The following is a 117,998-nucleotide window of genomic DNA, read 5'->3' on the forward strand; positions in this document are numbered from 1 at the left end:
CTACACAAGATAAGAAAGTGAAAAGCACTACATATACTCAAACCCTTACACAGCCCCCCATAAAAAATTGAGTTTCTCAAACAGAGCATCCAGCTGTTGCAAAACAGCAACTCCCAGCATGCACGGACAGCCCTCTCCTCTTGCCACCTGAGGATACCCTAAGTGTGCCACCTCTGCTGCCTACCCTCTCTCAGGATTGTCTTTCTAAACCTCAGAGGGTCATGTCTGCTTCCAAGCTGAATGTGGGGGCCCCCCGTTTCACATCTCAGAGGGGCCCTGTACCCTCCTCTGCAGCACCTGCTACACCACCACCTGCAGGTAGCTCTACATCCTGGGGCGCTCTTTCTCTTTCTCTCCCTCGTCCCAGTCTCTCCCTCTGCACCCCCTGACTGGAGTCAGGTCCTCTCTCAAATCCCTACTAAGGACTTTAGCTCACTAATTTCGGAGGTTAAGGACATCTGCAGGGCGGAAATTTCTTCCCTCCATCAGGACCTGCAACATGTCTCTGACAGGGTGTAGAGCATGGAGGAGATTCATGACTCGACTAGGGGTATATCGCCTAGTTACAGCCTCTCAGTTGGACTTTCTCTGTGATTTACACAGCCATGTTGAGGACCTCGACAATAGGGGGCGACATAATAACCTCCGCATCAGGGGCCTCACAGAGGCCACTCAGGATGAGGACCTCACAGAGGCCACTCTGGATGAGGACCTCCTTGCTACCCGAGAAGCTATCTTCATTATTATCCTGGGTGAATCCTCCTCCCACAAGATAAAGTTGGATAAGGCTCACCGGGCCCTCTGGGCTAAGTCTTCCTCTGGCCCACCCAGGGATGTCATCTGCTGTGTCAATGATTTTCAGCTTAAGGAAGCGATTATGGTGAAGGCTTGCTCCATGCATAATTTTGACTTTGATGGCGCCCCAATTCAGCTATATCAAGATCTTTCCTGGATCACCCTTCAGAAGAGACGGATGCTTCAACCCCTTCTGGCCATTCTACGAAGTCATCAAATTTCCTACCGTAGGAACTTCCCACTTGCCCTGCATGTCCGCAAAGATGGACACTCCGCAGTACTGCGTTCCTACTCGGATCTCCCAAACTTCTGCTCTACCCTGGACATTCCTACTCCTCAACTGCTGGACTGGGACCTCTCGCCTCCCCCCTCCTTCCTCCGATGTGGCAACCTGTCCGCCATCGCCGGTCTGGTGGGGGTAGAAAATCTGCTCCTCCGGACTGGCAGGGTCCTCCATCTAGTAACATAGTAACATTGTAACATAGTTCATAAGGTTGAAAAAACACCAGAGCGCCCCAAGTTTAACCAATAACCCTAATAAGTCCCTACTGAGTTGATACAGTGGAAGGAAAGAAACCTTCTTTCCTCTAGACGTAGAGGATGCCCCCTTATTATAGATACAGTCCTGGGTATGAATAGATCTTGAGAGAGATCTTTGTACAGTCCCCTGATATATTTATACATAGTTATCAGGTCTCCCCTTAACCTTGTTTTTCTAAATTAAATAACCCTAATTCTGATAATCTTTCTGGGTACTGTAGTCCTTCCATTCCCCGTATTACTCTGGTTGCCCGTCTTTGAACCCTCTCCAGCTCCACTACATGTTTCTTGTACACTGGTGCCCAGTACTGTACACAGTATTCTATGTGTGGTCTGACTAGTGATTTGTACAACGGTAGAATTATTTCCTTGCCGTGGGCATCTATGCCCCTATTGATGCACCCCATGATTTTATTTGCCTTGGCAGCAGCTGCCCGACACTGGTAACTACAGCTATATTTAATATTAACTAAGACTCACAAGTCCTTTTCCACATCCGTCGTCCCAAGTTTTCTCCCATTTAATACATAGTCCCAGCCCGGATTTTTCTTCCCCATGTGCATTACCTTACATTTATCAGTGTTGAACCTCATCTGCCACTTCCCAGCCCAAACTTCCAACCTATCCAGATCCATTTGTAACAGTGCACTGTCCTCTATAGTGTTTTCCGCTTTACAGAGTTAAGTATCATCTGCAAAGATTGCAAATTTACTATTCAACTCCTCTACAAGGTCATTAATAAATATATTAAATAGAACAGGACCCAAGACTGACCCCTGTGGTACCCCACTAGTAACAGTCACCCAATCAGAATAAGTACTATTAATAACCACTGTCTGTTTCCTATCACTGAGCCAGTTACTTACCCACGTGCACACATTCTCCCCCAGCCCTATCCGTCTCATTTTATGCACCAATCTTTTACGTGACAACGCATCGAATGCTTTGGAAAAATGCAGGTGTAGTAACTTTTTTTTTATTGTTAACATTTTACAGAATTTATAATATTTATAGATTCCTTTCCTCAGTGACCTCATCCTCATTTTTCTCCCTTGTGTGGGTTTATTTTTTTATATAATGTCTCTTATTTTTATTTTTTTGCATCTATTTTGTATTATAATAATGAGTAAGATTTTGAATTTAATGACTATATTTGTCCCATAGTATGTTGTTATTTGTAGGTCATATATTATACTATGTTAATTTTACATATATACTCTTCCTTTTCTTTTTACTTAGAAAGTAAGATCTTTGTATGTACAGGCTGGTATTAGTGAGTATATTGAAAGAAAAGGCTGGGTGTGATTGGGTGTAGATGAGGGCATGGTTACGAGTGTTACAGGGGGTGTGGTAGGGGCATGATTAGGGCTATGGGCTCTAACCTCGGGTCGTTTGGAGATCTATCAATACCGCTGCACATAGGCATCGCTGCTGTCACTGACATAAAAAAATAACAATTTAAAATATCCGCCAAACAGGAGATAAAGTCCCATGTAAAGCTCCTCACTGTTATTAGCATTATGCTACAGTCCATTTATACTACTATGAGAACAATAGAAAGTCGATCCGAGAAGCTAACCTTTGCTAACAAAGCACAGGGGTGTAAGACATGATGTGCAAGATCATAGTACAGAGTACAAAACAACATGAAATTGAGAACCCCTCCCATGTTTTGTATTTTTATTTCTGCATATCATCCCTAGCAAAGATTACACTCGAGGGATGAATTTCACCCGGTAAAATTTTGGCATATTTGCAACCCCAGCCATTAGGGGTTGGATGTCTTCATCTGTTAATTGTTTTTCAGGTGATAGCCTGAAGTTCTGTAAGATCATTGTCAAGAAAATGAACAGCTCCATCTTGGCCAGACCTTCTCCAACGCACATCCTCTTCCCTAGCGACAGAAAGAAAGAAAAAAAAATGTTTTTCTGAATTATACATAGTTTATTGCATTCTACCATAAATGACATACACTGCCTCAATTTGCATACATTTTCATAACATTGCCCAGCAGGCCTCGTATGGGTTTCCGCTACAATAATTTGAGTTCTCACTGTGATGTGTGAACCTGTTAGTATGTGCTCATGCTCTCTAGTTTGGCAAGGGTTACTGATCCTAGATAGTGAGCTCAGTGAGAAGATTATTTAATCTCAGCTCAGTCTGTATTCAGGGCTGCTGAGTTTTAGTCTCACCTTGTGTGTGTGTGTGTACTTTGTGCTTGCTATGGTATCCTGTTCTGTTATGTTTTTAGCCTTGTTAAATATTCTGATACTTTGTGAACCTGGTCTGGTTTAGGCTGTCTCGTTAGTATCTTGTTATGTATTCTCTGTTGGTGTATGTTCATACCTGCTTTTATTAATCTGTTTGGTATCTGTACCGATGTTTAGATGTGTTTTGGATTTTAATTTTCCTTCAAGGCTAGTTCCTGTTCACACAGTGGTATGTCTCCTCTTGCTTGGAGTCTATTTGGATTTGGTATTAATGTCCCTCCATGATTGGAGTTTGGGTGTCTAGTGTGTTTCTTGTTCTTGGTCTGTGTTCAGACCATTGGGTCTTTGAGTGTTTTGTATCTGTTCCTATTCTAGTATTTGCATATTCTTGAGTTCTATAGTGTTCGCATTCAGGTCTTCAGTCTTACCTTGTTCATCCCCTGCATCTCTGGATGTATCTGGCTGTATATAATTCATAATTTACCATTCTTGTTCATGTTTTTTTTATATGTGCCATTTATCTAATTTTGTTTCTTAGGCTCTTGGCTGTAGCTATATTCCTGATTCTACTGTATGTTTACCTAATGTTTGTTTTGTGCTACTTTGTATTCCAGTTGTATTTTGTATTCTGGTTATTTGACTGTGTGTCCCTGACTTGTACATAATCCATTCATTATGTTGACCATGACGCTCCCTGCACTTTTCGGAAGAACTGTCACCCAGTTGTTATCCGTATCCACTATTAGAGCAGTTGAGCAATTAGGCAGGGAGAAAGGTTTAGTGTTAGCTTAGGGCTCACTCTTCCCTGCCCTACGTGATGGTTCGTGAGGGTGATTGACAATTATTTTGTGTTTCTTCTATTTGCGAATATTCACACCAACTGTTTTAAACTTCTTGTCAATCTGCTTGGGAATGTCTACAATGTTGTCCCTGACATCCTTGAACGGCTCTTTGGTCTTGGTCATGGTGGAGAGTTTGGAATCAGCTGGATTCATTGCTTTTGTGGTCAGGTGTCTTGTATACAAGTAACAAGCTGAGAATAAAAGCACTACTTTTAAGAGAGTGCGTCTAATCTAAGCTTGTTAACCTATAAAAGACACATGGGAGCCAGATAGCTTGCTAATTTATAGAGGACCATTCTGTTCAAACAAATCCACCATTAAAGGGGTTCTCCGGTGCTTAGACATCTTATCCCCTATCCAAAGAATAGGGGATAAGATGCCTGATCACGGGAGTCCCGCCACTGGGGACCCCCGTGATCTTGCACTCGGCACCCGGTTTGTAATCAGTCCCTGGAGCGTGTTAGCTCCGGGTCTGATTACGGGCGACCACAGGGCGGGCGGCGTGTGACGTCACTGCCTGCGCCACCGTGTGATGTCATGCTCCGCCCCTCAATGCAAGTCTATGGGAGGGGGCGTGACAGCTTTGGATAGGGGATAAGATGTGTAAGCGCAGGAGTACCCCTTTAAAGGTAAATTGACTGATGTATCAACCCCACTAAGCTGACTATACAAAGGGTAATTGTGGGGGATCCTGAACAAAATGATGTATTCTTTACAGAAAACCTTTCAGCTGTTCCCTATTGACTATCTGCACTTCTGACGCTTTCCCTGTCCCTGCCCTACTTATTTAAGGGGTACTCCACTGCTCAGCGTTTGGAACAACTCCGAATGCTGGAGCCAGTGCCGGGAGCTAGTGATGTCATAGCTCTGTCCCCTAGTGATGTCACACCCCGCCCCCTCAATGCAAGTCTATAGGGGGGCGTACACGCTCAGGGGACTGATTACAAACGGGGTGCCGTGTGCAAGATCACGGGGGTCCCCAGCGGCGGGATTCCCGCGATCAGGCATCTTATCCTTTGGATAGGGGATAAGATGTCTAAGCCCCGGAGAACCCGTTTAAATTATAGACCAATCATTTCTTTGTCAGTAAGCAAACCTACAAAATCAGCAGGGGGTCAAATATTTTTTTCTCTGTGACATGCCTCAAAGAAAGGGGTCACGTTTTTCTAACCTTTCTAACCCTTTAACAATACTTTTAGGTGAAACGTTTTATTATTATATAATTATTATTAGTATCATTGTCCAAAGATGATGTGGTTAGCAGTAACTTTATCATAAACCATCCCATCATGTATTAGTTTTGCTAAGAAGAAGCCATTTTATCTTTCATACCTGCAGAGAATGGCATGTAGCAGTCATTCTTCTTAAAGCATCCCTTGTCATCTAAGAAATTGTTAGGATCAAACTTAGTGGGGCAGTCAAGCTTTGTGGGGTCTTGATGAACAGTGCACAACAATGGATAGACATCGGTACCCTAGACACATGGAGATAAAAAAAAAAATTACTTTAATGGTGGCAATAGATCTCCTAGGACACAGATTCAGTAGATGTATAGTTGATGAACCCACTACAACACCTGTATAAGGACATATGTTGAAAAATGAATAGATGTCCAGCGCAGATTCCAAGCAATACGAAATAATTTATTCAGCAGTAACACGACATGATGACAGGTAGGTGACGCGTTTCAGCCACAATCTGCGGCCTTAGTCATACAACAATACATTACAAATGAATCTCTTTTATAAGGGAGAGAGGCAGGGTTCTATCCAGCAGGAAGGGTGTGCCCGGTGAGTAAAATCACCCTCAGGGTTAACCCGTTGCTGGAAGTTAACTCGCTCATCCCCCGTACAATTGTGATATAAAAACGCATGGTTTGTGTGAACACATGCTAAAAATTACAAATATTACAAACAAACCCATATTAAATGGGATTCACAATTATAAAAGGTTCTTATGTACGGATTGGATAATGGTGTCTGTAAATTTGTCATAAACCAATATTTGATGGTCACTATATAACTTATAAAAATAGCAATTTCATATGAAAGTATTTATCAAATGTATATAATGCAATAATTTGCTAAATTTTATACGACAAACACCATGTCTTAGAGAAATGGGAAGACCAATGTGAGAATACGAAATATTGAAATAGACTCATATGTGTTAGTGTTGCGAATTTATCTGGATTTTCTTCATATGAACAAGATCACATGTAGATGACAATAATTTAATCCTAAATAATTAGATAATATTCATTATATTGCACAGAGGGCATAAAGCGATATAAATTCAATTTGATTATCTGTGTGTTTTAAACATTAAATATTTTAACTACTGAATTTGTAATATATATAAAGAGTCATAATTTCAATAATGCAATATCACATCTTGTCTTTGATTCAGGCCTTGGGGGTACCTAGTTTGTAATTTTATAATCCAATAAACTTCCCTATCCAGTAGTTTTTGTTTAATATTTCCACCCCTAATTGTGTGGGCAACTTTTTCTATTCCCTGAAGGCTAAGACCGGAAAAATCCCCCTCATGGTTTTCTGCACAATGTCTGCTGACCATGGATAAATGTCTAGTTTGGAAATGGGGAATGTCAGACAGGTGTTTTCTGATCCTCGCCTTCAGGGGATTCGTGGTACACCCAACATATTGGACTTGGCATAGTTCACATGTCATTAGATACACCACGTTATTAGTGTTACAATTTATGTATCCAGACATGTTAAATGTTTCTTTTGTTGTGGTGGAGAAAAAAGTTTTACTGTTTTTCATAATTGTACAACAAATACATTTCAGGTGTCCACATTTATAATTTCCTTTCACTTTTAACCAGGTAGAATTTTTCTTATCTGTAGAACTATAAAGACTGGGAGAAATATACTGCCCAATGGTTTTTGCTTTTTTCGAAATATATTTATATCCATTTTCAAATATTTTTGTATAATGACTATCATTCGCTACCATTGGCAGATATTTTTCCACTATCTGACAGATTTGTCTAAAATTTTGGCTGTAATTAGTAGAAAAAATAAGTGGTTTTTTATGATTCTGTGATATATGTCGCTTAAGTTTTTTGTTATCTCCATATATTAGCTCGCTTCTATTTCTTTTACTGGCAATATTTTTTGCTCTTTCTAATGACCATTTTTGATATCCTCTCTGGCTTAATCTTTGCGATATATCATCCACTTCACGATCAAAGATCTCTGGAGTGGAACAATTACGTCTGGCCCTTATCATCTCCCCCACTGGGAGATTTTTAATTACGTGGGGGGGATGACAAGACCCTGCCTGTAATATAGAGTTTGCTGAAAGTTCCTTACGGTATGTGGAGGTCTCAATTTTGGCATTTATTACATCACCTCTTAATGTTAAATCCAAAAAATTAATTTCATTTTCGTGACTATGTAATGTAAATTTAAGATTGCAAGGATTATGATTTAGATATTCACCAAAGTGCTGTGTAGTCGGCATAGACGACCTCCCGATAAACAGGAGGTCGTCTATATACCGACCATACCACAAAATATGTTGACTACAACTATTGTTGTGGGAAAACAAAAACTCCTTTTTCCACCAACTCATAAAGATATTTGCTAATGAGGGCGAGAATTTTGCTCCCATGCTCGCTCCGGTGATCTGCAGAAAAAATATTCCATCAAACATAAAGAAGTTGTGTTTTAGTAAATAATCAACCACCAAAATGATAAAATCCTGCAGATCCTCGGAGTATGGAGCATATGTGGACAAAAACCATTCCAAGGCAATACATGCCTCCTTGTGTGGAATGACCGAATATAGGGCCGAGACATCAGCTGTTATCCATCTCATCCCGGGTTCCCACTTGATGTTGTCCATAGCAACCAGAACATCTCTGGTATCTTGGAGGAAACCCGGGATGAGAGGGACCAACGGCAGAAGTCTAGAATCTACCCATTCACACAATCTCTCATTGAGTGAACCAATTCCGGCAACTATAGGTCGCATTTGTGGAGGAAATGTATTCTTGTGTATTTTCGGCAGTGAATGGAAAATTGACATAATAGGGTTAGACACCTTAATATAATCACCTTCTTTTGTAGTTAGATGACCCTCACTAATGCCTCGATCCACTATATTAAAGAGGAGGTTTTTGAACTGTGGTGTTGGATTGGTCCTCAATATTCGATATGTATTGGTATCGGATAGTATCTCCATATTTAATTGCATATACAGTTTACTATCCAACACCACGATTCCACCTCCCTTATCCGCTTCGCGAATAACAATTTCCTTTGCTGACATGAGTTCTCTGAGTGCTTTTCTCTCATGTGTATTGAGATTGTGTTTAATTGGGGGGATATTTTGTAGAGGTCTTTTTCCACCAAGGCTTGAAATTGATCAAGGACCGGGGTGCGGGACATAATGGGGTAGAAGCTGGGGTTAGGGGTACAAAATACAGGTGTAATATCTTTCCTATGCGATGATAATTGTTGTATCACTCTTAAACGGGTACCCTGCCCCTAGGCATCTTATTCTTTATCCATTGAATAGGATAGAATTGGATAGAAAGTCTGATCGCGGGGGTCTGGCTGCTGGGATCCATCATGATCTCCATGCAGGCACCCCAGAGTTCTGAACATTATGTTCAGAACACTGGTTTCAGGCAGCCATGGTTGTGATGTCACGCAACACCCTTTCTGTTCATGTCTATAGGAGGGGACTTGACGGCCATCAGGCTCCCTCAAATAGAAAAATGCAAAAGATTGCAGACCTCAAGGTATATACTTATGGTAGCAGGGTTGACTAAAATATGAGTAAGATAGATAAGAAATATGAGTATTATAGATAAAAATACACACTCTATGTATACAGATATATAAAATGAGAATTATAATCGGTGTATGGTCAGTTTGTGTAGAATAGTGTGTGATAAAGATAAGATAAGACAATATTTATTAACTATATAATAAGTCCAAGCAGGGCCCTTGCTATGGGCTAGTGGTACAATTAATGTTAGCAAATATAATTGGAGAAAGAAAAATAAAATAAAACATTAAAATTCCTATTAATAGTGAAAATGTGAACCGTCCATATAATGGGACCTTATGGATAAATGTCTTGTAGTGAGGCTGGATGTGTGTTAACCAGCGTAGTGAATTCACTATAAATGATAAGTCCTTAAGATGTATCAAGTCTTTGTAACGAGTTTTTCACACGATTTGCAACAGTGATGTACAAGGAAGTTTTGTGCTTCTGCAGCACTCACCGCTCCGTCTAGATGGATTCCCCGGGTGGCAGCCCCTGGTCTGCTGGGCTCCGTGTAACAGACTGGCTCTGCTCGGCGGCTGGCTCAAAGTGTCTGTATGATGAATCCTCAGGGTTGTTGGGGACACAGTGGAGGTCCTGCTGTACGGAGGCAGCTGAGTGAGTGTGCAGGCAAAGGTTAGAGACGGGCGGCGTTTTCGTGGCAGAGAGCGCACGTCCCAGTGGTCTCTAGTTTGGGGGGTTCCAGCTATTGCAAATGTGGATGACTGATAGGTGGCTGGAAATGGATCCTGTAGATGATCGGTGCAGTTGGGTAGGTTGCTAGACGCGTTTCGGGGAGACCCCTTTCTCAATAGCTGATGTACCCCACGTTGTGCTAGTGTTTAAATAGTCTGTATAATCAGATTATTGGCGGGTGTTCGCTTTAAACTGCGGACTGGATTGTTGACACCGATGCCCGTGTCATGCGCGGCTGATCCCGGCTGCTGATCGCAGCCAGAGACCCGCCGGCAATGGCCGACGCCTGCGATCTCGGCATCTGCGGCAGTGCGCGATTTCAATGAATGATCGTATCGCCCGCAGGACTATTCAAGTGTAAAAAAAAAATGTAAAAAAATGTAAAAGTAAAAGTAAAAAAAAGTGAAAAATCCCCTCCCCCAATAAAAAAGTAAAACGTCCGTTTTTTCCTATTTTACCCCCAAAAAGCGTAAAAAATTAATTTAATAGACATATTTGGTATCGCCGCGTGCGTAAATGTCCGAACTATTAAAATAAAATGTTAATGATCCCGTACGGTGAACGGCGTGAACGTAAAAAAAAAAAATCCAAAATTGCTACTTTTTTCATACATTTTATTAAAAAAAACATTATAAAAAATGTATTCAAAGTTTTTTATATGCAAATTATAAAAAAAAAATATTTCAAAAAAAGTACAGATCATGGCGCAAAAAATGAGCCCTCATACCGCCACTTATACGGAAAAATAAAAAAGTTAGATGTCATCAAAATAAAGGGAATATAAACGTACTAATTTGGTTAAAAAGTTTGTGATTTTTTTTAAGCACAACAATAATATAAGAGTATGTTATGATGGGTATCATTTTAATCGTATTGACCCTCAGAATAAAGAACACACGTTATTTTTACCATAAATTGTACGGCGTGAAAACGAAACCTTCCAAAATTAGCAAAATTGTGTTTTTCTTTTAAATTTCCCCACAAAAATAGTGTTTTTTGGTTGCGCCATACATTTTATGATATAATGAGTGATGTCATTACAAAGGACAACTGGTCGTGCAAAAAACAAGCCCTCATACTAGTCTGTGGATGAAAATATAAAAGAGTTATGATTTTTAGAAGGCGAGGAGGAAAAAATTAAAACGTAAAAATTCAATTGTGTGAGTTCTTAAGGCCAAAATGGGCTTAAAGCCCAACTCCAAAAAGCATCTGCAGTAATAGACTGGGGAACCATCAGAGCAACTTATTATGAGAATCTACTGTACTTCTACCTCTACATCTCCCTTTTTAAATGTACTTTTGAATTATCTTTGATAAAAAAAAGTATTAGGGGAAACTAATACCGTATTTTTCGCCCTATAGGACGCACCGGTGTATAAGACGCACCCAATTTATAGGTGCAAAATCTAAAAAAAATAAAGATTTTGAACCCAATAGTGGTCTTCAACCTGCGGACCTCCAGATGTTGCAAAACTACAACTCCCAGCATGCCCGGACAGCCGTTGGCTGGGAGTTGTAGTTTACATGAACTGGTAAGCGTTAGTGATGCAGGCAACCAGCCGGAGCTCTCCCACACTATCAGCTTTTTCAGCTGCATTTCATCTTCATCTTACCTTGGGAATAGTGTATCCCTTGAAATGAACATCTTTTGTTGTTGTATGGGGAACATTTAGTGGAAGAACATCACTATATCTCTGGATCTCATGTAGTACAGCATTCATATACGGCATATTACTACGGTCATCAGTATTTGGGAATCGGTTTTCCCCAATCACACGGTCTATCTCTTCATGCAGTTTAGCTGGAAGAAATGTAATAAGAAAAAAGATGAAGTTACAAGTATAGGAGAACTAGATTTATAGAGAGAGTCCTAATAGATGGTGGAAATAGTTTACATCCATCAATTAAAGCTCCTTAGCTCAAATGTTTAATCTGTCATAATGTTTTTACTTCCCTTGTTTTCGTTACAGTACCAGAGTATTCATTTTGGGCAGAGAAGTATTTTTGGCCCTCTCAGGCTCAAGGGCCCTATTCCTCTACACTCCCTATAGTTACATGTCTTGTTATCAGAATACTTCATAAATATGCAGATAATGTAAGATTGTAAAAGATTTAATATAAGGCATATGGTGTTGCAATAATGTGGTCTCTTCCAATCATTTGTTTTCTTGCCATGTGCACTGTTTATATAACCAAATAAAAGATCACTCCAATGGTGAGGTCCCACATGCAGGGACCTCATACGACCGACATACGATTGCCTCTGGTTACCCAGCGAGTTCAGTACGTGAGCCCTATTCCAATTGATAGAGCTCATGCACATAACTTGACTGCAAGGCTTGAGTAGCGTCTCCATGTTAAACTTTGGAGAGCATGTGGGACGGTATAATTGGAGCTACATTCTGGCCCTGATTTCTCAATCACCCTGAAACCCTATCTTAATACTCACCTTGTATTTCAGGGTATCTCATAAGTATCAGGAGCCCATGTCTTAAGGTAGAGCTGACTGTTTCTGTTCCAGCAAAAAACAAGTTGAGTACGGTCATTTTCATGTTCTCCCTGTCAAAGTTAGGATTGTCCTTTTCCTGAAAACACAATGTATAGCAGTATATTTTAAAATAATACTCTATTTTGGAGCAACATTGTTTAAACTGGTACTCCGCCACCAGGCATCTTATCCCCTATCCGCGCAGCACCGGGTGTTCTGAACCATTGCTGGGTTCAGGCAGCAGTGGTAGTGCCATTACGCCAAGCCCCCTCCATTCATGTATATGGAAGGGGGCATGACAGCCGCCACACCTCCTACCATAGACATGAATGGAGGGGGCGTGGTGTGACATCACAACCACTGCCGCCAGAACCCACTGATGTCACGACCACCGCCCTTGGATAGGGGAGAAGATGCCTAGCGGCGGAGTACCCCTTTCAAGATGGACCTGCCCAAACTAGTTACTAAACTTAGGTAAATTAGTCTGATCAGCCAAACCTTACAAAATAGTACTAAATGCAATATATTTGGCTTTAAAGCATAGCAATAGAACTTAATGGAGATGTACGGTAAGTTTGGTTCATTAGAACAGTAGGATGTGTGGATGTTATGATCATTATATGGACTATGGTGATCTGTGTTTGGTTCTCTACATTATTAGTGTCATTGTCCTATACACATGTCACAATGTGCCTGTATTACATTCATGTGTATATCGGACATGGCTTGGAAATGATGAGGCACCGCTGCACTTATAAATACAGAACACTCGTAAACAGTCCATTCTTATAACCACCTGCAACAACTGGACATAAACACAGGTTCTTTGTGTACCTGTCATTTTTAAAAACTTTTTATACAGTGGAGATTATAACATTATTTTTATTATTACTACTATTATTATTATATTTGTAATTGAAAAATGTGTATTGTAGGTAAAAGAATTCTGTCTTAAAGCGATTGAGACAAAATACAGGAAGTATGGACAAGCAGGGCTCTGTGCACTGAGGACAAGCAGGGCTCTGTACACTGAGGACAAGCAGGGTTCTGTGCACTGAGGACAAGCAGGGCTCTGTACACTGAGGACAAGCAGGGCTCTGTGCACTGAGGACAAGCAGGGTTCTGTGCACTGAGGACAAGCAGGGCTCTGTGCACTGAGGACAAGCAGGGCTCTGTACACTGAGGACAAGCAGGGCTCTGTACACTGAGGACAAGCAGGGCTCTGTACACTGTGGACAAGCAGGGCTCTGTGCACTGAGGACAAGCAGGGCTCTGTGCACTGAGGACAAGCAGGGCTCTGTGCACTGAGGACAAGCAGGGCTCTGTACACTGAGGACAAGCAGGGCTCTGTACACTGAGGACAAGCAGGGTTCTGTGCACTGAGGACAAGCAGGGCTCTGTGCACTGAGGACAAGCAGGGCTCTGTGCACTGAGGACAAGCAGGGCTCTGTGCACTGAGGACAAGCAGGGCTCTGTGCACTGAGGACAAGCAGGACTCTGTGCACTGAGGACAAGCAAGGTTCTGTGCACTGAGGAAAAGCTGGGCTCTGTACACCGACGACAAGCAGGGCTCTGTGCAGTGAAGCTCTATAACATGCCCCACTCAAGCAGCAGGATGATTGACAAACAAGGAGCCTGCACAGAGCCCTGCTTTTCCTGCATTATGTAACCCATGTATATTACAAATGTAAATAGAATGTTATTATCTACAGAATATAAAAGTTTTTGCAAATGACAGGTACACTTTTAGAAATTATGCGCTGGTTAAAATGCATTCTACCACTGGTATTCTCTTCCCAATCTGTGGCATGATGACACACATTGGTGCATACCCCACTGTACTTCTATACACAAGCTGGATTTTTTTTTAACTGATCTGGACACCAAAGGGTATGCTGGGATATCATACCAAATCCCACCCCAGACATATGTATATAGGCCTCCATTAACTCCTCCCTAAGCCTAATGCAGATACCTGCTGCTGTTTGATGAGGTAGCAATCAATGAAGTCTCTGGGTGAGTTGGGATCAAGTGTCTCCTCATTCATCTTTACTCGCTCCAAGACAAAATCGGAGAGTTTATCAAAGCTTTTGTTTATTCTCTTGTGTGGTCCGGGTACATAGCTCATGATTGTTGGCAGCATTTCCAGCAACTGAGAAATAATATTTCAAAGAAATTTTAATACAGTTACTAAGAGTATAAGGCAGCCCTAAAAAAGGTTAGAAAGATAAACTATATGGACAAATGTATTGGGACACACCTCCTAATCCTTGAATTTAGGCATTTCATTGAGTCCCCTTTCTACAGGTGTATAAAATCCAGCAACCACGTCTTTTCTACCTTATTTTTTTTAAAGGCCTCCGCTAAATGAAAGAAGAGATCTGATTGGTTGCTATGGGCAACTCAACAACTTTTCCACTGGACAGGTCTTTCCTTGCTTAACTTAAAGGGGTACTCCGGCGCTTAGACATCTTATCCCCTATCCAAAGGATAGTGGATAAGATGCCTGATCGCGGGGGTCCCACCGCTGGGGACCCCCGTGATCTTGCACGCAGCACCCAAGTTAAAATCAGTCCCCGGAGCATGTTCGTTGTTGTTGTGTGGTCTAAAGAAGGCTCTAATACTACTGTGCGAGACTGGCGTATGAATTTTCGCATATGTGAAAATTTGCATATGCAAATTTCCGTGCATGCGAATTTGCCCATATGCAAATTTTCGCATATAACGCGAATATTACGAATATGCGAATTTAGCGAAGATATGATGAATATTCGTCCATATATTCGCAAAATATTGCGAATTCGAATATGGCCTATGCCGCTCAACACTACTTGTACTATGCAAAAAAAGAGAGGCAAGCTATCTCGGCACTGAAGAGGTGTGTTCTAGGGTAAGATTTGGAACAGCTCTGTGTTCACAGTGGTCAGTATGGAGGTGCTCCCGTATTGAAACCAAAACTGAAATAGCAGGTATGTAGAAAGAACGTAGCACTCACCTGATGACCGGTGCAAACATGGAGGCTTTATTCCATTATACGATACAGGACATCAAAACATCAGGACAGAGAGGACAAAAAAGCTCAGGAAGAGCATGAGGAGCGAAGGCTCCGTTTCACGGCAAAACCGCTTGGTCCTCCTGAAGTTGCAGCATGACTGTCGTCTACACAAGCGCCCATATGTCTTACTGCAGCCCAGTGGATTGCTGACCTAGTCGATTCACAATCCCACACAATGGCCAGTGTTAGAAGAAAAAACTTCTGCCAGAGTTCACCTTAAAGGGGTACTCCCGTGGAAAACTTTATTATTATTATTTTTTTAAAACAGATTTGTAAATTACGTCTATCAAAAAATCTTAATCCTTTCAGTACTTATTAGCTGCTGAATACTACAGAGGAAATGGTTTTCTTTTTGGAACACAGAGCTCTCTGCTGACATCATGACCACAGTGCTCTCTGCTGACATCTCTGTCCATTTTAGGAACTGCCCAGAGCATCATATATTTGCTATGGGGATTTTCTTCTACTCTGGACAGTTCCTAAAATGGACAGAGATGTCAGCAGAGAGCACTGTGCTCATGATGTCAGCAGAGAGCTCTGTGTTCCAAAAAGAAAACCATTTCCTCTGTAGTATTCAGCATCCAATAAGTACTGGAAGGATTAAGATTTTTTTATAGAAGTAATTTACAAATCTGTTTAACTTTCTGGCACCAGTTGATTAAAAAAAAAAAAAAAAAGTTTTCCACGGGAGTACCCCTTTAAAGCACTTTCAAGTGTCCATTCACAGCAGTGGGATATTTCTGTTATTTAGGTTCAGTCGCATCCAGTGTAAAATTTGGAGTGAATTGTCAGGATCCGGACTGGTATGCGGGGAGGACACGGATAGTGGATCCTCTGTGTCAGTGAGGCGATGGCATAGGCCGTACCAGGGGAATGGAATCTAAGGGGTTATTGGTTTTCACCACAGCCCGCCGTAAAGCGAGATGGACTTGCTGCGGCAGGTAACCCCCAGGTCGTTCCACCCGGTAGCGACTCAACCTCTCTGGCGGCTGAGACTGGCGTGGGACACAAGGACAAGACAAAGGCAAGGTCAGACATAGCAGAAGGTCAGGGCAGGTGGCAACGGTTCGTAGTCAGGGGCAACAGCAAGGGTCTGGATTCAGAGGCAATAGGCACACAATAAACGCTTTCACTGGCACAAGGCAACAAAATCCGGCGAGGATAGGAAGGGGAAGTGGGTTTATAAGTGTTTGGGAGTGATTAGGAACAGATTGGGCTAGATACCAATTAATGGTGTACTGGCCCTTTAAATCTGAGAGACCCGGCGTGCGCGCGCCCTCGAGAGCGGGACCGCGTGCGCTGGGACTGAGCAGACGGAGGACGGGGCAGGTGAACAGAACGGGATGCGACCCGCGGGCAGGCACGACCCGTCGCGCGGATCGCATCCCCGCCGGGGGAATCAGAGCAGCGCTCTCAGTCAGCGAGTCTGACCGGGGCGCTGCGAACAGGAGTCGAACACCGCAAGCGCTCCGGGGGAGGAGAGGGACCCGCAGCGCTCGGCTTTACATGAATTATTGCAGAAAGCTATGCCAGCTACTATCTGGCATAGATTGTGGTACAAATATAGTGGCAATATAAAGAGGCAACACATTTGTTATGAAGGCTATACCTTTATACATTTGGGACTTCTTGCTCTACTATACCTACAGTTAAGACTGGCAACTAAAAGGCAGTTTTTTAATGAATCACCCCACACCCCCATGTAAATACTGCAAATTAGCATCACATGGCCAAGATTTTAGCTTTGACTTAGGACACCTGCGGGAGTTCTTGCATTTCACAAAATATGTCGTGAAGCTTAAAGGGGTACTCCACTGGAATACATTTTTTTAAATCAACTGGTGCTAGAAAGTTATACAGATTAGTACATTTCTTTAAAAAAATCTTAATTCTTCCAGTACTTATCAGCTGCTGTATATTCCACAGGAAGTTCTTTTCCTTTTTGATGCTCCAACACAAGGTAGATAAAAAGAATGGAGCATTTGCCAGATCTCTTGCTTCAATCAAATATCTTCTTTATTTCTTGTACAAAACATATGTGCAGGGGAGCGGACAGGAGCGGTGGTGTGGGGGAGGGGATGGGCTCCATTCTTTTTATCTTCCATGTGTTGGAGTATTGCAGTATCTGTTTAATGTGAGCACCGAAGTGGTCCTGAAGTGTTTTACTGCTATGGGAGCTGCAGGTTATGTCCAGACTATTAAGTGACAGCAGGCTTTCTCTTTAGTGGAGGATTTCTTTTCTTTTTGCATTTCTTTTCTATCTGACCACAGTGCTCTCTGCTGACACCTCTGTCCATTTTTTGGAACTGTCCAGAGCAGGAGAGGTTTATTATGGGGATTTGCTCCTACTCTAGACAGTTCCTAAAATGGACAGAGGTGTCAGCAGAGAGCACTGTCATCAGACAGAAAGTAAATTCAAAAAGAAAAGAACTTCCTGTGGAGCATATTGCAACTGAGTACTGGATGGATCAATATTTTTAAATAGAAGCAATTTACAAAGCTGTTTAAAGTCCAGTGGTGAAAAACTTATCCCCTATCCTAAGGATAGGGGATAAGTTTGAGATCGCGGGGGGTCCGACCGCTGGGGCCCCCTGCAATCTCTCTGTACAGGGCCCCAGCTCTCGGCCCAGATAGCGGGTGTTGACCCCCGCACGAAGCGGCGGCCAACACGCCCCCTCAATACATCTCTATGGCAGAGCCGGAAATTGCTGAAGGCAGCGCTTCGGCTCTGCCATAGAGTTGTATTGAGGGGGCGTGTCGGCCGCCGCTTCGTGCGGAGGTCGACACGCCCCCTTCCCGCAGGCTGTCGGGGCTCCGTACAGGAGATCGCAGGGGGCCCCAGCGGTCGGACCCCCCCGCGATCTGCAACTTATCCCCTATCCTTAGGATAGGGGATAAGTTGTTCACCACTGGGTCACCACTGGACTACTCCTTTAACTCTCTGGCACCAGTTGATTAAAAGAAATGTTTTCCAGTGGAGTACCCCTTTAATGTTCAGCTACCACCAGTGGTGTAATTTGAGCCTTCTGGGTCCTAATGTAAAATCTCCTCCCATCCAATTAACACATTTATTGCATTAGTGTTCTCTATTTTGGCAGAGGTCTCATTCGGCCTCTTCAGGTGTATCTACTGTAAAACCACTGCACCCACTATATATATACAAATGCTATAGAAATACCTGCTGAGATTACCAGCTGACTGGCCGCCATACTTGATGCAGGTGTGTACTGCACAATAGTGGCACTTACCTGTCCACACACACTGCTCATATCCCTAAACACTGCACCGAACATGGTCAGGAGATTCTGGAAACTGTCATTACTGTATTCAAACCGGTTTCCAAACACAACCGAGCAAATTACATTCGCGACAGCCTGAACTAGAAATCTGGTTGGGTCGATGAACTGTTCTGTAAAAACAACATAGAAAAAAATCATGAATTATTAGCTTGGTGTCTTTTTCTGTATATTTAAACAGCAGCAAAAACAAATAAGATGCAGAAGGAAGGATGAGATTGATGAAAGAAAAACAGGATGGAAGGAAGAGTGGAAGGGCGGGGGAAGTACAGTGTTCCTGAGGGGCCTGATAGTTGGGCGTGATCGGTTGTGCCCTGTTTTCATGTGTATTTATACTTTATTTACTTTTACTCTCTCGGGTGGTGTAGCTGAGGAGGATGTCACTGGGGTAAGTTGTTTGCAGAATTATAGCATAGCCACAGAAAGATCAATATGCAAGGTTATTGAGACGTCAGTTATCTTCCGAGAAGCCGTTATCTAGTTAGCTTCACATCTCTAGATATATTCTCATATGGAAAAGATCGCAGCTGGGGACCCCCGGGATCATGCACGCGGCACCCCGTTTGTAATCAGTCCCCGGAGCGTGTTCGCTCCGGGACTGATTACAGGCGGCCACCAGGCTGGCGGCGTGTGACATCACGCCTCCGCCCCCGTGTGACGTCACGCTCCGCCCCTCAATGCAAGCCTACGGGAGGGGGCGTGACAGCTTGCATTGAGGGGAGGAGTGTGACGTCACACGGGGGCGGAGGCGTGACGTAAAGTTCTCCCACTTAAAAAGATGAGAGGCTGTAATTTTCACCATAGGTATACCTCAACTATGAGAGACAGAATGAGGGGAAAAATCCATAAAATCACATTGGCTGATTTTTAAAGAATTTATTTGCAGATTATGGTGGGAAATAAGTATTTGGTCACCTACAAACAACAAGATTTCTGGCTCTCACAGACCTGTAACTTCTTCTTTAAGAGTCTCCTCTGTCCTCCACACGTTACCTGTATTAATGACTCCTGTTTGAACTTGTTATCAGTATAAAAGACACCTCTAGATAGGTGATACGATGTCTTAGGGTGGAGTACCCCTTTAATTGTGATCAGGTAATGGCTACCTACCTTTTTGTGTTTTGATCTCGTCAATGACAAAACTGGCTTCTTCTTGAATCCTCTCCTCAATACTTTTCTTTCCCATGCCAAAATTTCTTAGAGCTGTAAGAGAAAATCTGCGCTGGTCCCTCCATCTTGAGCCATTGCTAAAAACTATTCCTAGAAATAAATAAAAACACACATTTTGTAATAAACTATATAAACTTTTCCATTCATTATCTGATATCTATATTTGCTTTGTTATGTCCTAGTACAGGACATGTTCCTGCACTACACTTAGGCCCTGTCAGGTTGAGTCCCTCAGTGACCTGGCGGCTCTCCTGCAGTGTCTCCCCGACTGTTATTATAGTTTTATTTAATGTAATAGGATTATAGTCAGTATGTCAATGTATAGTCAGTATAAAGGACCTTTGGAGGACTCCAGTAAATGTCTAAAGGACCTGTGAAGTGTCACAGGTTATGTTTATGTTATCACATGTTACCCAGAGGGCACCAGTTTAACACATGACCCGCAGCTTGACCAATGGGCTTTGGCTCAGCCCCCCTCTATATAAGGGGGCGGCCATCACAATTCTCTCTCTTGTACCATCATCACTTTACTGAGAGCAGCAAACACCAGAGATCTCAGTGCTAGTGTCCAGTACCTGGAAGGCCTCAAATCTACAGTCATTCCAGTAAGTCAAGTCTATGTCTGCTGTCACTATCTACAGTCTAGTCAAGCCTCAAGTCAATTATCTAAAGTCTATTACAAGTATAATTGGTCCCAGCAAGCTGCGAGGTCCTTCTGTGTTCCTGGCCACCTCTCTGGGATCCTGGCCTAACTGTGAAGATAACAACACCTATCTGACCTCAGTAAAGCCTCCGTTAAACCATAACCTGGTTGTGGACTCTCATTTTCACTGCCTAGCTATTGGAATAGCGGAGATACCATTTGGGTGGTTTCGGTACCTAAAAACCACTCTGGCGTTACGAACATTAGGGGTTAATAACACCTTGCCCCTGGGGTTAATACCATCTTGCCACATCCACCTACACCGCTACACCCCGTGGTCCCACCATCACCGTGAGTCACCACAACTCCATGTAAAACATGTAAATGTATGGAATACTGACAAACTTACCATGTCCATTCATATATTGATCAATAGCAGGTTGCATTCCACGACCAGAAAATTCCTCTGCTCTGTCAATTAATGTTCCCTTGATGTTGTCGTAACCACAAAGGACAACTATTGGACGATGTCCAAAATACACTGTGTATATTGAGCCATATTTCTCTCTTAACTGAAAAAACAGCATATAAATTGGAAAATATTATAGCATACACAACTCATAGTCCATTTAATGAATAAACAATGTTGGGCTGGCCAGCCAGTTTATACGAGGACCCCCCAGTGGGCACAGGAAATGACACAACAAATACTGCTATGTATACAGCTTAGCAGGAAGTGTAATGTTGGTGGTCGGTAGCTGCCAGTGTGCAGCACATCCAGCTGCGTGCCACGGCCAAACTGCACACACGGCTCCTCCTCTTCGCTGCAGGTTCCAGATTTGTTCCCCTGCACAGTCACAGGTGGTGACAGCTTTAGGCACACCCCATAGGAGCTGAACGTGTGTTGTTACTTTATGGGTCCGTGCATGTCCCTGGTTTTGCTCTCCCTCCAATCTCTGCCAGGAACCACCTATATAAATGTGCTTCCCCCTTCCTGTGGTCCCTGAGCAATAGTGTAGTTTGTCTAGTCGCAAAGGTATCTGCTGCTGTTCTGATCTGCTGTGTTTCAGATCCAAGCAAGTTTCCTGGCTCTGCCTCTAGCCTGATCCCTTGGGACTAGTCTGCTTCTCCAGTGTATGACTGGGATTGTGGACTACTCCTCTGTCTGATAGCAAGCTCATTACATCTATCTGCACCTGAGATATTCAGCTTTGTGATGTAATGGCTCAGCTCTGCTTAAACATCAGCTCTGCCTCATCTGACTATGTGGTGTTTCTCCTGCAGCTTAACCCCTTAAGGACTCAGGGTTTTTCAGTTTTTGCATTTTAGTTTTTTCCTCCTTACCTTTCAAAAATCATAACCCTTTACATTTTACACCTAAAAATCCATATTATGGGTTATTTTTTGTGCCACCAATTCTACTTTGCAGTGACATTAGTCATATTACCCAAAAATCCACAGCGAAACGGAAAAAAAATCATTGTGCGACAAAATTGAAGAAAAAATGCCATTTTGTAACTTTTGGGGGCTTCCGTCTCTACGCAGTGCATTTTTCGGTTAAAATGATACCCTACTTATATAGGTTTGATTTTGTCGTACTTCTGGAAAAAATCATAACTACATGCAGGAAGATGTATATGTTTTAAAATGTCCTCTTCTGACCCCTAAAACTTTTTTACTTTTCTGCATACGGGGCGGGGTGGGGGGGGATGTGGGGGGGGGGGGTTGAGGGCTAATTTTTTTGTGCCGTGATCTGAAGTTTTTATCGGTACCATCTTTATTTTGATCGTACTATTTGATCGCTTTTTATTCATGTTTTAATGGTTTAAAAAGTGACCAAAAATGCACTATTTTGGACTTTGGAATTTTTTTACGTATACGTCATTGGCCGTAACAATATATCTTTATAGTTTGGACATTTACGCACGTGGCGATACCACATATGTTTATTTTTATTTCACAGTTTTTTTTATGGGAAAAGCGGGATGATTCGAACATTTATTAACACTTTTTTTGCAATGTTATAGCTCCCATAGGGGACTATAACATGCAATACATTGACCTTTTACACTGATCACTGGCATGTATTAACATGCTATTGATCAGTGTTATCAGTGCTTGACTGCTCCTGCCTGGATCTCAGGCACGGAGCAGCCATTCGTTTATCGGACACCGAGTAGGCAGGTATGGATCATTGCGGCGGTCCTGAACAGCCCGACTGAGCTTCTGGGATACTTCCACTTCAGACACAGCGGTCAACTTTGATCGTCACGTATACTACGGTTTTAGGTCCGGTCCAAAACTGCATACAGGTCAAAACTGAGCCGACCGCAGTCACCGTTTGACTCCGGTCGCATCATTAAAGTAAATGGAGTCGCAGGCTGATCCGGCTGGGGTACGGGAGCGCCCGGTTTGCCCCTCCCCCTGCCGGATCCGGCACCCGTATGTACAAAACGTGGTGTGAATGCAGCCTAAGACAGTTTTTGACTGTTCTGTCCCCACATGAAGGCGAATGAAGGTGTAACTGAAGGTGTGGAGGTGTGACTTTCCTACCTTCGTATCCAATCAGTGGAGCAGACCGGACCGGTAGAAGCTCAGGTTAGATGGATACACGTAGAATTGGGGATTTGAATCAATGTGGGTTTATTTGACCCAAGTACAGCGACAAGCAGTGATACAATACTGTAATGGCCTAGGTAGCAGTGGTATTGATGCTGTCTTGTTGATGTCTTTCCTGAGGCTACTGCTGGTCAAAAACGAATGCCTTCATGAGCCCAAAATGATGAATGTCCATTCACACAGCTAAGCAGACCAACACTAAAATGGCTGCAGGAAGTGACATGGACCCAGGCTGCCTAAAACCATGCCCAGCAGAGAAAAACTTTATTAACAATTAACAAGAGCCGAGGCATGCAGCATACAAATTCAGGCCAGCAGATGGCATGGCAACAAAACAAAAATACACAGAAACAACAGTGAAGGAAGAATTGATAATACAGTGGACAGCTAAATAAATATGAGGAGAACAGCACACATATAGTGGGACATTATCAAGCTTTTATACTGCTTTGGTGTGAATTTGTTGCAGATTTGTCGCTCTTGTGCTAAAAGTGTGCAACTTTTTGCTAAAGGGGTTTTGACTAATCCGACTTAGGTACACTTTGCAGTGGTCAGAGATTTATGAAGTGCGTGTGATTTGTCTCCTAAAGTTGCAGATTTGTCTCATAGCCCTCAATTACACCACAAACAATACAATACACCAGCCCAGACATGGCTAACAAAACTGGCTGTAGACCATTTTCAAAAAGTCACACAAAAGTTGCATGGGTGTAAAAAGTCGCAGAGAAGGAGTTATACATAGTGGTGTTCTGAAGTGAAATTTCACAAAAATGTGTACTGGCCCCATATTGTTACATGCCCTCCACCATTTAATGATAAATGTCCTCCATAGGGAACTAATGATGCCATCCTATTAAAATTATCCCCCATCCCCCCCCCCCCCCCCCTCTGCACTGGGCTAAGGTGTGTGGGAGTTTTGTTGAGGGCATTCCACCCGCCATGGCCACTGTGACCCATAATGTGAGGGCTACAACCCTCAGCATTCCCAATGTCCTCCCTAGTTGTTCTATCTGTGCGCTCACTGGGATGTGTTGTAAGTAAGGACTCATTTTTAAGGAGGGGACACTATTTTTTTAAGGTGGATTACTATTTCTAACCAACTGCCACTATTTTGAAGGAGAAGCTTTTTGTTCTAGAGACATGTGAAAAGTTTTGATTGGTCAGAGTCTGAGTCTTAGCATGCTTTTCGCTTTTTTAACAAAAATTTTGACATGTCGCTACACGGTCAAAAGTTTTTTCTTTTTAATTGACAGTGCTCATTTAAAGGGGTATTCCAGCTTTATACATCTTATCCATTATCCAAAGGATAGGGGATAAGATGTATGATCACAGGGGTTCCTCCGCTGGGGACCCCGCGATCTCGGTGCAGCCCTGGCATTCTGTATTGGGCTCTGCCTCCAAGATGGGATCGCAATGTCACGGCCACACCCCTCCATTCATGTATATGGAGGGTGTGGCGTGAATGGAGGGGCGTGGCGTAATGTCACTAGGGGGCATGGCCGTGATGTCACGTCCCCGTCTTGAAGGCAGCGCCCGACACAGAATGCCAGGGGCTGCACCCAGATTGCGGGGGTCCCCAGCGGTTGGACCCCTGCGATCATACATCTTCCTTTGGATAGGGGATAAGATGTATAAAGCCGGAATACCCTTTTAAGGAAAGGGCACTATTTTTTAACCTCTTCAGGACACAGGGCGTATGGATATGCCCTGCATTCCGAGTCCTTAAGGACCGAGGGCGTATCCATACGCCCGTGGGAAATCCGGTCCCCACCGCTAGCCGGTTGGGGACCGGAGCCGGATGCCTGCTGAAATCATTCAGCAGGCACCCTGGCACATCGCCCAGGGGGGTCCTGAGACCCCCCCATGTCGGCGATCGGAGAAAATCGCATGTCAATTCAGACATGCAATTTTCTCCAATTCCGGGCTGATCGGGTCTCTGGTGACCCGATCACCCGGAAAATAGGGCTGATCGGGGTTGTCAGCAACAACCCCGATCAGCCTAAAGGATAAGAGTGAGGTCGCAAAGCTGCGATCTACTCCTATCCCCTGCCATTACTCAGAACGGAGTTCTGACCAATGGCAGCGCAGGACAGGGGGTTGCCATGGCAACCCCCCGTTCTGCCCGCCCCTGGATGTCGAGGGGCTCTGGGAAGAAGATGGAGGCTGTACCTGCAGGAGAAGATGCCTGGGGACCTGGGATCTTCGCTGGAGCCTGCAGGATCCTGATCAGGTAGGGAATCGACGTTGGGGGGGGGGGGGGGGGGGGGGAGGGGGGAATTGAAAGTGAAAGTAAATCAATCTTTACTGTGGCAAACACTAGGGGGGCCAAACTGCAACTCCCAGCATGCCCAGAGAGCCAAAGGCTGTCTGGGCATGCTGGGAGTTGTAGTTTTGCAACATCTGAAGGGTCACAGTTTGGAGACCACTGTTACAGTGGTGCCCAAACAGTAGCCCTCCAGATGTTGCCAAACTACAACTCTCAGCATGCCTCGACTGCCCAGGCATGCTGGGAGTTGTAGTTCTGTAACATCTGTCCCTTCAGATTTAGCAATTTTCATGACATTTTTGAAAATTGCTGCTCTACTTTGAAGCCCTCAAATTTTTTCAAAAAGCAAAAGTATGTCCATTTTATGAGGCCAACATAAAGTGGACATATTGTGTTTGTGAAGAAAAATAAAATTTATTTGGAATATCCATTTTCCTTACAAGCAGAGAGCTTCAAAGTTAGAAAAATGCAAAATTTTCTAAATTTTCATGAAATTTGGGGATTTTTCACCAAAAAAGGATGCAATTAACGCCGAAAATTTACCACTAAAATAAAGTAGAATATGTCACGAAAAAAACAATCTCAGAATCAGAATATTCGGTAAAAGCGTTTTCGCGTTATTAATTTGTAAAGTGACGGTGGTCAGAATTGCGAAAAAGGGCTCAGTCCTTAAGGTGAAAAAGGGCTTTGTCCTTAAGGGGTTAATGATGGGTTGCTATTTCCTATAAGGGGGATTTTTCTTGAGTGGAGTATAGATTGTTATTATATTGTGTTAATAAGGATCTTTTATAAATAATACCCTTTCTTCCTCAAAGCATGCTTTCTGTTCTGACATTCTCTTCCTTCATTAATTAGCTGAGATAGTACTCTTCTGCAATCACTTAACTCTTCGTTAGTGCTAAAGGACCCACAATCTACATCACAGTTAGCCAACCTGTATAGGCCCTTCCTGGTAGAGAATAGACTACTTTGAACTGTATCCATTACCATTAGCAACACTCAAATATGTAAAATATGTCTAGAGTCTTCCCTTGCCAGTATACCGTACCTGCTAAAAAAAAAAAAGCACTTAAACTGTTGTTTTTAATGAAAATAACTTCTGACATGCTGCCCAGACATTTCAAAAGTTGTTATTGCACTTGGTCTCCTGATACCGGCTGTGATCACAAGTTATCAGCGGGGAAAGTTCACGGCAGCGCGCAGCTCACCCCCAATTAGTCAATCAGATCCAACCTTTCCCTTATAGGCGGTAATGCAGAGAAAAGTTCAGATCTGCTGGCCGACCAGAGAGTGAACAGCGATGCCACAAATTTTCATGGTTTATTACATACAATCAGAGCAGGTCTTTGGATGTAGACCCAATGGGATCATAATTGGATCTGCGTAACGTTGTTTTAAAAGACAGTAATGCTATAAATACTATGTGATGTAGATTATGGTTCCCTTGGCACTAACTGTAACGGGAAGCCTACAAAGAGTAAAGTGATTGCAGAAGGGTACTTGCTCAGCTGTGACTGATTTCTACAATCCATCCTACATACTGTAAATTGCTTCCCTGTGTTGTTAACCCCTTCCCGACCTATGACATACCTGTACGTCATGGGTGGCAAGGTGTTCCCGACCCATGACATACAGGTACGTCATGGACATTACTGCCGCTACTCGCGGCACCCCGCAGCGCCCGGAAAGATGGTGGCTATCACTGATAGCCAGCCATCTTACCGTGCGACCACGGGGGGTTTCGTCCCCCACCCCCCCCAGCGATCGCTGCTATCAGCTGGTCAAATCTGACTAGCTGATATCAGCGTTTCGCTATCAGAATACTTAGCAGCGCGGTGTGTGAGTTCCGATCACGGGGATCGGGACACACACCGCTCTGCTAAGTGTCCCTGACCCGTCCCCCGACATCACTTACCCGTCCGAGCGGTGTCCCGAGCGGTCCCGGCGGTCCCGGCGTCCTCCATGCGGTCCCGGCTGCGCTGCGTCCCGGAGGTGACTTTCCGGCAGCAGTGCGGCATCTTCATTGGCAGCAGTGAGATCGCCGTAAAGCGATCTCACTGCTGCCTCTGAGAGTTTCAAAACTGCAACTCCCAGCATGCCCAGACAGCCTTTGGCTTTCTGGGCATGCTGGGAGTTGTAGTTTTGCAACATCTGGAGGTCCACAGTTTGGAGACCACTGTATAATGGTCTCCAATCTGTGCTCTTCCAGATGTTGCAAAACTACAAATCTCAGCATGCTCAGTCTGTCCAGGCATGCTGGGAGTTGTAGTTCTCTAACATCTGGAAGAGCACAGATTGGAGACCATTATACAGTGGTCTCCAAACTGTGGACCTCCAGATGTTGCAAAACTACAACTCCCAGCATGCCCAGACTGCCCAAGCATGCTGGAAGTTGTAGTTCGGCAACATCTGATCCTTCAGATATTGCCGAACTACAACTTCCAGCAGTCTGGGCATGCTGGGAGTTGTAGTTTTGCAACAACTGGAGGCACACTAGTTGGAAAACATTGTCCGTTTCCTACCTCAGTGCCTCCAGCTGTTGCAATTGTTGCAAAACTATAACTCCCAGCATGCACTGACAGACCATGCATGCTGGGAGTTGTAGTTTTGCAACAGCTGGAGGCACACTGGTTTGGAAACACTAAGTTTGGTTGCAAAACACTTGAAAGTTTATTACTTAACTTAGTGTTTCCAAACCAGTGTTCCTCCAGCTGTTGCAAAACTACAACTCCCAGCATGCACGGACAGCCAAAGGGCATGCTCGGAGTTTGCAACAGCTGGATGTTTGCCCCCTCCCCCCAATGTGAATGTACAGGGTACACTCACATGGGCGGAGGTTTACAGTGAGTGCTGCAAGTTTGAGATGGCGCAAATTTTGCACTGCAGCTCAAACTTCCAGCGGCAAACTTGCTGTGAACCTCTGCCCATGTGACTGTACCCTAAAAACACTACACTACACTGACACTAACCTAAAATAAAAAGTACAAAACACTACATATACACATACCCCTACACAGCCCCCCTCCCCCAAAAAAATGAAAAACGTCTGGTACGCTACTGTTTCCAAAACGGAGCCTCCAGCTGTTGCAAAATAATAACTCCCAGTATTGCCGGACAGCCATTGACTGTCCAGGCATGCTGGGAGTTTTGCAACAGCTGGAGGCACCCTTTTTGGGAATCACTGGCGTAGAATACCCCTATGTCCACCCCTATGCAAATCCCTAATTTAGTCCTCAAATGCGCATGGCGCTCTCTCACTTTGGAGCCCTGTCGTATTTCAGGGCAACAGTTTTGGGACACATATGGGGTATCGCCGTACTCGGGAGAAATTGCCTTACAAATTTTGGGGGGCTTTTTCTTCTTTAACCCCTTATGAAAAGGTGAAGTTGGGGTCTACACCAGCATGTTAGTGTAAAAAAAAATAATTTTTTACACTGACATGCTGGTGTTGCCCCATACTTTTCATTTTCACAAGAGGTAAAAGGGAAAAAAGACCCTCTAAATTTGTAACACAATTTCTCCTGAGTACGGAGATACCCCATATGTGGGCGCAAAGTGCTCTGGGGGCGCACAACAAGGCCCAGAAGGGAGAGTGCACCATGTACATTTGAGGCGATTTGCACAGGGGTGGCTGATTGTTACAGCAGTTCTGACAAACGCAAAACAATAAATATCCACATGTGACCCCATTTTGGAAACTACACCCCTCACGGAATGTAATAAGGGGTGCAGTGAGCATTTACACCCCACTGGTGTATGACAGATTTTTGGAACAGTGGTCTGTGAAAATGAAAAATAAAATTTTTCATTTGCACAGTCCACTGTTTCAAATATCTGTCAAACGCCAGTGGGGTGTAAATGCTCACTGCACCCCTTATTAAATTCCATGAGGGGTATAGTTTCCAAAATGGGGTCACATGTGGGGGGGGTCCACTGTTCTGGCACCATAGGGGCTTCCTAAATGGGACATGCCCCCCAAAAACCCTTTCAGAAAAACTCACTCTCCAAAATCCCATTGTCGCTCCTTCCCTTCTGAGCCCTCTACTGCGCCCGCCGAACATTTTACATACGCATATGAGGTATTTCCTTACTCAAGAGAAATTGGGTTACCAATTTTAGGGTGATTTCTCTCCTTTTACCCCTTGTAAAAATTAAAAAATTGGGTCTACAAGAAAATGTTAGTGTAAAAAATGAAGATTTAGAATTTTCTCCTTCACTTTGCTGCTATTCCTGTGAAACACCTAAAGGGTTAAAACACTTACTGAATGTCATTTTGTATACTTTGGGGGGTGCAGTTTTTATAATGGGGTCATTTATGGGGTATTTCTAATATGAAGATCCTTCAAATCCACTTCCAACCTGAACTGGGCCCTGAAAAATTACAATTTTGAAAATCTTGAGAAAAATTGGAAAATTGCTGCAGAACTTTGAAGCCCTCTGGTGTCTTCCAAAAGTAAAAACTTGTAAATTTTTTAATGCAAACACAAAGTAGACATATTGTATATGTGAATCAATATGTAATTTATTTGGAATATCCATTTTCCTTTCAAGCAGAGACTTTCAAAGTTAGAAAAATGCTAAATTTTCAAAATTTTCATGAAATTTTTAGATTTTTTACCAAGAAAGGATACAAATATCAGTGAAATTTTACCAATAACATAAAGTAGAATATGTCACGAAAAAACAATCTCGGAACCAGAATGATAAGTAAAAGCATTCCAGAGTTATTAATGTTTAAAGTGACAGTGGTCAGATTTAAAAAAAATGCCCAGGTCATGAAGGTGAAAATGGGCTGGGTCATGAAGGGGTTAAGAGGATATACAGTATTTCACATATGTGAGTCCACTCCTGATATATACAGTTTCTTGTCACATATGTGAGTCCATCATATATATATATCTACACACACACACAGTTTCTCACATAAGTGAGTCCATCCTATATACACACACACATACACAGTTTCTCACATAAGTGAGTCCATCCTATACACACACACACACAGTTTCTCACATAAGTGAGTCCATCCTTTATACACACACACATACAGTTTCTCACATAAGGGAGTCCATCCTTTATACACACACACAGTTTCTCACATAAGTGAGTCCATCCTATATACACACACACACACACACACACAGTTTCTCACATAATTGAGTCCATCCTATATACACACACACACACAGTTTCTCACATAAGTGAGTCCATCCTATATACACACACACAGTTTCTCACATAAGTGAGTCCATCCTATATACACACACACACACACAGTTTCTCACATAAGTGAGTCCATCCTATATACACACACACAGTTTCTCACATAAGTGAGTCCATCCTATATACACACACACACACAGTTTCTCACATAAGTGAGTCCATCCTTTATACACACATACACAGTTTCTCACATAAGTGAGTCCATCCTATATACACACACACATACAGTTTCTCACATAAGTGAGTCCATCCTTTATACACACACACATACAGTTTCTCACATAAGTGAGTCCATCCTTTATACACACACACAGTTTCTCACATAAGTGAGTCCATCCTATATACACACACACACACACACAGTTTCTCACATAAGTGAGTCCATCCTATATACACACACACACACACAGTTTCTCACATAAGTGAGTCCATCCTATATACACACACACAGTTTCTCACATAAGTGAGTCCATCCTATATACACACACACAGTTTCTCACATAAGTGAGTCCATCCTATATACACACACACACAGTTTCTCACATAAGTGAGTCCATCCTTTATACACACATACACAGTTTCTCACATAAGTGAGTCCATCCTATACACACACACACACACACACAGTTTCTCACATAAGTGAGTCCATCCTATATACACACACACAGTTTCTCACATAAGTGAGTCCACCCCCCACATTTTTGTAAATTTTTTATTCTATCTTTTCAAAACTGAAGAAATGACCCTCTGCTTCAATGTAAAGTAGTGAGTGCACGGCCTGCATAACAGTGTTTAATGTTGTGTCCCCTCAAAATAACGCAACACTCATCAATGTTGTATGTCTAAACCTGGAAGCACACTGGTTGGGAAAAACTGCTCTAAACAATGCACAATTAAATGTATAATTGTGTGTGTTTTTAGCTAAATAGGTTTCTTTGTATGGCATCTATTAACACATACAGTATCCTGCTCATATTTGATGCTGCAGATTTTATGCTGTGTCCAGTCAGTTAGTTTACACTGAAATCTGCAGGATAAAGTCTGCAGGTTCCAATCTTGTGCATGAAATATGTGCAGGATACTGTACGTGTGAATACATCCATAAACTATAAAGTCGAAGATACTTCTTGGTTAGTGATTTGCACTATTCAAGTGATACTTACTAGATCTGTCTGTGTGATGCCAGTGCATTATCATTCTTAGCATGCTGAGGCGAGCTGAAAGCTAAGTTAGCCCTATGTAATGTAGTATGTACTGCAATTCAATACAATATAACAACATGCTAAAAAAACAAGGCTGCAATCCACATCACATAGACACGCAGAGCATAAACATATCATAAAACATCAATACAATATAACAACTAATTCTGTACAATATAACAACAAATGCTATAAAATATAACAGCATTCCATTAAAAAAACACTCTACAATCCACATCACAACCACTGGCTGGCCACATGTAGACTAGCATATTATAACACATCTGTATGTATATTTTACAGTAAATACACTGTGGGATTTTAGCTCGGTAGAGATGAGAAAATGATATAAAATAAAACACCAGTCAGAGACAGTGACACAGTTAAAATACAGAGCTTCTCCTGCAATTTATTGTAAAAAAAAATAATAATAATAATTTTTGCATTGGCGGAAAAATGTAAAACCCTGCTTGTTCACCACTAGCTAAGCACTTTATGTGGCCCTCATTAAACAGGTGGCCAACCATTGGCCATTCATCAAAACAAGCTAGGTGTTACCTCACACCCCTCGCACTTCTCACAAAGTCTACTTTTTGAGGTTGCAGCCTTTTAGAGTATAAATCCCATCTTAGGGACTGGTTTCTCTCAGCCTACCTAGTAGAAAAGCTTTAAAGGGGTATTCCGCCCCTAGGGGATAAGGATAGGGGATAAGATGTCAGATCGCCGGGGTCCCGCTCCTGGGGACCCCGGGGATCGCTGCTGCAGCACCCCGCTATCATTACTGCACAGACCGAGTTCGCTCTGCACGTAATGACGGGCAATACAGGGGCCGGAGCATCGTTACATCACGGCTCCGCCCCTCGTGATGTCACGGCCCGCCCTCGTCAATACAAGTCTATGGGAAGGGGGCATGGTGGTCGTCACGCCCCCTGCCATAGACTTGCATGGGACAGGCCGTGATGTCACGGGGGGGCGGAGCCATGACTTCACGCTGCTCCGGCCCCTGTATCGCCCGTCATTACGCACAGAGCGAACTCGCTCTGTGCAGTAATGATAGCGGGGTGCCGCAGTGGTGATCCCCGGGGTCCCCAGTAGCAGGACCGCGGTGATCTAACATCTTATCCCCTATCCTTTGGATAGGGGATAAGATGCCAGGGGCGGAATACCCCTTTAAGCTTGTTTAAATACCCAGTAACCAGCTGAAATCAGCACCTGTGCTGATCAGGGCTCATCTGAAAACCTGGCTTGGCCCAGTAAGCAGAATGAAACTGCCAATATTGCCTTTCATATCATAATACGGCATTCATTTTAGGACATCGTCAGTTGTCAGCCGTAACTCCGTCCCACGTCAGGCAAAACAGCGTCCCACCTCCTCCCTCAGACCAATCTCCAGTCAGTCATCAACCACAACTCCCTCCTCCGTCGTCAGTCATCCGAAACTCCCTCATCCAAAACTCCCTCATCCCTCAGACGAAAAACTTTCTGCCGTATAGCAAGGCCGAATCAGTGTGGGCTCTCTGCTATACGGGTTCTGCTGTACACGCTATTCAGTGTCAACTCTGCTATACAGTCTCTGTAGCACATGTAGTGTCTGTAGTACACGTGCAAGTTTCACAGTTTCGGCTCTGCTATGGGGCAGGAAGTTTCGTCTGAGGGATGACGGAGTTTTGGCTGATGGATGACGGTGATTGGTGTGAGGGAGGAGGCGGGACGCTGTTTTGCCTGACAGGGGAAGGAGTTGTGGCTGATAACTGACAGACATTGGTCAGAGGGAGGAGGCGGGACGCCGTTTCGCCAGACGCGGGACGGAGTTACGACTGACAACTGACGATGTCCTAAAATGGACACCATACCATAAAAATCCATGCTTAAAATAGGAAGTCCATAGCAAACTAAGTTTTGCTCTTTCCTGTATTGACCATATATCACCCAGCTTTTCCTATTATGCTCCTTCTAAAAACCTGGTTGCTACACGTGACAGGTACCTTGGACAAAATATAGCGGCCCCCGACCGCAGTTCCTCTCACTGTCTCAGAACACTCATTGATAACAAATAATGCACCGAGGAGTTTTTGGGATCTAATCAATCTTTTTGTGTGTGCATGCAACAGACAAACATCATTTTAACATTACTTTTTCAGCTACTGGAACCAGGATAAAAATAAATAATAATAATGATAATTATAATATTCCTCATTCTCATCATCACCTCTGGTGCATTAGGATATCCCAACACGATACTTTGCTCTGTTGGGTTGACACATTCAAGAGAACCGTGGCTACATCGGTATACAGAAATTCTGAAGGGAGCCAAACAAAATAAGCTGTACCCAAAGTGCTCTGGGTCTGTTCATAAAAAAGGCAAATCAAATAACTATAAACAGAGCAAGACACTATAGAAAAGCAATGAATGTGTACCCCTATATCAATGGTAATGAGCACAGGATGCAAATAGTGTGTAAATACTGTAAAAACATGTGGCACAAACGATATAAAAATACATACACATCAGTACTGCCCTGACTTCTACAGCCGGTTGCTAGTCGTAGGGGTGCGGAGCGGATCCGGATTGCAGGTACAGTCCCTAGAACCCAGTGACCCTGTGGATCCTATCTAGATACATCTCCTCACTTCTCCTCTCCCCCCCCCCCTATACTTCCCTTTTCCCTTCTCTCTCTCCATTTTCTTCCTTTTCTGTACCTCTATTTCTATGCACCCTATTGCTGACTTGCTGTACCTTTTCACGTATAGTTTATGTGGTTTTTTTTTTTTTGGAGCTCCTGCTGGACCCCCTTTTGAGACACCCAACTAACAGCTCTGTTTACTCTTCCTATTTGAATGTGGTCCTTATCCTATCCCTTTGGGGACCTGTCCCGGCTGGGACCTATGATGCTGACGAGGACCAAGGACGTACGACCACATGTTCATTTGAGACCCCATCCACCCCGGGGATGTCAATCCCCTAACACTGTTCTTTTTGTTTTACTCTGCTACAAGTTGTATTTTCCAACTTTTGTCGATTTTGCCTTTTATGCACAGTGTTTTACTTTGTATTGTTGATACCTTGTGTCAATTATCGAAATATGTTTTCAATAAACTTTAAATTGGAAAAAAAAAAACTACATACGCACAAAGTGGTTCGCATCACAAGGTAACAAATAGTTTTTATACATGAAGATCAGTGGACCACGCAGTGACCCACACCCATCGTTTGTATAGGACCAACTTTAGCCCCATAACCAACGAAAAGTCCTTGTGCTGACCTATTGCTGTGCCCTGTACTCTAGATTGAGAATGGAATTCTCCCCCTTTACGTGTGATCTGGCACTTATTCCCAATGCTCAGGGTAGTGGACACATTTTTAGGGGTTGAAATACGGCCATATTAGCAAAAACATAGCTTCTAGAGAAAGCGCTATTTTTCCCTTTCTCAAATTCTTGGTGTGACAACATCATGAATATACAAAACTATACTACAGTCACTATTAAAAAGCATTATCCGAGGTAAGAAAGAAGCATTGCACTCACCGTTACTTTTGCGTATTAATTGAGGATCACTTCATATCAAGATCAACAAAAATTAGCGTCGGATACCAAGGGAGGGATGGTGCGGGTGCAGGGGCGTTACGCCCCTGCACCCGCACCATCCCTCCCTTGGCGTCTGACAACGAATTTTGTTGATCTTTATATGATATGATTTTCAAGAAATATGCGAAGGTATCGGTGAGTGCAATGCTTCTTTCTTACCTCGGATGATCAGCAGATTTTGCCTTAAAGGGTGTCTGTTTTATTAAAGGGAATGGAGCTGAGTTGTAATACCACACCCAACCTGAGCACAGGGGTGGCGCTAGTTTTGGAATAAATCTATCTATAAGTGAGATAGCAGGGGAATTGAGAATCTCAATGTGGTTGTCAAAAAAGAGATGTATTCAAGAATTCTGAGGGGGCATATGGTATTGGTATGGTGGACTTCTGGACCAGCTTGGGTCTCTCACTAAAAGCTTATTACCTAGATGTAACTTACATTTTTTTTCCACCCAAAATTAGTATAATTTTCAGAACATTCCCTTAAAACTAACCTCCATCAAGGATTTGACCATCTCTCCTCTCTTTATTTGCAGGACATTTCCAACAATAGGCAAGGGTGTAGGTCCTGGAGGTAAGTTACGTCTTCTGTATATGGAATCCCATGTGGAGTAGATAAACCATGAAATGATCAGAGCCAGGAGCAGGGATACAAACCAGGTAAGATCCATCTTCTTCAAGTGTTAAGTATGTTATGCCTCTGCCTAAGCTTTGGAGCAGAAATAATAGTGACCTTAACATGGAGAGAACATTTTCTTCGTGAATGTTTTGGCATGGGAAGTTCTTGGCCTTTTCCCAGTACATTCAGTATTGTTTTCTTGCCAAAACAGTTTCCAAAGCAAACTGAAAATTTTACAAAGATCTAAAAAAAAAATCTAGAAGGAATGTATTTTGTACAAAGTATAACACCAACAAATCACACAACACTTAACGTGTAAGGCAAAGTTTCTACTTGTTTTTTTGTGTCTGTGTTTTTCCCAAAATAAATGCCAAAACGGCCCCCGTGCGCCTGATGTTAGCTATAAATCAATGAGAAATCGCAAAATTGTTTTTCCGCTTTGTGTTTTTCAGTTTGCCATTTTTTTTCAATCCTTTCGGTGTTTTTTCACTCTTTTTTTAACGCTTTTCAGCTCCTTGGCGGTTTTGCAAAGCCGCAGCATGTTGAGCTCATGGCGTTTTTTACCCTAAAATCATGGCATTTTTCTCCCATAGAAGTCTATGGGAGTAAAATATACACAAAGAAAAACGACATGTGGGTTTTAACTTTGGCGTTTTTGCAGGCGGTTTTTATTCTTTTTTGGACTTTATTCTCCATCAAAAAAGTGATGGAGATACCTTTTTTTTTTATAAAATTTCGTAGGATTCCATAAAAAAATAAAAAAAAAGATACAGTAGTGATGGAAAAAATTGTATCTACTGAAATTTTTCTTTTTTTATAACGAAATTTTTATAAATCTTTAAAATAGAGATCAATTTATGTGGGCGGGCAGGTCACTAAAAATTTAGCCGACAATAATAAAAATTTAGTGTGCGAGCCCCAGTCTGTCACTTACCGGGTGTTTCTCCTGCCCCGCGTCTTCCTCTCTGCTCAGACGCACACGTGTCCCCATCCCATAGGGTGCACGCATCCCATAGAGCTTTAACATTTAAAGGGCCAGTGCGCTCATTATTGTAATTCACCTGTGGCTCATTGATAACTTCCTCCACCCTCCTCACTTCCCTGCCGGATCTTTGTTTCCTTGAGCCTGAGTAAAGCATTTCTGTTATTGCCTTGCCGGGTATCTGATCCTTTGCTCCGTGACCTGACCTTGCTCCTTGCCGCCTGCCTACTGACCATTTACTACGTTCCTGACTACGCTACTGTGCCGCCTGCCCTGACCTTCTGCTATCCTGACTATGAGCTGCCTTATCCCTCCTGTGCCTCACATCTCCTCAGTCGCCTGTGTGGTCGAGCCGTGCCAGGGGTAGCGACCTGGGTGCCACCTGCCGCAGCAAGTCCATGCCGCTTTGTGGCGGGCTCTGGTACGGTCCGAGTCATCTGCCACATAGGTCCAGAGGATCCACATCCACCAGTGTTCCTCTCTTCTGAAACGTGAGTGTTATACACCTATGCATATTTCCCCCAGAGAGCTGTGATTGGTCAGATGGTTCCAGTCAATCACAGCTGGGAAATATGAATAGGTGTATTTATACATCAGTGCAGTGGACCATAGTAGAGCAGCTGGCTGCATCTATACATTATACAGGAGGATCACAGCGGGTGTCAGGAGTGACATCCGCTGTGATCTTTTGTTAACTGCAGGTACTACTGCTCCCAACACGGAGCACACTCTGCTCATTGCTGGGAGCTTTAGTACCTGAATTAATAGACAGATTGCAACAGGTTTCAGAAGTGACACTCACTGCGATCTGTCTATTAATGCAGTTACTACAGCCCCCAGCTGCAGAGCGCAGGAGAAAGTGGCTTTCTCCTGCGCTCCGCATCTCTGCACTATACTCCAGCCGCCCAGTGATATGAATAGAACATCACTCGTTCATATTTCCCTCTTAGAGCGAGGATTGGCTGCAACCATCCGGCCAATCCACACTCAGAAAATATGAATGAGTGATGGGAATTTCTATTCACATCACTGGCCGGCTGGAGTATAGTGCAGAGATGTGAGCACTGTATAAAGCCTCCCCGCATTTCTGCTATATTATGGACGATCGCATCGGGTTTCAGAAGTGACACCCGGGGAGATATGTCTATTAGTACAGGAACTACTACTCCCATCATGGAACAGTCTGTTCCATGCTGGGAGTAGTAGCACTACCTAAAAAATGTAAAAAATTGAGGGGAAAAAAATGAAACACACTTTATTAAACATTTATAAAATTTCTTTATAAAAAATATAAGTTTCGTTAAATACATTTTTTTTCCCATCACTACTGCGTCCTTTTTTCTTTGTTTGTTTTTTTGGTACCCAACAAATTTTGAAAAACGTCAAAGGGGCCAAAAATGCAATTTCTACTCAAAGGCAAAAAAAATGCCAGAAAAAACGCATGAAAATAACGCCAAACAAAGGAAAATGCTGTGGCGTTTTTTTCTGGCGTTTTTTTGGGCCACAAAAAAACAAGTAGAAACTTAGCCTATGGGTACATTCACACGGGCATATTACCTGAGGAATTTCCACAGCGTATTTGCTGCAGAAAATCCGCAGTGGATTTTGCTACCATTGACTTCAATGGGTCCGAAGGAAAATCTGCAAATTTGCCTCTATTGCAGATTTTCTGCTGACCCATTGAAGTCAATGGTAGCAAAATTCGCTGAGGATTATCCGCAGACAATAGGCTGCGGAAATTCTGCAGGTAATCCACCCGTGTGAATGTATCTTATGTAGGGACATCAGGAAGATTCTGGCGATGGGAACATGGGCTCCACCCAGGGGCATAAATAGAAACGGCTCGGGGCAGAAGTGCTTGATTGGGAACTTTTTTTTATTGTGCTCAGCTACGTTCATAAAAGCAGAGTGCTTGTTATATGGATTTTCAGAAAGTATCAAACAGTTTAATGAAATCTATACAATTCTTACTTTGCTTTCATGAGCTGAGCCCCATTTCATTCTAGATTTCAACTGATCACAAATTCTAACATGCCCCTATCACATGACAAGCTTTACCCCTTGTCAGACACTGCCCCTAGACATTTTATCCTCTATCCATAGGATAGGGGATAAGATGTCTGATCGTGGCTTCCTCTGTGCACAGTCCAAACTAGGGATCGACCGATTATCTGTTTGGCCGATATTAACGGCCGATATTCACGATTTTGGGCATTATCGGTATCGGCAATTACCTTGCCGAAAATCAGATAATGCACCGCCCCCCCACCACCACACCGCCCCGGCCAGAGACCGCCGCCGCCGCTGCCCCATTGCCTCCCCCATTCCCGGTTTTATAATTACCTGTTCCCTGGGCCCGGGGTACGCGCTACTTCTGGCTCTGCGGCATCCTCAACGCGACGTCACCATCAGTGGGCACAGTGACAGCTCGGGATGCTGCCGGAGCCAGAAGTAGCGTGGGCCCCGGGAACAGGTAATTATAAAACCGGGGATGAGGGAGGCAATGGGGCAGCGGCGGCGGTTGGACTAAGGACCGGCAGGGGAGAGAAGCGGGCGGCGGCCTCTGGCCAGAGGATAGGCAGGGGGGACAGCGGCGATGGTTGGACTCAGGAGGACCCCAGGACAGGCAGGGGGAGAGTCGGTCTCTGGCCCTGCAAAATTCTGAGAAATCAGTAGTATCTGATGCATTTCGGGTTATACACCCTTAGTCATAGTGAATAGTGCACTATAACTAAGGTTGTATAACCCGAAATGCATCAGATGCTACTGATTGTTCTGTATTTTTACTGAAACTACTGAATTAAAAAAACACCTTGCATTGCTCTTTCCATATTATGGACATTCCATTTCTGTACGGTGGTAATCCCCTTGCTAGGATTTGGAGACAGGTTTGGAGAGTCTCTCGAGGTAAATAAGACTAGATAAATTGCTCTGGCGCTTTGAGGGTTAAAGACTACCTGTCATGATCTTATAAAATGTTGTAATCCTCCCAGTTCACTGCCCCCATCATGATAAACCACCCCCTGCCTTTATTTTTATTATTTGTTAGTTTTCTATCCTGCTCTGTATTTTCTTCTCAGTCAAATTGAGACTGGAAAGGGGCATTACCCATCAGGCGTGACATCATCTGAAGCCATACAGGGGAGAACTTCCTCCCTCACTCTGCTACACACAGCCCTGAGCAGTTCAGTGTGTGAGATGAGCTATGATTGGATAAGGCTGCACACACTCCCATCGGCATTTCCTGATTTTGGACTTTTGCCAGGCCAGCAGGAGTCCAAAGTCTTTGCAAAAGATTGGGGAAAATGTGCTCTGGACAAGTAGGGAGACACCTAGTGGCAGCTTTTTTTTTTAAAAGCAAATAAAACATAGAAAACTTCATTTTTTTAAACAAAGTACATTAGAAAGATTTTTTATTTACCATAAGGAGAGCAATAGCAAAAATTTGTTTTAATGAGAGTTACCATTTAAGCTTAAAGTACTGTCACACATACTCTACTGGAAAGAGATCTTCACAGGTTGGCTTCCCTTGGTAGTAGATAATTTAGAAGACTTTTGTGCGCTACAATACCCTATAGCAGGGTGTAGGGCAGGGAGGTTTGTGTAGTGGAAGGCATGTAGCAGTGGCTTTGGCTTCCGCTGTAAGCCACTAGGAGTCCAGTAGTTGCAGAAGGGTACTTGTTTCTTTCTCCTCCCTTCTGACTCAATAAGTTCTCTTCCTCTTGGAGATGGAATATGGATTTTCTGTGTTCACACTGCTGTTTGCCTTTAGCAGGGGTTCAAGCAGTTTCAGCACTTTTGATGGCAGGAATGTAGCATGCAGCACTTTTCTTGTTGTCAAATGGTCGTAAACCTCCACAAAACCCAAATGACCCAAATGACAAGTCAATGGAGTCTGTCATAATCTGAATCCTAACAGACCCCATGACTCAAGAAGCCACGATTCAAGTGCGAACTGAGCCTTACACAGAGTTCTGTTTTCTGACCATTATAATCTTTGATAAACACAGCACGGCAAATATATTGTCATTTTAGGAAAGTTAAATTGAAAATGACAAATTGCTTACAACAGCAAAATGTAGTTGCTTTCAAGAAGTATAGAACAAGAAAGATCTCTGTGATGTTTTTTTATTTATTTCACTAATGCCCCACGAGGAATAAATGACAACTGATAATCTATAGGAACATTTGCAAATCCGGTCATGCGGGGAGCAATATCGCGTTCTGTGAACTGCGTCTCTGATGTTAATTTAAAATTCTGTAGAACGGTCGTAAGGAAAAGAAACAGTTCCATGCGAGCAAGACCTTCTCCCAGGCAAATCCGCTTCCCTGAAACATAGAGAACATTTGTGACTTTCTAGTCAGAACGTGACATCACATCTGTAAGGTCCTCTTAGTAATAGCAGGTTCTACTGTACTTACTGAACATTCCCGTTGGTTTGGGCTTCTATTTCTAAGCATGTGTTGTATCATTGAAGGCTCCTCTTGGCCCGATGAGGCACACGTCATTGGCACCATGACTCTTTTCAGCCATGGCTGCCCCAAATTGGCTTGTTGGGTGAAAAGGTGCCTTCAACAGCATAGAACACACACTTAGAAATAAGAAACTTTGAAATTGAATTCGAAAAATTGAATTCGAAAAATAAAATTTGAAAAGTTGAATTTGAAATTTTTTTATAAATTGAAAAATTCAATTTTAATAATTTGAAACAAAAAACAGACAAAAAATGTGCTTACTTGCAGTAGGAAAAGAATTGCCTATTAGTGTTGTTGTTTTTTTTTTTAATAATTGGGGGGGGGGGAGATAATCAAAAATTGTTTAATAATAATACAGTCTTTGTTGTCCATGGCAACCAATCAGGGCTCAGCTTTCATATCTAACCACCGAGCGGTTGCTATGGGCAACAAAGACAGTTTTAAGACAGTTCTTGATAATCTGCCTCGACTGGGCTTTGATTGGTTATTTTATTTATTAACCTTTTATATGGCACAATATCAAATACACAATAGGGGTAATTTATCTATGTTGGTGTAGGTCAGTGGTCTCCAAACTGCGTCTCTCCAGATATTGCAAAACTTCAACTCCCAGCATGCCCGCACACACCATGATTTTATTGTAAAATTACAGTAAAATTTATTATTAACTAAGACTCTTAACCCCTTGGGGACGGAGCCCATTATGACCCTAAGGACGGGAGCATTTTTTGCAAATCTGACCACTGTCAAATCTGACCACTTTAAGCATTAATAACTCTGGAATGCTTTTACTTATAAATTTGATTCCGAGATTGTTTTTTCGTGACATATTCTACTTTATGTTAGTGGTAAATTTTCGGCGATACTTACATCCTTTCTAGGTGAAAAATTTGAAAATTTCATGAAAAATTTGAAAATTTAGCATTTTTCTAACTTTGAAGCTCTCTACTTATAAGCAGTGGCGTTGCGACCCGGGTGCGGGGGGTGCGGCCCGCACCGGGTGACACCAACCTAATGGGGTGACACCAAGACGCTCCGCAGCACCCACACCCCCTCCCCAGCTACACTGACACCCCCCTATGTGCCCGACCGGCCTCCCATCCGTCAGCACCCCCCCCCCCCTGTGCTGTGTGTGCGGTGCGCCCGTCCGTTAGCAACCCCCCCCCCCCTTTTCAGTGCGCCCGTCCGTCATCACGCGCCCCCCCCCCCCTCTCACCTTCACCAGTACTGTGCCCGGCCTCCGCTCCCACGTCTGCGCCGGCCTGACGTCACACCGCATGGCCGCGCAGGGGGACGTCAGTTACGTCACTCGCATTGCGCCCAGTGAGAAGGATCGCTGCGCTGGATGGGTGAGTGTGTGTCTCTATCTATGTTTGTGTGTGTGACTCTGTGTGTGTGTGTGTGAGACTGTGTGTGTTTGTGTGACTCTCTGAGTGTGTGTGTGACTCTGTGTATTTGTGTGACTCTGTGTGTGACTCTGTGTGTGTGTGTGACTGTGTGTCTGTCTGCGAGTGTGTGTCTCTCTGACTGTGTGTGTTTGTGTGTGTGTCTCTCTGTGTTGTATGTGTTTTTATTTTTGTGTGTGTGTGTGTGTGTGTGGGGAGACTGACGCATTGTGGGGAACCTGCAAGGGAACCTGCGGCCTAATGTGGGGAGTCTATGCTACCTAATGTGGGGAGTCTATGCTACCTAATGTGGGGAGTCTATGCTACCTAATGTGCGGAGTATATGCTACCTAATGTGCGGAGTCTATGCTACCTAATGTGCGGAGTCTATGCTACCTAATGTGCGGAGTCTATGCTAGCTAATGTGGGGAATCTGTGCTACCGAATGTGGGGAAACTGCTACCTAATGTGGGGAATCTGTGCTACCTAATATGGGGAAATTGCTACCTAATGTGGGGTAACTGGTACCTACCTAATGTGGGGAAACTGGTACCAAATGTGGGGAATCTATGCTGCCTAATGTGGGGAAAAGATGCTACCTAATGTGGGGAAAAGATGCTACCTAATGTGGGGAAACTGCTACCTACCTAATGTGGGGGAACTGCTGCCTACCTAATGCTCCCCCCCCCTGGCAGGAGCACCCTCATCATCCGCCAGCAACTATACCCCCCCCCCCCCCCCCCCCGCAGCACCTCCATCAGCAGATCCTGATGGTGGATGATGGCGGTGCTCCTGCCAGGAGGATGATCCTGCCGATGGATGATGGGGGTGATACTGCCAGGGGGGATGGCCAGTAGCACCCTCATCATCCTTCAGCAACACCCCCCCCCCAGTAGTAGCACCCCGATCATCCACTAGCAACACCACCAATACCCCCCTCCCGTGGTAATAGCATCAGCTAACAGATGTTGAGGGGTGTTACTGCGGTTGTGGTATTATATTCAGAGGGTGCACTGTATAGCAACGTTATATTCAGAGGGCGCAGTTTGTGGTAGTGTTATATTCAGAGGGCGCAGTGGGTGGTAGTATTATATTCAGAGGGCGCAGTTTGTGGTAGTATTATTAGAGATGAGCGAACTTACAGTAAATTCGATTCGTCACGAACTTGTCGGCTCAGCAGTTGATGACTTATCCTGCGTAAATTAGTTCAGCCTCCAGGTGCTCCGGTTGGCTGGAAAAGGTGGATACATTCATAAGAAAGATTCTCCTAGGACAATATCCACCTTTTCCAGCCCACGGGAGCACCTGAAAGCTGAACTAATTTATGCAGGAAAAGCCATCAACTGCCGAGCCGAGAAGTTTGTGACGAGTTGAATTCACTGTAGTTTGCTCATCTCTAAGTATTATATTCAGAGGGCGCAGTGGGTGGTAGTAATATATTCAGAGTGCACAGTATGTGTTGGTATTATATTCAGGGGTACAGTATGTGGCAGATTTATATTCAGAGGGTACAGTATGTGATGGTATTATATTCAGAATGTACAGTGTGTGGTAGTATTATATTCAGAGGGTACAGTATGTGGCAGATTTATATTCAGAGGGTACAGTGTGTGACGGTATATTCAGAGGGTACAGTATGTGGCAGATTTATATTCAGAGGGCGCAGTGGGTGGTAGTATTATATTCAGGGGTACAGTGTGTGGCGGTATTATATTCAGGGGTACAGTATGTGGCAGATTTATATTCAGAGTGTACAGTATGTGTTGGTATATTCAGAATGTACAGTATGCGGTAGTATTATTTTCAGTGGGTACGGTGTATGGAAGGTTTATAATCAAAGAGTATAGTGTATAGTAGTATTATATTTAGAGGATACAGTGTCTGTCAGGTTTATAATAATAATTGTTTTCATATAGAGGATGAGAATGCGCTGACATAGTGAGGAGACGTCTGGGCGTCACATTCTACAGACAGAAGTTTTAGCTGGACCAGGCGGTATGTACCATCTGAATTAGATAATGGAAGACTATAGAGAAGACGTCACTGATATCATTGTGTATTCTCCTCTCTGTGTCCTATCAGAGCTGTAGTCGCTTGTCAGTTCTACAGTTATGGTCAGTGAAACTACAACTCCCAGCATAACCTCACCACTGCATAAAGGGGTACTCTACTGGAAAACATTTTTTTTAATCAACTGGTGCTACAAAGTTAAACAGATTTGTAAATTACTTCTATTTAAAAATCTTAATCCTTCCAGTACTTATTAGCTGCTGTATAAGCGATTCACAGGAAGTTATTTTCTTTTTTAATTTCTTTTCTGTCTGACCACAGTGCTCTGTGCTGACACCTCTGTCCATGTCAAGAACTGTCCATAGTAGGAGCAAATCCCCATAGCAAACCTATCCTGCTCTGGACAGTTCCTGACATGGACAGAGGTGTCAGCGAATAACACTGTGGTCAGATTGGAAAGAACTACGCAACTTCCTGTGGAGCATACACCAGCTTATAAGTACTGTAAGTATTAAGATTTTAAATAGAAGTAATTAAAAAATCTGTTTAACTTTCTGGCACCAGTTGATATAAAAGTAAATGTTTTCCAGTGGAGTACCCCTTTAAGTAATTCTGGGAGCTGTATATTTAAATGGTGAAAACTTCTTTAACACTTTCCCATTCTGTGGCAACTGGTATATCTGAGTATTATACTGGAAATTCTCACAATGCGCTACAACAGTGGTGTCTGTCACAACAGGCTAAAAACTTTCTGGGGGGAGGGGGTAGGTATGGGGGTGACACCATTTTCTACCGCACCGGGTGACACCAACCCTAGCAACGCCACTGCTTATAAGGAATATGGATATTCCAAATAAATTATGATTTATTATGATTCACATATACAATATATCTACTTTATGTTTGCATCATAAAATTGACAAGTTTTTACTTTTGGAAGACATCAGGGGGCTTCAAAGTTCAGCAGCAATTTTCCAATTTTTCGCAAAATTTTCAAAATCAGAATTTTTCAGGGACCAGTTCAGGTTTGAAGTGGATTTGAAGGGTCTTCTGGTTAGAAATACCCGATAAATGACCCCATTATAAAAACTGCACCCCTCAAAGTATTCAAAATGACATTCAGTTAGTGTGTTAACCCTTTAGGTGTTTCACAGGAATAGCAGCAAAGTGAAGGAGAAAATTCAAAATCTTCATTTTTTACACTGGCATGTTCTTGTAGACCCAGTTTTTGAATTTTTACAAGGGTTAAAAGGAAAAAAATCCTCTCAAAATTTGTAACCCAATTTCTCTCGAGTAAGAAAATACCTCATATGTGTATGTCAAGTGTTCGGCGGGCGCAGTAGAGGGCTCAGAAGCGAAGGAGCAACAATGGGATTTAGGAGAGTGAGTTTTTCTGAAATGGTTTTTGGGGGGCATGTCCCATTTAGGAAGCCCCTATGGTGCCAGGACAGCAAAAAAAAAACACATCGCACACTATTATGGAAACGACACCCCTCAAGGAACGTAACAAGGGGTACGGTGAGCCTTAACACCCCACAGGTGTTTGACAACTTTTTGTTAAAGTCGGATGTGTAAATGAAAAATAAATATTTTTCCACTAAAATGCTGGTTTTTCCCCAAATTTTACTTTTTTACAAAGGGTAATAGGAGAAAATGCCCCCCAAAATTTGTAACCCCATTTCTTCTGAGTATGGAAATACCCCATATGTGGACGTCAAGTGCTCTGCGAGCGAACTACAATGCTCAGAAGAGAAGGAGCACCATTGAGCTTTTAGAGAGATAATTTTTTGGAATGGAAGTCGGGGGCCATGTGCATTTACAAAGCCCCCGGTGGTGCCAGAACAGTGGACCCCCCCACATGTGACCCACATGTGACCATTTTGGAAACTACACCCCTCACGGAATGTAATAAGGGGTGCAGTGAGCATTTACACCCCACTGGCGTTTGACAGATCTTTGGAACAGTGGGCTGTGCAAACAAAAAAATTTAATTTTTCATTTTCACGTACCACTGTTCCAAAAATCTGTCAGACCCCTGTGGGGCGTAAATGCTCACTGTACCCCTTATTACATTCCGTGAGGGGTGTAGTTTCCAAAATGGGGTCACATGTGGGTATTTATTATTTTGCATTTATGTCAGAACCGCTGTAAAATCAGCCACCCCTGTGCAAATCACCAATTTAGGCCTCAAATGTACATGGTGCGCTCTCACTCCTGAGCCTTGTTGTGCGCCCGCAGAGCATTTTACACCCATATATGGGGTATGTCCGTACTCAGGAGAAATTGCGTTACAAATTTTGGGGGTCTTTTTTTCCTTTTACCTCTTGTGAAAATAAAAAGTAAAGGGCAACACCAGCATCTTAGTGTAAATTTTTTTTTTTTTTTACACTAACAGGCTGGTGTAGACCCCAACTTTTCCTTTTCATAAGGGGTAAAAGGAGAAAAAAAAAATTTGTAGTGCAATTTCTCCCGAGTACGGAAATACCCCATATGTGGCCCTAAACTGGAGGCACACTGGTTGGAAAACCTTCAGTTAGGTTCTGTTACCTAACTCAGTATTTTCCAACCAGTGAGCATCCAGCTGTTGCAAAACTACAACTCCCAGCATGCACGGTCTGTCAGTACATGCTGGGAGTTGTAGTTTTGCAACAGCTGGAGGCACACTGGTTGGAAAACCTTCAGTTAGGTTCTGTTACCTAACTCAGTATTTTCCAACCAGTGAGCCTCCAGCTGTTGCAAAACTACAACTCCCAGCATGCACGGTCTGTCAGTACATGCTGGGAGTTGTAGTTTTGAAACAGCTGGAGGCACACTGGTTGGAAAATACTGAGTTGGGTTCTGTTACCTAACTCAGTATTTTCCAACCAGTGTGCCTCCAGCTGTTGCAAAACTACAATTCCCAGCATGTCTGATCACAGAAGGGCATGCTGGGAGATGTAGTCATGCAACAGCTGGAGGTACGCAACTACAACTCCCAGCATGCCGAGACAGCTGTTTGCTGTGTGGGCATGCTGGAATTTGTAGTTTTGCAACATCTGGAGTGCTACAATTTAGAGACCACTGAACAGTGATCTCCAAACTGTGGACCTCCAGATGTTGCAAAACTACAACTCCCAGCATGCCCAGTGATCTCTGCACAGTGATCTCTATACTGCCCTCTAGATCTTGCAAAACTACAACTCCCAGCATGCCCACACAGCTGTTTGCTGTCTGGGCATGCTGGGAGTTGTAGTTTTGCAACATCTGGAGGGCTACAGTCTAGAGACCACTATAGTGGTCTCAGACTGTAGCCTTCTAGATGTTGCTATGCAATTACTCACCAGCTTCCGTCGCATCCGGGAGCCGTCCTCTTCTGCCGCACGCCGCTGCAGATCTCTGTCGCCGCTGCCGATCCCCGTCGCTCCGCTGCCTCCGGAGGGGTAAGTGGACTCCGGCGCCGCTCCTCTTCATTTTCCCCATTCTGCCCCGCCTATTGTGGGAGGGCAGGACGGGGAAAACGAAAGTAAACCCCTCCGCCCCAGATCTGCTATTGGTGGTCGCGTCTAGACCACCAATAGCAGAGATAGGAGGGGTGGCACCCCTGCCACCTCACTCCTATCGCTTTAGGGGGATCGCGGGTGTCTTAGACACCCGCGATCCCCCTTCTATTCCGGGTCACCGGGTCACCATAGACCCGTAATGACCCAGAATCGGCGCAAATCGCAAGTGTGAATTCACTTGCGATTTGCGCCGATCGCCGACATGGGGGGGTCTAATATCAGCAGTCACCCCGGCCCGGTCCCCGCCCGGCGTACGGCGGGGGCCGAAATTCCCACGGGCGTATGGATACGCCCTTCGTCCTTAAGTACCAGGACGCAAGGGCGTATGCATACGCCCTTCGTCCCCAACAGGTTAAAGGGGTTATCCAGGGGAAAAAACTTTTTTTTATATATCAACTGGCTCCAGAAAGTTAAACAGATATGTAAATGTCTTTTATTAAAAAATCTTAATCCTTTCAGTACTTATGAGCTGATGAAGTTGAGTTGTTTTTTTCTGTCTAAGTGCTCTCTGATGACGTGTGTCTCGGGAAGCGCCCAGTTTAGAAGCAAATCCCCATAGCAAACCTCTTCTACTCTGTGCAGTTCCTGAGACAAGCAGAGATGTCAGCAGAGAGCACTGTTGCCAGACAGAAAACAACAACTCAACTTCATCAGCTCATAAGTACTGAAAGGATTAATATTTTTGAATAGAAGTAATTTACAAATCTGGTTAACTTTCTGGAGCCAGTTGATATTAAAAAAAAAAGTTTTTTCCCGGAATACCCCTTTAAGTCCTTTTCCATGTCAGCCGTCCCAAGTGCTCTCCCAATTATTATATAATCCCAGCCCGGATTCCCCCCACCCCCATGTGCATTACCTTACATTTATCTGTGTTGACCCTCATCTTAGGGGACGCAGTTTGGAACCACTGGTATAGGCGAATATTTTTATCCACCTTTCTTTTGTACGGTGCTACTGTGTACGTGAGTCAAATTTTATTTTGCACGGTAGTTTATATATATATATTTTGCGTAGGTAACACTTCATGAAATTTCACTTCAGGACACCATTTTCCATGGGTTACTCCGTACACTAAATTATGCCACGTTTTATCCCTTGGAGAAACATATGCAACTTTTCTACACACACCAAAAAAGCCAAGCGTTGTCTAGTCTGCGACTTTTATGGAAATGTTTGCTTTAAAATATGTAACAATTGTAAAAAAAAAATAAAAAAAAGGCATATAATTAATCAGTTACCACTGCAACCTGAAACGAAAACCTGACTTCAGTAGAGCGCATTTCCCAAAGGTGAGTCCTTCGAATTTTTTTTTTAGACATTTCCCATTATTCCCGTAAAAAAAAAAAACCATGTAAACACAGTTATAAATCCCACCCCCCAATATAAAATATACACAAACAGATATATATATATATATATATATATGTATATATATACACACACAAACATAATAGACCATAGTTATTGTGTACCAAAGCATGTAATCCATTATATTGCACCACCTATAGCAGTGGTCTTCAACCTGCGGACCTCCAGATGTTGCAAAACTACAACTCCCAGCATGCCCGGACAGCCGTTGGCTGTCCGGGCATGCTGGGAGTTGTAGTTTTGCAACATCTGGAGGTCCGCAGGTTGAAGACCACTGACCTTTAGGCAGTGTTTAGAAAACAAAACACCATGTTTTCTGGCGCTGTTCTCTAGGTGGAAAGTCAGGCTAAGAATTGTAACTTTGCAATCCTGTGCAAAAGTGACTTATTACTTGCCGATGCAGAACAAATCACACTATCACCATTGGGACCTATAAGAAGTAACCTCTGAGTCAGACACTGAGAGAAAAACAAGTCATTCATCTGTCACCGACACATGGAAGCAGCACCTCTCCCCTGCAGCACTCACAAGAGTAACCCTTTCAGTGGCTTCAGATTGGGAGCTGTTAAAGGGGTATTCCATGAAAAAAACTATATATTTTTTTTCATATCAACTGGCTCCAGAAAGTTAAACAGATTTGTAAATTACTGCTATTAAAAAATCTTAAAGAGTACCTATCACCATCTAAACTTTCCCTAATCCCCCTCCCCATCTGTCCCTGACTGTGACAAAGTCTATCCCTGCATTTATTTAGCGTTAAAAAACGCTAAAAATACTATGCTCTTCAGTAGTGCAGTTGTAAGCACAGAAAAGGGTAGGTTGTCATAGCAATGGCAAGTCCAGAGAGCAGTGCATATATAATTAGCCATGTGGAAAGTGGATAGAAGGGAGAGGAACATGAAAAAGAGAAGAGGGAATGTATCCTCTCTGTTTGCTCCCTGCTTGTGTACAGCTCAGTTCTCTCTATCTCTCTCTCTCCCTCCCTCCCTCCTGCTGACAGGCTGAGAGCTGCACTGAGCAGATTTCAGATGCACTCACTGAGTCCAAAATGCTTGCTGACAGGATTGCTAGGGAGACCCCTAGTGCAGAAGTTTTTTAAGTAAAAAAAAAAACATGAAAGGAGGGAATTTTTTTTAAATAAAAGCAATTAAAAAGTTGTTCAGTAGGGCTTTATCTTTAATATATAAAAAGTTTGTTTCATGAGAGGTACACTTTAATCCTACCAGTACTTATCAGCTGCTGAAGTTAAGTTGTTCTTTTCAGTCTGACCACAGGGCTCTCTGCTGACACCTCTGTCTGTCTCAGGAACTGTCCAGAGCAGGAGAGGTTTGCTATGGGGATTTGCTTCTACTCTGTACAGTTCCTGACATGGACAGAGGTGTCTGCAGAAAGCACTGTGGTCAGACAGAAAAGAACAACTCAACTTCAGCAGCTGATAAGTACTGGTAGGATTAAGATTTTTTTTAAATACAAGTTATTTACAAATCTGTTTAACTTTCTAGAGCCAGTTGATATGAAAAATATATTTTTTTTGTTTTTCATGGAATATCCCTTTAAGAACTGTTTTGTTGTAAAATCTGAAGTAACCAGGTAAAATTGTGTTGCACAACCTTCTTGCCTCCCTATGTCTGGTATCCTGCACCCGCAACACCAAGGGCACCCCTAATTCCACCACCTGAACACAGTAAACTGAGAGGAGCCTCGAGGATCTTTCCCTGGCAGTACTACAAGTACCAGCAACGCACCCCTGGTACACTATTAATGTTTACATGTTGCCGGTCTGTTACAGAGTTTTCTATTTACCGTCCAAATAAATTATACACCGTTAGCAGCAATGAACATGTTGAACAAACAACCCCATTCACATGTATTGGAGGGATTTTCAGTTGTAGAAATTTTGCAGAAAATTGTTTCTATATTTTCTATTTCATCTCTAAATAAAAGTGTAGTGGGGGAAATTATTGTTTCTCACTGGATTGGTATATCATTCTGTAACAGCTGCTGGCTGGGTGAGGTAGGTAAGGAAGTTTATGTATATAAAACCCTATTAAAACATGTACAAAAACTCTCAGGCTGAAGGCCCCTCTCTCACCTTTTTTGCATGACTGGTTAATGGATTATTTGTAGTGGGATTAAGGGTTTACCGTATATACTCGAGTATAAGCCGACCCGAATATAAGCCGAGGCCTCTAATTTCACCCCGAAAACCCAGGAAAAGTTATTGACTCGACTATAAGCCTAGGGTGGGAAATACATCATCCCCCCATGTCATCATCCCCCCCTGTCATTAACACCCTCATCATCATCACCCTGTCATTTTCACCCCGTCATCATCACCCTGTCATCACCCCCCCCCCCATTCATCATCACCCCCTCTCAATCCCTTCATCAGTGGTCTTCAACCTGTGGACCTCCAGATGTTTCAAATCTACAATTCCCAGCATGCCCGGACAGCCGATGGCTGGGAGTTGTAGTTTTGAAACATCTGGAGGTCCGCAGGTTTAAGACCACTGCGGCCTTCATCATCATCCAGGCACCCCCTTTAGTTTTCTACTCACCTCCCCTTGGTGGGAAGGAAGGGTGAGCTGGTCCGGTCCATCTATGCTGCAGGGACCATCCGGTGGGAAGGGTTAGTCGTTCCGGGTTGTTCCGGGTTAGTCGTTCTGCGCACGGAACGTCCCTGTGCATCATCATCAAAGCAACGTCACTAGTTCGGGGTCGGGCCCAGAGTGGATAAGAGGGCCACCCGGAACGGCTAACCCTCCCCACCGGACGGTCCCTGCAGCATAGATGGCCCGGACCAGCTCACCCTTCCTTCCCACCGAGGGGAGGTGAGTAGAAACTAAAGGGGGGTCTGGATGATGACGAAGGCCGCAGTGGTCTTCAACCTGCGGACCTCCAGATGTTTCAAAGCTACATCTCGCAGCATGCCCGGACAGCCATCGGCTGTCCGGGCATGCTGCAAGTTGTAGTTTTGCAACATCTGGAGGTCCGCAGGTTGAAGACCACTGAAAGGGATTGACAGGCGGAGAGTATAAGCCGAGGGTGGCGTTTTCAGCACAAAAACTCGGCTTATATTCGAGTATATACGGTAATATTAATGTATTTTATACTCTGTTTTGTTAGGAATGATAAAATCATACCTGTGGAGAATGGCATAAATGCGTCACTTTTCTTAAAGCTTCCAGACTCGTCTAGGAAATGCCCGGGGTTGAATTGCTCTGGGGTGGTGAACTGGCTGGGGTCTCGCAGAACGGTACACAACAGAGGATAAACGTCTGTGCCCTGTATCAGAGAATAAAAAAATCCATAGGAGTTATACTGGACTTTTATAACCTGTTGTTCTAATGTTGATAACAAATAACTTTAGTGAAGAATGAGGGTATGTTCTCACACACATACTTGAAAATTCCGGCAGGCACTATCGCTCGGAAACGTGCTGTCTCTTAGACGGCAATGCATTCCCGAGCGAAATTGGCAGAAAGAATTGATTTGTCTATTGGGATTCTCGCAGCAGAAACATTTGCAGTGGTAATTCCAATGTGTGCACAGTGCAGCAGTCCCATTGTGTCTTAAAATGTTTAGTATGGAACATTCGTGGTATATGTGCTTTATTTGATGCGATTCATAGACATATGCCAGCTATTGTTTCCCTGGTTGAGACCCATAATGGACTAGATAAAAATATATTGAGAAAAAGATGGACAGCTCAGGAATATCATTCAAGGTACTTTAACTACTCAGTAGGTGTATCTGTGTATGCTCACCAAAAGACTCTGTTTATAGTCTCCATTAAAGGGGTACTCCACCCCTAGATAAGATGTCTGATCGCGGGGGTCCCGCTGCTGGGGACCTCTGCAATATAGCATGCAGCACCCACCTGTATCTGCTTCCGGCAGCGCTGGAGGTTCTGACTCCCGACCACGAGAACGGAAGATCATAACGTCACGACTCCGCCCCCGTGTGGGGCACGACTCCTGCCCCCTCAATGCAAGTCTATGGGAGGGGGCGTGGCAGCTGTCACGTCCCCTCCCATAGGCTTGCATTGAGGGGGCGGAGTGTGACATCACACGGGGCGGAGCCGTGACGTCACAATGCTCCGGCCCCGGGACCAACAGTAATCAGACCCGGAGCGAACATGTTCAGGGGACTGATTTTAACGGGGTGCGGCGTGCAAGATCACGGGGGTCCCCAGCGGCGGGACCCCCGCGATCAGGCATCTTATCCCCTATCCTTTTGGATAGGGGATAAGATGTCTAAGCGCCGGAGTACCCCTTTAATAAGGTAGACAGGTATGGGAGATTTGCCTCTCTTTATGGTGAATGGTGTGACAGGGCAGTAATCCTGGCATTTGGCTATATCAGCCATGGAGGAGTTTTAATCCAAGTTTAATCCAGTTCTCCCGTTTTAGTTCGTCATATGAAGCCACCTCTAGAATTGATTTGTGCTTATGTGAAAGTGGGTATTTAAAGTATATCAAAAGTATAGTATATCAAGCAAAATCTATCTCAGATCACTGTCCCTTGATGGTGGAGCTGACCGGATAATAGGGGAAAATGCATACATTTCAAATGAAATCCCCATTGGATAAATCTAGTTGGGGACAAAGAATGGTTTATTAAAGAACTAGAAACATTCTAGGAAATAAATATAAATTCAACCAACTATTTAAATTTGTGGGATACAATGAGGGCAGTAGTACAGGGTCTTTATAAACAGAGAATCTCGAGGGGAAAAAAAGAATTCGAAGCCACAGAAAGTAAATGACGTAACAAAGCTCTTGGGCAAGAACTTAAAGGGGTACTCCGCCCCTAGACATCTTATCCCCTATCCCCACATATAAAATCAGAATTGGGTCCTTTTGACAGAGAAGTAAGAACAGCAATATTTGTGCTGGCATTATGGCCAGGTAGACACTATGTCAACTATGTGTTTACCCAACTTGGTCCATTAAAAGAAACTAAACAGAGTATATCTGAAATTGAGAAGTGAACTGTGTGGGGGGGGGGGGGGGTGGAAGCCTTTTTTCACTGCTGGATGACCAGGACTTAGTTGGAGAGTTCACCATAGTGTATATGTAAAATTCGGTGATAGGTGTCCTTTACAAATTGTCGGGCACGCAAAAGTTCTTGGTAAAGGCAGACCATTGGTTCCAGACCTTTGTATTGCCTTTTGGCATGGAGGGTAGGGGGTACAGGTCCTTCTTTAGGCTTACTTATTTACTTGACCTTAGACATCAATGTCAGGTTTCCTTAAAGGGGTACTCTGCTACTCAGCATTTTGAACAAACGTTGGAGCTGGCGCCGGGAGCTCTAGATGTCATAGCCCCACCCCATTATGACATCATGCCCCTGCCTCCTCAATGCAAATCTATGGGAGGGGGCGTGACATCCGTCACGCCCCCTCCCATAGACTTGCATTGAGGGGGCGGGGTGTGACGTCATGAGGGGGCAGGGCTATGATGTCACAAGCTCCCGGCGCCAGTTCCAGTGTTCGGAACAGTTTGGAAGCACTTGCGTTTTGTAAGAGGTTTGCACCTTACTTGCCTTTGGAATGGTGAATCCTCTCAATGTGGTGTCTTTGATGACAGTATGGGGAAGGTTCATTGGAATAACATCACTGAACCTCTGGATCTCATGGATGACAGCGTCCATATAGGGCATCTTGCTCCGATCCTCAATATTTGGACTTCGGTTGTGGCCAATCACTGAATCAATTTCTTTATGTAACTTTTCTAGAATAAGCAGAATGAACACTTTATGTGTATCTATCTGATGTGGTACCTGGCATGTATTTACAGTTTACATATCGATATATGAATATTTTTGGTAAATTTTTTGAGTTTTTAAAGGGCGCCTCTCATCAAATAAACTTTTGATATATTTTAGATTAACCCCTTAAGGACTCAGGGTTTTTCAGTTTTTGCACTTTCGTTTTTTCCCTCCTTACCTTTTAAAAATCATAACCCTTTCAATTTTCCACCTAAAAATCCATATTATGGTTTATTTTTGGCGTCGCCAATTCTACTTTGCAGTGACATTAGTCATTTTACCCAAAAATGCACGGCGAAACGGAAAAAAAATCATTGTGCGACAAAATCGAAAAAAAAACGCCATTTTGTAAATTTTGGGGGCTTCCGTTTCTACGCAGTGCATATTTCGGTAAAAATTACACCTTATCATTATTCTGTAGGTCCATACGGTTAAAATGATACCCTACTTATATAGGTTTGATTTTGTCGCACTTCTGGAAAAAATCATAACTACATGCATGAAAATTTATACATTTAAAAATGTCATCTTCTGACCCCTATAACTTTATTTTTCCACGTACAGGGCGGTATGAGGACTCATTTTTTGCGCCGTGATCTGAAGTTTTTATCGGTATGATTTTTGTTTTGATCGGACTTTTTGATCACTTTTTATTCATTTTTAATGGTATAAAAAGTAACCAAAATACGCTTTTTTGTAATTTGGAATTTTTTCGCGCGTACGCCATTGACCGTACAGCTTAATTAATGATATATTTTTATAGTTTTAGTTTTTTTTACACTGTTTTATTTTTTTTATGGGAAAAGGGGGGTGATTCAAACTTTTATTAGGGAAGGGGTTAAATGACCTTTATTAACACTTTTTTAAAAAAAAATTTTTGCAGTGTTATAGGTCCCATAGGGACCTATAACACTGCACACACTGATCTCTTATGCTCCCATAGGGACCTATAACACTGCACACACTGATCTCCTATGCTGATCACTGGCGTGTATTAACACGCCTGTGATCAGCATTATCGGCGCTTGACTGCTCCTGCCTGGATCTCAGGCACGGAGCAGTCATTTGCTGATCGGACACCGGGGAGGCAGGTAAGGGCCCTCCCGGTGTCCGGTCAGCTGTTCGGGACGCCGCGATTTCACCGCGGCGGTCCCGAACAGCCCGACTGAGCAGCCGGGTCACTTTCAGTTTCACTTTAGAAGCGGCGGTCAGCTTTGACCGCCGCTTCTAAAGGGTTAATACCGCACATCGCCGCGATCGGCGATGTGTGGTATTAGCTGCGGGTCCCGGCCGTTGATTAGCGTCGGGACCGACTCGATATGATGCGGGATCGCGGCGCGATCCCGCTTCAAATGGCGGGAGCCGGCGCAGGACGTAAATATACGTCCTGCGTCGTTAAGGGGTTAATGAATGTTGAATAACTTTCCAATAGCATGTTATTGAAAAATATGCTTCTTTCTATTGTATTTTTCCCGATCAGTCCTGTCAGCAAGCATTTCTGACTCATGCTGGAGTCCTAAACACTCAGAGCTGCCAGCCTGCTTTGTTCACAGCCAAACAGACTGTGAACAAAGCAGGCTGGCAGCTCTGAGTGTTCTCCTTTGTGAACAAAGCAGACTGGCAGCTCGCAGTGTTTAGGACTCCAGCATGAGTCTGAAATGCTTGCTGCCAGGACTGGTAGGGAGACCCCTAGTGGTCATTTCTTCAAAGTGGAAAATTAAATAGAAAGAAGCATATTTTTTTAATAACATGCAATTGTAAAGTTATTCTGCATACATTAATCTATAATATATCAAAAGTTTTTTTGATGAGAGGTACCCTTTAAGCTCAGTCATACTAGGCCAGGGTCAAAAGAGTTTACTTGTTAATAATAAGTTAATTATTGTCCATACGAATAAGTCAGATTTACTTAAGAGGCCATTCGAGTTTACAGGGGTTAGATCGGTTGTACAATACAGGCTCATGTTTACTCCCTCTATTAACCTTGTATCTCAGGGTACTTCAAGAGGATGAGGAATCCATGTCGTAATGTGGAACTGACGGTCTCTGTTCCAGCGAAGAACAAGTTCAGGACGGTCATCAGGAGATTTCGTATGTTGTACTCGGACGTGGGGTTTTCATTATCCTGTAATGTTATATATGAAAGATCTGTCATAATTCTGGATATACTGTAAGACTTTGGAGCCTTTGTAATTTTGAAACGATTTGTTGTGGATTTGGGATTGGGAGTGTGTGAAAACAATTTTTGGAAATGCCGCCAGGTGCTGCTAGTCATAAGTAGTGTTGAGCGGCATAGGCCATATTCGAATTCGCGAATATTCGCGAATATATGGACGAATATTCGTCATATATTCGCGAATATTCGCGTTTTATTTGCGCATAAGCGAAAATTCGTGGATGCGAAAATTAACATGCAAAATTAGCATAGGCGAAAATTCGCATATGCGAAAATTAGCATATGCAAATTTCCGCATATGCGAAAATACGCACAGTAGTATTAGAGCCTTCTTTACACCACACAAGCAGGAAGCAGAGAGGGATGATCACTGTGATGTGTACTGTGAAAAAAAAAAAATACTAATATTCGTAATTACGAATATATAGTGCTATATTCGCGAATATTTGCGAATTCGCGAATATGCGATATTCGCGAATAAAATTCGCATTGCGAATATTCGCGAGCAACACTAGTCATAAGACATAACTCAACTACCCAAATATCCGACCACTACAGTGGTCCTTCAAGTTACAATATTAATTGGTTCCAGGACGACCATTGTATGTTGAAACCATTGTATGTTGAGACCAGAACTCTATGGAAACCTGGTAATTGGTTCTAAAGGCACCAAAATGTCATCCAAAAATAGGAAAAAGTGAGGATTAAAGAAAAATAAGTAGATAACTAATACAGATGAAGCAAATCCTTATATATAAAAGTAAGAAATAGCTGCTGAAAGCTGTAATCACTGTCTATGCCAGTGTTTCCCAACCAGGGTGCCTCCAGCTGTTGCAAAACTACAACTCCCAGCATACCCGGACAGCCGTTGGCTGTCCGGGCATGCTGGGAGTTGTAGTTTTGCAACAGCTGGAGGCACCCTGGTTGGGAAACAATGGTTTATTTAGAGGACAGAAGCTTCTTCAGGGTCCTACAGTATGGATCCAAATGGAGCCGCCCTTACTTGGTGTCCAAAGGAGCAGCTAACCCTGGCACAGGTAAAGAGTACAGAACTTGTATTTCCTCCCTGTACTGTAGGGGGCGCTATCAGACACCAGTCAGTGCATACACTTCAGTAATAGAGGTGATTTACCAGTAAAATGCCCATTCTGATTGGTCAGTTCCTGCAGTTGTGACATGTCTCACAGATCTGGACTGTCCATAACATTGTATGTTGAGTCTGGTTTCAAGTTACAATGGTCCAGAAATGACCATTGTATGTTGAAACTATTGTATGTTGAGGCCATTGTAAGTTGAGGGATCACTGTACTGATTGGGCCCAGTCCTGATACATTATTTATTACTTTGAGGGCTAAGGGCTCGATGGATGGCTGACTGGGTAAGATGCCACAAATAAGGGGTTTTGTTGTCTTAGTTTATTATGGTGTTTGCTTCTCAGCTCTAAATATATAATTTGGGGGCTAGTCTGAAACATATTTCCGAGCGAATCTGTTCCACCACATACTTTGTTTTGCTTTTCCTAATATAGATCGTTATAGTATGTATAGTTGTATCTAGGCTTTTCTCTAGGCTTCAGCACTGCCATATACTGTGCCCCCTAAATATAACACCACCATACACTGTGCCCCCTAAATATAACACCACCATACACTGTGCCCCCTAAATATAACACCACCATACACTGTGCCCCCTAAATATAACACCACCATACACTGTGCCCCCTAAATATAACACCACCATACACTGTGCCCCCTAAATATAACACCACCATAGACTGTGCCCCCTAAATATAACACCACCATACACTGTGCCCCCTAAATATAACACCACCATAGACTGTGCCCCCTAAATATAACACCACCATACACTGTGCCCCCTAAATATAACACCACCATACACTGTGCCCCCTAAATATAACACCACCATACACTGTGCCCCCTAAATATAACACCACCATACACTGTGCCCCCTAAATATAACACCACCATACACTGTGCCCCCTAAATATAACACCACCATACACTGTGCCCCCTAAATATAACACCACCATACACTGTGCCCCCTAAATATAACACCACCATACACTGTGCCCCCTAAATATAACACCACCATACACTGTGCCCCCTAAATATAACACCACCATAGACTGTGCCCCCTAAATATAACACCACCATACACTGTGCCCCCTAAATATAACACCACCATACACTGTGCCCCCTAAATATAACACCACCATACACTGTGCCCCCTAAATATAACACCACCATACACTGTGCCCCCTAAATATAACACCACCATACACTGTGCCCCCTAAATATAACACCACCATACACTGTGCCCCCTAAATATAACACCACCATACACTGTGCCCCCTAAATATAACACCACCATACACTGTGCCCCCTAAATATAACACCACCATACACTGTGCCCCCTAAATATAACACCACCATAGACTGTGCCCCCTAAATATAACACCACCATACACTGTGCCCCCTAAATATAACACCACCATACACTGTGCCCCCTAAATATAACACCACCATACACTGTGCCCCCTAAATATAACACCACCATACACTGTGCCCCCTAAATATAACACCACCATACACTGTGCCCCCTAAATATAACACCACCATACACTGTGCCCCTAAATATAACACCACCATACACTGTGCCCCCTAAATATAACACCACCATACACTGTGCCCCCTAAATATAACACCACCATACACTGTGCCCCCTAAATATAACACCACCATACACTGTGCCCCTAAATATAACAACACCATAGACTGTGCCCCCTAAATATAACACCACCATACACTGTGCCCCCTAAATATAACACCACCATACACTGTGCCCCCTAAATATAACACCACCATACACTGTGCCCCCTAAATATAACACCACCATACACTGTGCCCCCTAAATATAACACCACCATACACTGTGCCCCCTAAATATAACACCACCATACACTGTATCATTCTGATATAATAGCTCCAAACTCTGTGCACCTCTTAATACAACAACTTCACACAATGTGGACTCTGAATACCGTGCTGACACATTACATAGTATGTACCGTATTTTTCGCCATATAAGACGCTCCGGCATATAAGACGCACCCAATTTTGAAGGATGAAAATCTAGAAAAAAAAGATTCTGAACCAAATACAATGTAAAGTATAGGACAGTGATCTTCAACCTGCGGACCTCCAGATGTCGCAAAACTACAACTCCCAGCATGCCCGGACAGCCATTGGCTGTCCGGGCATGCCAGGAGTTGTAGTTTTGCAACATCTGGAGGTCTGCAGGTTGAAGACCACTGGTATAGGAGATAATACTCACATGTCCCTGCCGCTCCGGACCGTCACCACTCGTCACGAGGCCCTGGATGTCGCCCTCCATCGCTGTCGCCGCATCCCTAGGGTGTCCCCGTCACTCTGGAATGTCTCTGCTGCCTGGTATCCTCGCCACCGAGGAGGCAGGTAAGGTCCCTCCCGGTGTCCTGTAAGCTGTTCGGGACGCCGCAGCGGTCCTGAACAGCCCGACTGAGCAGCCGGGTTAGTGTCACTTTCGCTTCAGAAGCAGCAGTCAGTTTTGATCGCTGCATCTGAAGGGTTAATACAGGGCATCACGGCGATCGGTGACGTCCTGTATTAGCCGCAGGTCCCGGCCGTTGATGGCCGCAGGGACCGACCCAATAGGACAGGGTTTTAATGTGTATTTGCCGTATAAGACGCACCAACTTTTCCCCCCCAGTTTTGGGGAAGAAAAAGTGCGTCTTATACGGCGAAAAATACGGTAATTTGAAATACTGTAAATCATTCTACATAGCTTCCACCCCTAACATGAATCATCATAAACATCATGCTCACTTATATTAATTATAATACAAACTGGGCCCCCTGAAATACATTTTATTAGACTATGCCCCCTTAATTATAATTTTATATACTGTGCCACCTGCATATAGCTGTACAAGATACTCACTTGTCCCTGTTCCCATGCTGTCCTCATGAGAATTCCCTCTCTAGCTTCTGCTAGTTTGCCCTGACACCCTGGAAGGGATTCAGGTGATATGATATTGTAATTTCAACTCTCACACCTCACAGGAGTAACAAATAGCAGTGAAGGTAGCCAAGGGCTCTTTGGCATACGCTGGCCAAGTATTTTGAAATTGTTTGCCTGCCCTAAGGATGTGGCTACAATTGGGAAAAGGATCTGGGATCTGGCTTCTCCCCAGTTCCCTGAACTGAATGTTATTTTAGCAACTTGTTTGGGAGAACCCCCCCACCCCCATCCAATGGCCTTGATGCTTCTCTCTCTTCAATCCCAGCTGTTGTTGGTGCCTATCATGTATAGAATAGGCTAGGTTCCTAAGACTACTTCCAATCCCCTTCCCCCTTACATTGTGACATAGGTTACTTAGTAAATATAGAAGGAGATAATGTTTACCTGCTGCATTTTAGTGATAAAGCAATCTATATAATCTCTCGGAGAAGTTGGGTCTATCGTCGCCTCATTCATCTTGATCCTTTCAGCTATAAATTCGATCAGCCTTTCAATGATGGGATAGATCTTCTGGTGTGGTCCAGGCACATAGTTCATAATGCTAGGGATCAGTTCATGCAGCTAAACCGAAGATATATTCATTATTGAGAGATTTCTTCAGTAGAGGGATATCTATAGTCATTAACAAATTGTTATACAATTATTATACACACAGCGATCCAGTCAGCATCCTTGTAGAAGGATCTAGTGCAACATAGATGTTAGAGTCTTGTGGTTAAAAACCATCACTCCCAACTCCCCAGGCCATGGTCCTGACAAAGAGGGGTTCCATCTACTCAAAATGCGTTGTCCATGTACTTTGTTTCATTAGTTCAATGGTCGGAATTTGGTTACTTTTAACTACGGTACCATTGGGTAACCACAGACACTACATCTTTTTTCCTTCTACTTCAAGAAGAGCCCTCTCTACTCCTTGCTACGACCGATCCAAAAGCTGGAGGATACGGTATTGATGCTGGCAGCCCCCCATCAGAGCATACTATCTATGGTCATGCCCCTCCCATAGACATGAATGGAGGGGGCGTGGCGTGACGTCGCGTCGCCAGTCCCGGAAACCCAGAGGTTTCCGAAACTGGAGATTCAGCACCCGCATAGAATGCGGGTGCTGCAGGGAGATCGAGGGGGGTCCCAGCAGCGGGCCCCCCGCGATCAGACATCTTATCCCTTAGCATTTGGATAGGGGATAAGATGTTTTTGCCCGGAATACCCCTTTAAGGCATTCTTCAGTGTTGTGCTCATAGCACCAAGAGGTGAGCATAACACTGGGTCGAATCCCTTATATAACCCATGATAACGGCACATAGCTGTGCGATTTGGTTTCCTTTTCTCCCTTCTATATATGGATCTATACCTAGTGTAACAAAGTGCACAACAATACTGATGCACAGGATGACTGTACCTGCCCCCAGGTTGAGCTCATCACTATAAATGTCTCGTTGAACAAATTGAGGAGCTTCAGAAACTTCAAGTCTTCATATTCAAATCGGTTTCCAAATACAACAGAGCAGATAACATTGGAGACAGCCTGAGCAAGGATATTCCTAGGATCAATGGGCCTTTCTGTTGGGGAAAATTATTAGGATTATATAAAGAGTATTTCTTACTAAGGTTGAGAAACACTGCTGAAGACAGAAAAATAAAAAATAAAAGTTATAGGAGTCAGAATAGGACAAATTTAAAGAGGAAAACAATTTTTTTCATATCAACTGGCTCTAAAAAGTTAAACAGTTTTATAAATTAGAATGACAAAATGAAAAACATTTTGTTTTTCCATTTAGTTTTTCTATTATATCCTGATTTGTAAATTACTTCTATATAAAAATCTTAACCCTTTCAGTACTTATCAGCTGCTGTATGCTCCAGAGGAAGTTGTATAGTTCTTTCCAGTCTGACCACAGTGCTCTCTGCTGACACCTCTGTCCATGTCAGGAACTGTCCAGAGCAGGAGAGGTTTGCTATGGGGATTTGCTTCTACTCTGGACAGTTCCTGGCATGGACAGAGGTGTCAGCAGAGAGCACTGTGGTCAGACAGAAAAGAACAACTCAACTTCCTCTGTAGTATACAGCAGCTGATAAGTACTGGAAGAATTAAGAATTTTATATATAAGTAATTTACAAACTGTTTGACTTTCTGGAGTACCCCTTAATGCCAATTTATTTTGCACAAAAAGAAACTTTTTTTTTTAAAGTACAGGGTGGGCCATTTATATGGATACACCTTAATAAAATGGGAATGGTTGGTGATACTAACTTTGTGGCACATTAGTATATGTGAGGGGGAAACTTTTCAAGATGGGTGGTGACCATGGCGGCCATTTGAAGTCGGCCATTTTTAATCCAACTTTTGTTTTTTCAAACGGAAAAGGGTCATGTGACACATCAAACTTATTGGGAATTTCACAAGAAAAACAATGATGTGCTTGGTTTTAACGTAACTTAATTCTTTCATGAGTTATTTACAAGTTTCTGACCACTTATAAAATGTGTTCAATGTGCTGCCCATTGTGTTGGATTGTCAATGCAACCCTCTTCTCTATATACTGCTATATACTACTATATACACCACAGGAGAAATGCTAGCACAGGCTTCCAGTATCCGTATACACTGCTATATACTACTATATACACCGCAGGAGAAATGCTAGCACAGGCTTCCAGTATCCGTATACACTCCTATATACTACTATATACACCGCAGGAGAAATGCTAGCACAGGCTTCCAGTATCCGTATACACTGCTATATACTACTATATACACCGCAGGAGAAATGCTAGCACAGGCTTCCAGTATCCGTATACACTCCTATATACTACTATATACACCGCAGGAGAAATGCTAGCACAGGCTTCCAGTATCTGTATACACTGCTATATACTACTATATACACCGCAGGAGAAATGCTAGCACAGGCTTCCAGTATCCGTATACACTCCTATATACTACTATATACACCGCAGGAGAAATGCTAGCACAGGCTTCCAGTATCCGTATATACTGCTATATGCTACTATATACACACCGCAGGAGAAATGCTAGCACAGGCTTCCAGTATCCGTATACACTGCTAGATTCTACTATATACACCGCAGGAGAAATGCTAGCACAGGCTTCTAGTATCCGTATACACTGCTATATACTACTATATACACCGCAGGAGAAATGCTAGCACAGGCTTCCAGTATCTGTATACACTGCTATATACTACTATATACACTGCAGTAGAAATGCTAGCACAGGCTTCCAGTATCTGTATACACTGCTATATACTACTATATACACCGCAGGAGAAATGCTAGCACAGGCTTCCAGTATCCGTATACACTGCTATATACTACTATATACACCGCAGGAGAAATGCTAGCACAGGCTTCCAGTATCCGTATACACTGCTATATACTACTATATACACCGCAGGAGAAATGTTAGCACAGGCTTCCAGTATCCGTATACACAGCAATATACTACTATATACACCGCAGGAGAAATGATAGCACAGGCTTCCAGTATCCGTATACACTGCTATATACTACTATATACCCCGCAGGAGAAATGCTAGCACAGGCTTCCAGTATCCGTATACATTGCTACATACTACTATATACACCGCAGGAGAAATGCTAGCACAGGCTTCCAGTATCCGTATACACTGCTATATACTACTATATACACCGCAGGAGAAATGCTAGCACAGGCTTCCATTATCTGTATACACTGCTATATACTACTATATACACCACAGTAGAAATGCTAGCACAGGCTTCCAGTATCCATATACACTGCTATATACTACTATATACACCGCAGGAGAAATGCTAGCACAGGCTTCCAGTATCCATATACACTGCTATATACTACTATATACACCGCAGGAGAAATGCTAGCACGGGCTTCCAGTATCCGTATACACTGCTATATACTACTATATACACCGCAGGAGAAATGCTAGCACAGGCTTCCAGTATCCGTATACACTGCTATATACTACTATATACACCGCAGGAGAAATGCTAGCACAGGCTTCCAGTATCCGTAGTTTCAGGTGCTGCACATCTCGTATCTTCACAGCATAGACAATTGCCTTCAGATGAAGATAAAAGTCTAAGGGGGTCAGATCGGGAGACCTTGGGGGCCATTCAACTGGCCCACGATGACCAATCCACTTTCCAGGAAACTGTTCATCTAGGAATGCTCGGACCTGACACCCATAACGTGGTGGTCACCATCTTGCTGGAAAAACTCAGGGAACGTGCCAGGTCCGAGCATTCCTAGATGAACAGTTTCCTGGAAAGTGGATTGGTCCTTGCATTGACAATCCAACACAATGAGCAGCACATTGAACACATTTTATAAGTGGTCAGAAACTTGTAAATAACTCATGAAAGAATAAAGTTACATTAAAACCAAGCACATCATTGTTTTTCTTGTGAAATTCCCAATAAGTTTGATGTGTCACATGACCCTCTTCCTAACGAAAAAACAAACGTTGGATTCAAAATGGCCGACTTCAAAATGGCCGCCATGGTCACCACCTATCTTGAAAAGTTTCCCCCCTCACATATACTAATGTGCCACAAACAGGAAGTTAATATCACCAACCATTCCCATTTTATTAAGGTGTATCCAGATAAATGGCCTACCCTGTAGTAAAATAATACAAAAGCTATGTAAATATTGGTATCATTGTAATTGGTCTGACCTACAGAATACACAATACAGATACAGTAAAAAAGAAATGTGTAGAAGCAAAACCACCAAAATTTGCTAAATTGTGTTGCTTTTTTCCCAATTTATCCCCTCAAACAATATTTTATTTTAAGTTTAATTTCAAAGTATAATTATTTCCACAAAAATACAAGTCATCATATTATTCTGTAGATGGAAAAACAACCCTCTAGGCCCAAACCAACTGTGTCCTTAAAGGGGTACTCCGTTGAAAAACAATTTTTTTTTTTTAAATCAACTGGTGCAGGAACATTAAACAGACTTGTAAATGACTTCTATTAAAAAATATTAATCCTTCCAGTAGTTGTCAGCTGCTATATGCTCCACAGGAAGTTCTTTTCTTTTTACATTTCTTTTCTGTTTGACTACACTGCTCTCTGCTGACACCTCTGTCCAGAGTAGAGGCAAATCACCATAGCAAACCTCTCCTGCTCTTGACGGTTCCTGAGACAGACAGAGGTGTCAGAAAAGAGCACTGTGGTCAGACAGAAAAGAAATCCAAAAATAAAAGAACTTCCTCTGGAGCATTAAAGGGGTACTCCGGTGAATACCTTTTTTCTTTTAAATCAACCGGTGGCAGAAAGTTAAACATATTTGTAAATTACTTCTATTAAAAAATCTTAATCCTTCCTGTACTTATTAGCTGCTGAATACTACAGAGGAAATTCTTTTCTTTTTGGAATGCTCTCTGATGACATCACGAGCACAGTTCTCTCTGCTGACGTTATTATAATAATAATAATAACGCTTTATTTATTGTTGCCCTTAGTGGGATTTGAACCCAAGTCCCCAGCACTGCGAGGCAGCAGTGCTAACCACTGAGCCTCCATGCTGCCCTTAGCATACATCTGCTATGCACGGTTGCTAAAATGGACAGAGATGTCAGCAGAGAGCACTGTGCTCGTGATGTCATCAGTGTTCCAAAAAGAAAGGAATTTCCTCTGTAGCATTCAGCAGCTAATAAGTACTGGAAGGATTAAGATTTTTTAATAGAAGTAATTTACAAATATGTTTAATATCTTTCTGCCACCAGTTGATTTAAAAGAAAAAAAATTTTCACCGGAGTACCCCTTTAAGCAGCTGATAAATACTGGATGGATTAAGATTTTTAAATAAACATTTTTAAATAAAACATTCTGCCACCAGTTGATTTAAAAAAAAAAAAAATCTCACAAGGTTCTCACAAGGGGTTCAACATTTTATTTGCAACGATTTAAAAAGTCTGTTCACTGAGTTTTAAAAAAAATCCACATGGAAAAAATGATTTTAGAAATTGCAGTCAATTTACTATATATTATGGTAAATATGGCTCATTTGATATGGGCCTAAAAATAAAAGGGGCTCAAACTGGAGTCAAAAATTACTCCAAAAATACAATTCTCCCCTTTTCTCCTTGTTGTGATAGAAGAATGAATACAAAGTAAATCTTACGTTTATATTTGCTGATCGCTTCCACCAAACACTGTGATTCTTCCTGGATCCTTTCTTCTATACTTCTCTTCCCCATCCCGAAATTCCTCAGCGTAGTAAGTGAGAACCGACGGAGCTCTTTCCAACGTCCCCCATTACTGAACGCAACTCCTGTATGACAATAATTGGGAGTTGTCATCACAACAATGTATGGTGTATTGTGATATATTTCTATACTTCTGTGAACCGGCCTCTTATACTGGAACTTCCATAAAATTACCGTATAACAAAGACTTTTACAAGAACGGAACAAATTTAGCAAAGATTTACTATACATCAACTTCTATGCTGTTACTCTGTGTACGTCATATATTAGGATTATCCCCTTAAAGGGGTACTCCGGTGAAAACCTTTTTTCTTTTAAATCAACTGGTGGCAGAAAGTTAAACATATTTGTAAATTACTTCTATTAAAAAAATCTTAATCCTTCCTGTATTTATTAGCTGCTGAATACTACAGAGGAAATTCTTTTCTTTTTGGAATGCTCTCTGATGACATCACGATCACAGTTCTCTCTGCTGACTTTATTATAATAATAATAATAATAACGCTTTATTTATTGTTGTCCTTAGTGGGATTTGAACCTAAGTCCCCAGATTGCAAGGCAGCAGTGCCAACCACTGAGCCACCATGCTGCCCTTAGCATACATCTGCTATGTATGATTGCTAAAATGGACAGAGATGTCAGCAGAGAGCACTGTGCTCGTGATGTCATCAGTGTTCCAAAAAGAAAGGAATTTCCTCTGTAGCATTCAGCAGCTAATAAGTACTGGAAGGATTAAGATTTTTTTAATAGAAGTAATTTACAAATATGTTTAACTTTCTGCCACCAGTTGATTTAAAAGAAAAAAGGTTTTCACCGGAGTACCCCTTCATATCCTATAAATGTATAGCGCTTCAGCGAGGTATTTTGCAAACAGTGCCAAACATTTCTGGCACGGCTAACCTTTGGATAGGGGATGAGATGTCCGGGGCGGAGTACCCCTTTAAAGGAAAGAAACTGCAAGCCTTGTAAGCATAGTAAATGTTTATAACCATGACAGATACTTTGTGACAGGAAGAGCTGACGTCGTATTACTACAGTGATATGACATGAAATTATACAGAGAAGTCTGGCAGCGGCTTTTTTCCTCTCTCCTTTCCAAACAAATATACTTGCGGCCAAGCTAAGTGTAAATGTGTATAAGGGACTCTATGGAAACCAGCTAATTGGTTCTGAAGCCCCCAAAATGTCATCCAAAAATAGGAAAAAGTGAGGATTAAAGAAAAATAAGTAGATAACTAATATAGATAAAGCAAATCCTTACATATAAACGTAATAAAGATCTGCTGGGAGTTGTAATCACTGTCTATGTCAGTGTTTCCCAAGCAGGGAGCCTCCAGCTGTTGCAAAACTACAACTCCCAGCATGCCCGGACAGCCAAAGGCTGTCCGGGCATGCTGGGAGTTGTAGTTTTGCAACAGCTGGAGGCACCCTGCTTGGGAAACACTGGTGTATGTAGAGGACAGGAGCTTCTTCAGGGTCCTGTACAGTACACAATGTCCTAAAAAAAAGTAACATGGAGCCGCCCTCACCTGGTGTCCAAAGGAGCAGGTAATCCTGGTACAGGTAAAGAGTACAGAACATGTAATACCTCCCTGTACTGTAGGGGGCACTACCAGACACCAGTCAGTGCATACACTTCAGTAATACAGGGGTTTTACCAATGAATGCCCATTCTGATTGGTCGGATCTTCCATATATTGACACGTTTCACAGATCTGGACTGTCTTCACATTGTATGTTGAGTCTGGTTTCAACTTACTATGGTCCAGAAAAGACCATTGTATGTTGAAACGATTGTATGCTGAGGCCATTGTAAGTTGAGGGATCACTGTACAGTGCTCTGCAGAGCTGAGTATGTGTTTACATACATTGGAGAGGGGCTAGGTGAGGGGTACTGGATCTCTGCAACATCTGAGCTGTCTCTGCTGCCTGACACATGACTAGAGATGTCGCAAATTGTTCGCCGGCGAACAGTTCCCGGCGAACTTAGCATGTTCGCGTTCGCATCGCCGGGTGAACATATGTGAAGTTCGATTCGCCCCCTATACTTTAACATTGCGGTAAACTTTGGCTGTAATGTGTCTGCTGACTCTGACTCACAGGGTCAATCAGCAGCAGTCCCTCCCTTCCAGACCCTCCTATCTCTTGCACGGACGCCATTTTACCCTCATTCGGCATGCTGCAGGCTTAGGAAGTGGAGGGACAGAGAAGCTGCTCCTGCTGTATAGGGAAAGCGATAGCTAGGTTGTTGCTAGGTGGTTTATTCAGGGTCCACTTTACTCCTAAAGCACTAGTGTAATATCTGCTTTAACTCCTTAAGGACACATGACGTATCGGTACGTCATGTGTCCGCTCCCGATCTATAACGCGGGGCCACAGCTCTAACAACGGCCGGGACCCGTGGCTAATAGCGCGCGGCATTGATCGCGGTGCCTCGCGCTATTAACCCTTTAGACGTGGCGTTCAAAGTTGAACGTCGCATCTAAAGTGAAAGTGAAAGCATGTCGGTTATCTCAGGGAGCTGTTCGGGATAGCCGCGGCGAAATCGCGGCATCCCGAACAGCTTACAGGACAGCAGGAGTGTCCCTACCTGCCTCCTCGCTGTCCGATCGCCGAATTACTGCGAGGTGCCTGAGATCCAGGCATGAGCAGTCAAGCGGCAGAATCATCGATCAGTGGTTTCCTATGAGAAACCAGTGATCAATGTAAAAGATCAGTGTGTGCAGTGTTATAGGTCCCTATGGGATAACAATGATCAGTATAAGAGATCAGTGTGTGCAGTGTTATAGGTCCCTATGGGATAACAATGATCAGTATAAGAGATCAGTGTGTGCAGTGTTATAGGTCCCTATGGGAGCTATAACACTGCAAAAAAAAGTGAAAAAAAAGTGAATAAAGATCATTTAACCCCTTCCCTAATAAAAGTTTGAATCACCCACCTTTTCCCATAAAAAAAACCAGTGTAAATAAAAATAAAAATAGACATATATGGTATCGGCGCGTGCGGAAATGTCCGAATTATAAAAATATATTGTTAATTAAACCGCACGGTCAATGGCGTACGCGCAAAAAAATTCAAAAGTCCATCGATCAATAAGTCCTATCAATGCAAAAATGGTACCGCTAAAAACTTCAGATCACGGCGCAAAAAATGAGTCCTCATACGGCCCAGTACACGGAAAAATAAAAAAGTTATAGGGGTCAGAAGATGACAATTTTAAACGTATTAATTTTTCTGCATGTAGTTATGATTTTTTTCAGAAGTCCGACAAAATCAAACCTATATAAGTAGGGTATCATTTTAATCGTATGGACCTACAGAATAAAGATAAGGTGTCATTTTTACCAAAAAATGTACTGCGTAAAAACGGGAGCCCCCAAAAGTTACAAAACAGCGGGGGGTTTTTTCAATTTTGTCTCACAATGATTTTTTTTTTCTTTTCACCGTAGATTTTGGGGTAAAATAACTGACGTCATTACAAATTAGAATTGGTGGCGCAAAAAATAAGCCATCATATGGATTTTTAGGTGCAAAATTGAAAGAGTTATGATTTTTTAAAGGCAAGGAGGAAAAAACGAAAATGCAAAAACGGAAAAACCCTCGGTCCTTAAGGGGTTAAGGACAGCACCAAAAAAAGCCCTTTTTAGGGCTCAAATATCAGTCCGTGTGTCTTGCAACAGCTGGAGGCACCCTGGTTGGGAGGGAACCGCTGGTTAAAATGGGTACTCCAGTGTAAAACTTAAGTTCCTTCAAGCAACTAACTACAGTATTAAAAGGGCTATAAGTTCAGTCCATGTGTCTTGCAACTGCTGGAGGCACCCTGGTTGGGGACCTCTGCTTAAAAGGGGAACTCCGCTGGCAACCTTTTTTGCTCATTGTCACACTAGTGCAAATCACATTTGGTGTGATAGTTGTTCAAATAAAAAAAAATACCTTTTTTGGCTGTGAAATAAAACCAGTGCTGCCTAAAGGGGGGCTCTAACTATGTGCTGCCTAATAGGGGGGAATCTATGTGCTGCCTAAAGGGGGGAGATCTAAATATGTGCTGCCTAAAGGGGGGATCTAAATATGTGCTGCCTAAAGGGGGGATCTAAATATGTGCTGCCTAAAGGGGCTCTAACTATGTGCTGCCTAACATGGGGGAATCTATGTTCTGCCTAAAGGGGGGATCTACCTATGTGCTGCCTAAAGGGGGGCTCTAACTATGTGCTGCCTAAAGGGGGGATCTAAATATGTGCTGCCTTAAAGGGTGCTCTTTGTGCTGCCTAAAGGGGGGCTCTATGTGCTGCCTAAAGGGGGGCTGTAACTATGTGCTGCCTAATATGGGGGAATCTATGTGCTGCCTAAAGGGGGGCTCTATGTGCTGCCTAAAGGGGGGGATCTAACTATGTGCTGCCTAAAGGGGGCTCTATGTTCTGCCTAAAGGGAGGCTCTACCTATGTGCTACCTAAAGGGGGGCTCTAACTATGTGCTGCCTAATATGGGGGAATCTATGTGCTGCCTAAAGGGGATCTAAATATGTGCTGCCTAAAGGGGGGATCTAAATATGTGCTGCCTAAAGGGGGCTCTATGTGCTGCCTAAAGGGAGGCTCTAACTATGTGCGGCCTAATATGGGGGAATCTATGTGCTGCCTAAAGGGGGGCTCTATGTGCTGCCTAAAGGGGGGCTCTATGTGCTGCCTAAAGGGGGGCTCTAACTATGTGCTGCCTAACATGGGGGAATCTATGTTCTGCCTAAAGGGGGGATCTACCTATGTACTGCCTAAAGGGGGGCTCTAACTATGTGCTGCCTAAAGGGGGGATCTAACTATGTGCTGCCTAATATGGGGGAATCTATGCGCTGCCTAAAGGGGGGATCTAACTATGTGATGCCTAAAGGGGGGCTCTATGTGCTGCCTAAAGGGGGCTAAAACACGTTATTCTAAAGAATTTAGGAATAATAGGTGATTTATGCCCTTTATGGATTAAAACCAGACTCTGCATCAACTATGTAATTTTCCATGGGAGTTTTGCCATGGATCCCCCTCCGGCATGCCACAATCCAGGTGTTAGTCTCCTTGAAACAACTTTTAAATCACTATTGTGGCCAGAAAGAGTCCCTGTGGGTTTTAAAATTCGCCTGCCCATTGAAGTCAATGGCAGTTCGCCCGGTTCGCCGGTTCGCGAACATTTGCGGAAGTTCGCATTTGCCGTTCGCGAACCGAAAATGTTATGTTCACGACATCACTACACATGACACTGTCTTCACATGGAGAGGAGGAAACAGAAGAAGGAGTTATGGCAGCTAGCATGGCTCTCTGTCAGGCAGCATCATTTGGCCTTAGTATGAGGAGGGAATCACAGCTCTGACCCCTATGGCTACACAGAAGAACAAGGGGCCACAATCTGAGGATAGTTGCTGGCAAGATCAGGAGCAACATGAGAAACTTACATTTTATTGAAATATCTATAAGTTATAAAAATAAAAGTACTCAAGTAAAACACTTTACCCACCAAATCCTTGAAAGATTTTGTCAATTGCATTCATCTTTCCTCTGCCACTGAATTCCTCTCCTTGGTCAATGAGAGCTTCTTTCACTGCCTGATAGCCATTGAGGACAACCACTGGACGCTGGCCAAAGTAGAATGTATAAACAGGTCCATACTGAGCCCCTATCTACATAGGAAAAGTAAAGTAAGTCTAAGCAAATACTATCAGACAGATAAAAAGTATGGGCATCTTTAAAGGGGTACTCCGGCCCCAATCTTGCATTCGGCAACCCACCTCTTTGAGCTGCACCTGCAGCTCAAAGAGGTGGGTGCTGAATGCAAGACTGCGGGGGGTCCCCAGCTGCGGGACCCCTGCGGTAGGACATCTTTTTAGGGCCGATGTACCCCTTTAAGTGAAAAATCATGTATACGCCAAACAAAGAAAAACAAGGCCATAAATGTCAAAACCAGACAAGCCTGCAAAGGTCATAGACCACTGTTTACTCCCTTGTGGTCAACTATGCACCATCCAAACCTCTGAGCAGGGTCAGACCAAACCAGATGATTCTCTAAAACGGACCCCAAGGTTTTTCAAACAATAACCCCATTTGGAGGTGACTTTGGAACCATTTAGGTAGCACTAGAATTTATTTCTAAAGGGTTGATCAATAAACAATCTATTCGATCTTATTAATAATATATCTTGTGTTTACAGACAGTGATAACAAGATTAAAGATTAGAATACAACAATAAATAACGATAACAAGGATAAAGAATAGAAAACAAATAACAGTGAAGGTGTACATTACTTTATCAACCCTATAAATTGACTTAAGTCAAAAGTATTTTCTATTTTTACAATTAATATTAGCTTACTGTCAACTCTACTTCGCAGACTTCTTAAATTCAAACACTCAGTTCTTAAAGGGGTATTCCAGGAAAAAAACTTTTTTTATATATCAACTGGCTCCAGAAAGTTGTAAATTACTTCTATTAAAAAATCTTAATACTTTCAGTACTTATGAGCTTATGAAGTTAAGGTTGTTCTTTTCTGTCTAAGTGGTCTCTGATGACACCTGTCTCGGGAAATGCCCAGTTTAGAAGCAAATCCCCATAAAAAACCTCTTCTAAACTGGGCGTTTCCCGAGACACGTGTCATCAGAGAACACTTAGGCTGGGTCCACACTACGTTTTGTCCCATACGGGAGCGCATACGGCAGGAGGGAGCTAAAACCTCGCGCTCCCGTATGTGACCGTATGCGCTCCCGTATGCCATTCACTTCAATGAGCCGACCGGAGTGAAACGTTCGGTCCGGTCGGCTCATTTTTGTGCCGTATGCGCTTTTACAACCGGACCTAAAACCGTGGTCAACCACGGTTTTAGGTCCGGTTGTAAAAGCGCATACGGCGCAAAAATGAGCCGACCGGACCGAACGTTTCACTCCGGTCGGCTCATTGAAGTGAATGGCATACGGGAGCGCATACGGTCACATACGGGAGCGCGAGGTTTTAGCTCCCTCCTGCCGTATGCGCTCCCGTATGGGACAAAACGTAGTGTGGACCCAGCCTTAGACAGAAAAGAACAACCTTAACTTCAGAAGCTCATAAGTACTGAAAGGATTAAGATTTTTTAATAGAAGTAATTTACAAATCTGCAAGTAGAGAAAAGAAATAGTCGTAGACTCACCACTCTTCTGTTCAGCAAAGTTCTTTAATGCACCTATTCATAACAGTGTTGCCCAGGGAGAAGACGGAGATGGACACGCAGGGGGGTACCACAGCAAGGCGACAACGCTGTTTTGCACTACATAGTGCTTCAACTGGCCAAGTTGGACAAGGCCAGTTGAAGCACTATGTAGTGCGAAACAGCGTTGTCGCCTCGCTGTGGTACCCCCCTGCGTGTCCATCTCTGTCTTCTCCCTGGGCAACACTGTTGTGAATATGTGCATTAAAGAACTTTGCTGAACAGAAGAGTGGTGAGTCGCCGACTATTTCTTTTCTCTACTTGCATGCTTGATGGACTTTCCCTTTGTCAGTCTGAGCACCACCAGCTTCCTACGATTTAACCGCTACAGAGCTACAGTAGTCCCGAGGATCAGAAGTAAGCTGTGCTGATTGTTCTCTTGTTTCTTTGCTAATTTACAAATCTGTTTAACTTTCTGGACCCAGTTGATTATATATAAAAAAAAGTTTTTTCCTGGAATACCCCTTTAAAGGAGTCCTAATTCTACTCAGTCTCTATCTATGCAAAGTTAGGCTATACAGGCATGTGTTAAAGATATAAAGACCAACCTCCATAAGAGACTTCACCATCTCACCCCTCCTGATCTGCAGCAAATTTCCGATCACAGGAATCGGTGTTGGCCCTGGTGGCAAATTACGTTTCCTGTAAAGTTTGTCCCATGTTGAGTAGATGAGAAGGCAGGAGATGACCAGAACCAAAAGAAGGGTCCCCAATCCCGTCAAATCCATATTGCTTTGAGATCTATCTACAGTTTGTGGAGTGATATTTATAGAGGAGCACCGATTCTCATCTAAAGCTTTAGTCAATGGTAACACAATAGTCTCAATCCTCTTATATAACATTTTTGTTTGTTTGTTGTACTTTCTTTTAATATTGGGTGTCTCTCGCATTATGAAATGATCTCCACTGAACATTCATCCCATATAGAATTTCAGTAATTACTTGTACTTAGCGCTTCAAACAATATGTAAACTTAATCCTTCTTAAATCTTCCCAAATTCTTCTCAAGGCTGCAAGGACCTACTCCAAAGTTTGGATTTAAGACATAATCCAATTAAGGGTAATGATGTTACGGTTCTGTTATATAATTATTCATAAGATGCAAAACAATTTAATAACATAATAGCATACATACAGAATTATAAATGTGTAGCATCTTGTGGCAAGCCTTACTGATACCAATCTACATGGCACATGCAGTACTTTTTATTTAATATGTATGACCTTGAGACCATCAAGAGGCACTAAAAAAAATCCACTAAGAGTCCCCAATTTACAACTCCCTGTACTGGAGGTGGCTTGTAGTGAAGTTGAGTGAATGACAACTATGGGTAGAAACAAGGAAAAACTGGATTCCATAACTAACCCGTAATGGGGCTGACTCCTATAGGACCTGAGAGGCGTTTCTTTATTTTGGTCTCCACTCTGTCCAGTCTTTCTTGATTTTTGGTTCCCCAAAATCTTGGCAGTCCACCTCTCACTCTATCCTTCCATCACTTACATTTATCACTATCTGCATCTTATCTTCAAGTGAATATGGCCCCTTTTAGTTGATGGGCCCTATAGCTGCTGCTGTGCCTGTTACCATTATACATATGCCCATGAGGAGAACCTACTGTGCTTAAAAGCCGATTTCACGCTACTCTTTCACGCTGTCCTTGTAACGATCACTTGGCCAGAATGTGCATGTTGCTTTCTGGACTGGTAAGAGTTACAGTCTTGGACCAATCGACAGCTAGGAAGGGTTATTTCAGGCCTCCTGAGCCTTTCGGGTTGGCTGCAAATTACACTTTGCACATGTTCTCTGTCTGTGTACATGTTTCCTTGTTTTAGCCATGGTCTTTATAATTTTATTTGTTTAGGTGCTTTTAGCTTAGTTTATTTGTTAGTTATCTGTCTGTGCCTTGGTCATTTATTCTGTCTAGTTTGGTATGTGTACTAGTAACTTGTCGCTTGTATTTTGGCTTGTGTTCACACCTGTTTCTGTGTATCCGGAATCTTGACCTGTGTTAAGACTTGTTTGTATTATGTGTATTCTTTTTGTGGTTAGGTCTGTTCCTTAGCATTTTGCTTTGTCCCTAACCTGGAGTCTATTTGGTATTTCTATTTTGTATTCCTCTATTGTTGGAGTTTGGATTTAAAGTTAGTCTAGTGTGAATTGGTTCTAGTCCATGCTGATCTATATAGTGTCCTAACTTCAGATAACCTTCCATCCCCTGCATTTCTGGTTAATCTTGCTGCTATGTATTTCCTGTAATCCAGTTTTGTTCATATTCTCATACCTGCTATATGTATCTTTGGTGATTAGGCTGTTGTCTGCACGCTATATTTCTGCCGCTATATTCCCTGATATCTGTTTGTAACCAGTTTACATTTGTGCCATAATTTAGTATCCTGGTTCCCTGTTAGTTTGTAAACTTCTGTATCCTGACCTGTGTCCCTGACCTCAACCAGTCCCTGTTTATTGTTATGACTCTGTTGCCCCTGCACTTTAGTCAGCAGAGGGACTGGCACCCAGTTGTACAGTTGCTGCTTGGGAGCGCTATGCAAGTAGGCAGGAAAAGGGAATATAAGAGTGAAGAATTATTAATGTGCAGAAGATGGGCGGACATGGCGCAGCTAAGAAGATGAAAGCAGGGAAGCTTGGCAAACCGGTGAAGTGAAGAAAACGGTTCCATGTAGCCGAATATGACCCGAGCACCTGGTGAAAATGCTGAGTCAGCACACCCAGCGTGATTGGCTGTGCTGCGCAGACCCTCTCCCTACGATTGTTTGTGGGGGAGGGTATGCTGCAGTTCAGCTGTTTACACCGGCTCTTGTCTCCATTGTGCACAAGATTTCATTTGCATAATAGCAACGGGGGCAATATTTTTAAATATAACATAATTTTACTCAGATTTACCTGCACTATAACCCAGATTAATAGGTCTAGTGTTGGTGAACAGGCTGTCTGCTTCTCTTTAAGGTAAAAGGGTGGCCCCATATCATAACTGGAGGCCTTAAACCACCACAACCACCATCAACACTAATGAAGGCCAAGTTTGAGCTTCTTTTTCTCCTTTCATTGTTTAATCATTGATCTGCATCTAGTTTTACCCTCTAACTCCTTAATTCCATTTTCCATCTTGATCACTTACTTTTCCTCTCCTATAAATGCAGGTGCCCCCAGTGGCTGATGGGAGCCATAGAAGTGGCTGTGCCTGCTACCTTAGTACATATCTCCATGATCCTGGGGTGGAAGGAACTACTTCTATTAGCAATGCGTTCAATTATTGTTTTACAGTTCTATTTGACCTGGTTCTCAGCTATATGTAAAAAAATAAATGGAGGGCACTTTCTTAATCGGACATATGTCAAAAGGCCACAAACATTTATGTAAAGCAAAAAAGAATGTAATTGTTCCAGCTATATAATCACATTTAAAACTTTGGCTACATTGCCGGTTGGAGATTGAGTAATAAGGCAACAGGATAATCTGGGAGACATATTATGCTAATCTTGTACTTTGTTCTATGCAAAACAACACAAGAAATAAATGTGATACCGCTCATACTAAATCTATTCATTAGCATGGGAAATGGGAATTCTCCATTTAATTTGTGAAACGATATGAAACCTTGGGGTGAATTCAGACCATAGTTAAATCTGAGGTTGAAATCCAGTGCTCGATTGATGACAAGCCAAGACAACTCCACTACATGTCTGTGGGGCTTTGCCACCCCCATTTATATGTATTGTGCAGTGCTATACTTAGGGGTATATTCGTAGGAAGGGCAGAGGTACCAGTCAAATCCACTAGTGCCTATCAGGCCCAAAGGATAGGTGGGGGATTTACAATTTTGTTGTTAGAGCCAGTAGGTTAAGGAACATGGCCCTGTAGTATATGCATGGGAAGATAGGGCTGAGGATACCCTATAACACTACCTATCTAGTCAGGATCTCTATTCATACAGCAGGTAAAGGATTTAATGGAAAAACACTCATATGAGTATACAGCAAATGCTCAGTGGTAACTAAAATAGAAACTCTTCAGTTTTTAAATAGAATTAAATAGAATTAATAAACAGCATCCATTCGATTGTTGAGGTTACTGTTATGTCGGATGGGATATCTATTCTGTTATTCCAGTGTGGTTCTGTAATGGGATTCCAACACAGCAATAAGCCAGTTTATGAAATGTATTCCTTTCTAGATCTTCCATAATTAACTATGAGTGGTATGTGTGGTAATGTTAAGGAGCCACAACATTTCAGCCACACAATTGCAGACCACATAATATTACAGAGATGGTTGGCCAAGTGCTGAGGCACATAGTGCATAAAATTTGCCAACCCTCTTATTTCCAAAGACCAAATGTCATTGTAAAGCCCCTCGGGTGTGGACCCACAAGTGGCAGCCAGCCAGGCAGGCAGAATGGGGCAGACTGACACTAAAGATAGCGTCAGACACAGCACAGCTGATACAGTGTTTGTCACGATGCCGGCTGGCAGGAGGTGGATCCTCTGTGCCAGAGAGGGATTGGCGTGGACCGTGCTAGTGGACCGGTTCTAAGTCACTACTGGTTTTCACCAGAGCCCGCCGCAAAGCGGGATGGTCTTGCTGCGGCGGTAGTGACCAGGTCGTATCCACTAGCAACGGCTCAACCTCTCTGACTGCTGAAGATAGGCGCGGTACAAGGGAGTAGACAGAAGCAAGGTCGGACGTAGCAGAAGGTCGGGGCAGGCAGCAAGGATCGTAGTCAGGGGCAACGGCAGGAGGTCTGGAACACAGGCTAGGAACACACAAGGAAACGCTTTCACTGGAACAATGGCAACAAGATCCGGCGAGGGAGTGCAGGGGAAGTGAGGTATACATAGGGAGTGCACAGGTGAACACACTAATTAGAACCACTTGCGCCAATCAGCGGCGCAGTGGCCCTTTAAATCGCAGAGACCCGGCGCGCGCGCGCCCTAGGGAGCGGGGCCGCGCGCGCCGGGACAGGACCGACGGAGAGCGAGTCAGGTACGGGAGCCGGGGTGCGCATCGCGAGCGGGCGCCACCCGCATCGCGAATCGCATCCCGGCTGGAGGCGGTATCGCAGCGCACCGGGTCAGTGGATCTGACCGGAGCGCTGCAGTAGCGAGAGTGTAGCGAGCGCTCCGGGGAGGAGCGGGGACCCGGAGCGCTCGGCGTAACAGTACCCCCCCCTTGGGTCTCCCCCTCTTCTTAGAGCCTGAGAACCTGAGGAGCAGACTTTTGTCTAGGATATTGTCCTCAGGTTCCCAGGATCTCTCTTCAGGACCACAACCCTCCCAATCGACCAAAAAAAAAAGTTTTCCCTCTGACCTTCTTGGAGGCCAGTATCTCCTTTACGGAGAAGATGTCCGAGGAGCCGGAAACAGGAGTGGGAGAAACAAGTTTGGGAGAGAAACGGTTGATGATGAGTGGTTTAAGAAGAGAAACGTGAAAGGCATTAGGAATATGAAGAGAAGGAGGAAGAAGAAGTTTGTAAGAGACAGGATTAATCTGGCACAAAATTTTGAAAGGACCAAGATAGCGTGGTCCCAATTTGTAGCTAGGGACACGGAAGCGGACATATTTAGCGGAGAGCCATACCTTGTCTCCAGGAGAAAAAATGGGGGGAGCTCTTCTTTTCTTATCAGCAAACTTCTTCATGCGTGATGAAGCCTGTAAGAGAGAATTTTGGGTCTCTTTCCATATGGTGGAAAGATCACGAGATATTTCATCCACAGCGGGCAAACCAGAGGGCAAGGGAGTAGGGAGGGGGGGAAGAGGGTGACGGCCGTACACCACGAAAAATGGGGATTTGGAGGAAGATTCAGAGACTCTGAAGTTATACGAGAATTCGGCCCATGGTAGAAGATCTGCCCAGTCATCCTGGCGGGAGGAAACAAAATGCCGTAAGTAATCACCCAGGACCTGGTTAATTCTTTCTACTTGCCCATTGGATTGAGGATGATAGGCAGAAGAAAAGTTTAATTTAATCTTGAGTTGTTTACAGAGAGCCCTCCAGAATTTTGACACGAATTGGACGCCTCTGTCCGAGACGATCTGTGTGGGCAACCCGTGAAGACGAAAAATGTGTACAAAAAATTGTTTTGCCAACTGAGGCGCTGAAGGGAGACCAGGAAGAGGGATGAAATGTGCCATCTTGGAGAATCGATCAACGACCACCCAAACAACAGTGTTGCCACGGGATGGGGGTAAGTCTGTAATAAAGTCCATACCAATCAGAGACCAAGGCTGTTCGGGGACAGGCAGAGGATGGAGAAGACCAGCGGGCTTCTGGCGAGGAGTCTTATCCCGGGCAAAGACAGTGCAGGCTCGCACAAAATCCACAACATCCGTCTCCAGAGTCGGCCACCAATAGAAACGAGAGATGAGTTGCACGGATTTCTTGATGCCCGCATGACCTGCGAGATGGGAGGAGTGACCCCATTTGAGGATTCCGAGGCGTTGGCGTGGAGAGACGAAGGTCTTCCCTGGAGGAGTTTGCCTGATGGAGGCTGGAGAAGTGGAGATCAGGCAGTCAGGAGGAATGATGTGTTGCGGAGAGAGCTCTACTTCCGAGGCATCCGAGGAACGAGAGAGAGCATCGGCCCTAATGTTCTTATCGGCAGGCCGAAAGTGAATTTCAAAATTAAATCGGGCAAAGAACAGAGACCACCTGGCCTGGCGAGGATTCAGCCGTTGGGCAGACTGGAGATAGGAGAGGTTCTTGTGATCGGTGTAAATAATAACTGGAAATCTTGATCCCTCCAGCAGATGCCTCCATTCCTCAAGTGCTAATTTAATGGCTAGTAGCTCTCGATCCCCGATGGAGTAGTTCCTCTCCGCCGGAGAGAAGGTCCTAGAAAAAAAAACACAAGTAACAGCATGCCCGGAAGAATTTTTTTGTAGAAGGACCGCTCCAGCTCCTACTGAGGAGGCATCAACCTCCAATAGGAAGGGTTTAGATGGGTCAGGTCTGGAGAGCACGGGAGCCGAAGAAAAGGCAGACTTGAGCTGTTTAAAGGCGTCTTCCGCTTGAGGAGGCCATGACTTAGGATTGGCATTCTTTTTGGTTAAAGCCACGATAGGAGCCACAATGGTAGAAAAATGTGGAATAAATTGTCTGTAATAATTGGCGAACCCCAAAAAACGTTGGATAGCACGGAGTCCGGAGGGGCGTGGCCAATCTAAGACGGCAGAGAGTTTGTCTGGATCCATTTGTAGTCCCTGGCCAGAGACCAAGTATCCTAGGAAAGGAAGAGATTGACATTCAAACAGACATTTCTCCATTTTGGCATAAAGTTGATTGTCACGAAGTCTCTGAAGAACCATGCGGACATGCTGGCGTTGTTCTTCTAGGTTGGCAGAAAAAATCAGGATATCGTCCAGATACACAACAACACAGGAATATAAGAGATCATGAAAAATTTCATTAACAAAGTCTTGGAAGACAGCAGGGGCGTTGCACAGGCCAAAGGGCATGACCAGATACTCAAAGTGTCCATCTCTAGTGTTAAATGCCGTTTTCCATTCATCCCCCTCTCTGATGCGGATGAGATTATAAGCACCTCTTAAGTCCAGTTTGGTAAAGATGTGGGCACCTTGGAGGCGATCAAAGAGTTCAGAGATGAGAGGTAGGGGGTAGCGGTTCTTTACCGTGATTTTATTAAGACCGCGGTAGTCAATGCAAGGACGTCGGGAGCCATCTTTTTTGGACACAAAGAAAAATCCGGCTCCGGCAGGAGAGGAGGATTTGCGGATAAAGCCCTTTTTTAAATTTTCCTGGATGTACTCAGACATAGCAAGAGTCTCTGGGGCAGAGAGAGGATAAATTCTGCCCCGGGGTGGAGTAGTGCCCGGGAGGAGGTCAATAGGACAGTCATAAGGCCTGTGAGGAGGTAGAGTCTCAGCTTGTTTTTTGCAAAAAACATCCGCAAAGTCCATATAGGCCTTAGAGAGACCGGTTACAGGGGGAACCACAGGGTCACGGCAAGGAGAACTGGGAACCGGTTTAAGGCAGTCCTTGAAACAAGAGGAACCCCAACTCTTGATCTCCCCAGTGGACCAATCCAGGGTTGGGGAATGGTGTTGAAGCCAGGGTAGTCCGAGGAGAATTTCGGAAGTGCAATTGGGGAGGACCAAAAACTCAATTTTCTCGTGATGAGGTCCGATGCACATTAGGAGGGGCTCCGTGCGGAAACGTATGGTACAGTCCAATCTTTCATTGTTAACACAATTGATGTAGAGGGGTCTGGTGAGACTGGTCACCGGGATGTTGAACCTGTTGATGAGAGAGGCCAAAATAAAATTTCCTGCAGATCCGGAATCCAAGAAGGCCATAGTAGAGAAGGAGAAGGTAGAGGCAGATATCCGCACAGGCACAGTAAGACGTGGAGAAGCAGAGTAGACATCAAGGATTGTCTCACCTTTGTGCGGAGTCAGCGTACGTCTTTCCAGGCGGGGAGGACGGATAGGACAATCCTTCAGGAAGTGTTCGGTACCGGCACAGTACAGGCAGAGATTCTCCATGCGGCGTCGTGTCCTCTCTTGAGGGGTCAGGCGAGACCGGTCGACCTGCATAGCCTCCACGGCGGGAGGCACAGGAACGGATTGCAGGGGACCAGAGGAGAGAGGAGCCGGGGAGAAAAAACGCCTCGTGCGAACAAAGTCCATATCCTGGCGGAGCTCCTGACGCCTTTCGGAAAAACGCATGTCAATGCGAGTGGCTAGATGAATGAGTTCATGTAGGTTAGCAGGGATTTCTCGTGCGGCCAGAACATCTTTAATGTTGCTGGATAGGCCTTTTTTAAAGGTCGCGCAGAGGGCCTCATTATTCCAGGATAGTTCAGAAGCAAGAGTACGGAATTGTACGGCGTAGTCGCCAACGGAAGAATTACCCTGGACCAGGTTCAACAGGGCAGTCTCAGCAGAAGAGGCTCGGGCAGGTTCCTCAAAGACACTTCGAATTTCCGAGAAGAAGGAGTGTACAGAGGCAGTGACGGGGTCATTGCGGTCCCAGAGCGGTGTGGCCCATGACAGAGCTTTTCCAGACAGAAGGCTGACTACAAAAGCCACCTTAGACCTTTCAGTAGGAAACTGGTCCGACATCATCTCCAAGTGCAGGGAACATTGAGAAAGAAAGCCACGGCAAAATTTAGAGTCCCCATCAAATTTATCCGGCAAGGATAGTCGTAGGCCTGAAGCGGCCACTCGCTGCGGAGGAGGTGCAGGAGCTGGCGGAGGAGATGATTGCTGAAGCTGTGGTAGTAGCTGCTGTAGCATCACGGTCAGTTGAGACAGCTGGTGGCCTTGTTGCGCTATCTGTTGTGACTGCTGGGCGACCACCGTGGTGAGGTCGGCGACAACTGGCAGAGGGACTTCAGCGGGATCCATGGCCGGATCTACTGTCACGATGCCGGCTGGCAGGAGGTGGATCCTCTGTGCCAGAGAGGGATTGGCGTGGACCGTGCTAGTGGACCGGTTCTAAGTCACTACTGGTTTTCACCAGAGCCCGCCGCAAAGCGGGATGGTCTTGCTGCGGCGGTAGTGACCAGGTCGTATCCACTAGCAACGGCTCAACCTCTCTGACTGCTGAAGATAGGCGCGGTACAAGGGAGTAGACAGAAGCAAGGTCGGACGTAGCAGAAGGTCGGGGCAGGCAGCAAGGATCGTAGTCAGGGGCAACGGCAGGAGGTCTGGAACACAGGCTAGGAACACACAAGGAAACGCTTTCACTGGCACAATGGCAACAAGATCCGGCGAGGGAGTGCAGGGGAAGTGAGGTATACATAGGGAGTGCACAGGTGAACACACTAATTAGAACCACTTGCGCCAATCAGCGGCGCAGTGGCCCTTTAAATCGCAGAGACCCGGCGCGCGCGCGCCCTAGGGACCGGGGCCGCACGCGCCGGGACAGGACCGACGGAGAGCGAGTCAGGTACGGGAGCCGGGGTGCGCATCGCGAGCGGGCGCCACCCGCATCGTGAATCGCATCCCGGCTGGAGGCGGTATCGCAGCGCACCGGGTCAGTGGATCTGACCGGAGCGCTGCAGTAGCGAGAGTGTAGTGAGCGCTCCGGGGAGGAGCGGGGACCCGGAGCGCTCGGCGTAACAGTGTTTATTAGTAGAACTAGTACTGTGACAACAGCTAGCCATGATGGCTACAGGTGCAGGCTGGAACAAGATACAAGAAGACAGGAATAGTGATAGACAGTCCAAGTCAATCTCAGGTACAGCAGTCAGACAGGATCAGGAACTCAGGTACAAAATACAAGGTACATGGACCTTGGCAATACAGGAAACACAACCTTGCTGATTCATCAGGCAACAGGTGGAGCAGGTGTATAAAGGGAGTGCCAGGCAGGGATAGGAGGAGGATCCATTAGTGAGTGCACACTGTCTCTATAAGGTTCAGCCAGTGCTCCTGCGTGGACCCTAGAGGACAGAGCAGGAACTGCAGCAGGAGATACACCAGAGCAGCAAGACCATGGCAGATACATGGCACATAGGATGTCACATGATGCTGATAAGGACCAGGGCTCATGGAATGCTGGTCATTGCGAACCAGCAACATTACCTACATCTAGTATTAAAGCCGATTTTAAGGACGGACCTATTTTTTTACCTTAACCTCTTAAGGACTCAGCTTTTTTCAGTTTTTGCATTTTCGTTTTTTTCCTCCTTAACTTTTAAAAATCATAACCATTTCAATTTTTTGCCTAAAAATCCATATGATGGCTTATTTTTTGCACCACCAATTCTACTTTGCAGTGGCATTAGTCATTTTACCCAAAAATCCACAGCAAAACGGAAGAAAAAAAAAAACAATGTGCGACATTTTGTAACTTTTAGGGGCTTCCGTTTCCACACAGAGCATTTTTCGGTAAAAATTACATCTTATCTTTATTTTGTAGGTCCATACGGTTAAAATGATACCCTACTTATATAGGTTTAATTTTGTATTACCTCAAAATAAAATCATAACTACATGCAAGAAAATGTATACGTTTAAAAATGTCATCTTCTGACCTCTTACTTTTTTATTTTTCCGCATATGGGGATGTATGAGGGCTCATTTTTTGCACCGTGATCCAAAGTGTTTTTTTGGTACATTTTTGTTTTGATTGGAGATTTTGATCGCTTTTTATAATTTTTTTTTATGGTATAAAAAGTGACCCAAAATATGCTATTTTGGACTTTGGATTTTTTTTTACGTGTACGCCATTGACAGTGCAGTTTAATTAACAATATATTTTTATAGTTTGGACATTTACGCACATGGCAATAACACATGTTTATATTAATTTTTATTTACATACGGTAGTTTGTTTTTAATGGGAAAAGCGGGCGGGGGGGGTCTGACTTATATTAGGGAAGGGGTTAAATCACATTTATTAACACTTTATTTTCAATATTTTTTTGCAATGTTATATATAGCCCCCACAGGGGTCTATAACATTGTACACACTGATTCCCTACACTGATCACTGACATGCATTAACATGGCATTGATCAGTGTTATTGCCGCTCAACTGTTCTTGCCTGGATCTCAGGAACGGAGCAGTCATTTGGCGGTTGGACACGCAGGAGGCAGGTAGGAATCTTCCTTGTGTCCTGCAAGCTGTTCAGGATGCCGCGATTTCACTGCGGAGGGCTCAAACAGCCTGACTGAGCTGCTGGGATGGTTTCGGTTTCACTTCAGACGCGGTGGTCGACTATGATTGCCGCATCCGAAGGGTTAAAACCGGGCATCAACGTGATCGGTGATGTCCGATATTAGCCAAGGGTCCTGGCCGTTGATGTTTGCCGGGACCGACCAGATATGACGCGGGATTCGGCGCTCGACGTAACTATAAGTCCTGCGTTGTTACGGGGTTAATGACCAGGCTCTTTTTTATTTTTTTGACATGTGTCTCTTTAAATGGTAATAACTTTAGAAGGCTTTTTCTGAGAGGAGCGATTGTGATATTGTTTTATGTGACATATTGTACTTTATATAACTGGTGCATTTTTGCTGACACATGCAGAATTTTTTGTGAAAAACTCCAAAATATTGTGAAAAACTGGAAAATTTCTGACGTTTTTTTTTTTTTTATGGTGTACACTGTGCGGTAAAATTGATGTTATATTTATTCTGTGGGTCGGTCCAATTATGGCGATACCCATTGTATATTGCTTTCTATGTTCTTTTTCCTTTTCTGAGCAAAACTCTTTTTCTGGCATTCATTTTACAACAGCCGTAACTTTTTTATTTTTCGTCTGACGCCATTGAGTAAGGGCTTATTTTTGCTGGATGAGCTGTACTTTTTATTGGTATAATTTTTGCGATATGTGCTACCTTTTGATCTTTTTTATTCCGCTATTTGTACCAAAATTAGCAAAGTTTTTTTTTATTTTTATTTTTTTTACGGCGTTCACCGTGCAGGATAATTTACATTATAGTTTTATAGTACAAGTCATTACGGACGTGACAATACCCATTATGTATATGATTTGTGTTTTTGATCTTTTTGGTGATAGTATAGGGCTTTTATGGGGAAAGGGGCTTTTTTTAAATTATTTTTTACACTTCATATTTTTATTTAAGAACTTATACTATGCTACAATACACTTCAACTGCACGCACTACAGCCTGTGCGATCCAGCCTCTGGCTGAGTCTCACAGGCTTCCGTAGCAGGCATACAGGAAGTCATGATCTGACCTCCTGCTGCTGTAGCAACCAACGGCGACCCGTGATCGAATCGCGGCACCGCCGTTGGTGAACAGGGGGAGAGCGCTCTCCCTGTCAACTCCATAGATGCATGATCAGGATTGATCACGGCATCTATGGGGTTAATGCTGCCGGGACCAGCGCGATCGCGGCCCTGTCAGCTGGGTCGGGACTCCGGCTAAAGAGATGATAGGACGTATGCATAAGTCCCAGCGTGCGAACGTGTCGGATGCTGGGACATATGCATATGTCCTATACCAGGAAGGGGTTAAGGACCAAGAAAATTTTATTTTACCATTTTCCTTTTCAACTCTTCGCCTTCTAAAAATCATAACTCTTTCATATTTTCATCCACAGACTAGTATGACGGCTTTTTTTTTGCGCGACAAGTTGTCCTTTGTAATCCCATCACTCACTTTACCATAAAATGTATGGCGCAACCAAAAATATACTATTTGTGTGGGGAAATTAAAAAGAAAACCGCAATTTAGCAAATTTTAAAAGGTTTTGTTTTCACGCCGTACAATTTACTGTAAAAATGACATGTGTTCTTTATTTTGATTATATTGATTATAATCAATACGATTAAAATGATACCCTTGATTACATACTTTTCTATTATTGTTGCGCTTAAAAAAAGTCGCAAATTTTTTAGCCAGTACGAACTGTTTTGACGACCTATAACTTTTTTATTTTTCCGTACAAGCGGCGGTATGAGGGCAAATTTTTTGCGTCGTGATCTGTACTTTTTATTGATAAAACTTTTGTGTATATAAAACTTTTATACATTTTTTAATTAATTTTTTTTAAATAAAATGTGACAAAAAGCTGCAATTGTGAACTTTTTTTTAATGTTCACGCCGTTCACTGTACAGCATCCATAACATTATATTTTAATAGTTTGGACATTTATGCACGCGGTGATACCAAATATGTTTATAAATAGGGGACTATTTATACATAGGGGACTATTTATGGCAATCAGTTGATTGCTAATACTGTTCAGTGCTATGCATAGGGCATAGCACTGATCAGTGTTATCAGCTATCTTATGCTCTGGTCTGCTCGATCTGAGACCAGAGCAGAAGAAGAGGAAATGTTTCCTGTGATTTATCACTCCACAGAATTCTCTATCTGTCATTAGATGGACAAGTCTGGATTTGGCTAACAGTACCTGCCTGACTGTATTGTGCCGGCTGTATTGTTTGGTGGGGGGAGGATAATGCTATGGGGTTGTTTTTCAGGGTTTGACCTAGGTTCCACTGACCTAGGTTCCACGTTACATCATAGCCCCACCCCATCATTATGTTACACCCCGCCCCCTCAATGCAAATCTATGTGAGGGGGCGTGACAGCTGCCACGCCCCTTCCCATAGACTTGCATTGAGGGGTGGGGTGTGACATCATGAGGGGTGGGGCTATGACGTCACAAGCTCCTGGCGCCGGCTCTAAAATGTTCCGAACACTGAGCAGCGGAGTACCCCTTTAATGCTTCAGCATACAAAGTCATTTTGGACAATTGTACGCTTCCAAGTTTGTGGGAACAGTTTAGGTTCAGTTTTTCGGTTCCAGCATGACTGTGCTCCAGCGCAGAAAGGAAGGTCCATAAAGCTCTGGTTTGGTGTGTTTGGTGTGGAAGAACTTGACTTGCCTGCAAAGAACCCTAAACCCAAATCCCATCCAAAACCTTTGGGATAAACTAGAATGAAGATTGAGAGCCAAGCCTTCTAACCCAACATCAGTGTCTGACAAATGCTTTTCTGGATTAATGAGTAAATATACCCACAGACACCGCCAAAATCTTGAACAAAGTGTTCCAAGAAGGTTCAAAGCTGTTATAACTGCAAAAGGGGGGAACCAGCTTCATATAGTATAGATTTAGAATGGAATGTCCTAAAAGCTCCTGTAGGTGTAATGTTGTAATGTGTGGGTGTCCCAATACTTTTTCTATATAGTGTATATACTGTACTGTATATATTCTTAATAAGGAGACATCTACAGTAAATACTATGAACCATATTCCATTGTCTTTTACGATACATTTTCAAATGAGTTCTTAATGATTCATAAGGGCTCGTTCACACTATGGAATTTCCACCCAAAGATAATACAGGTGTAGATTAGCATCTATAGCAGGGCCGACTGAATCAGTCACCACTAGGACCACTCGGAAATTCACCATCTCCCTAGACGGCAAAACAATTCGTTTGGAAGAGTCTAGAATCTGAAATTTCTACGGTGGAATGTCCGCTGGAAAAATTTTGTAGTGTAAATGGTGCAGCAGAATCCCCTTGAAAACAATCCTCAAATATCCTATAATGAGAAAGAGAAGGAGCGCTCCCTGTGCAGTATCGGTGGCGGTAACAGCCACCGATAACAGTAGTGTAGACTCATAAGAAACTTGCTCACCTGTAGTAGTTGTGCAGAGAAGGCACAACACTTAGAAGAGCGGAGGTGAGGAGGAGACTGCAGCGGCTTCCCACTCTGACAAGTAGACGTGAAGTAACTGGAAATAGGAAGAAGCAGGTTGGAAATGGAAGCTGGATCGCGCTGTCACAGAGGAGGTAAGCCAAAGCTTGTAGGATAAGGTGCTTTATTCCTCAAAAAGATGCAATGTGTTTGCCATCCGTTTTTTTCATCAGGCATGATAAAACTAAACAATGAACTTAATTTATACAATCACACATGTGGACGTCACACACAGATGTGACATATTGTGATCCACAAGACATGGAGAATCCCAATAAAACCTGGAATCCCGGGATCCCGATAAAACCTTACATCATACTACTAAATAGTAATAAATACATAAGTATATAAATAATGCTAAAGATTCCAAGAACTAAATATAAATCTAACACCAAGTATGAAAACTTCAAGGGAATAAAACACAGACAGGATTAGAAAAATAATAATTTAAAATAAGTTTTTTTTCAATCAATTCATTTAGCCCAAAGGGCCATAATGAATTAATATTAAAAATCCAAAAAGATTCTCACTGTTAATAAGTTTTTGATATCTGTTGTGTGTCCCTTCTGGAATAGCTTCAATTATCAACACGGACAGACAATGGGGATCACCGGCATGAACCATAGTAATGTGTCTTGAGACACTATGTTGCATAAATTTAGTGTGGATATTAGTAGTGAATTTGGGCTAATGAAAGAAAAAATTGTACCAAAACATATTGATAATTTAACACGTAATGAGAGAATTGGTTTAAAAACTCTTAAAGATAACGATTCCCTCATCATTGGTCCTGCAGACAAAGGGGGAGGGACTGTTTTGTTGGATCGGGCTGAATATATTGCAGAGGCCCTCCACATCCTATCTGATTTAAGTTATTATGAAAAATTAGACCATGATCCCTCAAAGAGCTTTTTTGACGAATATAATGTATTAATTAATACAGCAAATGTTAATGGTATTTTTAATAAGAGAGAAATCGATTTTTTAAAAGTTCAGACATACCAACTACCGCATTTTTATTATTTGCCTAAAGTGCATAAAGACACCAAAAAACCACTGGGAAGACCAATCATCTCGGGAATAGGTGCAATCAGTTGCAACTTGTCCCATTATTTGGATCTTTTTTTTACAAAGCTATGTTCGGGATTTGCCATCCTTTTTAAAATATTCCCCTCAGCTCATTGCAGACCTTTCCCGTGTACCTTTTTCCCCAGATTATTTACTTTTATGGCTAGATGTGAGTGCATTATATTCAAATATTTTAGAAAGTAGAGGTATTGATTCTATTAAATTTTATTTGGATTTGGATAAAGAAATTACTACAATACACGCCAAATTTTTATTGGAATCTATTCTATATATATATTACAGCACAATGTTTTTTCATTTAATTATGCAGTTTATCGCCAGATCCGCGGTTGGGCGATGGGGACTCGTTTCGCCCACAGTTATGCAAATTTGTATATGAGGCGGTTCGAGTCCCTTTTCATTGCGCATCCGCAGATCTGTTTTTATCGTAGATATATAGATAATCTCATTATTGTATGGGATGGATCTGAACAAGAAGCTCGTGAATTTGTAAATGAACTTAATTTCAATGATTGGGGCTTGGTTTTTACACCAAATATATCTCAGGAGTCCATTATTTTTTTGGTGAAAATATCTTCTGCACTCGCACTCACTTCAAACAAGTAGATGTTAATAAGTTCCTATCCATTGATAGCTGTCATTTCCCCAAATGGGTTAAAAATATTCCCTATGGACAATATCAAAGGATTCCAAAAAATTGTTCACTCGATACTGATTTTACTGATCAGGCAACAATTTTAAAAAATCGCTTTTTAGAAAAGGGTTATCCTAAAAGTCTTTTAAAAACAGCCGATAATAAAACGAAGACTTTTAAACAGGGGGATCTACTAACTGAGAAAAACATAAAAATACAGGATAAAAATACTAATGAAAAAAGAAAATATAATTTTATTACCAATTTTCATAGCTCTACGACCCAAATTTCTAATATTTTGAAAAAACATTGGGGAATACTACGAAGTTACCCCATTTTAAAGGCCAAGATTCCAATTAAACCTGCGATTACATATCACAGGGCTAGGACACTGAGGAGCCATTTAGCCCCAGGCTGTCTTAAAACTGCAGCACCAGTAGCCAAACTAAACACATTGGCTACTTGCCCGGGCACTATCAGTTGCGGCCACCCCCGCTGTTTGTGCTGTGGGTGGATTACAGAGGGCAACAATTCATTCTTTAAGTCCTTCTCCACTGGAGAGACTTTTTCCATTAAAAGTCAGTTTGATTGCTCCACAATGTTCGTTGTGTATCTACTGACTTGTAGATGTGGAATACAATACATCGGCCGAACAGTACAAACACTTAGGACACGAATGAATAAACATAGGCATAATATCCACACTAAATTTATGCAACATGGTGTCTCAAGACACTGTCACGATGCCGGCTGGCAGGTAGTGGACCCTCTGTGCCAGAGAGGGATTGGCGTGGACCGTGCTAGTGGACCGATTCTAAGCCACTACTGGTTTTCACCAGAGCCCGCCGCAAAGCGGGATGGTCTTGCTGCGGCGGTAGTGACCAGGTCGTATCCACTAGCAACGGCTCACCTCTCTGGCTGCTGAAGATAGGCGCGGTACAAGGGAGTAGGCAGAAGCAAGGTCGGACGTAGCAGAAGGTCGGGGCAGGCAGCAAGGATCGTAGTCAGGGGCAACGGCAGAAGGTCTGGAAACACTGGCAAGGGACACACAAGGAACGCTTTCACTGGCACTAAGGCAACAAGATCCGGCAAGGGAGTGCAAGGGAAGTGAGGTAATATAGGGAAGTGCACAGGTGATAACCCTAATTGGAACCACTGCGCCAATCAGCGGCGCAGTGGCCCTTTAAATCGCAGAGACCCGGCGCGCGCGCGCCCTAGGGAGCGGGGCCGCGCGCGCCGGGACAGAACAGACGGGGAGCGAGTCAGGTAGGGGAGCCGGGGTGCGCATCGCGAGCGGGCGCTACCCGCATCGCGAATCGCATCCCGGCTGGCAGCAGGATCGCAGCGCCCCGGGTCAGAGGACGTGACCGGAGCGCTGCAGCGGAGGGGGAGAAGCGAGCGCTCCGGGGAGGAGCGGGAACCCGGAGCGCTCGGCGTAACAGTACCCCCCCCCTTGGGTCTCCCCCTCTTCTTGGAGCCTGAGAACCTGAGGAGCAGACTTTTGTCAAGGATGTTGTCCTCAGGTTCCCAGGATCTCTCTTCAGGACCACAACCCTCCCAGTCTACTAAAAAAAAATTTTTTCCTCTGACCTTTTTGGCAGCCAAAATCTCCTTGACCGAGAAGACGTCCGAGGAGCCGGAAACAGGAGTGGGAGGAACAGATTTGGGAGAAAAACGGTTGAGGATGAGTGGTTTGAGAAGAGAGACGTGAAAGGCATTAGGGATACGAAGAGAAGGAGGAAGAAGAAGTTTATAAGAGACAGGATTAATTTGAGACAAAATTTTGAAAGGACCAAGATAGCGTGGTCCCAACTTGTAGCTAGGGACACGGAAGCGGACATATTTAGCGGAGAGCCATACCTTGTCTCCAGGGGAAAAAACGGGGGGAGCTCTTCTTTTCTTATCCGCGAATCTCTTCATGCGTGAAGAAGCCTGTAAGAGAGAATTTTGGGTCTCTCTCCATATAATGGAAAGGTCACGAGAAATTTCATCCACAGCGGGCAGACCAGAGGGCAAGGGGGTAGGGAGGGGGGGAAGAGGGTGACGGCCGTACACCACGAAAAATGGGGATTTGGAGGAAGATTCAGAGACCCTGAAGTTATACGAGAATTCGGCCCATGGAAGGAGATCTGCCCAGTCATCCTGGCGGGAGGAAACAAAATGTCGCAAATAATCACCCAGGATCTGGTTAATTCTTTCTACTTGTCCATTGGACTGGGGATGATATGCAGAGGAAAAATTTAATTTAATCTTGAGTTGTTTACAGAGAGCTCTCCAGAATTTAGACACGAATTGGACCCCTCTATCCGAGACAATCTGCGTAGGCAACCCGTGAAGACGAAAAATGTGTACAAAAAATTGTTTAGCCAACTGAGGCGCAGAAGGAAGACCAGGAAGAGGGATGAAATGTGCCATTTTGGAGAATCGATCAACGACCACCCAAATAACGGTGTTGTCACGGGAAGGGGGTAAATCAGTAATAAAATCCATACCAATCAGAGACCAAGGCTGTTCGGGGACAGGCAGAGGATGAAGAAAACCAGCAGGCTTCTGGCGAGGAGTCTTATCCCGGGCACAGATAGTGCAGGCTCGCACAAAGTCCCCAACATCCGTCTCCAGAGTCGGCCACCAATAGAAGCGGGAGATGAGTTGCACAGATTTCTTGATGCCCGCATGACCTGCGAGATGGGAGGAGTGACCCCATTTGAGGATTCCGAGGCGTTGGCGTGGAGAAACAAAGGTCTTTCCTGGAGGAGTCTGCCTGATGGAGGCAGGAGAAGTGGAGATCAGGCAGTCAGGTGGAATGATGTGTTGCGGAGGGAGATCAACTTCTGAGGCATCCGAGGAACGAGAGAGAGCATCGGCCCTAATGTTCTTATCGGCAGGACGAAAGTGAATCTCAAAATTAAATCGGGCAAAGAACAGAGACCACCGGGCCTGGCGAGGATTCAGCCGTTGGGCCGACTGGAGGTAGGAGAGGTTCTTGTGGTCGGTGTAGATAATAACAGGAAATCTTGATCCCTCCAGCAGATGTCTCCATTCCTCAAGTGCTAATTTAATGGCTAGAAGCTCTCGATCCCCGATGGAGTAGTTCCTCTCCGCTGGAGAGAAGGTCCTAGAGAAAAAACCACAAGTGACAGCATGCCCGGAAGGATTTTTTTGTAGAAGAACAGCTCCAGCTCCTACTGAGGAGGCATCAACCTCCAATAGGAAGGGTTTGGAAGGGTCAGGTCTGGAGAGCACGGGAGCCGAAGAAAAGGCAGACTTGAGTCGTTTAAAGGAGTCCTCTGCTTGAGGAGGCCAAGACTTGGGATCAGCATTTTTCTTGGTTAAAGCCACGATAGGAGCCACAATGGTAGAAAAATGTGGAATAAATTGCCTGTAATAATTGGCGAACCCCAAAAAGCGTTGGATAGCACGGAGTCCGGAGGGGCGTGGCCAATTTAAGACGGCAGAGAGTTTGTCTGGATCCATCTGTAGTCCCTGGCCAGAGACCAAATATCCTAGAAAAGGAAGAGATTGGCATTCAAACAGACATTTCTCAATTTTGGCATAGAGTTGGTTGTCACGAAGTCTCTGAAGAACCATACGGACATGCTGGCGGTGTTCTTCTAGATTGGCAGAAAAAATTAGGATATCGTCCAGATATACCACAACACAGGAGTATAACAGATCACGAAAAATTTCATTGACAAAGTCTTGGAAGACGGCAGGGGCATTGCACAGTCCAAAGGGCATGACCAGATACTCAAAGTGTCCATCTCTGGTGTTAAATGCCGTTTTCCACTCGTCCCCCTCTCTGATGCGGATGAGGTTATAGGCGCCTCTTAAGTCCAATTTAGTGAAGATGTGGGCACCTTGGAGGCGATCAAAGAGTTCAGAGATGAGGGGTAAGGGGTAGCGGTTCTTAACCGTGATTTTATTAAGACCGCGGTAGTCAATGCAAGGACGTAGGGAGCCATCTTTTTTGGACACAAAGAAAAATCCGGCTCCGGCAGGAGAGGAGGATTTACGGATAAAGCCCTTTTTTAGATTCTCCTGGACGTATTCGGACATGGCAAGAGTCTCTGGGGCAGAGAGAGGATAAATTCTGCCCCGGGGTGGAGTAGTACCCGGGAGGAGGTCGATAGGGCAATCATAAGGCCTGTGAGGAGGTAGAGTCTCAGCTTGTTTTTTGCAGAAAACATCCGCGAAGTCCATATAGGCCTTAGGGAGACCGGTTACTGGAGGAACCACAGAGTTACGGCAAGGGTTATTGGGAACCGGTTTTAGACAGTTCTTGGAACAAGAGGACCCCCAACTCTTGATCTCCCCAGTGGACCAATCCAGGGTTGGGGAATGAAGTTGAAGCCAGGGAAGTCCAAGGAGAATCTCCGAGGTGCAATTGGGGAGGACCAAAAGTTCAATCCTCTCATGATGAGATCCGATGCTCATAAGAAGGGGCTCCGTGCGGAAACGTATGGCACAGTCCAATCTTTCATTATTTACACAATTGATGTAGAGGGGTCTGGCGAGACTGGTCACTGGGATGTTGAACCTGTTGACGAGAGAGGCCAAAATAAAATTTCCTGCAGATCCAGAGTCCAAGAAGGCCACTGTAGAGAAGGAGAAGGCAGAGGCAGACATCCGCACAGGCACAGTAAGACGTGGAGAAGCAGAGTAGACATCAAGGACTGTCTCACTTTTGTGCGGAGTCAGCGTACGTCTTTCCAGGCGGGGAGGACGGATAGGACAATCCCTCAGGAAGTGTTCGGTACTAGCACAGTACAGGCAGAGGTTCTCCATACGGCGTCGTGTCCTCTCTTGAGGTGTCAGGCGAGACCGGTCGACCTGCATAGCCTCCACGGCGGGAGGCACAGGAACAGATTGCAGGGTACCAGAGGAGAGAGGAGCCGAGGAGACGAAACGCCTCGTGCGAACAGAGTCCATATCTTGACGGAGTTCCTGACGCCTTTCAGAAAAACGCATGTCAATGCGAGTGGCTAGGTGAATAAGTTCATGTAGATTAGCAGGAATTTCTCGTGCGGCCAGAACATCTTTAATGTTGCTGGATAGGCCTTTTTTGAAGGTCGCGCAGAGGGCCTCATTATTCCAGGACAATTCTGAAGCAAGTGTACGGAATTGTACGGCATACTCGCCAACGGAAGAATTACCCTGGACCAGGTTCAACAGGGCAGTCTCAGCAGAAGAGGCTCGGGCAGGTTCCTCAAAGACACTTCGGATTTCCGAGAAGAAGGAGTGTACAGAGGCAGTGACGGGGTCATTGCGGTCCCAGAGCGGTGTGGCCCATGACAGGGCTTTTCCGGACAGAAGACTGACTACGAAAGCCACCTTAGACCTTTCTGTGGGAAACAGGTCCGACATCATCTCCAGATGCAGGGAACATTGGGAAAGGAAGCCACGGCAAAACTTAGAGTCCCCACCAAATTTATCCGGCAAGGATAAGCGTATCCCAGGAGCGGCCACTCGCTGCGGAGGAGGTGCAGGAGCTGGCGGAGGAGATGACTGCTGAAGCTGTGGTAGCAACTGTTGTAGCATAACGGTCAGTTGAGACAGCTGTTGGCCTTGTTGCGCAATCTGTTGTGACTGCTGGGCGACCACCGTGGTGAGGTCAGCGACAACTGGCAGAGGAACTTCAGCGGGATCCATGGCCGGATCTACTGTCACGATGCCGGCTGGCAGGTAGTGGACCCTCTGTGCCAGAGAGGGATTGGCGTGGACCGTGCTAGTGGACCGATTCTAAGCCACTACTGGTTTTCACCAGAGCCCGCCGCAAAGCGGGATGGTCTTGCTGCGGCGGTAGTGACCAGGTCGTATCCACTAGCAACGGCTCACCTCTCTGGCTGCTGAAGATAGGCGCGGTACAAGGGAGTAGGCAGAAGCAAGGTCGGACGTAGCAGAAGGTCGGGGCAGGCAGCAAGGATCGTAGTCAGGGGCAACGGCAGAAGGTCTGGAAACACTGGCAAGGGACACACAAGGAACGCTTTCACTGGCACTAAGGCAACAAGATCCGGCAAGGGAGTGCAAGGGAAGTGAGGTAATATAGGGAAGTGCACAGGTGATAACCCTAATTGGAACCACTGCGCCAATCAGCGGCGCAGTGGCCCTTTAAATCGCAGAGACCCGGCGCGCGCGCGCCCTAGGGAGCGGGGCCGCGCGCGCCGGGACAGAACAGACGGGGAGCGAGTCAGGTAGGGGAGCCGGGGTGCGCATCGCGAGCGGGCGCTACCCGCATCGCGAATCGCATCCCGGCTGGCAGCAGGATCGCAGCGCCCCGGGTCAGAGGACGTGACCGGAGCGCTGCAGCGGAGGGGGAGAAGCGAGCGCTCCGGGGAGGAGCGGGAACCCGGAGCGCTCGGCGTAACAGACACATTACCATGGTTCATGCCGGTGATCCCCATTGTTTGTCCATGTTGATAATTGAAGCTATTCCAGAAGGGAAACACAAAAGATATCAAAAACTTATTAACAGGGAATCTTTTTGGATTTTTAATATTAATTCATTATGGCCCTTTGGGCTAAATGAATTGATTGAAAAAAACACGTTTTAAATTATTATTTTTCTAATCCTGTCTGTGTTTTATTCCCTTGAAGTTTTCATACTTGGTGTTAGTTTTATATTTAATGCTTGGAATCTTTATCATTATCTATATACTTACCATATATACTCGAGTATAAGCCTAGTTTTTCAGCACGATTTTTCGTGCTGAAAACGCCCCCCCTAGGCTTATACTCGAGTGAACAAAAAAAAATGTTTTTGGCTTTAGCTGTGAGGGGATGGTCCCGGCCTGTCCACCTGTCAATCCCTTATCAGTGGTCTTCAACCTGTGGACCTCCAGATGTTGCAAAACTACAACTCCCAGCATGCCCGGACAGCCATCGGCTGTCCGGGCATGCTGGGAGTTGTAACTTTGAAACATCTGGAGGTCCGCAGGTTGAAGACCACTGAGAACGGATTGACAGGCGTTAATGACGGGGGTCTGGATGATGACGGGGGTCTGGATGATGACATGGGGGGATGATGTATTTCCCACCCTAGGCCTATAGTTGAGTCAATAACTTTTCCTGGGTTTTTGGGGTGAAATTAGGGGCCTCGGCTTATTTTCGGGTCGGCTTATACTCGAGTATATACGGTATGTATTTATTACTATTTAGTAGTACGATGTAAGGTTTTATTGGGATCCCAGGTTTTATTGGGATCCTCCATGTTTTGTGGATCACAATACGTCACATCCGTGTGACGTCCACATGTGTGATTGTATAAATTAAGTTCATTGTTTAGTTTTATCATGCCTGATGAAAAAAACGGATGGTTGTGAAACGCATTGCATCTTTTTGAAGAATAAAGCACCTTATCCTACAAGCTTTGGCTTACCTCCTCTGTGACAGCGCGATCCAGCTTCCATTTCCAACCTGCTTCTTCCTATTTCAAATATCCTATAACACTGAGCACATTTTATGCATTCAAACAAAAAAATCCACCATTCAAAATTCATAATAATCAATTTACCATTTGCGTGATTGTGCTCTTTTAACAACAACAACATAAAAACATAACATGTTGATTTTCATTTTTATTACTTTTATGCAGGTTAACAAAGAGTCATGGATATTCAAACAAAATGATAAAAATACATCTTGCCTGGAATTCCAGTTCTACCTATTATAAATCAGTTATATTAGGATGTATACTATACAGACGTGGATAAAAGTGTTGGTACCCTTTTGTTAAGGACAGGCTCCCTAAAATAACTAAAACTGACAAAAGTAATAATGAATAAAAATTTACTGAAAATGAACTAAGGAAAATCAGACAGTGAATTGTGGTTCAACAGAATCATTCTGAAAAACAAAATAATAAAACTGTCCTGGAAAATAATGATGGTCCCTGACCCTAATTTTTTTTCCTGAACAATTATTTATTTTATTTATTTTAAAGAACATACATAAAACAACACAACATAGCATGTCAGTAGAGATGGTACTTAAAGGGGTACTCCGGCCCTAAGACAAGATGAGATAAGATGCCTGATCGCGGGGGTCCCGCCGCTGGGGCCCCCGTGATCTTCCACGCCACACCCCGTTAGAATCAGCCCCCGAAGTGTGATTACTAGTGATTACTCCGGGTCTGATTACTAGCGATCACGGGGACCGTGATCACTAGTAATCAGACCCGGAGTAATCACTAGTAATCGCACTCCGGGGGCTGATTCTAACGGGGTGTCACGTGGAAGATCACGGGGGGGCCCCAGCAGCGGGACTCCCGCGATCAGGCATCTTATCCCCCATCCTTTCGATAGGGGATAAGATGTCTTGGCGCTGGAGTACCCCTTTAAGGTGTACCTGTCATTTGCAAAAACTATTTACATATTGTAGATAAAATGCTGTTCCTGCAGCTATTGCCTGTGTGTCTGTGAAAAGTCCAAATATTGGAAGTGAGGGCGGGACAAGCAGGCCTCTGTGCAGGCTCCTGGCTTGTCAATCATCCTGATGTGTGAGCAGGGGACATGTCCCAGAGATACATAGACAACAGCTGTAGGGACAAAAATATATTACCACTGTATATTATAAATATACATATAATTTTATTTTCTACATTATATAAAAAGTTTTAGCTAATGACAGGTACACTTTAAAGAGGTATTCCACCCCTAGACATGTTATCCTCTTTGAATAGGGGATAACATGTCTGATCTTTGGGCCGGTGCCGCAGCGTTATGGTCACAGATGCCTGGGGCTTCCATGACCGTGACGTCATGCCACACCCCCTCCAATCATCTGTATGGGAGGGGGCGTGAAGGCTAGTACACAGCTGTCACACCTCCTCCCATAGACATGAATGGAGGGGGTGTGGCGGCTGTGATCGCCAGTCATCCTGCACGGAGAAGAGTTCGCTCCATTCACCGGATGACTGGGGTGCCACATCAGAGATCATGGGGGTCCCCATCAGTAAACCTTTGGATAGGGGATAACATGTCTAGCTGCGGAGTACCCTTTTAAATCTTGTACACAGATAATGCATTCCTAGCATATAAAATCGGGTAGTTGGCTTATGAATACCAGATATTATACTTTACATTAAATACATTTATATACAGTATATTATAAGTTCCCATCACTTAGAATGAACCATTACCATAACACATATTTTTAACTAAAAATGGAAAAGAGTCCAAGTCAAAGCTTCTGATTGTATGTAGGAAGTAGAACTATATGACTCTAGAAGGAGGTATTGCCATTATGATAACATGGAGTCTTAGCCCCAATTAAAGGACGTGCAATGCTGAAAAAATAAAAGGGCTAAAAGCCAATTAGATACAATAACTATATAGTAATACAGACTGGTTTGTGTCTTTCCACACATCCTCTTTGCTTGAGTAAAAAGCAAAGATAAGGGTGTGAAGATATGAGTGGACGAAACCCAAATGTATGAAGTAGAGCAAATGAATCAGCCATTAGTATTCTGTAGGCAATTGAAGAAACAAACGCAATTCCTTTATAGTCTTGAGATTTAATTGTACCTGTACAGATTCAAGACGCCCTGTGCCAGATGCAGCAAAGCCGCCCCAGAACATAACCTTCTCCTTATTTCACTGTAGATACAGTGTTTTTTTATTTTTCATTTTTGTATCTGCGAACATAGAGCTCATGTGACTTGCCAAAAAAACTCCAGTTTTGTCTAATCTGTCTACAGGACATTCTGCCAGAAGCTTTGTCACTTGGACTGATGAGACAAAACTGGAGTTTTGTGCAAATCACATCAGATCCATGTTCGCGAACGCACGCTTCATAGATGAGGTGTACATCAGCGTGATTGCAGAGAAAAGATGGTGGCCGGAGGTCTCTTGTTTACCTCTGTGCTGGCCGTAGGCACATTTCCATTATAGGCTGCCTCAAGCAGACTGTATTAGCAGAGCGCCAATAACACTGATCAATGCTATGCTATGGCATAGCATTGAATAGTGTAAGCAATCGAAAGATTGCTTATAACAGTCCACTATGGGGACTTAGAAAGTGTGAATAAAATAATGGAAAAAAATGTTTAAAAAATAAAAAAGCCTCCCCCTTATATAAGTTCAAATCACCCATGTCTAATGCCGGACATCACTGATCGCTACATCTAAATTGAAAAAGAAGCATTCCCGGCAGGTCAGTCGGGCTGACCGGGATCACCACAGTGAAACCGCAGTGTCCTGATCAGCTGAGAGGACGGCCCTTACCCGCCTCCTTGCCATCTGATCTCTTCCACGATGCTCCAGGCAGCCTTAGCAACCTGGACCAATTGAGCGCAGATAACACTTATTTATGCTATGGCATAGCACTGAACAGTGTAAGCAACCAGAAGATTGCATGTTATAGTCCCCTATTGGGAATAAAATAGGGTGTAAAAAAAAGTTTAAAAAAAAGTTAATAAATGTAAATTAATCTCTTCCCTAATAAACGTTTGAATCCCCCCTTTTCCCATTTTAAAGAAAAAATACGTAAACAAAAATAAACATAAACATATGTGGTATCCTTGTGTGTGTAAATGTCAGAACTATAAAATTATACTGTTAATTAAACCGTAAGGTCATTGGCATATATGTAAAAAAAATTCAAAAGTCCAAAATTGAGTATTTTTGGTCATTTTGCATACCCTAACATTTTTTTTAGAAAAAGCTATCAAAGAGTCCCAGTAAAAAAAAAAATGGTACTGATAAAAACTACAGACCACGGCGCAAAAATCAGCCCTCATACAGCCCTGTCTGCGTAAAAGTAAAAAAAGTTATAGGGGTCAGAAGACAACAATTTTAAATATGCATGTAGTTATAATTTTTTTTTAAGTAGTAAAATAAAATAAAACCTACAAGAATTGGGTATCCTTGTAACCGTATGGACCTACAGAATAAATATAAGGTGTCCCATTTACTGAAAAGTGCACTGCGTAGAAACGGAAGCCGCTAAAAACTATAAAATGGCAGTTTAAAAAAAAAAATTTGTCCCACAAATACGTTTTTTTTTGTTTCGCCATAGATTTTGTAGTGAAATGACTGATGTCATTACAAAGTAAAATTGGTAGCGCATGAAACATGCCCTCATATGGGTCTGTAGGTGGAATACTGAAGTGTTATGATTTTTAGAAGGTGAGGAGAAATAAATGAAAGTGCAAAAATTGACAAATTCTGAGTCCTTAAAGGGGAACTCCGATGGAAAAAAATGCTTTCAAATCAACTGGTGCCATAGTTAAACAGATTTGTAAATTACTTAACACTTATAGTACTTATCAGCTGCTGTATACTGCAGATATACTTCAGAGAAAATTGTGAGGTTCTTTCCAGTCTTACACCAGTACTCTCTGCTGACACCTCTGTCTGTATCCCGAACTGTCCAAAGCAGGAGAGGTTTTCTATGGGGATTTGATTCTAATCTGGACAGTTCCTGACATGGACAGAGGTGTCAGCAGAGAGCACTGTTGTCAGACTGGAAAGAACTTCACACATTTCTCTGTATTATACAGCAGCTGATAACTACTAGAAGGCTTCAGATTTTGAAACAGAAGTAATTTACAAATCTGTTTAACTTTCTGGCACCAGTTGATTTGAAAACATTTGAGTTCCCCTTTAAGGGGTTAAAATTTTAAAAATGTTAAAAAAGTAGTATGATGATTCAAAAGTGATGTAAATGTAAAGAGAACATGTCCATTTTACCGTAAAGTAGATCATGTTTAAAAACAAAAGTTCCAAATTGCATTTTTTTTTGTTTTTGTTCTTTTTAACATGCAAATTGTTTTTGTTTTTTTAAATCTCCCTTCCCATATAATATTTTATGGTAAATGAAAGGGACAAAGTACAATTGGTCCCACAGAAAGCCAGCATCATATGGCTCTGTAGATGGGAAGACAAAAGTGTTATGGCTATTAGAAAAGAAGGGAAAAAAGAAAAGTGCAAAAGTAAAAATTGTCTGTGTCCTCAAGGCCCAAACAGGTTGTCTGCAAAAAAAAATTATTTTTATAATTTTACATCCCTTACATGAACTTTAACCCCAATCATTAATCACAGGTCCCTTTTTGTTGAATACTACAAAACAAAACATGCACGTGTCTTAAGCCGTAGACCTCAACATTTTGGGGGGGGAAACAAGAATTTGGCATTTGATATTGTAACCTGATCTTTTATTTTTCTAACAGAAGTGTCTGACAGTCGCCTATCTCCTTCTGCCTGTGAACATAGACACTTGGTCCTTGGATTTCTATCACACATCAACGATACAAACACCAAGAAAGACTTTCTGATAGTCATAGATATTAAGAAAGCATTATAATCTCCCCTTTTATATTGTTTAGGATTACTAAAAGCTCCTATGTTTTTCTTTTTGTCTCATAACCACCAGATGGATATGGGAGGTGAAAGCCAGATATCCTGCTAGAACAATGGGCAACTAACGGGAAACAAATGAGAGCTCATAAGGTATCGGGACATTGGCAAATCCAGTCATCTTAGGGCTGATGTCAGCTTCAGTTAACTCCATCTTGGTGGTTAGCTTGAAGTTCTGTAAGATGATTGTAAGGAAGAGAAAAAGCTCCATTTTAGCCAATCCTTCACCGGCACAGACCCTCTTTCCTGGAAATCAGTGTGAAAAAATATATATAATTAATCAAAACACCAAATAGAGCAAAGAAAATACAACTGAATCTTATACAACATAGCATATTAAAGGGGTACTCCAAAGAATAGGGGATAAGATGTCTGATGGCGGGGATCCTGCCGTTGGGGACCCCCACGATCTACCTTCTGCATCCAGCGTTCATTTAGAGCGTCGGGTGCAGTGTCGTCACGCTCCCTCCCATAGACTTGCATTGAGGGTGCGTGTCCATGACGTCATGAGCAGACTTGAGGTTATGAGCCTCTGCCCCGCATCGCCAGTCATCCGGCATGGAGCAAAGTTCGTTCCTTGCACCGGATGTCTGGGGTGCCGCGATCAGACATCTTATCCCCTATTCTTTTGGATCTACTCTCATTAAAATAAACTTTTAATATTACATTCCTTATCTTAAAAAAAATGTTCCTAATGTATTTGTGTTAAAAATTATGTTGTGAAATATGTTTCTTTTATCTTTGAAATGCCGGCCACTAGGGGTCTCCCTACTTGTCCAGACTGCATTTTCACCCCCCTCACGCACACTGAGTTTGGACTTCTGCTGGCCAGGCAGAGGTCCAACCTCAGGAAATGCAGTGTGGACATAGAGTGCGCCCAATTTTCATATCCCCCGCCCCTGCCTCCTGATACACTGGTTCCAGGGAGCGCTGCATAGAGGAACAATGGCAGAAGTAAGTGATGACGTTGCGCCTGCCGGGCCACACCTCCTTCCTTCCTCACACAAGCCATGGAGAATGAACAGGCAGGAATTAAGGTTCAAAGGGGGGGGGGGTATTAAAAAAAAACTGTATTAGGGTCTAGATGAGTCAGGGACAGATGTTGAAGGGATTTAGGGACAGATTACTTTATGATAGGTACTCTTTAAGGAGTTTTTTAGTTATCAAAAATGTATCCCCTGTCCACAGAATAGGGGATAAGTGTTTTATTGAGGACCCCCTGTGATCTCAGGAAGGGGGCCTATCTCTCCCCACTTAACTCTTTGGCTCCTTATTTCCAAACCATTCTAATCTTGGCAGTGGAGGCCCACTCAGGCTATCACCAGCCAAAGCGATGTCCCACCTCAGTTGTCACTGTCTCAGAAGGTGGGGGCCAGAGCGCTCAGATGGAAGAGACATGCCCCAACCCCACCCCCGGGATCAGACACATTTACCCTGTCCTGTGGATAGGGGATACATTTTTAACAACCCATTTAAGTCTGAAAGCATTTCACTGCAGGACCTGTATTACATTGTTTTATCTACTTTAAAGCATAACGATCATTTATAAAAGCTTTTGCATCTGAGTTAGTGTATATTTATTTTAATTTTTCCCTGTAATTCACTGCATCCAGTATACTACTATTCTTGACTTAGATCCTAGCACCACTTAGTGGAGTATTGATTGATTTGCAGGCATATATGATTGTTTAATACACACACTCCTTGTTGTGCTTGTAAAGGATGTAATCTGCAAACACACAAATGTACTCCATTACTAAGTTGTGATGTTATGTTGTTATGCACTGTTGGAAAATATGTTCATGTGCCTTTAATTGTAATGATACTATAATATATAAGACTATTGCATTGATTTTGCCATTGAACATATAAAGTCCAGGCACCCTCTGAGTAAAGCTGGTAAGTAATTAAATAAGTAATGATGTTCTTCATGCAGTAGGAGAAGGTATTATGGGGTGTCATTGCCTCCCCCCCCCCCCTTTGTATTGGGAATTAAGAGCACACAGTCTTCTCAAAAGGGCTGTGATTAAAGGGGTACTCCGGCCCTAAGACATCTTATCCCATATCCAAAGGATAGGGCATAAGATGTCTGATCGCGGGGGTCCAGCTGCTGGGGACCCCGGCAATCTGTCATTCTTCACCCACCTTTGTGAGCTCTCCGCAGCGCTGGAGGCATCGAGTGTGAAGCGTTACGACCACGGGGCCGGAGTATTGTGATGTCACGACTCCGCCCCATCTGATATCACGCCCATCCCCCTCAATGCAAGTCTATGGGAGGGGGCGTGGCCTTTGCATCTCTCTATGGTTGTCTGCTGGATTGGCAGTCCAGGTGACCATGGGTACAGTGGATGGGTCCAGTTCTCCACCTACCTTCTGTAGTTAGGCATCCAGGTACAAAGTTAGGTAGCCAGGGAGTTAGAAAAGTAGGTAGCCCCCCCCCCTACAGCAGGTGTAGGCAGCAGGGTCCCCCGACAGTAGGTGTAGGCAGCAGGGTCCCCCCACAGTAGATTTAGGCAGCAGGGTCCCCCCACAGTAGATTTATGCAACAGGGTCCCCCCACAGTAGGTGTAGGCAGCAGGGTCCCCCCGCAGTAGGTGTAGGCAGCAGGGTCCCCCTGCAGTATGTGTAGGCAGCAGGATCCCCCCACAGTAGGTGTAGACATCAGGGTCTCCCCCCCCCCCCGTAGGTGTAGGCAGCAGAGTTATAGTCCCCCCATTAGGTGTAAACAGCAGAGTTAGAGTCCCCCCCCAGTAGGTGTAGACAGCAGAATCGCTCATCTCTAAAGATGTTATATCTTGTCTCATTTGTAAGACGATGGCCGCAGTATGTGTAGAATTGGTGTCACATATTATCACTTGTTGACCTGTGCATTGTATATAGTAGGAAGCATTATACCTGTGGAGAATGGAATAAAAGCGTCTTCTTTTTTGAAGCTGCCATTCTCATCCAGGAAATGGTCCGGGTTAAACTTATTTGGAGTCGCAAAATAATCCGGATCTCGGAGAGCACAGTACAGAAGGGGATATACATCAATACCCTATATCCAAGAATACACAAGAGCATGTAATTACTGTTAAATCAGTAGTAAGTACGTCTGTAGTGATTGGACAGTGTCAGGCGTTGAATACAAAACAGCACACGACAGAGTTATCCCAAGAATAATAACAAAGCTTACATATTGTTTTATAATAAATGTATTCAGTTAAACATGTAGGAGGCTTACTTGCATTTTTATTTGTTAAGATTAATTTTACATATAGAAACTGAAAGAAAAAAAAACAGAGAAAGAGAGAAACTATTTCTACAAGTTTCTTAAAGGGGTACTCCGGTGGAATTATTTTTTTTTAATCAACTGGTGCCAGAAAGTTAAAAAGATTTGTAAATTACTTCTATTAAAAAGTCTTTACCCCTCCAGTACTTTTTAGCAGCTGTATGCTACAGAGAAAATTCTTTTATTTTTGAATTTCTTTTTTGTCTTGTCCACAGTGCTCTCTGCTGACACCTGATGCCTGTATCAGGAACTGTCCAGAACAGGAGAAAATCCCCATAGCAAACCTATGCTGCTCTGGGCAGTTCCTGACACGGACAAAGAAAATAATTTCCTCTGTAGCATACAGCTGCTAAAAAGTACTGGAAGGGTTAAGAGTTTTTAATAGAAGTAATTTACAAATCTGTTTTACTTTCTGGCACCAGTTGATTTAAAAAAAAATGTTTTCCACTGGAGTACCCCTTTAAACCATCTTGCAAAAATCTGACCTAAGATGGATCTGTTTCCTCCTGGTCCCCGCCCTCTCCATTTCGACCAAACAGACCACAACTTTATAACTTGTGTTGTAATGCAAAGTCAACCACGTGTTTCATTACAACTGGACACAAGAAACAAAATGATGTTGCACAGTATTCTTTTATGTTAAAATGAAGGTGCATGCAACTTTATAGGTTTATAGTCATATACAAAACATTTCCAGAATCCGCCCGTTTCTCACTACTGAATCTGCTAAAACTCTCATTATTGCTTTGATTCACTCCCGCCTCGACTACTGTAACTCTCTACTCATAGGCCTTCCTTTCTCCAAACTCTCTCCTCTTCAGTCCATCCTTAATGCCGCAGCCAGACTCATCTTCCTCTCCAGCCGCTACACCGACGCCTCCTCCCTGTGCCAGTCACTACACTGGTTACCAATTCAGTCCAGAACACAGTACAAAATCCTCAGTCTCACACACAAAGCTCTCCACAATGCTGCACCTCTCTACATCTCCTCTCTCATCTCTGTCTACCATCCTACACGTTCTCTCCGATCTGCTAATGATCTCACACTAACATCTTCTATAATCAAAACTTCTCACTCCCGTCTCCAAGACTTCACTCGTGCTGCACCGATTCTCTGGAATGCTATCCCTCAATCCCTCAGACTCAACAACATCCATAGTTTCAAACGTGGCCTGAAAACACATGTCTTCAGACAGGCCTATAACAGTCTCTAATTGGCCTCAACATATCCCCAACATATCCCCAACATATCCCCAACATATCCCCAACATATCCCCAACATATCCCCAACTCTCGTTTGAATAGTTATTGTGTAATATTCTGTCTGATACTTGTCTTTGTTTGTACCCCATAATTGTAAGCGCTGCGGAATCTGTAGGCGCTATATAAAGAAATAAAATAAATAGATAAATCTAGGGAAAAAATTCAGTGAAATGTTTCATATGGTCCCACTGAACCAAATACATGCACACATTTTTGGTCCATAGAGGAGATTTATCAAAACCTGTCACGAGGAAAAGTTGCCCACAGCAATTAATCAGCGCTCTTGTTTCATTTTTGAAAAGGTCTCTGCAAAATGAAAGAAGAGATCTGATTGGTTGCCATGGGCAACTGGGCAACTTTTCCTTTGGACCGGTTTGATAAATCTCCCCCACATATATTCAACTTATAGAAAAGTCCAGTTTTCATGCAAAAAAACGCTGAAAATGTCAAAATTTTTATGCCATTTTGTTTATCCTTTAAGCCATTATAAAAGATTTTTTTTAAATTGCTCTTAAAAAAGATTTTTTTCCCATGCATTTGTTTTTTGCAACAGCAAATGATATTATGCAATTTGCAAACCCGCTGTTTTTTGGGATGAAAACGGGTCAAAGTGCTAGAAAAAAATACAAACTTTGCAAAAACTTATATTTTATGAACCATATATGACCAAAAAAGAGCCTTGCACTTCATTTTAAAGTCCCCTCATGACCGTAAAATAACACCCAACTATTTTTCTATTGGGCTTTTTAATCATTGCAATTGCTGTAAAAAACTGACCAAAAATAGTGGAGTGGAGTGGAGTGTAGTTTTCTTTCTGGGTTTTAATTCCCTACAATTTTTTTCCCCACTGGATTTACTAAAGTTTCCCTACATTTTGCTTTTTTTTTACACATGCTCTGATCTGTAGGCTTTTCCTCCACATTTTCAGTGGAAACCTTAGTAAATATGTTGGGATTTTGTGAAAATGTTGGGGACACGCCCCTTTTTTATGTGAGCACGCCCCCTTTCCATGTTGGCCACGCCTGTTTTCAGGTTCTCTCAGTACAATGGAGAGTTGGTCGGGTTTTTTTAATTTCTGTCGCAATGAGACAGAATTCTGACACACAACCCGACAAAACATGTCAGGTTTCCAATAGCCTTTGTGTGAAATCTCTGGTGGCTCCATAGAGAATAAATGAAGCCTGTGCCAAACACTCGCTGTTGAAAGGAGATAAGTTTTTAGTGTTTGGAATACCCCATTAATCTTTACTTTAAAGGGGTACGCCACCCCTAGACATCTTATAAGATGTCTGATCGCAGGGGTCCGGCCTCTGGGAACCTCTCCGGCCTCTGGGAACCTCTGTGATCTCTCCTGCCGCACCCCTGTCATCTGCTGCATAGAGCGTGCTTCGCTCCGTGTTTAATGACTGGCGATGCAGGCGCCTGAGGATCGTGATGTCACACCCCGCCCCCTCAATGCAAGTCTATGGGAGGGGGCAAAGATGTGAGGGGGCTAGACGAATATGTCTTGGGGTGGAGTACCCCTTTAAGATATTTTTTGTTTTTAACTTATTTTCTAATTTAACAAAACTAATAACCCATCTAAAAAAATTACCTTTGGAATTGTATATCCATGAAAAGTGATGTCTTTTACAGTAGAATGTGGGAGATTGAGAGGTAGAACATCACTAAATCTTTGGATTTCATGAATTACGGCATCTGTATATGGCATCTTGGACCGGTCTTCAGTATTTGGACACCGGTTTTCCCCAATGACTTTATCAATTTCCTTATGAAGTTTTGCTGTAGGACCAAAAAAAAAAAAAAAAAAACGCAACATGTACCATAGAGATTTTGTATAAGGGAAATGAGAACATACGACCGGATAATATACCTTCAATCTCAGGATGTTTGAGGAGGATGAGAAGACCGTGTCTAAGAGTACTGCTGATCGTCTCTGTTCCCGCGAAAAAGATTTGAATCACTGACAGCATCAAGTTCTTAGAGTTGAATTCAGAGTTTGGGTTTTGTTTTTCCTAAATATAAAAATAAGATTGACAAAAAAACACAAAATAAGTATTTGTGATAATAAAGAACATACCAGAGAGAGAGAGAGAGAGATAGAGAGATAGAGAGAGGGAAAGAGAGAGAGTGTGATGACTCGCTCTTGCAGATAGGTGCGGTTGCAGTATTGAGGTAAGGAGACAGCGTTTTTAAATCAAAGTCCAGTGTTTTATTCACACTTGCATATAGCAAAACAGTCTTTAAACTCAGAACAAAGGAAAACGTAACAAAGTCCACCTGTATTTCCTTGGTGTTTGTTCACACCTGAGTTTGTGCCATGCGGCACTAAGCAAGTCTTTTCCAAACCTCCAGCTGGGCTGTTCAGCAGCTTCCACACTTGGAGCAAACAGGGGGCAGAACTTGATACACAGCTTTCACTTGCTCTGTGAGCTGTAAATAGCAAATCCCCCTCAGCTGGTGAAACAGCCTAGCTTTATGGCCAACAAAACCCGGTCTGGATTGTGGGGAATGACCCCCACCCTACACTTGGTTATTTCCAGTAAGAGCCGTCCCGGATTGGCCTTCCAGCCATACTACAGTCTTAGTGTCAGACTGCCTCGCGGTACAGACACTGAATAATACCGGCTCTTACTTCACCAAGGCCAGAAACCTTAGTGACACATAGCGTCCATCAACCACCATACATTTCACCTTCTCACAAGTGATATATACAGTGACCCCCCCGACCTACGATGGCCCCGACATCAGTGGCGGATCCAGGGGGGGGCAACGGGGCAATTGACGCCCCCCCCGAGATTTCTGCCCCCCAATTTCTAACATGGTGGAGTGGGAGCTGTCAGCTCCCGCTCCACCATTCGCTCATTAATTTACCTTTCTCGCCGCTGGAACGTGATCGGCGATCAACGGCAGGCTGGCGCGATGACGTCACATTATCGCGCCGGCGCCTGAAGATCCCGTCACCGCGGCTCGACGCTCACCTGTCTGCACAGTCTGTGCAACTAAAAAGAAGAGAGCTTCTCAGCGCGGGAACGTAATATAAGTGTATGGATTGTTTTTTTTACTGTTTGGCACATCTATATGGCACTGGGCTCAGGGGGCAATTAAACAACAAAAAAGGATAAATTTGATGTGAGGTGCCCATGACAGGGGGGCATTATATGTGAAGAGCACATGACAGGGGGTCCCCTGTCTTGTGCTCTTCACATAATGCCCCCTGTGCTGTGCCCCTCACATATAATGCCCCCTGTCCTGCCCCACAGGGGGCATCATATGTGAGGGGCACATAACAGAAGCATTATATCTGAAGGGCACATGATGATGATGAGGGCATTATATGTGAGGGGCACAGCACAGGGGGAATTATATATGAAGAGCACTTGTGGTAGGGGCACATGATGAGAGCATTATATGAGGGACACAGCACAGGGGGCATTAAATGTTAGGGGAGCATGACGGGGGCATTATATGTGAGGGGCACAGCACAGGGGGCATTATATGTGAGGGGCACAGGACAGAGGGCATTATATGTGATTGGCACAGCATAGGGGGCATTATATGTGAATGGCACAGCATAGGGGGCATTATATGTTAGGTGCACAGGACAGAGGGCATTTTTATTATGTGGGCGGAACAGGGCGGACATTATTATTATGTGGGGGGGTGCAGGAGGGGCCATAATTATTATATGTGGGGGCACAGGATGGGGCATTATTACTATATGTGAAGGCACATAGTGTTTTGCATTTTAGAGGTATGGTGTATATTATAAAGGAATTTCAGGGTTGGTACGATTCAGGGTACAGTGTGTGGTAGTATTACATTTAGAGGGTACAGTGTGTGGTAGTGTTATGATCAGAGAGCGCAGTATGTGGCAGTATTATATTCATAGGGTACAGTGTGTGATACTATTATATTCAGAGGGTACAGTGTGTGGTAGTATTACATTTAGAGGGTACAGTGTGTGGTAGTGTTATGTTCAGAGAGCGCAGTGTGTGGTAGTTTTATTTTCAGAGAGCGCAGTGTGTGGTAGTTTTATATTCAAAGAGCGCAGTGTGTGGTAGTATTATATTCAGAGGGTACAGTGTGTGATAGTATTATATTCAGAGAGCGCTGTGTGTGGTATTATATTCAGAGAGCACTGTGTGTGGTAGTATATTCAGAGGGTACAGTGTGTGATAGTATTATATTCAGAGAGCGCTGTGTGTGGTAATATTATATTCAGAGAGCGCAGTGTGTGGTAGTGTTATATTCAGAGGCTACAGTGTGTGATAGTATTATATTCAGAGAGCGCTGTGTGTGGTAGTATTATATTCAGAGAGCGCAGTGTGTGGTAGTTTTATATTCAGGGGGTACAGTGTGTGATAGCATTATATTCAGAGAGCGCAGTGTGTGGTAGTATTATATTCAGAGGGTACAGTGTGTGGTAGTATTATATTCAGGGGGCGCAGTGTGTGATAGTATTATATTCAGAGAGTACAGTGTGTGGTAGTATTATATTCAGAGGGTGCAGTGTGTGATAACATTATATTCAGAGGGTGCAGTGTGTGGTAGTATTATATTCAGAGAGCGCTGTGTGTGGTAGTAGTATATTAAGACAGTGCAGTGTGTGGTAGTTTTATATTCATAGAGCACAGTGTGTCGTAGTATTATATTTAGAGAGCGCAGTGTGTGGTAGTATTATATTCAGAGGGCGCAGTGTGTGGTAGTATTATATTCAGAGGGTGCAGTGTGTGGTATTATTATGTTCAGAGGGTACAGTGTGTGATAGTATTATATTCAGAGGGTGAGGTGTGTGGTAGTATTATGTTTAGAGGGTGCAGTGTGTGGTACTTTTATATTCAGAGAGCGCTGTGTGTGGTAGTATTATATTCAGAGGGTGCAGTGTGGGGTATTCAGAGAATACGGTGTTTGGCAGTATTATAATAATTATTGTTTTCATATAGAGGATCAGAATCCGCTGACAAATTAAGGAGCCATCTGGGTGTCATTTTCTGCAGAGAGAAGATTTAGCTGACAAAGTCACAGCGGTATGTACCATCGAAGACGTCACCTGTAGTCACTGATATCATTGTGTATTCTCCTCACTATTGAGAAGACGTCACCTGTAGTCACTGATATTATTGTGTATTCTCCTCACTATGTCCCATCAGAGCTATAGTCACTTGTAAGTTTTGCAGTTTTCATGGGTGAAACAACAACTCCCAGCATACCCTTACCACTACTTTGGTCATATTGGGAGCTGTAGTTTTAAATGGTAAAAACTTCTTTAGCACTTTCCCATTCTGTGACAATTTGTATATTTGATTATTATGCTGGAAATTATTTTCTGCAACCTGCTACACTGCGGGCATCACAACTATACTGCCAACCTAATGTGCGGGTACTACAACCTAATGTGCAGGAACTATACTGCAAACTAAATGTGGGGGAACTATACTGCAAACTAAATGTGGGGGAACTGCAACCTAATGTGCGGGAACTATACTGCAAACTAAATGTGGGGGAACTATACTGCCAACCTAATGTAGGGGAACTACAACTTAATGTGGGGGAACTATACTGCCAACCTAATGTGGGGGAACTACAACTTAATGTGGGGGAACTATACTGCCAACCTAATGTGGGGGAACTACAACTTAATGTGGGGGAACTATACTGCCAACCTAATGTGGGGGAACTACAACCTAATGTGGGGGAACTATACTGACAATCTTATGTGGATAAACTACAACCTAATGTGGGGGAACTATACTGCTAACCTAATTGGGGGGAGGGGACTACAACCTAATGTGGGGGAACATACTGCCAACCTAATGTGGGGGAACTACAACTTAATGTGGGGGAACTATACTACCAACCTAATGTGGGGGAACTATGCTGCCAACCTAATGTGGGGGAACTATACTGCCAACCTAATGTGGGGGAACTATACTGCCAACCTAATGTGGGGGAACTATACTGCCAACCTAATGTGGGGGAACTACAACCTAATGTGGGGGAACTATACTGCCTACCTAATGTGGGGGAACTATACTGCTTATCTAATGTGCGGGAACTATACTGACAACCTAATGTGGGGGAACTACAACCTAATGTGGGGGAACTATACTGCCAACCTAATGTGGGGGAACTACAACCTAATGTGGGGGAACTATACTGCCAACCTAATGTGGGGGAACTACAACCTAATGTGGGGGAACGATACTGCCTACCTAATGTGGGGGAACTATGCTGCCAACCTAATGTGGGGGAACTACAACCTAATGTGGGGGAACTATACTGCCAACCTAATGTGGGGGAACTACAACCTAATGTGGGGGAACTATACTGCCAACCTAATGTGGGGGAACTACAACCTAATGTGGGGGAACTATACTGCCAACCTAATGTGGGGGAACTACAACCTAATGTGGGGGAACTATACTACCTACCTAATGTGGGGGAACTACAACCTAATGTGGGGGAACTATACTGCCAACCTAATTGGGGAGGGGACTACAACCTAATGTGGGGGAACTATGCTGTCTACCTAGTGTGGTGGGGGAACTGGAAACGATGCTGCCTACCTAGTGTGAGGGCACTATGCTGCATACTTAAAGGGGTGCTCCACTGCCCCAGCATTCTGAACATTTTGTTCCAAGCCCTGGGTGCAGGCTGCGGGGGTTGGGATGTCATAGCCACGCCCCTTGTGATGTCACACCACACCGCCTCAATGCAAGTCTATGGGAGGGGGCGTGTCGACCAGCGCCTGATACTCTAATAGTGCCCCTCCCGAGACTTGACTCTGGATCCGCCCCTGCCCGACATACGATAATTTCAGCATACGATCACTCTCAGAGGCCATCGCATGGTGAAGGCAGCATCAACATACGATGCTTTTGTATATCGGGGCCATCGCATAAACAGCTATCCGGCAGCGCAGACTGCTTCAGCTGCCACCGGAAAGCCGTTTACGGTGCCCCGTGTGGTCCGCTGACGATCACTTACCTGTCCTCGGGGCTCCGGCGCGTCCTCTTCAGGGTCCCCTGCATCGTCGGCGCTCTCCATCGTCATCTTCATGTCGCTGCGCGCGCCGTCCCGTCATCCAATAGGAGCGGCGTGCGAAGCCACTTGATGGCGGCGACAGAGAGCGAGGATGTGGGGGAAGCAGAGGCCTTGCCGGAGCTTCGGGGACACCCTGGGGACGCGGTGACAGCGATGAAAGGCGACATCCAGGGCAGCGGTGACGGTCCGGAGCAGCGAGGACATGTGAGTACAACTTCCTATATCAGTGGTCTACAACCTGCGGACCTCCAGATGTTGCAAAACTACAACTCCCAGCATGCCCGGACAGCCAACGGCTGTCCGGGCATGCTGGGTGTTGTAGTTTTGCAACAACTGGAGGTCCGCAGGTTGTAGACCACTGTCCTATACTTTACATTGCACGGATCCCTCAACATACGATGGTTTCAACAAACGATGGTCCATTTGGAACGGATTACCATTGTATGTTGAGGGACCACTGTATAGTGATATCTACTGAGCTGTAGCAAATTCACCACAAACTCAGATCTGCTATATATGTCCCTTGTGTGAGTAATTCTTTATATCTTCTATTCAGCATGTTATCAGCTGTCATGGATGTCATTATAAGCAATATACACTCACTGGGGGAGATTTATCAAAACCTGTCCAGAAGAAAAGTCGCTGAGTTGCCCATAGCAACCAATCAGATCGCTTCTTTCATTTTTGAAAAGGCCTGTGGAAAATGAAAGAAGCGATCTGATTGGTTGCTATGGGCAACTCAGCAACTTTTCCTCTGGACAGGTTTTGATAAATCTGCCCCACTGGTCACTTTATAAGGTACACCTGTTCAATTGCTTGTTTACACAAATAGCTAATCAGCCAATCACATGACAGCAACTCAATGCATTTAGGCATGTAGATGTGGTCAAGACAACTTGCTGAAGTTCAAACTGAAGATCAGAATAGAGAAGAAAGGAGATTTTTGAATGTGGCATTTTTTTTTCCCATATCAACTGGCTCCAGAAGATTAAACAGATTTGTAAATTAACTATATTAACCTCTTCAGGACATAGGGCGTATGGATACGCCCTGCATCCCGAGTCCTTAAGGACCGAGGGCGTATCCATACACCCGTGGGAATTCCGGCCCCCACCGCTAGCCGGTTGGGGACCGGAGCCGGATGCCTGCTGAAATCGTTCAGCAGGCATCCCGGCATATCGCCCAGGGGGGTCATTATGCCCCCCCATGTCGGCGATGGCCGCAGATCGCTGGACAATTCAGTCCTGCGATCTGCGGCGATTCCGGGTCAATCGGGTCTCCAGTGACCCGATGACCCGGAATTACTGGCTGTTCGGGGCCGTCTCTGACGGCCCCGAACAGCCAGAGCCTGCAGGGGTGAGGTGGCACTGGTGCCACCTCACGATCACCCTGATTCGTCGGCCGACCAATCACCGGCCGACCAATCAGGGCGCCTGCTGCGGGTGTCACTCCCGCACCCGCTCCGCCCCTCTTCTGGAGGACGTGAGCGGGTGCGGGACGTGCACCCCGGGTGCTGGGGACCCCGATCCCCGGCACCCCTGTTGGGATCGGGGCCCCAGGAGCAGCTGCGGCGGCGGGACTGACCTGCAGCGTCTGGATCGTTAGAGGTGAGTGACAGCCTTCTGCTGTTGCTTAGCAACAGCTCCCAGCATGCAAAAAGGGCATGCTGGGAGCTGTAGTTATGCAACAGCAGGAGGCAGACCACCACAACTCCCAGCATTCCCTTATGGGCATGCTGGGACTTATGGTTTTGCAACAGCTGGAGGCACATTCTTTCTATGGAAAAGTGTACCTTCAGCTGTTGTATAACTACAACTCCCAGCTTGCACAAACAGCTAAAGTGCATGCTGGGAGTTGTAGTGGTGCATCTGCTGGTTGCA

General features: G+C 43.8%; 3 protein-coding genes across 5 annotated transcripts in view; all 3 read right to left on the reverse strand.

Annotated features, from left to right (window-relative positions):
- Positions 1-2,295: 2,295 nt before the first annotated feature.
- LOC130290412 (cytochrome P450 2G1-like) lies at positions 2,296-36,147 on the reverse strand. 2 transcript variants are annotated; one of them, XM_056538028.1, is made up of 9 exons: positions 35,927-36,146; positions 20,948-21,110; positions 19,836-19,985; positions 18,678-18,838; positions 14,350-14,526; positions 12,336-12,471; positions 11,500-11,687; positions 5,720-5,861; positions 2,296-3,229 (listed from the first exon to the last, which is right to left on the reverse strand). In XM_056538028.1, exons 1-9 carry the CDS (start codon positions 36,101-36,103, stop codon positions 3,045-3,047), a joined length of 1,479 nt encoding a protein of 492 aa, XP_056394003.1. In that variant the 5' UTR covers positions 36,104-36,146; the 3' UTR covers positions 2,296-3,044. The 2 variants fall into 2 exon arrangements, with proteins under 2 accessions (XP_056394003.1, XP_056394004.1); XM_056538029.1 differs by lacking the exon at positions 14,350-14,526 and having other exon boundaries at positions 35,927-36,147.
- A 5,018-nt stretch (positions 36,148-41,165) lies between these two features.
- LOC130291935 (cytochrome P450 2G1-like) lies at positions 41,166-76,020 on the reverse strand. The gene is made up of 9 exons (XM_056541364.1): positions 75,841-76,020; positions 73,572-73,734; positions 67,993-68,142; positions 63,238-63,398; positions 62,223-62,399; positions 57,566-57,707; positions 55,358-55,545; positions 52,955-53,096; positions 41,166-41,362 (listed from the first exon to the last, which is right to left on the reverse strand). Exons 1-9 carry the CDS (start codon positions 76,018-76,020, stop codon positions 41,166-41,168), a joined length of 1,500 nt encoding a protein of 499 aa, XP_056397339.1.
- Positions 76,021-104,354: 28,334 nt separating this feature from the next.
- LOC130290407 (cytochrome P450 2G1-like) overlaps positions 104,355-117,998 on the reverse strand; it is a 38,089-nt gene continuing 24,445 nt past the window's right edge. For both annotated transcript variants that reach the window (XM_056538013.1, XM_056538015.1), the window contains 4 exons: positions 110,945-111,086; positions 110,666-110,853; positions 107,433-107,574; positions 104,355-104,783 (listed from right to left, as the gene is read on the reverse strand). In XM_056538013.1, coding sequence (XP_056393988.1) covers positions 104,602-104,783; positions 107,433-107,574; positions 110,666-110,853; positions 110,945-111,086 — 654 coding nt within the window. In that variant the 3' untranslated portion in view covers positions 104,355-104,601. The remainder of the gene's footprint in view (positions 104,784-107,432; positions 107,575-110,665; positions 110,854-110,944; positions 111,087-117,998) is intronic.

The sequence above is a fragment of the Hyla sarda genome, chromosome 9 (genome assembly GCF_029499605.1).
Source record: "Hyla sarda isolate aHylSar1 chromosome 9, aHylSar1.hap1, whole genome shotgun sequence".
Taxonomy (NCBI): Eukaryota; Metazoa; Chordata; class Amphibia; order Anura; family Hylidae; genus Hyla; species Hyla sarda.

Excerpts from the sequence above, each read along its gene's own strand:
- LOC130291935 (XM_056541364.1), bottom strand. The coding sequence starts at position 76,020 with ATGGATTTGACGGGATTGGGGACCCTTCTTTTGGTTCTGGTCATCTCC. Across the intron at positions 63,399-67,992 it reads AGCGATCAGCAAATATAAAC|AAAGGCCCATTGATCCTAGG; the intron begins GTAAGATTTACT and ends TTTCCCCAACAG. Across the intron at positions 55,546-57,565 it reads GAAGTACCCTGAGATACAAG|AAAAGTTACATAAAGAAATT; the intron begins GTTAATAGAGGG and ends TGCTTATTCTAG.
- LOC130290412 (XM_056538028.1), bottom strand. The coding sequence starts at position 36,103 with ATGGATCTTACCTGGTTTGTATCCCTGCTCCTGGCTCTGATCATTTCA. Across the intron at positions 11,688-12,335 it reads GAGATACCCTGAAATACAAG|CTAAACTGCATGAAGAGATA; the intron begins GTGAGTATTAAG and ends CATTTCTTCCAG. Across the intron at positions 3,230-5,719 it reads CTACATGCCATTCTCTGCAG|GGAAGAGGATGTGCGTTGGA; the intron begins GTATGAAAGATA and ends TTCTGTCGCTAG.